Genomic DNA, 123,918 nt, shown 5'->3' with positions numbered 1-123,918 from the left:
AAGAGATGATGTTCGAGATGTGCCATTTGATAAGGTTTTGGCAACTGCAAAACAACATCCTTGAAATCAACTCTTGCCTTATCTTCTACAATGGTGAAGACAAACATACAAGATCCTGGTTTTTCCCTGAAATATGACACTTGATAATCTGTCATACTATATTTAGAAATGACTTTGACCACGTAGTAAACAAGTGTTTTTCTTTTCAAATTTCATGAGTAGGAAATCAGTTTAGAGATTTCATGCAAACTTGTATATTGGGGCACTATTGTACACTAGCGGGGCACTTTTATACGTATCAATGTGCCCCATGTCTTAGTGTATCAAAGTGCCCCAACAGACATTTTCAGAAAACTAACAGTTATTAATAAAACCACTGAACTTATTTAAAAATCAAGTGTAATCCTGATTACTGAGTGGGATAACTTACCTTTGGTATTTTTAAATCTTAACTAAAAGACGTAAAACAGCATTGAAACACTTTTACATTTCACGTAATTTTTTAGTTGGCTGCGCTAAAAACATACCTACTCTTGTCAAACACCAAGAGCGAACTGGCGGGCGGCGCATTCGCAACTATCATACTCACACATGTATAGACAGGTTTTAGTGATGCCACGACACGAATAACGTTTCTCGATATTGAAATATTGTTGGTGTATCAATGTGCTCCTTGCATCAATGTGCCCTGCCTCCCTCTATATCCTTGCACTAGTACAACATTGATCTTCCTGCTCCTTTGAATACAACTCTTCGCCTTAGGTCCAGCCTAAGCCTATATATGCCTACTCAGTAATGTGCTCCACTGATTTCAGTAGTGCTTACTACAGCTAAGTTAGTAGAACTTAATCTAGGATATAAGTCCCACTGATTTCAAGGGTGAGGGGAATTGCAACCAACTTAGTTTGGGTTCAACTTTCTGAAGCAGAGAAGCAAATGACACCCCCTCCCCGTGTTAGCACAATGTGATGAATCAAGTTATTTTGGCGCCTGAGGCAGAAAATCATCCAAACGCCCTTACACCCACTTTGTGGCAGTAAAAATACAGAAAGTTAAATACAGTGGTAACTCGGGTTAAGTACTTAATTTGTTCCAGAGGTCCGTTCTTAACCTGAAGCACCACTTTAGCTAATGGGGCCTCCTGCTGCCGCTGTGCCGCTGCTGCACGATTTCTGTTCTCATCCTGAAGCAAAGTTCTTAATCCGAGGTACTATTTCTGGGTTAGCAGAGTCTGTAACCTGAAGCGTCTGTAACCTGAAGCGTATGTAACCCGAGGGACCACTGTACTGCTTAAGGCAGCTGCCTCTCTCTGCCTAGTGTAAGGCACTCTCTTCAAGAGTTGGTTGATCTGCAATAACTAGCCAATTATGTATTTAGTTACTTGTCACTAAAAGGGTCTCCTGCTGACCTCTGCACCCCGGATATTTCCTAAAGACAGAGAAGTGGGTAGGGCCAGCCCATATCTGTTTACAATAACTAGCATGACCACCATAGCTGTCAACTTTCCCCTTTTCTTGCGAGGAATCCTATTCGGAATAAGGGAATTTCCCTTAAAAAAAGGGAAACGTTGACAGCTATGATGACCACGTAAAGGAAAAAAGAGTGCAAGTCTCCTGAACCTTCAGAAGAGGAAAATGTCAACAGGTATATTGTGCACCTGTTGCAATTCTCTCTTCTACCCAGCGGTTAAAGGTGCAAGGGGAGCCCTGCCCTCCTTCCCCCCCCCTTTACCCGGGGGGCGGGCGGGCGAGGAACATGCGGCCATCCCGAGGTCGGCTGGCCCTCCCACCAGCCGCAGCCAAAACATCTGGAAGACCCTGGTCCAGCAGAACTTCCTTCCGTCCGCCAGCGCGAGCTCTCTTGCCGTCAAGCAACCTGCAGTTCACGGAGGGCGCCTGAGGAGGGGGCTGCTTAGGTTTTGCAAACGCTTCTAGCCGCAGGATCTTGCTTTGCGCCTCTCCCTTCCCTCGCCTGCTTGCAACTTCCGGCGCCGACAGCCTGTAGGAAGTTGCCAAGCTTCAGATGTGTCACAGTCGAGAGGAAGCAGCTGGAGGAGCAGCAGCCGGAGACGTTTTGCACCAGCCGGAGGGGGAGAAAAGAGGCGAGTGGTGCAACTCTAACTGCTCCTTCAGCCCTCCCGCCCCGCCGCCAATTTTTTTTGCTTTATCCTCTGAAAGGGCAGCTCTGTTAGAAACGCAGAATCCTAAGATGCAGCCGAAGAAATGCGGATCCCCTTGGTTAAAGCAGGGCAGAGTTACCTGCCAGGATTTTGTTTGAGCCAAATGCAGCGTGGGAAGTTGGTTCCTTTATCCGAGGGGGTTTGGGTGTCTGCCCTGGAGCAGCTGCAAGAATAACTGCTTTGCGAGCATGTGCAGAGTGCCCTTTTCCTTGTCTGAAGGGGTACCTTTCCTCCCAAGGCGAGGCTGGGCATTCTAGGGCACTTCACATTAAAAAACATCAACTGAGCTCTGTTATCATAACTCGTAGCAGTGAGTCCCTTAATCCCGCTGCCTGTGTTTTCTGCTTGCTTGTTAACTCTTACCCATGCGAGGTAGGTCAATATTGCAACTGTAGAAGAGCTGAGCCTGACAGAGAAGTAGTGTGTCTAAGGCAGCCTGGTGAATTCAAGCTGTAGGTGAGACATTTTAACGGGTCTGGGGATTTTTCTAGCTTACGACTTAATACTGTGTGAATCTGCCTGAGTGTTTTTTAGGGAACCTGGATGTGCACCTCACTCCTGAAGTACATTATGTCAGTGGCATAGCATGGGTTGTCAGCACCCGGGGCAAGGCAGTGAGAGAGAGTGAGTGAGCCAGGTAGGGACAGAGAGCTGCGAGTGCAAGCGCCCCCCCCAGATGTTGCGCCCGGTGCGGCCGGCCCCCCCTGCACCCCCCGCTACGCCACTGCATTATGTTTTGCTTTTGTGAAGCTGCTTTGAGTTGCCTCTGGTGAAAGGCTGTGCCTGATAAATATAATAACAAAAATAAAAGATATGCCTGGGCCATCAATCTGTAATGGTCCTCCTGACTGTAGTTGGGTCATGTATGACACCAGCATCAGACTGTCTTGCACCATGGCATAACTGCTTTTATGGGACCATTTCCCAGGTTTGTTTGAGTGCTTAGAAATCTATATTCAGATGCAGCCCTGGGGTCTAATCAAATGTGTGGAGCTTTCTCTAAAATCTGCCCTTTGTGATTTCTGTTAATTGTCCAAGGAATTAGAGACAGACTTTCACCTTTCTGTTTAGATATCAGGCTGCAGCCATTTGTCAGTTAATTGGATTAAACGATTAAAAGTCTTCTGACTCATCAACTGTGCAGTCCTATCCCTGCTTAGTCTGAAGTTAGCCCCATTGAATTCAGTGGGACTTGCTCCCTGCTGACTGTGCCTAGGGTCACTGCTTGAAATGGACTGTGATTAATTGTTCTTCTCTCTCAGCTAGGAGGGATTAACTTTTCCAAGATGGTGTCTTGCGACAAATGCATGCATCATCTAAAAGCAAAGCATGCTTTTCATTTTCATTCTTACGGTGTGTGTGCCAACTTAATCGATTAAAGAGTCCTGTGATTAATCCACTTTAACTGGATGATGATGGCTCTACTGTACAGGAGTGTGTGAGTCAGCCTTTCTTCTTGCTAGTCAAAGGGCTTGTCTGGTTGGTTTTTTTTTGGTAATTTGTCTCCCCCCCCCCAGTGTTTCTATATGAATGATCCATGGAATAGATTTTTTTTTGCGTACAGTTTAGGATTGTGTGAAAAGTGTGATAAGTATTCCAATCTGCACTAGCCATTGTGACCATGAAAAGAGGGGGGGGGGTCAGTATTAATTGTGGAGCAACTAATAGAGAGTATAAAAATGTGCCTTCATGCAGTGCTTTTTTTCTGGGGGTACGCGTACCCCTAAACATTTGTGAATCTAAGTTTGGCCTCATTGAGGGGTAGTATTTCAATATGAGTAGGAAAATAAGAGAACCCCTAAACATTTTTATTTTTTTTAGAAATAAAGCACTGCCTTCATGTATATTAATTTGATATGTCCTAGCTTCTCTAAACTGCACTCCTTTCCCTAAGACAACAGTTGGAGCTTGTTCAAAACTCTTTTCTTTTTTATGTTAACAGGGGTGGCAAAACAAACACCACACAACCCTTAAAGATGGTGCGGATTTTGGCCAATGGCGACATCGTACAAGACGATGACCCTCGAGTGCGGCAGAGCACTCAGAACAGAGGAACCTCCTCTCGGCCGGTGAGGAGAAGACCTTTATGTGGTGTTTCAGTTTTGCTGGGAATTATTATATGAGGAACTTGAAAGGCTTCAATATTCCTGTTGCAAATGGATGCTTAATTCTGAAGTTTGGTCGACCTGTTCAAAGATTACCCTTTTAAGTACATGTGCATGTTTCCTCTAAAGTAAATTTGCAAAATTGAGCCAGGATTGCTTCCAAGTAAGCATGCACAGAATTGCATTTGGGCACTGTAATCTGAACCACCTTTGTACTGAACTTGAGATGGAGAGGGGGAGTTGGACTGGACCACAGTTCCTAACCCTGCCAGTCACTGCCCATGTGGAATTCCCTATTCCATCTGCAAATATGCAGGCTGTCCGGTGAGATTCCTGAGGTGGCAGCCTGCAGAAAGACCCAATATGGGGTCCTCCAGGGGCAGGAAGGAGAAACTTGCTGGATCCTGAGTCGTCCCCACTGCTATCACTGGTGCAGCAGATTTGCCCACCCTCCTGGCCTGACTGCCACGATCAGCAGGGCTGTGGATGCTGTAGGGACTATATTGCAGCCTAGCTAGGGTTCACATGGCAGCCTTAATTGTGAATCATCAATACTAATAGGGGTTTTAGTTCTCTGAAGTCACTGCATATCAAAAACAACACCATTCTCATCCTAGAGGGGTTATCAACAGACTCAGGGAAACACCAAGGTTTGTAGATGTGTGTTCAAAAGAAAAGCCTTGGGTGGGTGGGGTGGGAAAGATTAAGGGGGCGGGGGCGGGAGGAGGCCAAAAAACAGTTTGGTGAGTACTGAGTGTGCTCACTGGTCACAAAATACTGACTTGATTATTTGGAGCAGGAGTGGGACATTGTCAGAGGAGTTTGTCAGTCCTTCTCCACAGGCAACCCTAGAAATTTTAGTTCTTTGAGGGAGGAACAGCAGCTCTCAGCAGCCTTGATGAATTACGATTCCCATGATTCTTTGGGGGAAGCCATGACTGAAAAAGCTGTATGATACTGTATAGTGCAAATGAAACCAGGGACAGAACATGAGGGAGGAATGGGAGGAGGATGGGATATCCTGAAAACAGGAGTAATCCACACTGCAGCATTTTGTTTCTGGCTCCATTTCTGTGTAGGCGGGGAGCCTTCTTTGGCATCTTAAGTCCAGCTGTCATAGATAGGATTGCAGGCTTACTGTTTCTTAAACCATGTTGGTTTTTTTAAAAAAATAAGTTTTCTGGTGCATTTTAATGCCTTGCACTATTTTTAAGGATGAAGTAGAAATTAAAAATATTTTTAAACATTGTCTGTGGAATATGCTCACCGAAGAGGGCTGTAAGTTTTTCTGTAGTTTCCTCATTTCTCAAAACTCTCTCTATGGTAGTATCTGCTCTTTGGAATCTATGAACCACCCAAATGGCTGCATTTCTGGCTCTTTATATGACTTTTATTGTATCTGTCAAACTGGATCTGGCGCCATGAATTCACTCTGTTTCTCTGGGGTTCCTCCGCAGGGTTTTTTCAACATGAACGCAGGCCCTGCTCCACAACAACACTACCGCCAACAGCAGCAGCCGCCGCCTCAGGATGCAGGAAGGCCAGGGGAGCGCTCACTGCTTTCAGACATCAATCAACAGTTGGTGAACATGGGATTCCTCACGTGGAACCTTGGAAACCAGGTGGTGGAGCCAGTCATGTCCATCCTCCTGCTGCTCCTTCTCATGATGGTTGGCGTGCGTGGCCTACTCTTGGTGGGCCTCATCTACGTTGTCTCTCACTTAAGCCAGCGATGACAGGGACTTCTCTACAAGCCATGACTGCTGCTTGGCGGATGGAGAACCACATTTCCTTATCCGGTGTGTGAGCGCATGTTAGAGAGTGTGTGTGTGTGGGGGGTCAAATGTGCCCCCATTGTGTGTATGTGTGCCCATATGGGCTCCCACCCTCAAAATGTTATGTAAATAGATTTTGTAGGGAACAGAAATGAGTTGTGGGGGGAGGCAGTATATGGAGTGCGAGTTTGTGAGGGTACAGTTTTTTCTACTTCAGTTGGCTTCCTGCGGAAGCATGAAAAATTACTTTATTTCAGTGGCACAAGGCTCACTACATTTTTTCTCGTTGTGCTGCTCAGATTGTAGCAGTTGGGTGTGGAGGCAATCTCAGGGTTGTTGGTTGAAGCTTAGTTTTTTGACTGAAGGGGTGAAAAGGCAGCAGGTGGCTCTCTCATTTGTTCTCTCAACAAAAGCGCGTTAATGAACCTCGTATGTAAAAGGCAGTGTTATGAGATGACTAAGCAGGCATTGTTTATTGCCCTTAGAGAGGAGGTAGGTAACATGATAACTGAGAAGGTTTAAAGCAGAGGTGGGAAATGTGTGGCCCTTCAGGTTCAGATGGACTACAACTCCCACAATCCCTAGCTATTGGCCATGCAGTTTGGGAGTGATTCGAGGTGGCATCTGGCAACATCTAGAGTGCACCAGGTTGTACAAGGCTGCATTACACTCATAATCTGGGAGTCGTAAAATGGATTGGGTTTGGTTTGGCACTCTTGGTCACGATCCGACCTTGAGCCTTTGCTTCCTTTGGTTGGAGGGGAAGACACAGGCCCCACATCCCTGGTTTAAAGCAAGTTATATAGGTATAACACCTATCACTTCTGAGATGTGTGTCCAGGTCTTTTAAAGACAGGCATGTGCATGAAGACTGATTGAAAACCAAGCTTCTTAACTCAGGTCAGTCACAGGATTAAAATACCATCTCCAAATGGAGAGAAGCTTGGGTTTGTGTGGAAATGTCGATCATGGAACCACACTTTGCACAGTTGATAGGAGGCCACTCTGTAGCTAATCAGCGTACATGAGGAAGGGCAATTCTGAGACTTATTTTCCATGTTGGGAGCTGTATGTGTGGCCTCTGTACTTTGCATGGTCGCATACACAGTCCCCATGCTGGAGGCAACAGCGCTGATGAATGGTTGCCTCTGTGTGAGTGCTGGCTCCCGGGGTGCTCACTTGGGGTCTGCCTTAAGCATGAAACCATCCATTGTCTCATAATGTGTGTGTGGTTTGTGTGTGTTGCAGTGGGGGAGCCTTACTAGGTGAGTGTGCAGTGGGCATGTGTAACGTGGTTCTCACGTCTGTTAACTTACGTGAATGGACATTTCTGCGTCCTTGCAAAATGACCTGGTGGGAGAACTCCCCACCCACCCACACTTTTTCTCCTGCTAGTGGTGGCCTCCTCTTGAAAACAGGAGTGGAGGATTCTAATCCAAGCAAAGGAAAGCTTTGTAACCACCTCCCTCAACTCTTTGTAATACTAGTTGCAAACTGTTCCTTAATACACATCTTTTGTTCCTTTCCAAATGGCTGTGGCTTCCATTCCTTTATGTGTTTGATCTTGGGCTGCTAATAATGAATGCTGCAACCTTAAATGAAAAACTGGCTATCGACATAACTTACATTTCAGATTTATCCTGTGGACGTAAGGCAAGTTGCAACATGTTTAAAACCAAAAGTATTACATTAAGCTGTAGAAATATAATGTCCACAACCCTTTGAACACTCAAATGACTAAACCCTCCCATCTGAAGCTTGACAGTGGCTTCTATAAGCTGATATAAACAAAAATACCTCTATTTGCTTTTGGAAGTTGTTTTGCCTTGTCTAGATGAAGGACAGATCTGAACAGGACAGGCTGTGAGTGGGTTAGAATTTATTTCTGGGGTGCCTTTCAGCCAAAAAGCCCCCCAAAATGGTTCACAAAGATTTGTCCGTTCTTAAACCTCAGCATATTCTGTAATTTTAAACAAATGCAAATGGGGAAACTTCGCTTGTTCAGGTTAGTAGGGTAGCATCGCTTCCAGCTTTTCAGTCACTCACTTGGTTAGCAGATGTATCAAAGAGCAGGCGGCAGCGCTGGCTGGGATCCAAAGAGCCACGCCACTGGTTCTGCTCACCCAGGGGCTGGAGAGACAAGCTTGGAGAAGTAAATGGGGAGATGCTCAGCCTCTCCGTGCTCATAAGCAGTTTTAATGTGCGAGTTAGGAGCTCACAGGATGTGGCCGCAACAACTTCTGGGGTCTTGATTGCTATGATGAGGATGAGGAGAATGATTTTATTATTTATATGCTTGGCATGACTGGGTTGCCCCAGCCACTCTGGGCAGCTTCCAACAACATATTAAAAACAAAGGAAACATCTATATCACTAACTACTGGGTTGGGAAGCTGACCCGCAATAATCTGTGACTCCCCCCCCCCCCAGTATTGTTCTCTCACTTGGCTTTTATTCACCCACATTTGTGGATTGTCTGAGTTTTTGAGGCAAACCCCTGTCCAAGGTGGTCCTTCAGTGCCGGCAGCCACTATTGTGAGTTCAAGTAACAGAACTAATCCTGTTAGCAGCTTGCTCCTGCGCTTGCTGTAGAGGTGATGCTCCCTACAATAACAGAACAATGGGTTTAAGTGGAAGGGGGGTGGGTGGCCTGTCCTCCGGGTGTATTAATCTTCAGTCCTAATCTCCTTAAATAACCATGTTCCCATGGGATGTCGTATTTGAAACATGTCTGCTCAGACTTGAGGGCCGAGCCTGGCTCCTTGAGGGCATTTGCCATGTATTTGCCTGTGTCTGGAGTGGTAAATGGCGGCAGCAGGAGGCCAGGCTGGGCCTGGTAGGTGATGAGGCTACAGTCCCACTCCCTGTCCCAGAATGACCTGCTTCCAGGCTCCCTTGATACTTGGGTTTTGGAGGCCATTTTGTAAACCCATTACTAATACCTTGACATGGTACTATCTGCATGGGTGAGCTTCACAGACCGTGGGCTCACCTGGTGGTAGGGAAGCTGCTATTTAAAGTGTCTCACAGTAGCCCAGAGAATTGTGGAGAAATATAAACTGTGACTTGCGGACCCAGCCACCTGGGTCCTGTGGTCCTGCTGGGGCCCTGGCAGCTGCTGACACCAGGCCAGTTGTGATGGCTCATTCAGCTAGGGATCCCTAAGATTCTCCACTTCAAACCCAGTTCCTGACATTTCTGTTTCCCTGGGACCTTGAGCTTTCAGCTTTCCTGACTAACATGTGCTGTTTGGGCTGGCCAATATATGTGTGTGTCACACCACAGAAGCAGACCAGTTGTGTGTGGTGGGGTGCGTTGTGTGGGGAGGGAGCTGGGGTTGGAGAGCACTTCTGAGGCATTGTCGAGAGCGCCTCCAGTTGCAGCTGCTTGCTGCAGCATGAATAGCTTCACAGCTCACTGAAGAGATGACCGGCTTTAATTTGAGTTGAATGGGCTCCTCCCTCGATCGAGATGACATTTTCATTTCAAACTAACAAGGGGAGAAATCCAATTACACCACAAAGGGGCTCCCTAATAAGCCATTCAGGCATGTGGGGTGGGGTGGGGGGCTCGAGGAATGGGTTGCAGAGGGAAGCCCCTCAGGCCATCCATCAGTCACACAAAGCGAGGCCGAGGGAGGGAGGGAAACACTCAGCCCAGCTTTGTACGTGCGGGACTCAAAAGAGAGCATCATTCTGAAAAGTTCAAGAGATGCAGAGAGCGAGCAGTGCTCTGCCAAGAAGGGGTTTAAAGTGTCACTTCCAACTGGCTGGTTTTCATGAGTGCATGTTTACACTTCAGCCACTATATTGATCAAACATGGCTTTGTGAGTCCTAAAGTGTTGGGTTTGGAAAGCCCAGGATGTGAGAGTCTCTCTGAGTGTTTTCACAGGTGATGTGAAGGATGCTTCCTCTCTCTCTGAGAGAGTTAAACTTACATTACTGCACCACCCATTCTTGTAACATGGGAAACATGCTGATTTCTTAAAAAACTAAAATGACAGTTCCTGGAAATGTGGCTATCGACTAGTGGGTCTCAGATGTATGGCTGCTGCATGTTTTCTCCACTTCTCCACCCACCCTAATAATGAGTAAAACAAAACATGGCACGGTAGGTCTTTGCAAATAAGCGTTTCCCCCTCCTTGCATGCGACAACTCCTGAGGTTGCTCCCAAAGGGCATGTTGCAGGAGACTAGGAAGGTGGCATGTGAAAGTGGCACTCTTCATATACTTGATTCTGAACAATCTGGTTTTCCCTACTGCTGTGTACAGGTACCAGACTTAGCAACGTACATTCTTGATCTCCAGTTGCCATAAGAAAATGTGGCATCTATTATCTCCTGGTTGTCTGAAAATAACAAACTTGGTATTTTCTAAAAGGCTTCCCAACATTAACTTACTGTGGGTTTCGCTTTAAGAATTCAGAGCAGCCCTGGATCAGTTGCTGTTTCTGAAACCAGTCAAACTCATGGAGCTGTTTAGGGAATAAAAAGTGGGTTGAAGGGGGAATAAACCTTTACCAGCACTAGGTATGTATGTACAGAAAACTGAGTGTGTTGGTAGCAGAGGGGCTGGGGATCACAGCTGGAGAAGGAGGGGAAATGGAATGGAGTATCCTGAAAATGGACATGGTTCCCTGCCTGAAACCCTGAAGGAGAGCACTCCACAAGGCAATGTCACAGGTCCCACATGTAATTGTTTAATTTTTAAAAAATGTATTTTATAAAGTGCATTCCTGTCCCAAGTCATTAATGAATGATGCGCTATTATAAAACAGCTGGTATTGATCCTTAGTGCAGAGAATGAAAGGCAAAACAACAAATCAGGGCCCATAATTATTGGAGTGCTGTGAAAATAACCACTGAGGGGGCAAATTAATTTGTAAATTTAGTGTAACTCATCTATATATCTGGCAGTACCCAGGAAAAAAAGTAGCAGGTCTTTTGCCCAAGTACTGTAGGTGTGCCACCTGGTGGATATTGTGCAGCTTAATGTTTTTTCTGCCATAGTGTGCTTCTGTGTATCTTTGCATCTTGAAATACCAGAGAATCTTTGCCCGAAACTGTAACACTGAATTCCTTGCTGGTTGAGCAAATTACAGTCTCTGGCTGAGGAAGTTCACCCATCCCTGAGAAGCAACCAACTAGCAACCAACCAATTACAGTACTGTAATTTTAAATCCATGTGAGCCGAGGAGGGGCAAGTTTGTGTTTTCCTGTTATCTCCACTAGATGGCACTGACCCCCTGTTATCTTGCTCCTGTGGATGAGAGAAGAAACGACTTCATAGGAAGAAAAGAGAGCTCAGAAGGGGAATGAATTACATTTGCAAATGTGAAAAGGAAGCCAGTCGCCTTTCAGTGCAGTCCTATGTGGGAAAAGCCTTTTAGTTCCAGCTATGTTTGCAAGGTGAAATCAGGCTTGTTTTACCCAATTCATGGACAGAAGGAGAGGAGGGCAAGTGCCTCTTCCCTCCCTGTTAGTTGTTGTTGTTGGCATCCGTCTGCCTCGAGAGATGATGGAGCCTGTATCTGGGGGCGAAGTCAAACCACTGCGTTATCATCACCAAAGTGACCTCCTTGGGGCACAAGCCTGGGCAGTGTGTATGGAGGTCCTGGGCTGCCCAGATGACAAGATGTGGTCCAAAGGAAAAACGAGCAATATGTTAGGCACCAGCTTGGCTGCAGGAATTGCCGGAAGGAGGCATACAAGGCACCATCCAACAGTCTTATTCCTTAGCTTTTTCTTCTCCCAAAGATATCCTGCAAGGCGGAGAAGGTTTAGGATTAGTTTTCCTTCTCTTAGATGGGCTACCTTCCCAAGTGGATGACCCTCATCTGCCCCTCACTTCCCTCTAAAGCACTTGCAGAAACCACCTTCTTCCCTGTTGAAATCAATGGACTCAACTTACTTAACATTGATTGTAATAGGTCTATGCTGAATATGCCTTAGTTGGATATCTCGCGCCCCCCCCCCCCCGCCATGGCTAAGAATAGAAGATTACTGAGCAATTTTGAAAGAGAAGATAAAAATATGTATAAAAATTAAGAGAAAGCTGCATGGTATTTTAGGATTTGGACTATGCTCCAAATGCCAGTCCAGTATAAGTGAGCAAGAACTCTGCCAATGCTGTAGCCAATACAAGTGGCACACGGACTCATGCTTATCCCTCTAGGACTCCTTGAGGAAGCAACTATAGAGGAGGAAGCAGAACTGTCAAGTTGTCCTTGAATGTCGTCTTGATGTCAATTCTGAATGAGCAGTCTACTCCTCTTTCCCTGATGTATGTATGTCTAGATTAGCAAAACATTGCAGTAAATGCAATTTAGGGCTTTGTTAGTTTTTAAACAAGCTGCATCCTCAGTCTCGTATGCCCAAGGCAGGTTGCCATTTCAGGCGCTGTGTCAGAAGCCTTTCTTTGGTTGCAGCTGCTAAAAGTTGTGGGGAAAGGGGAAGGATAGGATCCAGGAGCTCAATTGCTGCTGCCCTTGCTGCTGCCTTTTGCTCAGCATGGAGGAGGTCAGCAGTTACTCTGAACCCAAGTCAAATTGGGAGTGAATTTACCTATATGGAGTTAGAGTGCTCACAAATTGAGAACACACCCATCTCACAACTCAAGGAGTCACATGACCCTTACGGCATGCTCCAAGTCCTGCATGGGTTCACTCAAGCCACAGTCTCAACATACACATCTTGCTTTGTGACACTTGGGTCTCTCCCTTGCCAATCTATTTCAACTATATTTTACCTGGCTGTAACAATACAACAATAATCAATAACCAACAATTTGCTGCCCTTTCATGACACCCAGAATTGACCGCCTGAGGCAGCTGTCTATTAGCAGGGCCAGCGTCCTGTCCTGGAAGCTAAAGGGGGTTGGGTTACAAAGTATTAAACAGAGATTAAGTACATCACATACTTTTTGGTCCTTGTATCAAATTGCTGTCACTGAAAATTGGAGATGTGTTTTTTCCTGTAGACTCTAAAGCACAGCTGTAAGTTGTATGCTGACAATCTGATGGACCCTTGACTCTCTTTTTCCCCTGTTACTGAAACAGGCTATGCACTATCACTTGCCAGTCAAACCATTTTGTGCTATGCAGAAACACAACATTCATCCAGCCTCTCCTTTAGGACTCATAGTGTTTCTAAGTGTATGGGGGGAAAGTAACATTTTAATATGCACTCCGTGTGCTGTTACAGTGTGCAGATCCAAAAACTACAGAAACAAATTACAAGCAGCCAAAATATGATAAACTGTTTCAGCTTTCCTTCATTATGGTGAAGTCCAGCTTTACTGGATCTGTTGTTAGGGAGAGATAACTCTATCAACGCACGTTTTCTGCTGATGCCTAAATTTATTTATTTATTAGACTATTTATATTCTGTCTTCCTGAGACAATGCTTCATGCGACTCACATTTTAAAACAAGAATAATTAAAAAACAAACCAATTCAAAGTAAAAGAGAGTGATAACTACACACACACACACACATATATATAATCTCTTTAACTGAGGGGTGGGGAACTTCTGGGTCCTGGGCCCAATTAGATCTGTCATGGATCTCAATTTGGCTATGAGGCTATTCCCATTCCCAAACCATGACTGCCTGCCCCACACCTGATGTCATATATAATATCAGAGATAGGACAGGTAGAAATGTGGCTGTCAAGGAAACATCAAGAGCTTTCAAGTGCTCCTGATTGCTCCTTAGCAAAGGAGGATTGCTGTTGGCACCAATCAATTGATTGGAAGCGACAACAAGCTTGCAGTGACTGACAGCACTATGCAGTTTTCCCATCAGGACCTTCATGGCACACACAATCCCACTGGGCTACCTGTAAGCGACAAACAGGTGATGTGCAAAAGCTGACCAGACTGACTGACTCACATTGACACTGGCAGTGGGACAGCATCTTCCATGTCAGCTGAAGGCAGCAAGGCACACACAGCTCTGTCTACTCCCAGCCCATCAACATTTGTCGCAGGAGGCAACTGCCTCACTCTGCCTAAAAGCAGGGCTGGTCACGATTGGAGAACTGAGCAACTGAAGTCAGTGACAATAGTGTTGTCCAGTGGTTTCCCTGCAACTGTGGAGCAGCTTGCAGATGTCGCTGTTCTTTCTACACTTAAGGCTCAATCCAGCACTCTTGTAGTTGTTGGCATGACAAGGGTAGGGTCATGTGAAACTTTCTGCCAAGCAGGATGCAGGGTTTAATTTGCCATCTTTAATAAGTAAGAGCAGGAAATGAGAAAGGAGAGGTTAACCATAAAAAGGAGTCTCGGTGGACAGTTCTTAGCTTCACGAAGCATCAGTGTTGCTTTGAGGAGGCCAACATACTGTTCCATTTATTCACCTTTCCCTTGGCAGAGCACAGCCCTGGAATATATGAGAAAGCTACAGTCTTAGGCCCAAATGCTTCTATTCCCACCACATCTGCTGATGCTAAGAGGGAAGACAGATGTAGCATGTAGGGAGGGGGGCAACCTGGAAGCACACCCACTGTGTTCAGTCAATGGATGCCTATCACTCTGAAGGGCCAAGCTAAAAAAATGAATCAACCTATCAATCAATAATTTCCTAGAAGTTTGCAAAAGATGTCGGCTAGGCATCATGCTAATTAACAAAATCCTTTAATCCTGTAATGCCACCCAAAAACCTCTCCTCGTTTTTATAATGATGATGATGATGCAATGAAGAACTGGGAAAATGAATTAATGGTTATGTGACATTAAAGAGAAGAACAAAGGCGTACGACCTGCATGAGGTGAGGTGGGTGGGAAGATTGATGGCTGTCCCAGCATCTGATTCTGTCTGTAGTTGCAGTTGTAAGGCTGGGCTGCAATTATTGCCAAAGAGTGGGCTGTAAGCTCCTTTCCCCCTCCCTTTACAGCTATTTTCGCTCTCATTTGGATTATTACCAAAAATCTCAGGAATATCTCTTTCTGTTCAGCAGATCCCAACATGGACCGTTGCCTGATTAAGATCCACCTAATTTTACACACGGTCAGTGATCTGGAATTCCTCCTGGGAATCGGATGACTTTTTCATCAAGAGCAGGAGAATTTTGGAGGCCCAAATAATTAGAGGAGGCTTTTGAGGAGATAATTAGGAGCAGAAAGGTTCGGGTGGATGTTTCTTTTCTTTTCTTGTTCCTGTGCCTTTGGAAAAATCCACTTCTCCTTCAGCACATCACATGTTTGTTACACAGAAACATCCATAACAATTCTGGGATGGCCAACGAAGCATTGCATTTTCCTGGTGTTTCTCCATACATATATTAATAACTGTGATGATAGGCAAATGCCACAAAGCATAGATAGAATTGCACTAAAAACTGCCTGTCCTTCTCATCAGGAATCTGAGTTTTCTGAATTCCCTCTCCTACTCCAAGAATCTTGGTGGAAGAGTGGTAGAGTACGCACTTTGCATGCAAAAGCTCCCAGGTCCAGTCTCTCCAGGCTGGGCTGGGAGAGACACTTGCCTGGAACTCCTGCAGTCAGTTTTGGCAATACTGAGCTAGACGGAGCAATTATTTCCTTTGGTGTAAGACAATTCCTTGTTTCACTTCTACACAGGGTGCCTGCAGACGTTCAGTATTTTGCAGAAGGCATTGAAGCACATGCAAGAGTTTCAAGTTTGCACAATTAAAATGGATAAAATGCCCTGTTGCCCTAGTGCAACAAATCCACTATACACACACACACAGATGAGTTTTTGCAGTTTGGCATGTGGTGGTGAAACGCACTGGAAAGTGTAGAATGAACCAATGAATAATAGAAAAATGTAAATGCCCTGCAAGTAATTCTGGATGAATGCCCGTTGTTCATACAACTTCTCAAATAAACCAGAATGAATGCTCAATAAGGGCTGGACATAGTCTAACCACCACACCACCTTTGTGCAAACAAATCAGGATGAATGCAGAATAAACAGGCCATCCAGGGGACCCCCCAGCCATACCAAACTTGGTTGGAACAAAACTTGTGTATACAACTATCCATGAAAAAATCGCAACCATTGTATGACAACAAATACTATGGTACACAAATTAACACCAGTAATTTTGAAAAAGTTGGTTAACATCCTCTGACAGGTTGGAGTATAACAGTGAGAATTAAGGAACTTAAAAGAATTATCAAAGGGAATTTTAAAACATTGCCTGCATCACTAAATTCCACAAAGTCCTTTTAAAGACTACGGTATTTTGTTTTTATCTGACATCCTGTTTTTTTAAATCTCTTTATGCTTTTATATTGTTTTGTGTATTTATTGTAAATCTTTTATTTTTAATGTTCTTAGCTGCTCCAGGAGGTGTTGCTTTTTAGCAAAGGATGAGCTTAAGCACACAATCCTATATATGTTAACTCAGAAGTCCCACTGTGTTCAATGGAGCTTGCTCCCAGGGTTGCAGCCTAAACTGTGTAAGCAAAAGCGAATTTTGTGCTCCCTCTTTTTTGCACTGCCTGAATCATAGAGGAGACTCTATGGAAGGGCTATTCCTTGATTGCCTTTCTGCTTTTCCTAAATGATGCTCTGGCTTCCTAGTCTAAGGTGACCCCAGTGTGAACCTCCTTCAAGTTTGAGTGCATTTTCTCTCTCTCTGTCTCTCCCTCCCTCTTGCTAGTTAGTTTCATTCCCCTGCGATGGCTTGATGAGAACCAGACTCAGAGTTAAGGTTCACATATTCTCAACAGGGTTAATTTTTGCTTCCTGTGTGATGGCCGTGAAGAGCGAGGGCCACAGTGGAATCTTTGCCTCTTCTGCGACAGGGTTCATGGATATTAGCAATCCCCCAATCTCACAGAATTGACCTGCTGTATGACTCTGGTGACTGTTCCCACATCTGTGTTGTCTCAACTCCCTTGAGCACCAGTCAACTGTGAAACAAACTGTAAGTCCAGGAATAAGGAAGTGCATAGTGCTTTTATCACGGAAGATGTGCAACCACAACTCATGAGACAAACTTGAAGAGTACAGACTGCACCTCCTTGAAATCAGTGGAAAAGCTTCCATTAATTTTAGCAGGTCTAGATCACTCTATAAATCCAGGAATTATAGTGATTTGGAGGTTGAGCTAGATAAATCTTTGTTTGTCTTAATAGCACTGTTGTATCTTACCATGCCTGGGCACCCTGGCTAATATAGCTGTTCCTGTAACAGCATTGGATCAAGTAGTATAATGAGATCTATTGATGGCGGGACTTTGTGATTGATCTTATACACTGTAATCCAGCACAGCAGTTTATGGGATTGGACTGTTATCAATTCCCTTGCTTTATGTCCAATAAAAACCACTGCAGCACCGGATCATTGTAAGAAATTCAGACTTCACTCTGAGCTGGAAGTTAAAGAGGAAAAGTAAGTAAAGTTCCATTGTGCAGGGGGAATCATTAAAAGTCAACAGCATTGCTTCTGAAAAATAATGTAGTTTTTAGGCACTATTCAGATTTAATCCTCCTAAGTGCTATTCATAATGCAGGTTAGAGCTTTTCCTTTCTTTTGTAATCCAAATTAAAATCGGTTTTTTAACTACGACCCTCTCGATATTGAAATGGCACAATTTCCTATATTTATTTATGGTCGGCTGCAAAATGATTTGCAGAGCAACTTGGGACTCCATCACTGCTGCTACTGGTTTTGTAAATGATGTCACCTTTCAGCAAGAAGACCACAGACAGCAGGAGGCTAAGAAACAAATTACGTTTCCCAGGACCTTTGCAAATGAGATGGATCCCTGGGATGATAAAGGAAATTTCGTTCTGCAATTCATCAATATGAGATGAATTTTCATGGGGAATGGGAAAATTTGTTTTCCACTGCCTATAGCCTCAGATCTTTCCCAGGGAAGTTCCTTGCCCCTTCTAGACTGAAGGGTGCCTATTGAAGCTGATCTGGAGGTGTTGATATAACACTGACTGCTCGATAGTTTGAACCTCTAGTTAAAGCGGAGAGTCAGGGAAAGTGTTTGTGTAAGGGGAACTTATTAGACCCATATATGCCCATATGTTCTTTTGCAGTTTCCTGGCTCTCGGCTCTCTCTCCTCTCTGCCACAGAGGTGTAAATTGTTTCCATGAGGCCTAGAACCAGGGCAGGAACCCTGTCAGTTCCTGTCACAAAATGGAGCATTCTCACCGGCAGCTGCTTGGTTGTCCCAATACAGTGCTGCCATGGCAACAGCGAACTTCACCTCAACCTCTTCATTGCACCCGTGCTTCTTTCTGAGAGACTGAGACAAGGGTTAGCAAGGAGCCTGAGGGAGACAGGGATACGATTTCATTTAATATCTGTATGCCGCTTTCGCAACAACAACACTGAGCTCAAAGCAGATGTAGATATATACAAAGTATTTCTGTTGCTCCAGCAATTCAAGATGAAACACAGACCCCGACTCACACTTCCGGTCAGACTTACTCATTTCACAAGACTGGCCCTGACACACACTGAGCTGATGTGCCTTAATCACTTATATAGATGGCACTGGGCTGTTGCCATAGCAACTGGTTTGGCTGACCTTGCACCTGTCAGCTTAACTAATACATGGGGTGATTTGGGCTCATGAAGGAAATTAACCCCCTCCTCCATGTCCAGTTCCTCCAAAACAAGTGACAGAGCAAAGAGAGGTGTGGATAAACCTGTAGTCTCTGTGTTGGGGTTGTGGACAGAAGCAAAATACACAAAATAAACCATCAGTCTGGAAATGGCATAACAGATGAGGGTGCTGGAAGAGGTAAAGGTGTGCAGCCTTTCATCTACATTTCTATTTTTTCAAGGCTGATCCAGTTTTGGTTGAAACTTTGTCATTGCCCAGATTGTCCCTAGCAGTTATTTACACTGGACAATCAGCATTTAAGGTGAATGCAGTGTCTACTCACGCTGCATGCCACAGCAACCTCAGTGAGGTTGTTAAGTATCTTTCACATTCCTTTTCTCCATTTTGTGCCTCAGGGAAGGAGTTGGAGCAACCTCCCATCTGCCCTCCTAGACACTAGCTTGCTCTTGCCCATAAATTAAATGATGAAGATTTAAAGAGTAAAATGGGAAAGCAAACATTCAAGTGGAGCTTATGTATGTACCTGGGAATCGGGCCATCTCTCCACTCAGATGCTCTTTCCAGCTTGGTCTGAAGCCACCTGGGAGGAAGAACTCATCTGCAGAGGACATAGAAAGTCACACCACGTACCTGGAGGGCTATGCAGGCCCAGCTCTACCATTAGGCAGCATGGAGTGGCCACCTCAGGCTGCTAATTTTGGATGTCCCCCCCAAATGGCAAGTTATTACTTTATCACTTGCTTTTCCTGTATTTTTACTTCCAGGGCGAGGGTGTTTGTGGGATTTTTCGGTGTCTAGTGCCAAAATAACTTGACTAGCCTTAGGTACAATGCTCCCACCCTTGGGGTTGGTGGGGACGGGGGTGACATTTGCTGTTTGGACTCAGACAGCAAATACTTGTGTTTATTATTTGCATTTATGTCCTGCCCTTCCCCACAGGGGCCCAGGGTGGGTCATGAAAGTATAACAATTAAAACAGGTACAGTTACAAACCATAAAAGAAAAACCACAAGAACAAACCATATTGGAATACAGTGGTACCTCGGGTTACAAACACCTTGGGTTACAAACACTTCGGGTTACAGACTCTGCTCACCCGGAAGTAGTACCTCAGGTTAAGAACTTTATCTCAGGCTGAGAACAGAAATCACACACTGGTGGTGTGGGGGCAGCGGGAGGCCCCATTAGCTAAAGTGGTACCTCAGGTTAAGAACGGTTTCAGGTTAAGAACGGACCTCTGGAACGAATTAAGTTCGTAACCAGAGGTACCACTGTAATAATTCAGGAGCACAAAACAGCCGTGCAAGGAGGAGGCAAGAGATCCACTCTGCAAAAAAATCTAACCAAAGCATTTAGGCTCATTATGTTTGGGCAGGCCTGCTATTATTATGAGTATTGTTGTTTTATTGTGACCTTGCTCCAAAAAGCTCAGAGCAGCATTAAAAAAAAAAAGTTTCACAACAACAGCCCTGTGAGGTAACTTCATCCATTTGTGGTAGTTGCCCAAGGCCAAAAGGGATTTGGCAGCTACAGAAAAAATATCTTGGGACTCATCTGACCAGTGAAATAGATATTTAAAGAGGTCGTCCTTATAGTCGTTTACTTTATTAACTGTAGACAACACACTCCACCATTGCTGCTTCCGGCAGAACCCCAAACGCTTCCACCTGGAACAATTTGGACAGGCCTTATATAATGAGGGAGCAGAAAGGCTTGTAAAGAGACTGACAAACTGACATGTTGGCAGGCGTATGCTCCGCGTCTGAGTGGTCTCTTCAAGGTTGGATGAGACATCTAAGGAGGCCTCTCCCACGCTGAAATTTCTACTCTATGCCCATCTGGACATTTCCCCTCAAATAAGTCTCAGGTGGCTGCAAACATGCCTGTTTAATCTTGCAAGAGGATGCTAAGCTTTTATTATCACATTTAATGTTGGAACACGGCTCTTTTCCATATGGAAATAAATTGGAAAAGAAATTCAAATGGATCCCCTGTATTTCAATCATTCCTCCTAATTGCTCCAAGCCTCCTCTCTCCTTTTTTCCCTCCAAATTTTTTTCATCCTGCCGGATTGTTTTCTAAATGATGAAAGGCATTTTAATTTTAAAGGGAAAGCAGGCCCTGAAAATCAAAGCCCCTGCTTAAGATTTCTCAGAATTACTGCAACTGGGGCTAATAAAGCCCAAGGTTATGAAGTGACACAGAGCCTGGAAAAGTCAGGCTCGTTCCATAATACGCGGCTCAACAAAAATCTAGGTGAAGGGGTGGGGAGGTTATGTAGAAAAACGGAGCATTTTCCCCAAAGTTTGGTTGTATGGCAGAGTGCTTACAAATATCTGTTTAATGCACTACTCTCCCACTCCAAAAGAAATTGGCAAATGTTCCTGTACAAAATGTTCATTATATAAGATGCAGTCCATACAGTTAGTTACTTGAATAGACCCTGGAGCAAAATAGCCTCAGGTGCCTTCTGCCTAGGATACTTTTGATTTAGCAAGCTCAGTTTCAGAATGCTTTGTTTCATGCTTCCTGTCTCCCCAGAGTTTGGACTTGATATCCCGCCTTTCACTCCCCTTAAGGAGTCTCAAAGCGGCTAACAATCTCCTTTCCCTCCCTCCCCCACCAAAACGAACACTCTGTGAGGTGAGTGAGACTGAGAGACTTCAGAGAAGCGTGACTAGTCCAAGGTCACCCAGCAGCTGCATGTGGAGAAGCGGGGAAGCGAACCCGGTTCACCAGATTACGAGTCCACCGCTCTTAACCACTACACCACGCTGGCTCTCGAGTGGTAGGAAGCTCCAGAGCTGGGTGGTTACACGTCAGGGCCGGTCCCGCCGCCTTTCATTTTTTTTTGTTTCATTCATCTTTTGCTGAGAAACAATACCAGCCAAGAACAGCATTCAGCGAGAACAAGTCCACAAGCTATGACTTTCCTTATGAGGTCCCCCAAATTCGTGGGACTCCAGGCACACCTGGACCTTTTTTCAGCATTTGGATGTCACGTACATTGTCCCAGGGCCAAACTAGATTGAATGGTGAATATCTGCAATGAAATTATGGAAGTCACAGGTGGAGATTCTCGACTGGAGCTGCAGCCCTGAGGGATGGAATAGGGAAATATTGTGGAGATGGCAAACGGCAACTTTAGGGAGCCATATAAGGTAAACAGCATGTGGGGGTGGGGGGGAAGGATGAACTCTCCCTCCTCTAGCACTGTTGTCCCAATCGACACCCACTTCCTAGTGGCATAGTGGTAAATTCTGCAATGCAAGTGCTCTCCCTGACAACTTCCCACAGCCACACCCCTTCTAAGTCTATGAAACAAAAACGAACCTTTGACCAATGCAGATATTATGGCCTCTATAGCAAGCCAGCATTTCTCTCTCTCTCTCTCTCTCTCTCTCTCTCTCTCTCTCTCTCTCTCTCTCTCTCTCTTGCATTCCCCCCATTTGCTAAGCATACAGCCCAACAAAGAGTTCTGCTGGATTCAGAATGAAATGATGTTGGGTTTTTGTTTTTTTCAAAATAAAAAAGTGACAATTTAGCCTTCAGCTCTACATGCTAATTCAACCTACCTCTTCCCCTGCTTAGCTTATCTGGTGGGCTTCTCTGTGAGAAAGGCTTATATATTTGGCAGGCAGAGGACTGTCAGATAGGAGGCTCAGGTGATGACATCATTGTCCCTGCTGTGAAATAAGTGCTGGCACACTGCCCCTTCCCTTCCCTGTCACACTGTATTGCTGCCTCTCCTTCCCATAGCTCCTATTTGCCAGAACAGAAAGAGACAAATCGGACCCTCCCTTAAAGAGGTGAGACCTGGAAACTGACACCCTGTGTTGTGGGTGGGTATGATTGATCAGCCACAACACCTGATTGGTAGGTCCCTCGTAACTGGGTGCAATCTGGCCAATGGGACGCAGTCCAAATGATTTAAGGGACCTATTTATGCCCATGCACGTGACCCAGGGCGTCCTCTTTCGGCTCGTGCATTCGGAACACCCGCCCACCTCTCCCTACTTTTAGGGTTTTGCACTTGACCTTGCTATGCCTTTGTGTGTCGTCTGTCGTTGGGACAGGGGCACAGCAGGAATTTCCCCCACTTGGCTGACTGGCTGTTGCCATTTGGGTTTTGCCTGCCACGTAGCAAATCGTCACAGCTTGTAAGGTTGCAGATAGGTTCTGGTTCAGGTGACAGGGATAGAAGAATGCTCTCGCCATCCCTATGTGAAGGGTATTCTGTTATAGGAATCCTGGGACTCGATGGTTTGGTCAACCCCTGAGAAGGGGTTCTGCCCATGCCTGAGTCCACGGGCACATTTGGGTGGTGAAGATAGCCTATTCCCGGCTTTCCGCTTATCCAGGTGTTCACCCTTGGCTGACCTATGCTGGAACCCTGGGTCAGCGCTACTTGCATGGCAGGGAGCTAGTTGAACCAGAGCCTATTCAACCAATCACTTTCTGTAATCAATAAAGTTGTGGCCTAAATTCTGCCAAAAACCAAAACCAAAATTTGAGTCAAGTGTGAATTTATTCAGGGGGGAGGTTTCTGGGTCTGAACATGCAAGAGATCCCATTGTTGGCCCTCAGTCAAAACTAGCCCTCAGCAATCCTTCTAGTCAACAATCCTGTGCAGTCAGCCCGTGTTCTTGTCATCCTTATATTGCAGATGGGCAGTTGAGATTGTGAGACTAGTGGCCTGCCTAAAGCCACCAATGAACTTGAAGGCAGTAGTGGCTTTGAATGGAAACTTCTTGGCTGATCACTCAGCCTTTCAGCCTCACCAGCTCCTTTCTTCCTTTTATCTGCCACTGGCCTGCTATGTGTTGATGGACAAGTCACTTTGCCCCTTTACTAGGGGTAGGGAGCAATTTCAGCCAGAGGGCTGCATTCTCTTCTGTGAAACCTTATGAGGGCCACATGGGGCCTGAGCAATGGCACTAAACTTTATGTTTGTACAGCCCGGACAATAAGGTCCAGCTCGGAGGGCCTTCTGATTGTTCCCTCACTGTGAGAAGTGAAGTTACAGAGAACCAGGCAGAAGGCCTATATGACTTTTAGAAGACACCTGAAGGCAGCCCTTTAATGCTTGACGTCTTACTGTGTTTTTATAATTTGTTGGAAGCCGCCCAGAGTGGCTGGGTCAACCCAGTCAGATGAGTAGGATACAAATAAAAAGTATTATTATTATTATTATTATTATTATTATTATTATTATTAGGCTAGTTTACCTAAACACAAACCTCTATCTTCCATTTAGATAAGCAAGAGACATTATCAGAGTTCAAGGACATATTCTGGTCAGACAAAAACATTTGGGCTGTGAAACAGGACCAGTGAGGTGAGTCACCTGAGGAGAAATCTGAGGGCCAAAGAGAAAGAGGCTTGGAGGGCCACATTTGGACCCCAGGCATGAGTTTCTCTATTCGTACTCTGTACACATATACTAAAAATACCAGCACCTGGCACTGAATACTGAGACCATGTTGCAATAGGGGGACGCTGCGAGAAAGTGTGTGCTTTTGTGAACACCTCACAGGGAGATCCCAAAGCCAGGAGAGTAATTGAGACAAGCCATTTGAGAGCTTTAAGCTAATGGACTAAATTCCAACATTATTCTGAAAGTGCCAGGAATGGGCTAAGCTTGAAGGAATGCTGGCAAATACTTGACATTTTCGCAGCACCCAAACTGCCTGCCCTTACAGGGCGCCATGGGAGCAGGAAAGACTTAAAATGGAATTGGCATTGCTGAGAGCTATCCACTTGCCTCAGCAAGGAGGAATGCTAACCCATTTCAGTTCAGGGAATAAGAGATTTGGTGGGAATGGCAGGAAGGAGGGGCAGCAACAAGGGGAGGGGGATAACGCAAAAACTTTTGTAGAGCAATTTAGAACTTAAGCGGGTGGCCCAAACAAGCCCTGCAGCTGACGTCAGGGGCTACAACCCCGACTTAATAATAAATAGGTTTGCCTTCTCTTTATTACATGGCTGACATTCTTCTCATACAGTGGCTTCTGATAGCTTCAGAACAACCAGCCATGCTGGGACTCCTGCAGGGGTCAATTGTGCCATGGATACTTAATACTGTTTGACCTTGCATAGAGCCCGTTTACTTGTTTGAGAGCACCGGGCCTTTGCAAACATATCTCAGAAGTAGACACAGCATATAAATGTAATGAATGTGCTGCTGTAAACATTGTAAATTATACAGACTGGAGTCAAGTATGGGCAAAGGAACTTGACTCTTATCATGCTGCTATAAAATGGCTGCTTCTCTAAGTTCCCGTTTCTTGCTTGGTGTTCCCCAGAACGGCTTCCCTCACTACAACCACACATGGAACACTTTAGTTCCACTGCTGTCATCAGAGGGAAGAGGCCCTCTAATGGACATTTTTCATTATCACTCCCCAGATCCTTCATCAATCACCTCTTACAAATGTTTATTATATCTAGTGAAATTTCATGAAGAATTAGTCCCTGAAACCTTGTTTTCATGTTCTTTCTTTCCTTCTTTCATGTCTGTCCCTCACTGTGGGCAGGAACTGTGACCATTGGTCCACCTAGTTCAGTATCATATACAATGACTGGTAGCAACTCTTCAGGGTTTCAAACAGGAGTGGTTCCTCAGCTCCACCTGGAGATATTGGGAACTGAATTTGGGACCCTTTGTATATGGACTATGTGCTCTACCACTGAGCTATGGCTATACCCCTGACAGATTTACACAAAAGGAAGTACTATTGGTTTCGGTGGAATACAACTTCCACTTAATGCTTTACCCTTGTCTACACCTGAAGGAAGGCGCAGCTTCTTTCAGGGCCTCATTCAGTAGCAGCAGCAGCAGCAGCAGCAACAAACCTTTGGGAAACACATTCATTCTTCACCTCAATTATTCTGGAGTGGGTTTACATTTTAAAGTATTTCATTCATGAGTAAGTGTTAGGAAAATATGCAATTTTGGTAAGAACACCAATATTTCTCTCTTTCTTCCCTATCCCCATTTACATGGATGTTTATTTGGGTTGCAACTTGGTGGTCCTGAAGTTTATCATGTAATGATCCCTCTTGCTATCCCTCTGACTGTTTTGAAGAGTTAAACACCATATACTGTAGGACGGTCCTTAAGTGCCTGTAGGAGGAGCTGTCTTTCAGCACTTAGCAACCATGTGTGGAATAATCATCAGGAGCGGAGGAGGGGGAATGTGTAGCCACAGAATTCATTTCCTGGCAGAAATGAGGAAGGCAGCATGAAATGACTGGCAGTATCTAGCTGACTGTGAAGTTACTAAATAGACTGTTGGGATCCCCGCACTTGGTTGGGAAGCCCCAAGCCATTTAGAGATGGTAAAACAATATCACACTAGTCGTCTTGAGACTTGTCTTAAGATGAAGACTTATGCAATATTCGTGAGCTGTGTGAATTGGGGAAAGACGGCTGGTTTCAAAAGTGCCCTCTTACCACATTAAATATAAATATACTTTCTGTCCCAGTGCAATCTCAAAAAAAAAAAAAAGGTCCCTCTACATTTCCAGCACAGTCAGTTTGGACAGGTAAAGCTAGTTTGGAAGGTTACCCATTGGCTAGTATCAATGACGTCACTGACACATCACTCTCAATAGCAGTTTTTTCAACTGTTTTTAAAAATAGTTGTTCAGGTTTTGGCACAAAGGGTGAAAATATAAGAAAAAAGAGCCCTACCTCCCACACAAAGGTGAGCATGAGGGACATGGCAGAGCTGCAACTGATTTAGTATATGTTTGCTAGAACATATGCCTATAGTGTGTTGTGAGAGCAGGATCACACCACAAGTGATGCCTCTTCAATTTTTTGCTTATCTTCAGGATTTATTTGGAGCTAGAGACCAAGCAAAACGTTGAATAACAGGCAAAAAGCACGAATGCCTGAAAGGTATTTGCATTAAGAACATAGCTTAAAAATCTTGATCTGAAAGTAATGCTAGGTTTTTGGCTTTCTAAGTTTGTCAATAACTTCTTTTTATTGAAATAAAGTTAAAAGAAAGATGTTAAAATCATATCGAAACTCAAATAACATTGGTGGAACCCATCTTAACATGCCAGGCGCAGGGAAACTCAGGCCTAGGAACCAAATATAGTCCTCCAGACCTCCCCATCTGGCCCTTGGCGCACTCCCCCAGGCTGCACCCCTCCTGTTTCGCACCCCAAATCTTTGTACCTGATTAGAATGTGTCCCTGAATTCTTGCTTGTCTGGATGGAGAATGGAGAGGCCTGCGCAGGAACTAGCCTACTGCAATTTGTTCCTCCGCCAACTTTTGCCTCTGGATCTGCCCACAATTACTATGTGGCCCTCAGGAGGTTGGCTGAAAGAGAATGTGACCCTTTGGGCTGAAAGAGATTCCCCGCCCCTGCAATATGTGATAGGGATTAACAGACCTGGGACTTTTCACTTGCCTAGCAACTAATTGAATAAAGCTGGCCAAGTGTTGCTCCACAGATAGCAATGATTAGCTGTTACACAAAGTGGGGTTTCTTTTGACAGCCAAGAGGTTATGGCTGAAATGGAATGAGAGGCAGCTCGATTCACAAAGAACAAATAATAAAAACAATTCCTTGGAATTGATTCTAAGATCTTTTGAAGTATGATCAAATTTGTTTCCTTTAAATTTGCAGCGGCAGTACGCATGGTTTCAACATCTACCGTGAAGATGACACAGGATATAATTATAAATTGCCCCTCCCTGCTATTGAAGCCCCAGTAGCAATACCAAGGGGCTTCTAAATAACAGATCAGCTTCCGAGCAAAGCCACAGACAGGCATGGAAGGGCGACTACTGTTCTGTGACTCATTCCGAGATTCCATCTGTCCGCCCTGCCTTTGGCAATTTGTTATTCCCATTAAGGAGTGCAGTCTTCCTTTCCCAATGGAGTTAACTGCAAGTCTGAGGTCAGAAGTGTGTTCTTATAATAAGTGGTCTGAAAACTGTAACAGGCAGAATTCAACAGGCTGTATTCAGCCCTTCCTCCCAAAGGAGACTATGGCGGTAGTGTATTGGTGTTTATCATTTATGTTGATTTTAATGTTTATTGTATACGTGATTTTGGTTTTATTGCCTTTTATTGTTGTGTTTTAACAGTCTTGTACTCAAGGGATCTTGCGATGAATGGCGGGTTGGAAAAACCATAAACACACATACAGCATCATGCTGCTGAGGTTCTCTTCGCATCTGCAAGGTGACAGGATCAGATTTTTTCTCTGTCTCTATATCATAGAGGTCACCTGGTTGTGTGTTCGTGTGTGTCCAAAATCAAGGCAAGATGGTGGGTTGTGGAATCAATACATTTATGAGACTGTTCTCATCTGTCCGTCATACAGATATAGCAGTGAGTAGAAAGAGGTCTTGATGCTGGGGCCACCTGTAGATAAACCTGAATTAGCAGAGGGATAGACCTGGAAAGTAAGTTTTTCAGTCCAGGCCTACCCAGGTCTCACCACCACTCAGTAGTTATGTTTCTTTATTTGGAGTATTTACTTACCTGGGAACCTCTATGGCTTTTGCTGAGGACCATCAGCAGTTATATTGTTAGAGGTGAAAAACACATTCTGATTCTCAGACATGGTGACTGTGTGCCTCCTCTTTTGCATACCCAGATTCAGCACTTCCCCAGGTTTGGAACGGTTTCCCTCCTTGTCTGTGTGGATAAGCCATTAAAGAGACAGATGATTCCTGCTGGGCAGAAGAAAACCCTGCGGTCACGAGAAACGGTTCTCTGGTTACGTCTAGGCAGGTGGATAGACTGTCTAGCCAAATGTAAACACAGCCCATGTTTTCATTTTCTGCTAACACCTGAGAATGAGTACTCCCACACAACTGAAAACCCCTAGGAGGTCCAGAGGAGCCGGAATCCAAGGCAGCTACTGCCAAAGAAAGTCAAAAGACAGGATAACCGAGGGGAAAAAAAGTGGGGGGCAGATATCCTTGCTGTCAATTACTGTTATAGGAGTGTTGGAGCTGAAGAAGCACCTTTCACCCATCCAAAGGACAATCAGCTCCCCTTGACTGTAAACCACCATCTGAGAAAACACTGCCGAAAGGCCTGTTATGAAAAAATAAACCTCATATGCTGCTCCTTGTAACTCCGAACCAAGGCAAATAAATATCAAGCTTTCCTCAGCATATAATGTCAGCTTGTCTCTAGTGCTTTCAAATATAAGCTGCCTTCAATGTAAATATCTATCAGTCTATCCATCTATCTAGCTGTTGAGGAGGATGTCAAGGTAAGTACCGGTAACTAGTGTATGACTTGGATTTCAGTGGAAAATATATCTCAAGATCAGGGAAATGAGGATTAATCGAAAGAGCATCATTCCACAAAAGCTGCTGGAAGAGGAAGGTGTGTGTGTGTTGACAAAATGGGATTGAGGGGAATTGGTGCATAATGCAGCAGCCCAGGACTAGCTTACTTCAGCACCCATGGCAGGTTTGGCAGCAGGGAAAGTCACATTTTCCTAATATTATGCTTGACAGCTGCTCACTTCCTTTTACATTGCATCAGTAGCAGACACCACAGTGAGGTGGTAGCGCTCACCTGACCTCCCAACATCTGAGTTGCTGTTGCTTTCCGGGAATGGAAGGGGAGAGGCAGTGAGGAAGTCTATGTGATGAAAATGCATCTGCAGGAGTGCCAAGTTGGCTCCACCAGTGAATTTGCTACATGCCAACCTCCCCACTCCCTTGTCCCTCCCCTTCCTGGTAAGCAGCAGCGACTCAGGTATCAGGAGGTCAGGTGTGCATTGCTTTCCCCAGCATGCTGCCCATTACTGCATTACGTATGTAGAAATTCTGCATACCAAGAATGGAAAGCCATACTGGTCTCTTGCCCCTTGTTATGAACACCAAAATATGATATGTTCTGCGTAATCATTTAGAGCTGGGCTGGGCTGCTGGTGGCCCTCAAGATGTTCTTGGAGGCCAACTCCCATCAGTCCTAGCCAGCATGCCAATAATCAGGCTTGATGGGAAGTGTAGTCCAGCAACATCTGGAGGGTCCACTGGTTCCCCATCTGTGACCTAGAGTGCAGACCATAAAGAAGGTGAATGTCTGGGTGTTGTTTTTGGGTGGGTGCTTAGGTGCATGCATGCACAAAGTCTCTTCTCATATATTGCTGCTTTGAGGGGAAAATATATTAAATTGAATGGCTATCCTTAAAGCCTCCATTGATTTGCAATGCTTCCACAAGAACTGTGAACACAACCAAAATCCTCTGCTGTTGCTCACTTTTCAAACTTTGTTATGTTCAGTGATTTCATTCATGGGAACCCTTCTGCTCGAAAAGGAAGATTGAATGTGACAAGATCTCCAGTATTCTTTATGGCTTCAGCATTTCCTCCCCCCCTCCTCCCCCCTCCATTTTCTTTGGCAGTGAAAAAGGAACATTGCCTGGACACTGCCAGAGAATGCCTAGCTTGGCACAGGTCACCCCCCCCCCTTCAGTGCAGGCCTGCAAATGGACAACTTTGAAGAAATCTGTACAGCAGAAACGTCAGAGGGGAGATTAACCTTTAGAAAACCCGCAGGTTACAGATACAGCAACTCATACCAAATAGGAGTTCCAGGGCTGAGCATTGGAGATGGCAATTCCAGAATGTTCAGAGAGTAGCAAGAGTTGTGTGGGATGGACAAACATTTAGTTGTGCGTGGAAGAAATGTTCCAAATAATAAAAGGACTGGGACAGGATCACTGCAGAGGAGGAAATACTATGCATTTTTCTAATTTATTAGGCAGGCTAATATTTCATGAATTCTCTCTCTCTCTCTCTCTCTCTCTCAATCTCTACATAGACAAGTGTTGTGCAGGTTCACATCCCTTTTTCTACTCGAAAGCTCCCAAGACATAACTCTGCCAACACAACTCAATTTTGACTGACAACACTCCTTGCTTTCGTCAGTCGGCACACCCCCTGGGGAAACACTAATTGTAGCTTTCTGCTCTACTGACAGACTGTTTCACCGGCACCCGTCTTACCCTATGAACTGCCACCCAGTTCTTTGTCCCTTTTACTACCCGTCATTGGGATCCATCTTCACTTGAAATTGTGAGGGCAAATGAACCTCAATTTTACTTGGAGCAAGCATTTAACTTCATAGCAACTGTACTAATGCTTAATCAGCTACAGCAATAACTTCCCTTTGCTCAGTTAAAAACAACACCGCCTTCTTACATATCAAAAATGGTATCTTTGTATGGCTGAAGCTGCAATCCAAACACACCTGCTAGGGAGGAAGCCCCATCAATCTCAGGGAGCTTCATTAACATGTAATCACAAAATTTTGAATGCCCTCCAAACTGATGCCAAAGTTTACACGTTAATGAACCTATCTCAGTGTGTATCTGAAGTGTGTATCTGAAGAAGTGTGCATGCACACGAAAGCTCATACCAAGATCTAACTTAGTTGGTCTTTAAGGTGCTACTGGAAGCAATTTTTTTATTTTGACTATGGCAGACCAACACGGCTACCTATCTGTAACTATCTCAGGGGGACACCCTGGGCTGTATCCAAAGTAGTGCTGAGAAACGCTTGAGTACTGGAATTTCCCTTCTCCCTCCATGATGCACACCCCCTAAATCTGTTCTGGGTCCCCTCATCTCTCCAGAGCAGATATGGGGAGGGCACAGGGTGCACATCGCGGCCTTTCCATCCACATTCTTGAAGTATGCACAAGGATTCTGTATGCACAGAAGACTAATATGCAACATTGAATGGCTCCTGGCACACCCTCCCAGGGATCATAGGATAGCATCCTAAATGTTTCCCATATATAGGTAGGGAAGCTCAGGCTGGGGAGCTGAATGTGACCCTCTAAACCTTTCCATCTGGCCCTAAGCACTCTCTGAAAGTCAGCTCCCACCCTACCTAGTCACATCCCCTACTGGCTTCTTTGGAAACCTCCTTAAGTACCGTAGTTTTGCCTGGCTGCAATGCATCCCTGAACTCTGATCATGCTTCTTGCATTCCTGTATGGAGGTTAGTGAGGGGTGTGTGAGCATGTGTAGAGCCTAGCCCAGTACACCAAGGCAAAATTTACATTAATTGTTCTACCCACTTTTGCCCCACCAACCACTGACATGCTACCCCCTCTCCCAAAGGTTGTCCCAAAGGGAACAAGTTGCTGAAAAGGTTTCCTTGCCTCTTCTATAAGTAATTTATCACACTTTACGCAATGAATCATAAAAAAGTGTATTCCTTGTATATCAAAATGTCCCTAGGCCAAGAAAAGCATCTGTCAGTCTAGCAGTGTTTCTCACCCTTGGGTCCCTGGCTGTTGTTGGACTACAACTCCCACCATCCCTGACCTTTGGTCCTGCTAGCTAGGGACAATGGGAGTTGTAGTCCAACAACATCTGGGGACCCAAGTGTGAGAAACATTGATAGACACTGCTTCAAGACATGGAACGCTTTGTCTCCCCATGGCAGTTTGGAGGCCTGTCACAGCCACCTGTAATTGGCTCTCAAGTGCAGTCAACGCATAGGGAAGACCATTCCTTAGGTTTAAAGCAGATTCATTGTGGGAGGGGAGGAACAAACAGGACCAGGGGATTTGTTTTCTTTCTCAAAATGAGAACTAGGGAAAGAAGAGAAGAGGAGGCTTGCTCCAACAAGGAACAGGAGTCAGACTTCCAATAAGCAGGAGAGGCAGGTGCAGTCTTCAGCTCAGCGGCATATGTTAAATTGCTCCGAGGAACTTTTCAAGCCTCCCTTGTAAAAATCCACATCTTTCTCTCCGTATTTAAAGCATCTTTGTACAGACACTAATTCCTCAAGTATCCAATCCGGGATTGACTTTTAGTGTGTTTGTCCAGGCAGCCTGCCAGCACATCCGTTCCTATGACGCTCCCAAGCTCTGACATTTTTGTTAACACTGCAGTAAATCACAGCAACTGCTCCACGTTTTCACAAAAACATAGAAGCGGGTAGACTTGCTAGGGGCACACAACAGAAGTACAAACAGCTCTCCTTTTCTTTCAAAAAACAAAATAAATCCTAAATCCAAGGATGTGGGGGGGGGGGTAGAGGGGAATAGCATGAAAGAAGAGCCAGCAGATGGGAGAGACTGAGGAATGAAAATACTGCAAAATGATGACTTGTCACTACTGTTTGGTGGCAAATGATAGTATATAGAGATTAGAAAAACCTCAACATTTTCTTAGGTTGACTTCGTCCAATGGACAGGGCTAGGGGAAAAACTTCTCAAATTGTGGTAAAGTTGCTGGAATTCTGTAATCTGAACCCTTCGTTTACAACCCCTCACTTCTCCCAGGCATCAGAGGGAAAAGAAGTGATTTGGACCATTTAATCTGTTGGACTAACAGTAGCAGCAGTTTCATACCAGATTTCAGCAGGGAAAATAAAAAAGCTGGGAGTGGGGAGGGGGAGAACACACAACCTGTGGTGTTATTGAATACCACCCACCCACACATATTGGAGTTGGGCCCATAACCCAAGGCTCCTTGAGTTTTGCCAGTATTTTGCCTCTCCACCCACAGACTATGCTAAGAAGCGCATTTATATGCTCACAAACTACACCACTTCTCCCACCCCTCAGAATACTCTGACAACTTAACACAGTTGCTGGTGACAGTAGCTTGCTAGCATTTAATTTTCCTCCCATCAGTGAATTAGAAAAGCCTTTCCCCCCCTTCTTCTTAAAGCCTTTTAAAGTAGGGTTGCAATTTTTTAATGAACATTTTTAAACGAAATTATTTTTATGAAAATTTGCCAACAAATCTACACTTCTGACATGCGTTGGCATACACCGGGTTTTCCCGGACATTTTGGCTGATTTTTGCAAATTCTGCCGGGACACTGTTTATGGTGGAAGAATCCCAGCTATGTCCAGGAAATTTCGGACATATGGCAGCTCAATTTTAAAGGCTAATGGTGTTAGTGCTCTTATTGGTGGCTATGGGGATGGCAGAATGGTAGCAAGTCCTGATGACTCTGAAGTATGACTTGTCATTCCCTTGAAACTCTAGCAACAAGTGTTTTAATTTGTCATGGTAATCACTTATGGAACCACATTCTATAACTTCATGTCCACACCTATTATTATTATTATTATTATTATTATTATTATTAAAAAAAAATTCTATTTAAAGCATGTGGCTTCCCCCAAGGGACCCTCAAGAGCTACAATTCCTAGTACCTGCAATCAGCTCCAGTTCCAAAGATCCTTTGGGGGAAGCTGTGTGCCTTAAATATATGGTGTGGACATGGCTGATAAGAGAGCTGCAGAAGGGCCTCTCGCCTTTAAAAATGCCCTGGATTTTGTCATTTTTGCTTTTACATTCTTGGGAAGAAATGGTCCAAGTAGAGAAGAAACACTAGTTAGGAAACTAAGGGGAGATCAGAAGTAACTATAGATTTCGTCCCTTAGAGGAAATCTCTTCTGTTTTTGTAATATTTCCAAGATGAAGCAGGAAGCACCAAAACTCTAGGGGGAAATCTGGCAACATTCTTTGCTTATTTCTGCAGTTTCAGAGAGTTTGGATGAGGTTCAGAAAAACTTTGGGGGGTGCCTATGCAAACTGCATCTCCGAACCTGCAGCGACCCGTCCATTCATTTGCAATGTCAGTTCTTCTTGTGACGAAGATGTGCCTTGGCAGATTGAAAGCAAGCCGAAAGGAAATGATGTGTTTAAATAATACGGCGTATAATAAAAAAGATGGAACTGGCTCCTGCTTCTTGCCGTGTGGCCTTCTCTTGGGCCATACAAATTATTGCTCAGATTTGCAGATCCCAAGGTGATCTCTGGCTCTCTAAGGCAGTTGCTTTCAGAGTGTACACTTTGAAGAGAACATTTTCTACACATCAGGGAACTCCAAGGCATCCACTGCAGAACGCCTGCAAAGGACCCTGGAGCATCTACATGGGCAGGTTACACAGAGCACTGGCTAGGCAGGTGCGCAAACTTAGAAAGCAACACATCTGACACTCCTCTGGGTCACATATTTTAGGGGATGGTGGTAATGCAGGAGCAAATGCTCAGTAAAGATGGGGCATTGCCTAACCTCCATGTGCAATCCAATCAGGATGAATGCTCAATAAACGGGTTGCCCGAAGGAGCCCACTGCTGCTCCAGGGAGACCATCCACACCTTCAGCTGCACATCTCTTGAGTGATGTAAACCGTCATGTACAAACTGCCCCACCAAACTCCTGGGGCAGTTGCATGTAGGGTGGGGAGCAGGAGGGAAGCCAGGACAAAGTGCTGCTTGTTCTGCTCCTTGTCTAACAGCCTTGGCATCTATTTGTGCGAAATTCTCACATGGCTCGACAACAGCGAGGCCTTAGGAGAGAGAACAAGTCCTATGTCTTAATGGCCCGTCTGTTCTGTTGCATACTCCACAAGGCTGGCAGGACTCCTGATCTCCCATTCCATTTTCAGGAAGCAGCCCATCACCCCTAACCCCCCCACCCCTATTCTGCTCCCACAGGCCTGCCTGTATATTTCACTGTCAAAGTGCAGGTATTTATTTTTTGCCAGCTTCCTTTCTGTTTTATTTTCCTTGCCTTATTTATGGCTCTTCCCTTTCAGCTCCTTACTGTCTCGTCCTGAACTTTTGCATTATACTGCTTCTCATCTAGGAGGCATTAATCTCTTGGACCAGTGTGCAGAGTGATGGACTTCCCTCATCATCATTAATTTCCCTTCAGCTCCTGGCCCTTCTTCTGGATCCGCAGCAGCTGTACGTGTCCTGCCGGCAGCCTCGGCAGCCCCAAGAACCATACGTTGAAGCTCCCGATTACAGAGGCCTATTGTTTCGTTCTCTCGGCTGTCAGAAGTTCCTCCAGCCCAGCCTGCCAGACATACTAATAACACTTGGCCAAGGCTTTAAATGAACACCCTAAAAACCTGCTCTTTAAAACAAGTTGTTTTATGCTAAATAAACTAGGCAGGCACCTATTGCCAGAATAAATTAATTAGTTTTTGTGTGTTTACCCTGCTGGTCTCAATACTCTTACCATCCCCTAAAATATAAACAACAAAAACTCATGCGGCATTATGGATGCATAGAATCTGTCAGTTTTGGTTTCTCTCGGTTTCTTATTTTTCCATTCCTTTTCCATTACTGTTTTTTAAAGTCCTCGGGATAATTTGTCAGCATTTTAGTGCATGTTCCTCCAAATACACACATTTCTGTATGCGATTTCCCTTAATATGCACATTTTTGCAAGGAATGTAATGCATTTTACTAATCTGTGCCTTTCTGGTGACTCTTTCCCCTAATGCAGTATGTACACATTTTTTGTTCGAAAAACTGCACCACAAAATTTGGAGAAGTGTGAATTTTGAAGGATAGCTGTATTCAGTGCTTTTTTCTGGGGGGGATGCAGGGGTACGCATACCCCTAAACATTTTGTGAATCTAAGTTTGGCCTCATTCAAGGGCAGTATTTCAATATGAGTAGGAAAATGAGAGTACCCCTAAACATTATTTTTTTAAAGAAAAAATGCACTGGCTGTATTTCAGTTTGCACATTGTTTCAAGAAGTGCAAATTAGGTAGATATGCAATGAAATGCAAACCAAATTTCTTCCCTGTCTGTATGTGTCATAAGGCTTTTGTGGAACAGAGCCAATTTGTTATTTACATGAGGTGCTCTCTTTGTGCTAGGGTGATATGTGTGTGTGTGTTTATCATAGGCTGTGTATGTATGCATGCATAAAATTAGACTGCACACCTATTTTGTGGTTCTTTGAATCCACTTTTTTCTCTATATGCTGAATGAATGTGTGCATTTGTGAAATGAGGACAATATCCCATGCATTTAGTCCACACAGCTGTGCTTTCAGAGCAGGGGAATGAGGCAGACATCAAGACCCCACTCCACAGAATGAGCACAAGAGACCTCAAAGGCAACAGGACTGGTTTACCACATTTGGATGTAAGCAAAGGAATACACATGGCCACTGAAAGAGCTGCAGGCTGCTCTATAAGACCATTAAATCCATAATCTAAAATTGTGTCAGTGTACCACTGAGTCAATGAAATATTATGCCACAATACATCTGCTAATCTTCAAGGTGACACAATACTTCTTCCCTGCCTCTCTGCAACTGACTAACATGACTAGAAGTGCTTAAAATACTTAAACTATCCATCAGAAAAAAATACAGCTGGAAGACGACGGAGCAGAGGAGCAGAGGAGGAGAACAACTTATACCACTTATAGAAGATGTTCACACTTGAATGGGTCTCCAAACAACACAGAGAAGAAGTGAAGGAAGGTATAAAGTTGTGCCTTAAACTGAATTACCGGTAACTCTCAATTTATGCACATTTAACTAGTGTGCATTCAGCTTTAGGTGCTTGGCAAAAAAATAAACAAAAGGGGGTGGGCGTCCAGGAAAATAGATTTTAGCAGTTCCACCTGCCATTGAATCCAACGTGTCTTGACTCTACCCAATTTTGGCTTTAGGTGCTATCCCCAGAACGTAGCCCCAGCTTAAGCTGAGAGTCACCTATATTAAGAAAGCCAACCCATATGCTCTGTACCACTTGGGCAAGTGCAGATATTTGGAAATCCAGAAAGAGATTTTTCTGTCTCCTCTTTTGAAACATACCACCAAAGTTTCAGCACTGAGGATTCTGTTGTAATGAATCAAAGATGCCAATGGCCCCATTGCTGGAGGTTTAGTCATGGGTGGGGAATGCTAAGCCAGAGGCTTCTATGCAAGGCAGTGATGGAGAGGTGGATCTATGCAGAGCTTGCCACACAGCATGGGCGAATTACAGCTCATGGGGGCATTTCCTTAATATGATCAAATAGGACAGTCCTGATTAAAGAGCCCATTTATTCTTAAGGGAGTCTGGGATGTCTACTGGCTGAGAATAGACTCATGTGAAATCGGCCCCATCCCAGAAAAAACGGACAAGTGGCTTTCCGCTCCAAGCCACTTGCCAGCCAACGACAACATAAAGCTCACCCTCCATTTGCTGGGAATTTGAGAAGTTTGTATAGGACAGGGCAGTGCAGGATTAGAAAGATCCTTAAGGCAAATCCCCAAGGTAGTTATCTGAGCTGTCCGGGCGTGAAGCTGTCCCAGATGAATGGAGTCAAGAGGCCTGGAAGCCACAGCGAGCTCCCTAACTCTCCCATCCTCAGGAATCTCGCTCAGCTGCTGCGAAGGGCAGCTGCCTAGACTCAGATCCACCTGCTGCTATTGTGTCTGAGAGGAAGACCATGAGCATATTTCCTTAAATCCCATCGAAACCAGCGAAGCTACTTATGTGGTGATTTCCTTAAGAGCCCCGTTTCCCCCAGTTGTAAAAACCCTAGAAGGAAGGCTAATAATATATTATCCCCATATTACAGACTGGAGGAAGGAGACAGTGGGTGAGAGGGACCCAGTAAGGCTGCAGCTGAAAGGGAGATTGGAAGCAGGAGTTTCACTGGCTCATATGCCTCATCCCCTTAATCCTCAGATGTAATCGGATTTGGGGCATATGCCTTTTAAATATGTACGGGCATGAGGGTTTGTATGCATCAAGCGCCACATTTGTTCCACCGGGGCCTTTCCTTTCAACTTGTCTTCTGAGTATACCAAGAGGTTTTCCACCTTCAGAAATCTTGTGATTTCTGGCTAGATGCCTATGCTAGGTGATACTGGGTGCCCTCTAGCGGTGACATCTATTTCAGCTATGAGAGGGATTTAAAAGCAGTGATATAAGGCTAAGATTCCATTGGATGGGTTCTTTCGGCAGTGAGGGGAAGGAATAAAATATAGAATTGTAGAGTTGGGACCTCAAGGCTCATCGAGTCCAATCCCCTGTAATGCAGGAATCCTGCCAGATATCCAAGAGAAAATGTCCTTCCCCCATTTGAATGCTTGAATTTTTGAGTATTTTCACCATTATACCCTGTGCAAGTGGTAACTGGTGGTGTTCGTGATGGCTTCTCAGTGCAAATGGAGTAAAAACGGCCCTTCTGAATTCCCATTACTAGAATGTATGGAGTTTAAACAAACAGAAACCAGCCCTTAAAGCAAACCTGGCTTTTAAGAAGCCAGTGCAATTTTTTTTAATGGAATTTGCTGACACAAGCTGTGGTAATGACCTCTCATTGCAATGGCTTTAGAAGGGGATTAGGCAAAATTTGTAGGGGCCGATACGTCTGCATTACCCATCATAGCTGTCAACCTTCCTTTTTGCGGGAAATTCCCTTATTCCAGTGCCGTTTCCCGCTGCTATCCCGGATTGTTAGATATCCCGTAGACTGTCCCCGGGACAGATGAGGCTGCTGATCCCTTATTTTCGAGGCTGCTGATCCCTTATTTTCAAATCTGAAAGTTGACAGCTATGTTACCCATGATGGCTAGTTTCAAATGAAACTTCTAAGTCCAGGGGCAGAATGCCACTGCGTACAAGTTGCTGGTGAGGAATGGCAGGAGGGGACTTTTTGTCTTCCTCTCTGGATGGTGGGCTTTGTAGAAGCTTTCAGTCACTGAGCGAAGCAGGGGCCTGGATACAGTCCTTTCTTGCAGTCCAGCAGGGCTTTTCTTATATTCTTCACCAAGAATAATACAGGGTACATTTAAAATATAATAAATTGGCTCCTGAATGGGCAGGGGTGGGGTGGCATTTTGCTTCATAATATATTCATTTTAATACTGCTTTAGGAAAGCTAGGACAGGAATATAAAACACTGTGTTTGCTGCAGTTTTGGCTTTTTCCTCTTTTTTTAACAAGGCAAAATTGCCCCAAAGATTATGGACCATGGGGAGGGGCGATTTCTTGGTGACATCATGGGGAGCCAGTCAGTCAGCACTGTATGCACTTGGCTGCTACTGCCAAGTTGGGAGGAGGCCTATCTCTCTGGTTATATAAAGCACCTGCTTCACATGCATGAAATACCAGGTCCAATGCTTGGTATTTCCAGTTAAAGGATCTTAGGTTTTTAAGGCCTGGAAAGATTCTTGCACTACATAGAACAACACGCTGTGAATATAAGGAGACATTTATGTGCCTATTTTACTTTTTCAGAATTGTGGAGGGAACAAAATACATGTGGTCTGAGCACAAGGCACTTTCAGACCAGCTCATTGTACTGTATATGTCTGCCTTCTGTTCTGCACACAAAACCAGCACTGCTCATAAGAAGAGTCTGGTGGATCAGGCCAATGGCCCGTCACAGTGGCCAACCAGAGGCCTGTGGGAAGCCTGCTGGCAGGTCCTGAGCCCAAGAGCCCTCTGCCCTCCAGAAGTTTCTAGGAACTGGTATTCAGAAGAATTACTGCATCCAACCATATAAGACAGAGCAGATAGAACTCAAATAGGTCTAGTAGCTTCTGGGTTGGGCTCTCAAGCCCCCGAGCCTTCCTATATTCTTTCTGCTCTTCACCAGAGTTAATAATTCAAAGGAACACCAACCCCTTTTCTCCTCATACATTAGTAATTCCATGTTTCAGTGACGAACCTGCAGGAAGCAGAACTTAACCAAGGACAAATGTGGCTTATATACAAAACCAAACTGGGCAATGCAAAAGGAAGAAGCAGCAACCCAGCAGTGTAATCCTAGACAGAGACCGCTTCTCCCTTCTCCTCCTTCCGCATTCTTAACGTCGGCCTGCAGCTTGAATGAAGCAACAACAGCAACCAAAGAACATGAAAGAAAAGGGAATGGCTTCTGTGTAGCCTCAAGTTACTTTCAAGAAAGTGTCCTCATTCAAAAATAATCCGGTGGTGCAGGCAGTGTGTATGGATAGGAGGCAGGAGTGAGGACGGTTGTTAGCATGCTGCAGCTTCCAGGCTGTATTTTTAGGACTGGCATTTAGACTTGGCTCAGGTGCAAATGGCCAAGAAATGTATGGGATTTCCACTTCCTGCCAGATGATACACTGTGTGCATGTATACAAGATCCCAACCGGGTGGACGTTTATTTGGTGCATCAGGTAGCAGCACATGGCACAGGTACAGACTCTCTCATTTAATTGATCTCTCTCTGGTAAACCAGACATGTTTCTACACTGCGTCATTTCAGAGTGCAAGGGAGGTGCTCATAAATGAATGCTCCTCAAATATATCACTGCACATAGAAAACCAGCATGTCAGGGAGAAATGTAGGCCAGAATCTTCCTCCCTGACATCTAGCGTTAAGAACAGAAGATAAACCTATAGCATCAGGCCAGTGGACCATCTAGCTTTTCAGAATATTGATATCATGAAAATCATGGTAGGCCAGGTAGGGCACTGTCTGGTGAAACATTGCAGTTGTGGAATAAAATCCATACCTGCAGAACTCATTGTACACCCCCTTGAACTAGCAGAAATAGGCTAAAATTTTGCAAAATAGTACGGAAACACAAAACAAACAATAATACTAGTTACAGGATGCATCTTTTGCTGGTACAGGATTTGTATTACCTTGGTGCAGAATTTTCCATACACATTGCCCTGCCCATAGTATCTGAGGTAAATTTGGTCTCGGCTCTCTTCTTGTAACATGTCCAGGAAGAAGAAGAAGAAGAAGAAGAAGAAGAAGAAGAAGAAGAAGAAGAAGAAGAAGAAGTGTGCAGCACTACTGTAAGGTCAGAGACAAGTTTAAATAAATGTGACTACTGGCTTCCTACACAGAAAGATTTCCTCTGGCTCAAACAAATGAAGAAGGGGAAAAGCTCTTACTGTGCAATTGGCCAAGGCTAGACAATGAGCCGTTCACTTGCCAAGGAGCCACCTGCCCATGTGTCAATTTAACATGTTAACAAGAGGTCAAAAACAGGCTCTTCGGTATCGGCCATACTCGCCTACCTTTGTTTCAAATCTTCCCATTCACCTGAAGGGAAAAGGGGGAGAGAATAGTGCAGAAAGTTCATCTGGGGAAGTCTTTTACTGGGAGAAGCTCATAAATCTCGCTCCAGCCTTCTGACCTCCTGGCCCCCAGAGAGCCATAGAGTGGGGAAAGAAGCATTTTCCTTGCTGTGGTGACACACAGGACGGAGGTCTCCCCTCCTCAAAGCAGATGTTATATACATAGTACTGGGCCAGGCTCTCAGCTGTAAAAGTTGCCTGAATCCTTCCACTGGAGAAGGTGATATTCTAGTTTGAGTTTTGCTGATAAGTTGGGGGCAAAGCAAGGTTTCGAGGTTTGGAAAGGAAAAGCCTTGGGTGGTGACTCAGGGCACTGAATTTGAAGGTTTCAAGTTTCACAAGTAGATAGGATTATGAGTCTGGGTGCAAGGCCTTCAGGGCAGGGCAGGAGAAGATTATTCGGATGGTGGAAGCATTTTAGGTGGCAGGCCAGCACCCCGTGGGGCAGGATGAAGTGCCCAACTGAGGAGGTGTAAGTGCAAGCGATGGGGCTCAGCATGCCCCACCTCTTCTGCAGCTACCAGAACGCCCCCTCTCACTGGCGTGCATTTTGGTGCATACTTTGCATACTTTGTGGAAGCGCCCCTTCGCTTCTGCACTTAGAGAAGGTTTGCCTAGAATTCATCCCTTCTTCCTCTTGATGTACAGATTCAGCCGTGCTCTCTCTCTCTCTCTCTCTCTCTCCCTCTGTCTCTGTCTCTATCATCCCCTGTTATCTCTGACATACATAATCCCTGCCATTTGCATAGGTCAAGCATTCTTTAAAAAAAGTTATCTAAATGATCCCCCCTTGGCACTATAACAGAAGAGTTTGGAGACATAGTGTGCCACTACACACTGCTGCCATTTTGAGGTGGGGTTCAGTGTCATCCCGTACAATTCAGTGTGCACAATTAAAGCGGAATTTGGAGCTCTTGTGTGACAAACCCGCATCTCTCCCCAAATGGACTTTTTATGATAAGGAAAGGAACAGGAAGATGTGCTGGAAAGTGTGGGGTGGTGACACTTGCTTGACGAAATGCCTTATTACCTCCCCACAAACAGATCACAGTGCTTGATAAATAGTACTCTGCAAACAAAGCAGGATGAAAGACTAACATGGTGGGAACTTCAGCTAAACATTTCTGTGGAACTCTTTCTGAATAGCAAAGAAAGATGCTACCACTGTCTAATGAGGGCATATTTCCAGCAGGTGTCACTATCACCCACTGTCAGCCAACCAACCTGCCCAGATAACTGTAGCTGCCCCCCCCCTCTCTCCAGAGAAGGAACACCCCTATTAGTCTATTTCCTGGTTACAGGTGCTCTTCAATTTCAACCTCTGTCCACTTTAACACCCAAGCAATGTAATTCTAAATTCAGTGGGGAAAGCCTGCAGAACGTCTCGGAGATATAAGCTCAGGCTGCTGAGAAGTGATAAGAACAGCTGCCACCTGAGGTTAAGACGTCTCTAACGGTCCCTCCGTGTTTAATTGCTGCAGTCCTTTACTTCATCAAATGAGTGCTGAAAACGGAATGGAAAAAGATTTTTGGTTTTTAAAGCCAAAACTTACCTCATTTTTGTAAGGCTTTCTTGCCAGGGAGAAGACTATATTCCCTCTAGGCAAGGCCTTCTCCTAAACATATTCCAGTGTCTCCTAAACCTTTTCCAGCGGGTACAGACCTCATTTTAATAATGACTTAATGGTGATATGGAATATTAGTAGCTAATGTCTGTCAGCGTGACAAAACGTAACTCCATTCTCCTAGGGGAGCAAAAGTAAATGGGTTGCCAGGGAAGCAGAGGCCCCACCCAACTCCAGCGCTGTAATTAACTTCTTTTCCCTCTCCTGACCACTTCACCTCCCACTGAAGTGAATGGGAGGAAGTAAAAAAGCGCTGTGCACACGTCATATTGAGGACTCGAAGACACACAAGTACCTCAGAACCAGGGCAATGGGGCAGTAGAAAGAGGCTGTCAATTGCTAGGACTTTTGTGGGAACGAGTAGGCAGCATTCATCTCTCCAGGCTCTGCATACAGACATGTTATTAGGGCTGGTCCACCCATGAGGCAAGGAGAGGCAACCACCTCAGGCAACAGGAGCAGCAGATCTGGCCTCCAAGAAATGCATTGCCCACTGCTGCGATGGCTGCAGCATGCTCCTTTGAGACTGGATCTGATGCCTTCTCAGCCGCTCCCCCATGCTGCCTCTACAGTAGCTTCTTGGCACTAGCAGGGTGGACACCATTTTGTGGTTCTCCTCAGGTGCCAAAACATCTTGGGCTGGCCCTGCACGTTAGGCGTTTGGAAGGAGGGAGCACCTTCTGCCTGCATGCTCCTCCTCTCCTCCTACCACAACCTGTCTCCTGGTCCAGCTTATTTTCCTTCTCCCAGGTGGTCCACGAGGGCATGGGTTAGAGAGCGCCACCTTCCCCCCAGTTGAATCTCAAGGAGAAAGGCATGCCTGGCAGTGGTTGGAGGAGAGAGAAGGTGGTGGTGGGGGGGGAGGGAGTGATGGCGGCAGTGGCACAATGGAAGAATACAGGGCCTGGGAGACATAGTGAAGGGACAGGAGCTGAGAGAAGGAGAGAAGGAACTGTGTGGCTGAGAGGACGAGAAAGGCAAGGAGGGGTATATTTAGGGTGGAGTGAATGAATGCTCACTTATTCATAAAGTAAATGACTTTTGGTTCCACTTCTGAGGACTGGCTTCAGCGAAGTGTTCTGAGGAATCTCTTTCTCCCTCGCTGTTTAGTAAACGGACATCCGAAAGGGAAATTGGCAACTGAGCGGAAAACAGATAATCTCTCCTGTGTGTTCATAAGCAGTTATGGGATAAAACTACTTGGCTTTACCATAAATGCAGGGCTGCTTCTAAAAATAGGGGCAACACATTTAGCTTCTGTTCCCCTCCACCCATGTAATGTTTAGCAGAACATGTCGTGATACATCACAACAAACCTCAGTTCCCCATCGTCTGCCAGCGATAGCTATTTATTTACTTCTGTTCATTTAAACCATCTTACCCTGTTCTTTATCTAAAAAAGGCTCCCGAAGCAGTTTTATTTTTAAAAAGAAAGTAGTAAGGCTGTATTTACCCTAAGCCTTACTGTCTAAAAGAAACAACACACAAGGAAAAGGGGATAAGGAGGAAGAAGGAAAAAAGCAAACTTAGGAACCCGTTCTTAAAGGTACAGTTCTTCTGAAGATCAGCTGGAATGGAGAGCATTCAGGAAGCCCGATGGAATGGCTGCCACTAGATAAGGGGTGGGGAACCTTTGGCTCTCCATATGTTGCTGAACTACAGCTCCCATCAGCCTCAACAAGCATGGCCAAGTGCACTGAGTGTTGTAGTTCAGTAACATCTGGGGGGTGAAAGTTTCCTCACCCCTGCACTACGTGGAAGTTGAAGGAGGGCCACAAGCAGTTAGTCTCTCAGCAGAGGCAATGGGATAGCCCTGCTTCCCTTCTCTCCTTTGCCTTGTTATATGAAGTAGGGGCAGGAAGACATAGAATCCTCTGTTCATTGTGTCATGAAATAACTTCTGTTTGATGGTAGAGAGGAGGAAGAGGGAGCCAAATGCCCGCTTGCTATTTGCAGAGCTCTTGCATCTTTAGGGTAATACCTGCTTTAACCGCTGAACAAACATGGACACTGGATTTTCCCTCAGCACCCTGCTGTGTGTTTGAGATAAGCCAACACAATGTTTTGGCGAATACTATCTCAACAAACTGTAAATACAACTTCTGGACTGGAAGGCGCAAACCCCATGCAACACAGAAACAGTGTGCAAGAAAAACAATACAAGATCCAGGAAGCTGTCCTTGAGTTTGTAAAAGACAGATTTGATGTATGCGCAGTTCAGAATTTGCACTGTTGTACTGTAGATTGGACTGCAAAACAATGGCTGAAGCAGACATAGCAGATGGTAACAACATAAAGGTTTGGGATTTTCTGTAGCATTTGTTGTCCTTTAAAATAAAGAGGCCTCTTGGGTTACAGTGAAGGGCCCCTGTTTCAACCTATAACAGGTCAACTGAGGACCATAGAAAAGATGGCAGACCTCTGCAATGTATCTTGCTTTGATATTTTGCCCTGCATCACCCACTCATATAATGAAGAATGAATTTGCACATTACCGTGCCCTTCAACCATCCCAATTTGAGTGGCATCCCAGAGGTACAGAAGCCATCCTGCAAATATGTACACCTGATTTGGCTGGAGAACTGTGCTACAAAAGTTGGAGAAGTGTGGATTTTGAAGGAGGGGTGTGTTTCAATTTCAATTTTATTTTGGAAAACACATATTTGGTAGGTTAGCTTTTAGATGTCAGCTGAACCGAATTTCTCTCCTGACTCAAGGCATGCTGGTCTGAAAACACAGGAAGGGTACAGCCATAGGCATATTTACTTGGAAATGGGTTGACGAACTCAGCCAGCTGGACTTCTGAGTAAGTATGCAGTGCACAGGATTAGCATGCAAGACTTCCATTGTGCCCTGGTTTTGTAGCAAACCTGTATTCCTTCAGCCCTTCACAAGATTAGCAGTCTAAATCCTACACCCCAAAAGTGGGTGGGTGGAGCTCGCCACTGGTGCTGGTGATCTCACTACTGTTACTAAGCAAACTATGCTCAGTCCTAGCTGTCTAGGAACTGCTTGCTTCCCACACTTCTCACCCTGCCAATTGGCCAATTACAGCATGAGAGTTCATCATTTCCCCGAAGCCTGCCAGTACTTGCAAGAATCTGTTAAGCTGAGGATATTCAATATCTTTTGGGGAGGGAGGGGGAGATGGCATCCCTACTGGTCACCCTCACATCCACTTTAACAACTGAATAGACTCCCATGTGCATGATCAGATTCAGTGAAGTCATTCTGGAATCCCCTACGTTTCTTCTTGGCTTCACAGCGAACCATTTCTCATATACCTGCCGGTTTTGTCCATGGAATTCTACTGAGCATGCTCAAGTGCTAAGGGGCATGCTCAGTAGTGGCAACTCTGAAGGCCTGTGCTCTTTGGGCACCCACAACTGGAATCAGATTTCACAATACTATAGGAAACGTGTACAAGAGAAATCTAGATTAGCAAACAGAGGAGTAGATGGGAGTGGGTGGGGCTCCTGAGTGGGGAATGCAGTGATGTCCTAGCAGTGCACTGCACACATTGCGATGGGGATGGTGTGGGGCCAGGGGGAGTCCAGAGGCAGGGGGAGCCCAGAGCAATGTCCTAGCTGACTACTTACCATTTCTTCTTTTGCTGGTGCGTATTATATGTCATAGGTTTATATGTCATAGGCTTTAAGTAAATTGTGGGTGTGGATGTGTGAGGTATTGGAATCTTGATATGCATAGACCAGATCCACACCTCCTAGAGACTTATGTGCAGATTGGACTGTGTGTTCCCATCGGATTTTGCACATCTCCAAAGGTTCTGGTGCATTTCTCAGCACACACAAAAAAATGCATTTTAAAATCCGTATTTTGAGAGAAAGTGTATTTTAAATGCCTTCTTACCTAAATTTAAATGTGAATGTTCATGTGAATTTTTTTTAAAAAATGCCGATTAAGGCACAAATGGGGCAAATTAGGTTGCTTTTTCTATGTTTAGTCATGAAATCTGGTCACGTGTCTCTCACACCCTGTCTAGTTGGGCTCTTAGTCCCAGGTAAATGTGCATAAAATTGTAGCCTTTACAGATTTCTAGTAAACAATATGTTGTAGGAACATAACACCCAGAAGAGCTAGTCTGAGGAAGAGGGAAATTTCCTTCTTTTCCTTATGGTAATTCTGTCCTCCTAAAGCCTCTCTGAAGATAGACATGCTCAGACTCAAGAACAGATGCTCCAGATGGGATGCTCCAATCACACCTGAGTCTGGCCACTGAACAATGCCCACTTTCTTTCCCAGTGAACTTTGTGAAAGCAGAGGCGTGTGCTGCCTTGGCTTTGCAAAGGGAAGATTTATGAGGTGTTCCACTCCAGGGGTTGTTGGCAAATGTTAATTGCTTCTGCTCCAAGGATTTCTGAGTAAGGAAAAGGAGCGACTCTGAATTTTCTTTCTGAAAACCCTGTGTTTTGAAGTTCATTGCCTATAAATGGAGTATCATTTCATATCCTTGCTGGATATGTAGTAACTTTTGCTTGTGTTTTACAGTGCCACATCACTACAAACTTTCCCCCCTTTTTTCTTTTGCTGAATTTAAGCAGATACAGATATATACCCAGCTACTAAGAGGTAAAATGCAAGTGCTCAACCTTATATAAGTGTGGTGCCTTCCTAGGGCATCTGTTATCTTGTTACCTTCTTGCTTAGAAGAAGGATTTCTCCTGGGAACTGCAAAAAGAGGTAGAAGAAATTATAGATTTACCTCAGACAGTGGTTTGGATCTTCAAAATCTGGGGTCGAATTCACACAGAGATACAGGTGCAAGCTGTATTTAATATGAGATCCAGGCAAATTATTAAACCTACATATGAGTGCTCCCTTCCAGCTCTATGATTCTAAGACTGTTCTACTGCAGTTCCACATCACTCTACAAATCAATTTTTAAAACACGCACACAAAATGTACACTTTTAATGCATTTTACCCCAATATAGGCATTTTTTCTATGCATTTATTATAAGATACTCCTTTTCGTATCCATTTTTACCTAAAATGTTTTGTAAACACCTGGTGTACTTTTTTGGGCCCTGAACTATTGCGATATTCAGAGAAACATGAAAATGAAAGGATAATTGCATTATGATTTTTTATTAGTCTAGGAAGTGCAGATCAATTCAGTTTGGTTAAAAAATATGGACCAAACAAAATCGCCAAGCAGCTCTATTCTTGGTCATTATTAGCTCAAGGAATGGAACAGATAAATCTCCTTTTTAATATATTTGCATACTGCCAATGCGGTTTCAAAATATATATACTGGGTTAGGTAGTTTGGGCATTTTAAGCACAGCATTATCCTTCTAATGCTTGAGGGAGAGAGCAATAGGGCAGCTGTGTCAGGTGGATTGATTCTGCCATGTGTTCATGCCTATTCAGCACAGGTGCCTGAACAGAGCAAAGCCCCAGGAGAACCCCCCCTCCTGTTCTCCTGCTTTTGAGCTAGGCATTAAAGGTTGATTTAAAGGGTTCCACTCCAGTTGTCCTCCTCTGGTACTATAATGAGTGGAGCCTTGTATAAACGAACTCAGATCATGCACTTGCTGGGGAATTCCTGCTGTTGAATATCTCTGATTTCCTAGCCACATAGGCTGCCGAGAGCCGCAGTCGAGTTATTCCGCCCCCACAGCTCTGTGAAACTTTTGTGTTTATTGTTGTAGCCCACCAGCATTACAGAGTAATTTCAGATAGCTGGTTTTGTACCTCTCTGATCAGCTCTCGCCTGGGCTCCCAGAGCAGAGGGAACATTCTTGGCCACTGGATCAGTCAGCGTTGCACCTGTTCCTCTCCAGTGGCACCATGGGAGTTTAAGGCATAATAAAGGGATATAAATAATACCCTGACATTGCTTACACAATCCATTACGGTAGTGTGCACAGTCTGCAATGAGATCCATCAGCTGTTCCCTGGCCAACGCCTCATCACCTAGTCCTTTCAGTAGAGGCAACAGACAAGGCTTTGGGTTTACTGCATAGGAAGTAACGGACAACTATCCTGCCATGAATTCTCAATGCATCCAGCTTCTCAATGATGAGCCAAAGCAGGAAGAATTCTAGTACAAGGAGGGCGAAACTACACATTACATTAAATGAACTAGCCTGGATAGGTCAGTTGGTTAGAGTATGGTGCTGATTATGCCAAGGTTGCAGGTTTGATCCCCATATGGGACAGCGGCATATTCCTGTACTGCATATTCCTGCATTGCAGGGGTTGAACTAGATGACCCTTGTGGTTCTTTCCAACTCTACAGTTCTATGATTCTATGTATAACAGCTTTCGATTACAGTATTTGATGCAGCCACCCCAAGGTTACCCAGAAGGAAATGCGACCCTTAAGCTGAAAACGTTTCCCCATCCCTGCCCTATAGTACACCTTCACATCTACAAAAGGGTGATAAAATACTGTAAGGACTTCTTACAGTTACTTACATTGATAATGTATGTCAAGTGATATGAATGCGAACACACTACATAAATAATCATAAAGAGCTAAGTGTTAATAATGATTCGTTGATCATAGGGCACTCTCCAGCAGGGTCTGTGCTGCTTGGGCAACTACAAAAGATGCAGCATTCACATTTGCAATTGATGCACTAACTGCAGGGGGGGGGTGTCATAAAAGACATTTTTTGTTACAGAATATTGCCTTTTAGGTTCTGGTGAAATATAATAACCAGCGCTGGATTTAGGACAGTGTGAGCAAGACCTCCTGTGCAAGACACCAAGCTGAGGGGCCGCAAAATACAAATACTGCTACTAATAAAACCGAGGGTGTTTTTCCCCCAGGCAGAACTTGCTAGAACTCAGTTCTGGCATCTCTCAGGTGGGTGCTATTGCCATTCTAAGAGAGGAAAGGAGGTGTTCATGGTGAGTTCCGGCACCTCTTTTTCTAGACAAAGACCACTGTTAAAAGCTATATTTATACAGGTACCTACTGAGAAGATCCATTAAAAACAACAGCTGTACCAAAAGGAATCATTGTGAAAATAAGAAATATTTAGGGTGTGTGTGTGCCAAATTTTGCCCTCGCTTACCAAAGTCTGTCCCTGGTAGTGTGAGCCTCTGCAACAAATGAGTGACAGCATTGCACTTAAGTTTGCTAATTAAATTGACTAAAGGGGAAAAAATGGAATGGCCCTTGAGAGATTAGCATGAATTGCATTTGAGCTCCTGATATACCGTATTTTTCGCTCTATAACACGCACCTGACCATAACACACACATAGTTTTTAGAGGAGGAAAACAAGAAAAAAAATATTCTAAACGAAACAGTGGATGTATGATTTTTGTGGTTCATGCTGTGGCCACAGACATGTGATCTGATGGTGAATTTGGGGTGACCCAGTGCAAAAAATCCCGAGGATCCATGTGGATCCGTGCTTTGTAACCACGTTTTAAGTGGGGAGGGAAGGAAAAGCACTCAAGGGACAAGGAGCACGCGTGGGGTGGGTGGAGAAGGATGCTGCTAATAATGAAGAGGGGTTTAAGGGGAGAAGAAGCATGTGTGGGGTGGGTGGAGAAGGTGCTGCTAATAATGAAGAAGAGGGGTATAAGGGGAGAAGGCTCCTCTCCTCTCCCACTTTGCTCCTTTAAAGCAAGCAGGCTCTGCTTTTCTTCCTCCTCCCCGCTCCTCCCCGGCTTAGCGAGCTGAAAAACTTTGCTGCTATGTAGCGAGCTGAGTGGGGAGGAGAGAGGGACAGAGAGCCTGCTTGCTTTAAAGGAACCAACCGGACAGGAGCCGCTTACACTAGTGTAAGCGGCTCCTCCTCTCCCGCTTTGCTCCTTTAAAGAAGCAGGCTCTCTGTCCCTCTCTCCTCCCCACTCAGCGGCTCTTCTCCCGCTTTGCTGTTTCAAAGCGAGCCACGGAGGAGGGAAGGAAGGGGAACCATGGATCCTCTGCTCACCACTGCAGCAGATCTCCCCCTCCCGCCACCCGTAGGCATTCCCTCCATAACACGCGCAGGCATTTCCCCTTACTTTCTAGGAGGAAAAAAGTGAGTGTTATGGTGCAAAAAATACGGTATATAGGGCTCTCTACTAAGGTGGGAAAGTGTCACACTAACTGCTTTCTGTGAAAAGTGGCAGCCCAGTGGAAGCTGATGCCACATTGATGGTTATCAAAGAGAGAGGGCTCCAAAACAAGGGATTGTAAGCTAGTCTTTCCCAGCTGCAAAGCTGATTTAACCACCAGGAAGTAGGAAACACGAAAATGTATCCAACATTAATTTCATTACTGAAAAGTACCAATAGATAAATGCTCAGTACTTCTTGATAAATAAACCAAATGGGAGCCAGATACCTGAGGATCCAGTGAAATTGCCAAACCACCAAATTAGTTGCATGGGCAGGAGCAGCAGGACGTTGCTCCATTTACTTTAAATATTCCCATCAGCATATTGCCTTACAAGAATAAATTTCTTGTGGGCAGATTTCTAACCCCATACTATAGGGTCAGATGCATTTTGAATGCTATTTAATTTGCCTAGAGTCCAGAGAGTTCTTGCTTACTGGTTTATTACGCACTATTTTGTGCCACCAGGATGCTTTTTCCTGGTTTTGAGCCAAAGTGGCTTTTCCAGAAGCTTCCTAGCAGGATTGGCTCTGGCGGTGCAAGTACACAGTCCTGACCTCTCTGCCACTTTGGGCTTTCCCCTCTCCGTCCTAGTAAGTGGCAGCAACACAGCTGCCAGGATGCTAACATTGCAGCTCCACCCCACCAGATAAGTTGCTTCTGGTTTTGTAAGGTCTGCCGTTACTGGATCTACCCATGTGAACCCCATCTCTTTACAAGAGACCATTGCATGCTGCAGAGAGTATTTTCTCGCTGAGCTAACTAACAAACTGCAAGGCAACCTTCCAGAATAGTTTTGACTCCTCACATCATTACAGGGCAGCAAAATGACTCCAACTAGAATGTTTGAGCAAACATCTAGTCACGGGCAGTCACTGTGATGCACAGAATTGGAAGGCTAGTTTGGAACTGTTAGCCAAAAATGTGGCCATTTAAAGCACCCACACTAGGATGTCTTGTGCACTGACCTGCTCTTCAAGAGATGATGTTGAATAATCGCAGCAAATTGAAAGCGGCTGCTTGTGCACACAGTGTCATTGCAGACATTTTCAGACACATCTTTCCCCCATCTTTTACCCTAAGAGGGCAAAACATCAAAGTCTGCTTCTGTGCATGATTTTGTGATTATATTATGTATGTATGTATGTATGTAGGGATGCGGGTGGCGCTATGGGTTAAACCACAGAGCCTAGGACTTGCCGATCAAAAGGTCAGTGGTTCGATCCTCACAACGGGGTGAGCTCCTGTTGCTCAGTCCCTGCTCCTGCCAACCTAGCAGTTTGAAAGCAAGTCAAAGTGCAAGTAGATAAATAGGTACCGCTCTGGTGGGAAGGTAAATGGTGTTTCCGTGTGCTGCTCTGGTTCGCCAGCTCACTCGGCCAGTAAAGCGAGATGAGCACCGCAACCCCAGAGTCGGTCACGACTGGTCAGGGGTCCCTTTACCTGTATGTATGTATGTATGTATGTATGTATGTATGTATGTCATCATTTCAAGGGGCTACCATATACTTGGAGATTATGGTTTGGATCTTAATGTAACTTAAGGAAGCTCACAGAAAAGAAGCTTCAGGCCTCCTCCTCCCCCTGCACCCAAAGCCTGAGATTTATTCCCTTTGTTTCCAATGTGTGTGTGGGGGGGCATGTGCTAGTCATAAGGCTGGCTTTGGTAGCATGTTGGGGGCCTGGGAGAACAATGAGTATGAAGGATCCATTCCTTCCCAGGATCTGCCACTGGTATGCTCCTTTTTGCCTTTACTAACATTGGAGCACTGAGATCAGTAAGGTAAGGGCTGCAGAGGCTTCCACAGCAACAGGGAGGGAGTTCACAAAGTTGGGTCTCAGTCTCTGAATCATCCCAGGGATGATAGGATTGCAGCCTTAAGGAAGACCACAGAAAGAAAGTTCCATAATCCATTCTCTCCTCGGCAATCCTCAGACACCCCACATTATTCAAGAGGGCCCCCATCCCAGCCATTCAGGCTTGGGGTGTGTGTGCATGGATAGATGTCAGGGGTGAGGAAAGGAGGAAGTGGGAAACTTTGCTTCCATGACCTTTCTTATCCTATGTGATATATCCCTGAGCCTTTGACACTCAACACTCATTATTTGGGAGAGAGTTCCCTTTCAGAAATTAAAATCTGATCTCTGTTTCCTCCCCCTCTCCAATCTTTTTTCTTAAGTTTTACATTGCAAATTAAAATTCCAACATTAAACATCAACATCATCATTTAGTATTCCCTGAATCCTTCAACTTCCCTCTGTCCTTCCATGGTTACAGTTGTCAATCTTTTTTCAGTTGCTTCTCTTATTTTCTCTTATTTTTTTCCTTATTACAAGCATTACTCAAATCCTGCCAAAGTTTTTAGCTGTTTACATTATAAATTCTTCCCATTCCTTCTTGAAGTTCTCCTCTTCCTGGTTTCTGATTTTCCTAGTCAGTTTCGCCATTTCGGCATAGTCCATCATCTTCATCAACCATTCATCGGGACTTTGTCTTCTTTTCATCTCTGGGCCAGTAGCATCTGCGCTACTGTCACTGCATACATAAATAATTATTTCTGCTCCTTTGGTATCTTTGCACCTAAAATTCCAAATAAAAAAGCCTCTGGTTTTTTTTTACAAATGTTATTTTAAACATTCCCCCCAACTCATTGTAAATCATTTCCCAGAATGCTTTTGTTATCTTGCACATCCACCACGTGGTAGAATGTGCACCTGATCTTTGTTTCCTAACGCTAGAAGTGTATGACTTGACCTAAATATTTTGATTCTCTCATAAAGCCTACTAGTCATAGAGCTAATGCTGTACACAGATGTACACTACTGAGGTCTCTCCTTTTCTATGAATGCCACAGAAATTGACAGAAAATTGAACACTGCATTCAGAATTCGATGTTATACTTCAAAAAGGAATTACAAAATTTGCAAGTTTCAAACTGGGGAAAACTGGTTCCCCCCACCCCAGCCATAGTTGCTTTCCTAGCCTCAAAAGGGTGTATTATACAATATAAGCATTAACTCTTGCAGACTCAGAAGCAGCTAGTTTAATCTAGGGAGCATTAAAGACAGCACATGACCCAAAGCCCAACAGGTGTCAAGAGTTAGCCTCTAACAGTTGTTTGATGATCTAATGTCAAACTCATTGGTTGCATTATCCCACATCCTGAGAGCAAACAGGTGACCACATCTCCCAAACCACAACTGGTTAGCAATTTCAAAGAGAGAAGTCATGAAACTGACTGACTAACAGGATACAGTACTTGGCCTACCCTGTACAGACAATCCCCGGTAGATTGATGCCATGACACTCTTGCAGGGAATGTACAGAAGAGTGGAATGTTGCTCCTTGAGCACTGAGCAGTGAAGACTTCCATCTCTCGCACGTGGCTGCATTTAATCAAACATCTTTCACCAGCACCACATTTATGAGGTTTAAACAAAAGCACCGGGGCTCCTTGGTTGATTATTGGTCCTGCATAGCTAAGATGGTTAGGCGCCAGAAACATATGGGAGGCAACTCCCAAGAGATGCAGAATCTCAGCACATGGTGTTTACCTTCATTTCCAGGCACTTAATATACACTGGTGTGCCTTTGAATTGCTTGTCATCAGGTTGTCTTTGGCATTTGGATTCCCCTGCCCTCTTTTTAGTCCCTGGATGGGAAGCTATGTAAAACAAGGCGTTCTTCCCCCTAATTAAAACCTGTGATGCAATTCTGAGTGGTAAGTGAGTTTTAAATTATTTATAAAACAAGGCAGATCTTAAAAGGGACATTGTTAGGAAACTGTATGCTAATATATGTTACTTCTGGAAATATCCGTTGCTGGATGGAAACAAGAAAGATCAAGGACTTCAGCTAATGCTTGTCATCTGCCGTCTAAAGGTCTGTAAAGCTGCTGGGATTCCACTGGTACCAACGGCGCCTAAGGACTCTACTAATATTTTTGTTAACCAGGAGTAATGGTGGCAAAGTCACCTTTTATTAGGTTTTTGGATTAGGGAAAGTGGAGCTATGGCTCACTTCTGAACATGGCACTGCTTTTGGTCTTTTGGGTTTGGCTTTTGCTGCTCAACTCCCCATGGGACTCTTGAGTCCGCTAAGATCCTGATTGGGTAGCCTGGCTATTCTTTTGTGATGGTTAATACTTTAGTTCCTGAATCCAGGTCACAGCCTCACCCTATTCATACACAAATGTGCCCTGAAGTCAGGATTTGTAAGCAAAAGGAAGGCTTTCGCCATTTGCCTCCCGTACTGCAGAGGAGTATTTGAAGTCACTGAAAGAGTCAAAATGGCCTCAGAATTGCTTTCCTGTACTATTTCAAACACATGGTTTATATATTTAGATGTGTTTCGCCTGCTCTTTGAGCTCTTCTGGTGTTTATCTCCAGAGCTCCCTAGATGCTAGAACCTCTGTTCCTTTTTTGCAGTCCAAGTACAATATAAGGGGTGGCCTTCCGGGCCATTCAAAGACCACTTTGAGAAAGCATTTGTAGAAATGACTGCTGCAGGAGGTGTTATACTCTCATTCATATGCCCCAGGCAACCAAATTAAAGTCAGTCATAAGACTTACTTGTCTGCAAAGAACCATAGCTGATAGATGCCTGCTAAAAACTTTTATTGTGCTTACTGATTTTTAAATTCTGTTGATTTTGTCAGTATTTTTTAAAAAATCATTTCACTATATACACATTGCTTTTAAGCTTTGTTGATTGTATCACTGTGTGTGTCAGAGCATGGATAGCTTAGTTGGTTAGAGTGTGGTGCTGATAATGCCCAGACTGCAGGTTCAATCCTTGTATGGGACAGCTGCATATTCCTGCCTTGCAGAGGGTTGGACTAGATGGTCCCCGGGGTCCCTTCTAACTCTACAATTCAATGATTCCATATTTATTTCTGGCTTCAAGTAAGATTAGAAAGAGAGAGAGTGACACAGTATTGCAATAAGTTGCACAGGAGATCCAGAGGTCTAATGCAGGAATAGGCAAACTTGGCCCTCCAGATATTTTGGGACTACAACTCCCATCATCCTTAGCTAACAGGACCAGTGGTCAGGGGTGATGGGAACTGTAGCCCCAAAACATCTGGAGGGCCAAGTTTGCCTATGCCTGGTCTAACAGAAGTTAAGCTAGGTTTGAGCTAGCAGATGATATTTATGAAGGCTGACGCCCTTTCTTCAAATCACTGATCCCTTGTTTTATGTAATTGCCGTATGCTGTAGGTTATGATTTGCAGTGTGACAAAATATAATTGTGAAATTGTTATGGCCTTTGGCCAATAAACCTTTGATTGATTGGGGTCTGTATTTTTCAAGAAAAGATTTTGCATGGTGTTATGTTAGAGACGTTTCATAGCAGTCTATAAAAGTTCTTAAATAAATAACATTTAAAATGTGCTTTATAAGAAAGCAAAAGAGAGAAGTTAGCATCTCTGGTAGAAGAAACATTTGGTATGTTTACTCTAGAATGGAGTTAATACTGCCAACATTTCAGGTGGCAGAAGGTTATTACCAATAAAAGAAGACGGAATATTGCAAGACAGTTCCAGCAGCATAGCCTGGGTGTCCTGTCTAGGATGGGGGCAGATTTTCTGTACCTCAGAACGCATCCCTAAATGCAACAATCTTACTCCAAACCATAAAGTTCAGAGCTGATAGCCATTAAGATCTGAGACAGCATTGCTGCTACCCTGGGCGCCATTACTCAGTAATGCTAGTGCAGCAAGACAAAGAAAGTGTTGTGTGGCTTGTTGTTATTATTTTGTATACATGGTTCAACTGAAGCTTGTTGAACATGAGGAGGGCCTGACGGCGAATTCCAGTCCACATGTCACATAGTTCTCGTAAGGATACTCCGCATGTGCGCTGAAGACAAGAGAAAAATAAGCAGCCAGATCAGATGCAATGTGCAAGCTGGCTTGGCCATTGTAGAGAGCCAGTGTGGTGTAGTGGTTAAGAGCGGTAGTCTCGTAATCTGGGGAACCGGGTTCGCATCTCCGCTCCTCCGCATGCAGCTGCTGGGTGACCTTGGGCCAGTCACACTTCTCTGAAGTCTCTCAGCCCCACTCACCTCACAGAGTGTTTGTTGTGGGGGAGGAAGGGAAAGGAGAATGTTAGCCACTTTGAGACTTATTAGGGTAGTGATAAAGCGGGATATCAAATCCAAATCCAAACTCTTGGTCACTATTTCACAAAAGCACTGGGAGGTGCCCTCCTGTTTTCTTTTGCAGAGCATACGCGATAGGATCTGCCCACCAATCTTCAGAAAGAGGGCTCCACTTAAGATCACTCACTCCATGCTTTTTTACTTGGTGTTTCCACTGGGACTACTATAAGAAGGCAATTCTTAGTGAGAAGAAAGCCGGCTTTTGCTTCACCCTATGCTTCTCATGCCTGGGGGGAAGATCTCAGCAGTGGCTGCTGTATGCTTTTCAATCCCAAGCCAAAACTTATGACCCCCAGCTTTGCTTTGTCTGATTTCCGTCTTGTCACTTCTCCTGCTTTATTACTTCTGCTGTGTTTTTATTCATTTCTCTTATTTTACAAGCAGGTCCCTGAAATGCTTTCTCTGGCTATGTCCTTCCTGCAGTCCTGAAGAATGAGTTACCAAAATCCCAACTGGACTTCCTGCCAAATTGCTCCAAGTAGCAAAAAGCTGCTCCTTCCCCCACTATTTCTTCTTCTTCATGTGCCTTGTAGGCATCTCTGCTTTTCCTCCTTTTCCACAGATGTTTTGCATTACAGCATAGTCGCATACAGGAAAGCAGAGGACTGTGGAATATTTTGCTAGATTAAGTAATGCAGGTCAGACCTGAATTTGTGTAGGAGACAGATAAACTTATAAAAGACTTGCTTGTTGAAGTCTTGATTTTGTGGGCTTCAAAGCAGCTGCGGGCTGATTTTTTAAAAAAATGGAGGATGAAGGCTGACATTTGGATGAGCAGCAAAGCTAAGACTTTGCTGCCCTTATTCTCCTTCACCCACACTAATTCAGAAGGGCTCCAGGCCTCTTCATGCATTGAGGGTTGCCAACCATTCAGAAAAAAGACTCAGCCTAAAGTTTTCTTTTTAATCTCCGGGTCCAGGGATACAGACAGATAGAGAGAAAGAGAGGCAAAAATGTTCCTCTTTAATCAGGCCTTTGGCTGACTGACTTTTAAATATGTTGGAGGAGTTTGGATTTGATATCCTGCTTTATCACTACCCTAAGGAGTCTCAAAGTGGCTAACATTCTCCTTTCCCCTCCTCCCCCTCAACAAACACTCTGTGAGGTGAGTGGGGCTGAGAGACTTCAGAGAAGTGTGACTAGCCCAAGGTCACCCAGCAGCTGCATGTGGAGGAGCGGAGAGGCGAACCCGGTTCACCAGATTATGAGTCTACCGCTCTTAACCACTACACCACACTGGCTTATTGGTTTGTTGTGAGCTGCCCTGAAATCTGCAGATGAAGGGCAGTATACAAATTTGTTCCTTAGCCACAGTCATAGTTCATAGCTCAAAGGACTGTAACAGGATAAGGAGGTCAGCATTTCAAACTCTTGCAAGGATACATGCTACCAATTGTCTGCTTCTGTTACTACAGGTAGTGTTCTGCTGAGGTGCTAACGATGCGCGGGAAGTGGGAAGCCTTGAGGAAAGGGTTAATGATCCCTTGCCACAGCACCACTACTGCAATCACATTTGCAACTCTCCAAAGCAGCAATTTACAATGAAGGAAACGCCAGCAGATCAGTCATGGATGTCTACTGATGCCATGTGCAGTTGGCGTCTCGGTATGCAGAAGCTGGCCTTACCAGGGTTGTTTGTGATAGACAGCAGGGAGAGTGCAGTTTCCCCTTCAGGGCTGGTCTAGACTGGCAAAAGTCCAAGGCAGTGTGATGCAAGTCACTTCTGTCAATATACAACATTCCTGTATATGCTTTGTGTTATTCCGAGACAGTAGTTCAGCATTTTCACTCAGCGTTTTACGTTTACGTAGGGGACCAGAAGTGTGTCCCTGGGCTCAGAAAGGTGGCTGAAGTAAAGGCCACTTAAGAACCTGTGCATTCCCTGCTTTACAACATGCAATTCACAAAAAAAAAACAATGTCCATGATGTCCTGCCCCAGCATGCCACTGGGAGGAGGCATACCAAAATATATCCAGAAGGCTGCCGTGTCCATTAAAGTGTTAAAAATGAGGATATATAGCAGGCAAAAATCTCCGTTTCAGACTTTTCATGAACATATATAATCTAAATAAGAAGCAATCCTCCCTTCAAAGGTTTCAGGATATTTATTTTTAGGAATTCCAGAGCGTTCATAAATTGAGCTCTTTGTCTGAGCCCCTCAGAGGAATACATTACCTTATTGAGAAATAATGTCTGGGGGTTCATTTCACAGGGCTTACCTCTGGACTCCATGATGGAGAAACAGCAGATTTCAATTCCCATGCCCCTTCTCTGGTGCAACTTGTACTGTAGCTGTAAAGCAACCTCCAATCACAGAAACCTGGAAAGAGGTGAAGGAAAGAATGAGCATTTAAGCCAAGAAAAGGAAATGGAAAAAATTTATGTAGATAAGATCTCCCACCTTTTTGTAAAACATAATGGCATGAACTTACAAGTTCAAAAAAATAATATCTAGCATGGGATGGCGCCCCACAATAACCCTTCATCCCAACTCTTATCTGTAGGATAATCTGCACTTAGGTCTATTTGTCTATGCTCCTCATAGGTTTTGAGCTTAGCGGGTGTGCCTTGGCTGTTGGATATATCCTCACTGGGTTCACTTTCATTATGTCAACCCTCACACTTCCATATTTATTTATTTATAGCAGGAGTAGCCAACTGCTACCCTCCAGAGGTTGTTGGACTCCCATCATTCCTAAGCACTGGCCATGCTGGATGAAGCTGATGGGAGATGGAGTCTAATAACCTCAGGAGGGCACCACATTGGCTACCACTGATTTCATCGCTTTTGTAAATTACTTTTTAATATTCATTAACAAAGTGTTTTATAATACAACAATTAATGGGGGTGGGGGGAAACCAATCTGTTGAAATACATAAAACAGCCCAACAGCAGCAGGATTATCTTCAAATCTTTAAGACAGCAATTTTTATCAGCACTACAGGTTGTTAGTCAACGGTGGGAAGACAGGGATCCATCTTTCCTGCGATGTGTGAAGAGGGCAGTAGAGCAACCAGGAACAGGTTTTGGTGCTCGTTATCCTATGCGAATTCCCAAGTGTTGACAAGAGGCGTAATGATTTTCTAAATCTGACCAAGGTCTATAGAAATGTGCTCGTTATGGGATCAACCTCTGGAAGATCACTCTAGAAAGTATGTAGCAGATCGCCTCAGAAACCATCAGGCAATACAGAGAAGAGACCCTTTTATATTACCAAGCAGGTCTCCTAGCCATCCCTTCCACTCAGAGCTGGCCCACCCATGAGGCAACTGTCTCAGGTAGCAGGGTCCTCAGGGGCAGGTGATGTCATTCTCTCTCCCCCCTCCCCCTTTCCTTATGTAGATCTTCTCTTACCCTTCTTCCCTAGTAGTAGATAGGTAGCCGTGTTGGTCTGTCATAGTCAAAATAAAAAAGATTCCTTCCAGTAGCACCTTAAAGACCAACTAAGTTAGTTCTTGGTATGAGCTTTCGTGTGCATGCACACTTCTTCAGATACACATCTGAAGTATCTGAAGAAGTGTGCATGCACACGAAAGCTCATACCAAGAACTAACTTAGTTGGTCTTTAAGGTGCTACTGGAAGGAATCCTTCTTCCCTAGTATGGAGGGACCCCATTTTGGGGTCCGCCTCAGGTGCCAAAATATCTTGGGCCAGCCCTGCTTCCAATACAATATGGTTCTAATCTGCAACATCTGCTACTACTCTTGTCTAGTATGATTAGACTGAAGACAGGGTGCCAGTTCCTTTAATAATTGTGCATAACAAGGATTTGTTTGGTTGCTTGCAAGTGGAGCTTGTTATGTGAGGATGAGAAGCCACACTCAGTGAAATTATCTCTCTAAACTAGGTCCTATAACAAATTACCTGGGAGTAAGTCCCAGTGAACGGAGAGGGACTTACTTCTGAGTCAATATGTATTGGATTGCACTGCCTGCTTATGTATTAAAATACACATTAAAATATCCTCTAAATTCATATTTTGAAGGGGAATTATCATCACATAAATGGAAAAGAATTATGAGTAAAAAAATGTGAAAACAACACAGATCGGAAATTGAGAGATTCATAATGATAGTTCACAGCTCTACACATTAATCCTGCTCACTCTGAATAAAAATTGCCACAAAATGTCACTAAAAATTAAACGCTGGGGCAAATGTGGAGGTTCCTCTTCAAACTAAATGTCTAAGGAATTTACAGGAAAGCAAAAAGTTTTCAGGAATGACTAATGACATTTCTCATGGGGTATCATAACATTTGCCACAGCATTTCACCTAAAGTGAAAATTTGACATAAATTTTGCAGTTCCTGCTCAGGAGAAACATCCAATGGTTTATTTATCTTTTGCAAAACAAAAGAAGTTTAGATAAAACTGCAGAAATTTCTCAGGGGGCGTTACATGCACATCCCTATTCTGACATTTTGTATACTGATGATGCAATTAATTAAAGGAGGCACAGGGCCTAAGTGTTGAAAGTCTGCCAAAACCCTTTGTTTACAAATTAAACAGGTTCTGTATATAGACCTCCAGAGGAGAATAGCTATTGTACTAACCTTTTGTGTAGCCAAATCCAAGGGGGGAAATGGCCTCTTCTTGTTCCATCTCTCTAGGCTGCTTATATAGTTGACAAAGTGGCAAATGGTTTAGACACAGAGTTCTCTCACCTGAACCCCTCCTGTGGTGCTCTCTGTTTTAACAGCATTTCAGGCAATGGCTGAAAAGGTGTCAGTTAGCTTAGCTTCTATATGAAAATCTATATTGGCCATTCACCTCTGGATCGGCAGATCCAACTCATTGTAAAGGTCTTGAGTACTACAACTGTGCTGACACCAGGATCATTCACATTAATAATATTTCCAAATGGGCCCCAAATCTGGCAACACCTAGCCATTATTAAAAGTCTCTGGACTGAGCAACTACAAGGTGTGAACTTGTGAATTCCAGCTTGATTGTAGGAAAGGGGGCAAGGTCAACAACAGGCTTGTGAAGAGGAAGGTGGGTGAGTTCCAAGACTGCAGAAACCTCTAGTCTGCCATGTTTATGATATATATGCAGTATAATTACCTCAGAACCAGGATTCAGACACTCTCCTGTTATATCATAAGGAACCTTAAAGTTGTCCCACCACCTCCAAGTTCTAATATTCTCCTGAAAATTAGCAATATTGAGGTCAGAGCCAGACTGCAAAAAAGAACCCTAAAAAACAGGAGTAGATGCATGGTGACTGGACAGAAGAAATTGCAGAGTAGAGTCTAAAGAGTATCTATGCCCTATTTCACATCAGAATTCATGTCTCACAGCTGCATGAGTAATAGCTTGGGAAGACTATTCATATTAATCTGTATTTTACCCCATGCACCTCTCTCAAAATTTACCCATTACCACCTGCAGACAAGGTTAAATATTAAATATATTTTCCTTCACCTCTAAGGACACATAAAACCATAATTGTTGTCTTGCTGAATCTCACTAGGATCCACTTAACTCAGCATTCTGTTTTCATTCCAACACTGCCAAACTATATGCTTTCATACACACACAGTCGGGACATGGAGGTGATGACCACTGAGTGGTGAGATGTTGTTTTCAATGAGTTATTGTCCAGAACCCAATATATTTTTCTTGGGTAGACAAAGAAAGTTTAGACTCAATTAGTGTGTGTATGGTTTTTATTTTTTATTTTAATCCCAGATGCATTACTCTTTTACTGCATTACATCTACTCTTACGCCCGGTTTGTAGATATCTATTTGCAGCTCTTTACAGTCTGCTTGAGATTTCTGCAAAGTAAATAACACGGCTATTGGTTCACTCACTTCCTTCCTTCCATTAAGAAAACTGTCTAGTTATCCCCACCTTCTGTTTCCTGATTTCTATCAGTTACTCATCCTTAAGAGGACTTCTTATCTGGATTACTACTATTTATACATAAACAGCTGATATTTACCTATTGGCAAGAAGAAGAGTTTGGACTTGATATCCCACTTTATCACTACCCTAAGGAGTCTCAAAGCGGCTAACAATCTCCTTTCCCTTCCTCCCCCACAACAAACACTCCATGAGGTGAGTGGAGCTGAGAGACTTCAGAGAAGTGTGACTAGCCCAAGGTCACCCAGCAGTTGCATGTGGAGGAGTGGAGACGCAAACCCGGTTCGCCAGATTACGAGTCCACTGCTCTTAACCACTACACCACGCTGGCAAAAGGAACATGAAATCATTAGTAAGGCGGCTTTGCTGTTCTGAAGGCTAGTACAGTATAATATTATTAAACTGGTTTTAACATGGCTATTGCCATCTAGCACACTTTCCCCATTTGACATGACCGATTAGGGGGCAAAACATGCAGTATAGGTTTTATAGCATTAAAGAATATTGAATTAAGTAATACTATCTGAAAGAGAATTTGCTTATTTCCATGCATTGAGACATGACCTTGCACACCTAAACATATATTTCTGCTTATAACAAAAGAATGCTACCTGTGGTCAATCAAATCATAATGTGGCACAAGCAGATAGCGGATTGTTAAGCTATGGCACTCACTCCCACAATTTCGTGGAGAATTGGGCTATCAATGACTACTAGCCATGATGGTGGGGCTCTCCCTCCACAGTTGGAGGAGGTAATGTTTCTGAATATTAGTTGCTGGAAGCCGCAGTAGCTATTGTGCTTGGGTCCTGTTTGTGGGTTTCCTACAGGCATCTGGTTGGTCACTGTGAGAAGAAGGTTGCTAGATAATATGGGTTATTGGCCTGATCCAGCACATTCTTCTTATGTTCTTATGGTATGGGTTTCAGTTTCCTCAATGCCAGAGGTAGCCGAGGTAAAAAGAGCAAGTCTAATAGGATATATACACCAATCTCAAGAACAATGAACTTTTTCATTTCCTGCAGGAGAAAGAATTTCCAACCAATTAGACCTGTAGGAAACAATTTTCCACCCTCCTAATACAATTATGAAACTGAGCAATGATGTTCTCCTTCGCTGAAATCCCATCCTCATTTGTGGCTATTCCACTTGTAAGAAAGGGGATCAAGGAGACCTGGATTTATGCTTGATAATGCAAACAAATGAATTGCCCCAACTACTTCTCATATGAATCTGAACCACAGTTTTATATGAGGATATATAATCTATAATATAACTAGCAACTTGAAATACAGAGGTATGGATTAACTGAGAAAGCCTTGCAAAACCTTTTATAGCTTTCAGTTCTGAAGGACTCCCCCCACCCCATACCAAAGTTTCAATGCTTTTTGAATTTCAAACAAATCCTGATCAGGAAACTCAGCCAAAATGTCTGGGTTTTGCCTGGTTTCAGGTTGAAGCTGCACTGAGCGAAGGCTTGAAGCTGCTCATGATTTCAACCCTCCAAACAATAAACTGAAATATAAATTATAAATTGGCTCAGCTTCATTTGAAACTCAGCCCAGCCTTCCATGAAATTCAGCCCAGCTTTGCCAGAAGGCATAATTTGAAAGTGAGTTGGTCTGGGTGTCAGAGATGGGGTGGAAGACACTTGGAAACTTCCTAAGTTGCAACATGGGGAGCATTTGTTTGAAAATTCTGGAAAAAAGAATAAAGCAGCCTTCACCAAGATTGGTGCCCTCAATATTTTTGGACTACAGTTCCCATCATCCCCAGCCAGCATGGTCAATGGTCAGAAATGATGGAAGTTGTAGTTCCACATTTGGAATGCTACAGGCTCCCCTTCCATGATCTAGAGTTTAGATTTTTGTTAAATACACACACTTAGCAATGCTAGACATGCTCAGATTGTGAAGCCAATCCTCAAGATTAAAAAGCTAAATGATCTTCTCCTGGGATGCACAGAGGAGTGCCGGTTTTCCATTATTGATTCTGGGACTGGTAATCCCATTCGTATCCTCAGTTTAAAAAAAACAAAAAAACCAGCCCTGTGGCAACTGCAGCTGCCTCCTCCTTCCTGTTGGTCAAAGTAAATTTCAGAACCTTGGGGCTGTTGTTCATAAGATTTAGGAGGCTAGGGCTTTGCTTACCTGAATCTTGCTCACAAGTATTCTAGCAGGGTATCAGAACATCCGGGACATCCCTGTGACTATCACTGGGAGTAAAAAATTAATATTTAAAAGCTTACACACATACAGCTGCTAGTTGCAGTGATTACTGTCATAAGCTTTTTGGCTGTTTGGGGATAGAGTGATTTAAGAATAGCTTAGTTTATGAGCAACTTGGATTAAGAACGCTGCAAACCTGGAAGTAGGTGTTTTGGTTTATGAACTTTGCCTTGGAAGCAGAACATGTTCCGGTTTCTGTTGAGTGTGTTCAGTTTGTAAATTGAGTCCCCCACTTCTATGGGAAAGCACACCTTGGTTTAAAAACGCTTTGGTTTAAGAACGGACTTCTGGAACGGATTACGTTCGTAAACCAAGGTACCACTGTATTACTTGACCTGTTTGTGTGCTTTATGTTTAATATTCTAGATGCATTTTATATGACTTGTTAATGATTGATCAACAATAATGATTAATTAGTAGATTGTTAATTTAGCATTGCAAATAGTTTTATGATTTTAATCATGTAGCATGGTTATTATAGTATTTCTTTGGCCTGTTATTCTGCTGTAAACCACTCTGAGTACAAATTTGTAGAAAATGTGTTATATAAATAAAATAATGGTGAATATAATAATCCATCCTCAAATCTTTCAGTAACTTGTCAGCTGAACAAATAACCAACACTCAGTGTCTTGCTTTACATTCCAAGCTGGAATGCAAATCAATTTGCATTCCTGTTTTTTGAAAGTAACAAAGAACTTTGGTGACATGTAAACTGAAGGGTGTGTGGGTGTGTACATGTGCAGTGTTGTCCATCACAGAGTGTGATGGGAAATTGGAGATGGCTTTTAAATATGCATATAGTACTCATTAATACAGTATGTATGTTCACTGAATATGTTTGGAGAAAGGGAGAACTGTGTCTCATGCATGTACAGAGTTGTGCTTGAATGTGTCTTTGGAATCTGTCCATTGATTAGTAGCACACTTTGCTAGGAATTACCTAGCGAAAGTCCCCTCTGGCAGGCAAAGAAAGGCAAAGTAATGGAGTTTTAAGCAAGAGGCAAGTCTGAGGCAAGAGAAAGTGCAGACGTCCCTAGGAAATAAAGACCATTCAGCACATGTACAAATCCCCATCTTCAGCTTTGAAAGCTAAGCATCTCTGTTGTTGCACGGCTGAGTAACTAGGCTTTGAAATATGTTATAAACTGAAAGCAACTGACTGACATTTTCAAGATGTCAGAAAATTAGGAAAGCTGGACAGAAGCACTAGGCCAAGAAAGAGAGGGGGGAAAGAAAGAAAGAAAGAAAGACGTACATTTTGTGCCAAGAAACCCTGAGCTGCCAGAATGACTACTTGCGCCAAGAGGCTCCAAAAGCTTTGGGCTTTTTGTACTACTTGACCCAAGTACACTGTTCTTCTTCTGGGTCTGGGCTTCAGGTTCAGTGCAGGAGGTCAAAGGGATTTGGGATGAAACCAAAGAGGATATTTGTGTGCATTTAATGCCTAGCTCTGGGATTATTATGTTGAAAAGCAATCCATTTCCCTTCCCTTCCCCAGTTCTTTCGGAATATATCGCATTCAGATTTAGATTCCTCCATATTCTTACCTAGACGAGGATAACTCTTTCTGTTGCAGATATTATTATGAGTTTGTGTTTGGCTTGATATAGATACACTTTCATGCTTAATCCAGACTCTCCAAGTGTCCCTATTTTCCAGGGACAGTCTTAGATTTACAGAAGCAAACCTGGTTTCTGATTTGATCCCAGAATGTCTCCTTAGGATGTTTCTATTTTCATCGGAGAAATGTTAGAGGGTATGGAGTTATCCAATCCCCGAGCCATCTGAAAGCAGCGCTGTATGTTTTTTAATGTTTAATGTTTTCTAATGTTTTTATATATGTTGGAAGCAGCCCAAAGTGGCTGGGGCAACCCAGTCAGATGGGTGGGGTATAAATAGTAAAATTATCACCATCACCATTATGGAATAAAAAGGTAAATGGACCCCTGACTATTAGGTCCGGTCGTGACTGACTCTGGGGTTGCGGCGCTCATCTCGCTTTATTGGCCGAGGGAGCCGGCGTACAGCTTCCGGGTCATGTGGCCAGCATGACTAAGCCGCTTCTGGCAAACCACAGCAGCGCACGGAAATGCCATTTACCTTCCTGCCAGAGCGGTACCTATTTATCTACTTGTACTTTGATGTGTTTTCAAAATGCTAGGTTGGCAGGAGCAGGGACCAAGCAACGGGAGCTCACCCCGTCGTGGGGGATTTGAACCGCCGACCATTTGATCAGCAAGTCCTAGGTTCTGTGGTTTAACCCACAGCGCCACCCACATCCCTCATTATAGAATAGGATGCCCCTATTTTCCTTGGAGAAATTTTGGACAAGCATACTCCTAAATCTCAGGAATATATTTTGACAGTTAGGAAGCCTTGCGATTTTTGCCATCTATCCTGGGGAAATCACAGATCACCACCATAAATGGTGTTGTTCCCTAGCCAAAGGCAATAGCTAAATATCAGGCCTTTGGGACGCTTTGCTTGTCAGCATGCACAGACTTCCCATAGCAGCCATCACACTAATGAAGCTCCTTGGAGTTCCAGCAGGGCTATTTCACAGCCTGGTTTCTGCAGCAATATAGGTTTTTATTGCCTCTGGGACAGAGCTTCTGCAAGTCAATGAAACATTCTGCTGCAGTGGTAAAAGGTGTAAATTGAACTAACTTCATGGGGTCCCCAAGAAGCAGTGACAGATGAAGGAGGCTTTCTCCCCTGCAACCATTCTCTTCACTTTAGCTGGGGGGGAAAGAAGAAGGTTGAGGTGTTACAGTAAGAAAAGCAATATTTTATGAAAGTTGCAAGCGGTATGCCTGAAACAGTCCCCCATAGAGTACTCTATGGACTGGTGTTTTCTGTTTATTGTACCTCACCGCACCTAGACCTGGTTTCCTGCTGGCTTTCTTCCTTCCCATGTCCTCACTTTATTTTACTTCAGTCACTACAACCATTTCCAGTATTTGTCCAAGTTTCCACTTAGTTCCTTCGCATCCGACCTCATACACTTCTGTTTGCCTTTCTCTTCTATGGTCTGGGCTTGGGCCCCAGACAACAGCAAAGAGTCTCTGAGTTCATACAGAGGTGAGAGTGTAGGGTGTGCAGAGATGCTTTAAATGGGTTTTTAACATTGCACGTTATTGCATTTTAACATTCAGGTTTGCTTCAATTGTTATAACCCACCCTGGGGCTTTAAGGGGAAGGGCGGGTAAGAAACTGGAACCAATAATTGTTTGTCTTCTGTATCTCAAACATTTGTATTGTTATATGTAATAAAATAACATATGGTAATTAAAATTTAGGGAGGAATGTTACTACCTTCACTCCCAATAACAACAACAATAATTCTTTTAAAGGATTGTCGATTAAACAACCCTAATTTGCATTTTGCATTTATGTGTATGTTTAATTTTAATTCAGTTGTATTGTCTTTATTTCTTCCTTTATTCTTGTATGCTATTGAAGGGAATATCCTTTCTTAAGAAGAAGTAATAACTGAAAATCAGCAGCAGTGGCATGCTTCCTCTGCTCCTCTCTCTACCCTTCCCTGCCACCCAGCTGCCCAGGCTTGAAGCCAGATTGAAATGGGGCTAGATTATCTGTTTCATCCAATAATCTATGGAGCTGTATATGCATTCAACACACTGTTTCTGTCCCTGTTTGGTTCTTTTCTCAAACTTTCCTTCTTCTCTCACTCAGTTCCCTCCCTTCTGTCTAAGTCATGTCAAACACCAGCCTGACTTAGACTCTTGAGCACATTTACCAAGATCTCTTGTATCCCTCTTGTAAATCTGTCTCTCTGGCTACTACATTTGCATTCCCCTTTGCTCCTTCAGGCTTTCACACCAGTTCATGTTCCCAGTGCCTCCTGTGTGACATCCATGAACTTGTGCCAGTTTTTGTTGGCTGATACTCAGTTTTAGGATGCAGTGCAAATAGCAGGAGTTTATAGTCTTTTCTCCCAAATATTTGGGAGAAGGAGCCAACTGCAGGCCATTTAGAAAGCTCGGTTTCTTGAACTGTTCTCTTCTAGTTTTTTGTTGGGGCAAGGTCAATAGCACAGAAATATTAACTCAGTAGGAAACATAGCTAGGGATATCTGTTCATATATTGCTCCACTGGTATAATGAATACTTAGTTTCCTGAGGTTAAAGACGTACATCCTGGCATGCACTGCAGATACCACTTTGTTCAGTACTTGAAACATATGTGCAGAACAAGAGCAAAGCCTATTCCAGATCTGAGGCAAAGTGCCCTCAGTAGGTCACTCCCCACCCCACAGCTGAATTATCAGGTGGTAAGTTGCAGCAAGAGGCCAGCTGCAGCACCGGAGCACTGGGCTTACAGTGGTGCCCCGCAAGACGAATGCCTCGCAAGACGAAAAACTCGCTAGGCGAAAGAGTTTTCCATTTTTTGAGTCGTTCCGCAAGACGAATTTCCCTATGGGCTTGCTTCGCAAGACGAAACGTCTTGCGAGTTCTTGCGAGTTTGTTTCCTTTTTCTTAAAGCTGCTAAGCCGTTAATAGTCGCTAAGCCGCTAATAGCCGTGCTTCGCAAGATGAAAAAACCGCAAGACGAAGAGACTCGCGGAACGGATTAATTTCGTCTTGCGAGGCACCACTGTATGTGGCTAAACCTGTTGGCACAGCCATTAAATCCCCCACAATGCAACGCTGTAATTATGCTCCTGTCAGCACCAGGAAGGAAAAGTATGCCCAAACTAGGCTAGTGTTAGCAGTGGGATTGGAGCTTGTGGGGACCTCAGCATATGCCCAAGAATGGTGCTTGCTGGTGCTGGCCATGAGCACATGAAACGTGCATTAAGACCTTGGGTGAAGAGGAAGGATAAGGTTATTTGAGGCTGCCCATTAAGAGAATCTGCATCACTCAGGGTACACAGGAAGCAAAAAAGGCTAATGCTATTCTAGGCTGCATCAATGTAAGTATAGTATCCCGATCGGGGGAGGTAATAGTAGGGCTCTGTTCTGCCTTGGTCAGACCACACCTAGAGTACTGGGTGCCACAATTTAAGGAGAGTTATGACAAGTTGGAACGTGTGTACAGGAGGGTGGCTAAGATGACCAGGGGTCTGGAAACCAAGCCTTATGAGGAATGGTTGAGGGCGTTGGGTATGTTTAGCCTGGAGAAGAGGAGACCATCTTCAAATATCTGATGGGCTGTCCCCTGCCTCGCTGCATATAGCCTCTCCTGCTTCTAGTTAACAGTTTCCAAGTTGGTGTTGTTCTTGAAAGTTCTTACATGAGATCTACCAAATTCTGGAAATAACTAGAATCTGCTTGTGAATTTATGGGTTTACTCTGAATTGGACTTGGGACACAAATGAAATAAATAATGTTAGAAAAGGGCAGGTGACTGCTGGGAAAATGAAAGAACAAAGCTCTGTCCCTGTATGCATGTATGTACATATTCATGGATTTATTTCATGGATTTATATCCAGCACTTCAGTAAGTTCCCAGGGAATCCTGCAAAGAATCAAAAATACTTATCATGATATAACCCTTGCTCTAAGAAACCTCAGCTTATGTATAGCCAAAAATGTGGCATCTGGAATTAAGAACCTCTTCTTTCATTCAGATTACAAATTGAAAACAATTCAGACTCAAACTGAGGATTACGGTGGTTTTGGCTCTGTAGCTACTAAAGGGGCCATGAATTTCCTAACTTTTATAGGATGTACGGGAGATAGGTTTGAACTTTTTATGCTTGCCTCTTTTAAAATTCTATAATCATACGGCTGTTCAATTCTCCTGGGTAAACTGAGACCCAAGTAGAATTTAGTTGGTTGTAAAATATATATTTTGTGTTCTCCATCATATATATCCCTGGTGAATTTATTCATTCTCTAGCAGTCTTTTTTATAGCAAACTACAGATGTGTATTACTTAAACAGATTGTCCCATCTTCTGAGCAGAGTCTTATTGAGTAGATGGATGCTTTGATAAAATGAAGATTTCTTGTATTTTCAGAAACTAGTTATCTTATTCTCACCTCTTATTCAAAAATAGCACTGAAAAAATGATAGAATCTTTAAAGTCTTTCAACTACAAGTTTTTCATCCACTTGGTTTTTACTTGCCTCATTTGGTAACATATAAATAGCCTTGGAGATAGTAATATAAAGCTCCAAATCTTTTGGATTATTTAATATTTGTGTCTTAATAATTTAATTATATGAAATAAAATAACTTAATCCAGAGCCACATGCATGCTTCTTTACATCCTTGGAGCTTCTGCATGAGTGGAGCTCTGTTCATTTAAATCAGGGGTTTGGCCATGGCCAATCTTCACCCAATAAAGGGTCCAATTTCGCCTGCTAGGCCATTTTCCCTAAAGCATCATCCATCAATCAGATGGAATCACTGGGTGATAGATGAAAACTGGTCCATTGCTAGGTTACTTCACAGAAGCAACAAGAATAAAGCTGTTCCTCTGTTAAGCAACCATTTTGGTCTGACTTCTTCTTTGAAATAACCTGACAAGGGGCCAGTTTTCATCTATGTTTGGACACTAGGTGCCATTTTGATTCAGGATGTCAGACTGAAATGTTCTAAACTGATTTAGACAACTCTGAAGATACTGTCACCCAGCTTGGCATGATGGCTCCTGAGGTGGAGGAGTGGGTTAATCCCTTGTGCACTCTATTTTACCAGAGTGAATTTAATAGCCAAGATTTATGGTTTGGCTATCATTAAGCATCATGCAATTATCGCCATCGGCGAGCTGCCAACAGAAGATGTTCAGTCTGCCATGTTCCTCCTCTGTAAGTCCACCATCAGACACCATTTTGAATCAGGGTGGTGGGCCAAATTATTCCAAACTGCACCACTTAAGATATCATTGCTCAAATTGGCATGGCAGTTCCCAAGTAGTATATTTTGGTCTATGCTGGGACACTATCAGACTTCATTTTGACTCAAGGTGGTGAAGTGAACCACCTGCAATGATTTGAACACTTTTGAAGATGATATCGTTCCCCAATGTGGCATGATGGTTCCTGAGATCATAGAGTAAGTTTGAGCCTACGTTTGAATACCATCAGATGCCATTTTGAATCAATATGGCAGGCTGAACCCTTCATAACAGCACTGATTTTAACCATCATTTGGCAAGAATATAATAAGACTATGCACCAGATCTGGCCAAAATCCCAGTTCCAAACCAAATTTGGTCAATTCAAGCCGATCTCAGCTTTGACCACGTTGGGTCAAGAGAGCCCTGTACTACCCCAGGTTGGGTTGCCCCAAATTAACCAGGACCATTTTGCATAACAAAAAATGGATTCTTTTTCAGCCATAAATATATATATATATATAATCTGCTAAAATGTTCCCTTATCCATTTAAATTTACCTCACTTGCCCTCAGTGATAAAATCAAATAGCCAGACATGACTGGCTGCATAGTGTTGTGATGTCATGCTGTGATTCCTGACAGTTATTCTCATGTGACTAATTCAAAATCGAGAAAGAAAATGAAACCATAGTATTTCTGTTTCAAAACTTTAAAAATTAATAAATTTATCAGGTGATATTTACACTCTACTGGAACAGCTATTCTTGCCTTTAAAATTGATACTGGCAAATATTCAGTGCAGCTCCAGTTATAACATTTTTGGAAATCAAATATAAACACACTATACTTCCCTCTTAATTCTTCAACATGCTTTTGTGCTTTTTGCAGTCCATCAGGTTTTCTCTTCAATCCAGTAACCCCTGAAACAGATCCACTTTTCATATTGTGGCTGGGATGTATATTTTAAATACAGCAAAGCAGTTTTCCGGGGCATATCCTCCAGACCCCTGTTTGTCAGCATTGTTCTTCTCATCAACCTTATCTATCTTCCACATGTACATACTAAAGTGGAATCTCTTTACAAGAAAGCTGTCAGTATATGTTGTGTCCTTGTTGTGCCCTTTTCATATAACCTTCTTCCCCCAGAGGAGTACATATTTTTTAAAAGTTCACCATTTTAGGTAATTCACAAATGCTGAGGACTCACAGTTTTTACACGTACTGTACAAGCCTTGATTGTAGCCTTGTCCAAAGGAAGGAACTGCAACAATAAAAACATCTGTGTAAGGCTTCACCTCTTCAAAATCTCAGAGATCTACTCCTTCAACAGGTTGTCAACACAATAATTCTCTGTAAAGGATTTGTGTCATATGCCAGGAAAATTGAGAGCAGAAGTGACAATGACACATGGCCCCTCAACTTTAGCTTTTATGAAAAAAGGGTTTCTTTAAGTCAAGGTTAAGGGACAGGGGATTCAAAACCCAGACCCTGCTTCCATCACTGCAATGGTCATAGATCTTCTAGATTCCCCTGTTCCTTAATAGGGGGACCACTACTAACAGAAATGGAACATCTTTCTGCGACTCCCTCCACCTTTCTTCACCACCTGCTTGCTTCCCCCCCCCCCATCTACCTTCTAAAAAGAAAGCCAATGGCTCTTGAGGGAGGTTAGGTGATTCTGCGTGACCAGGCCAGCAGGTCACAGCTCTTTCTGAAGAGATGAGAGCCTGGGAGGGGAGGGTGCTGCTGGTATTTGCAGGGTGCAAGATTGGCCCTACCAATAGGCAAAGTGAGGCAGCTGCCTCAGACAAAAGATTTTCATTGACACAAAAAGCCCACAAACTGTTATCTATTTATTATGGTATTTTTTTACAGAATTGCGATACAGAGCAAAATGGAAAAGACACTTGCAACAGCCTCCTCTAAGTTGGTGCCATGGGAGAGGTAGATGCAGGCCTCACCTCAGTTCTCTCACACAACCTGCTATATTAAGGGGATTCCCTGAGGGCATTTTGCCCCGCGCCCCAAGCCTTCAAAAACCTGCCCAGATTTCCCTGCAGTGAACAATGAGGTGAGAAGTTATGTGATAATTGTGTACTGGTAGTATGAGGAACAGATGACTGGTGAAATGCCATCAGTTTCTCCTGCAGTAGCCAAGAACCGCATTGGAAATTTAAAACAACTATAGCAGACGGAAGAGTAGTATATTCCGTATGTGGTGGCAATTCCATCCTTGCGTAGTGTAGCATCATGATGCTCCACTTCTGATTACAGTATCTTTGGCCAGGGGCAACATAGTTTATTTGTGGTTCTGAAACATATTTTGGAGAGGTTGCTTTTTTAAAAACAACAACAACAAAACATTCCTACATTTATTACATTTAATTCAAAGCCCATATGTGAACATTTCTGGCCAAATCACTGTTTCTATGCCAGCAAGTGTAACAGGAGATTCTGCACTGATGGCCTAGCAAGGTTAGAAAGTAAGGTTCTCCGTATTTACACCAGGGAGCTTCACACTGCAACAGGTATGTACCCTCCAGAGTCAAGTTGTTTGCTCTGAAGCAGCTTTCTGTTGCTGCTGCTCTTGTTCCTGCTGTTCCTGCAGTTTCCTCTCTTTCTCCCACGGGCCTTTCTTTTTTTAGTGGCTCCTTCCTGCTTGGCAGGGGGTTGGACTCGATGGCCCTTGTGGTCTCTTCCAACTCTATGATTCTATGATTCTCTTTGGCTGCTGCACTGTGTTCAATTGGTGCTGTTGTTCTAGACTGTTCTTTTACAATAAGGCAGCCCCTCAGTTAAGCAGCCATTTTGGCCCACCTCAATTGAACGCAGTGCCACCTGTGGTTGAAACAGCAGTACAACAGCTACCTCTAGGTTACACCCCATCAGGTCTGAAGCTGCTTATTAACTTAAATCTTTTTATCCTGATGGATTCACAACGAAATGGAAAGTCCAAATGTGAAGGAATCGTGAGGTAGCAAACCTTTTATCGTACAAGACCACTGTAGCACAAAAACAAGCGTCTCCCTTCTAACTTCTATCAGGCACTGTTTCTTTTATCCTTCACTTTGTCTTGCACTCTTGTGGGTTTTAAAATCTCATTTTCCATTACATGTGATTTTGACAGCAGGCTTTGTGTAGATATCTTGCTGAGGTCACTTATGGAGCCAATTACATGGAAATTGCTCCCAGTTTGGATGTTTGTTTGGTATTCAGTTGATGTTTTGTCTGTTAATTCCGGAGAGGTTTCCTTCTTAGGCGTGTTAAAGGCATCTGGAGGTGAAGAAAGTCAAGGTGATATTTTTTTCTCCCTCCACCATAGAAATGTGAAATAAACTGAAGTGCTAGGTCAACAAAATCCAAATATACCAGAAGACAGAGACAGGAAACTGTAACGAAACAATAAAAACTCACTCTTCGATTTTGAAACATCAAAGGCCTTGTAATGAGGAAATGTATGACAGGGAACAGGAGTTTATAAATAGAAGAATTGTGGGAAATGTCACATTAAAAATGGGCTTGACATTCTTACGAGATGTATGTTTTGCTTAAAATCCTAGGTGTGCAGAAGTCTGTGCCCCAAAATGACTTCAGCAAGGCCCAGAATTCACTCATCCCAAGAGACTCCATCTGACAAGGTTTGCTCTGCATGGCAGAGGGTGAGTCACAGACTACGGTTCTTTTGTGCCATAGTCCTGCCTGTGCAGGGGGTATTCCTTAGGTATTGTATACATTTAAGATGGCTGGCTACCAGCGACTTTTCTCATTTGGAGCAACAAGTAGCTGTAGGAGCAGAAATGTTTGAGGTGATGCCTATGGCCAGTTAGTGCCAGGGACAAGGCAGATCATTAAACTTAAGCTGCTTTCTCCTCCTCCTCCTCCTCCTCCTCCTTTGTATATGTCTCAAGGAGATGTACAAAATATAATAAAAGAAAAAACAGTACAGAAAATGAATGATTTTTTAAATTAAAAATATATATACAAACCAGACACTCGGGGCAGAGACCTATGTGTTCAGTGGGAACAAAAACTTATTCAATTGTTTCCAGGAAGTGCAGGCAGTGGGTGCCTGTTGTATCTCAATTTTTTTCAGCCAGCCACAGCTTGCTGCAAAAGAGGGAACTCCACAGAAATTCAAAATGGCGTACCTGTATCTGTGTGGTGTTTTGGCGCTTAAGCTGACCTCACAAGCAATTAGACTTCCTAATAAAGCATAATATTTTCGGCAAGAAAACAGCCTTCCACTGAGTCAGACCTTCTGATCTATCTAGCTCAGTATTGTCTACACTGACTGGCAGTCACTTTCCGGGATTTTATACTGGAGGGAGATGCCAGGGATTGAAGGCAGATGCTATACTGCTGAGCTATGGCTCTTCTTAGAACTTGTTTTAATTTCTCTCCCCCCCCCACCCTTTTAAGGCATGTTGCCTTGAAATACATCCTTATTAATATAAGGGACACCAGCAAGTAATGATCGAATCCTTAAATCACTGATTGTGCCAAATGAAGTTGCTGAAGTTTGTAATTCCTCAATTCAGTATGGAAATTTGTTCAGCTTGTCATGCTCAGCAGTGTTACAAATTGACTTCCATTTGGAATCATTTTCTGGCTCAGAATGCTGATGCAGTTCTGCACATGCACACAGTTCTGTTTGCAGCGACAGCCTAAACAGTATGGGAGCTCTGACCTAACGTAAAAGTTAGGTTTCCTGAAATTTTGCAGCCCTGAGCTGGATTGGAGGACCATATTACTAATTGCTGTAAACAAGGAGATGAGGTCATTTTAAGTATTTTTGCGTGTTGTGTACTTAAATGTCTTGTTTAGTTTGACCTTTACTTTTCTGACAACACCTGTATACTTTCATGTTCTGCATGAAGTCGTTTCTGGCACTCGATACTTTGTGAAACCTAAGCAAGGTAGGAGGAACCTTGCTAGAGTGTGATTTTTCATTTTTAGCACTTTCCATTGCTTCATTGTGCATGTTTCTCATGCTTAATATTCTCAGTCTTTCCTCAACTAAATTCTTAGTTGTTTCCTGCCTTTTCTTGCTAGGTTTCCCTGATTTGGACTAATTTACAAATGCATGCGTATCTTTTGAAATCTCACCACTTACCAGCGGCGTAGCATGAGTTGTCAGCACCCGGGGCAACGCAAGTAATTTGCACCCCCTAACCCGGGGCAAGGCAAGTAATTTGCGCCCCCCCTACCCCCTAACCTGCGAGTTGCCGCTGGCGCTGCCGCCCAAACGACGCCGCTTGCCCGGAGGAGGAGGGGGGCAGAGAGGCGAGGAAAATGCAACGGCCCAGCAGCTGCAGCAGCACCGGCGGAGGCGGGGCTGTGAGGAGGGGCTGCCTGGCGCGTCCTCCGCGGCGAGCGCTGAGAGCCGCTGCCTGCCGGACGCCTTCAGCCCGGACGCGCGCACAGCTCATCGGTTCCGCAAGACATGCGGCTCCGCTACAGCCTGCGCCCGAGGCTCTTCGGCGACTCCGGAGGCAGCGAGCGCGCCCCCCCAGATGTTGCGCCCGGTGCGGCTGGCACCCCTGGCACCCCCCACGCTACGCCACTGCCACTTACAACTCAGTCTTATGGATGTCTACAGCTTATTCCTATGCACATTTGCTCAGAATTTGTAAGCCCATTGAGATGCGTGGGGTTTACTTCAGGGAAAGTGTCTAGAGGACTACAGCCTCCATGACTCTTCCTTTGATGATTTCAGCTGAATGTAGAAGCTACCTCCATTAGAAAGCTCTATGTTTAAGGTAGTCTTCACTGCTAAGATAGCTTTGCCTGTAGTGTGTAATATGTGGTGGCACTCACTGAATGATGAATATGAATGTGTGAACTTGCTCTTAGCTAAAAGGAGATCTTAGAATCAATGATCTGTGGGCAAAGTTGCTGCCATAAAGAAAAGCAAATGTAATGTAAGTATAGTCTAAAATTATAAAAAGTAGTCAAAGTATTATAGTTTCCTTAAATAAATCTGTGCCAGTTTACCCTGCAATCATGAGGCACAAGGAATAGCATGTGGCTAGCAAGGGTGGGGTGGGGGGGGTGGGAATCTTGGTTTCTCTCAGTTTCTCAGTTTCCCAGTCTTAAATTCAGTTCTCCACATTTCCACATCAGTTTGCGATTTATTTTTTTAAGTCCTCATGAAAATTAATCAGCATTTCAGTGCAAATTATTTCTAATATACACAGTTTTCTGTGGAATTTTGGGTAAGACATGCATGTTTGCAAACCATTTTCCCAAATACAAATCTTATTTTATACCATAATAAGATACACAATTATTTTTGCAAATGTTTTCATTTATTTACACACTTTCCCCTAGTATATACTTTTGGGTACACATTTACTTGCCTGTAGAATTACATTGCAAAATTTGGAGAAGTGCAGATTTCAAAGCGTGGCTGTGTTTCGGTTTGTTCATTGTGTGAATTAGATAGGCTCATTTTAAAATGTGAACTAAGTCAAATTTCTCCACCACCTCTCCTTGTGGCACACCATGCTCATAACTAAAAAGAATTACTTTTAGAGAGTCTAAAAATTAGAGCCGCCCAACCTCAGGGGAGCCTGGCCCCTTGAGCTTCTGCATAAGTCATTGGACTGGCATGCTTCCTTAGAGAGCAGGTGATTCTGCTGCAACACGAATGACTGAACGATCCAATCACACTCAAAGCACAGATGCAGGAAAATGTCTCACCCCCAGCAGAGGTCAACTGATGGCAAGGCCAAAGCAGCAAATCATACAATGATGCAGTGGTAAGACCTCTGTCGATGACCTCAGTGGGCTCAAAGAAGCCTTTAATTAGCTTGTTTCATGTGATGTAGAGGGAGGTGAGGGGCGGATAAGGCTCCTCATCAGCCTGAGAAAGTAGCCCATCTAAGACAAGGAAAACACTGACCCTAAACCTCTGCTGTCTTGCATGGTATTTTCTGGAGAAGAAAAGGCTAAAGAGTAAGCCCTACACAAATCCAGAGTGGAGTCCCTCTGATGGTTAGATGGTGCCTTGTACTCTGCCTTTCAGGAGCTGCTGGAGCCAAGCTGGTGCCAAATGTATTTGTCTGCTTTCCTTTGGAGCACCTCAGTGAGGCCGAGAGGAAAATATTTTTTACTGGGCAACCTGGGACCTCCATACACACTGCCTAGGCCTGTGCCCTGAGGGGGGAACTTTGGTGCTGATAACAGGGCAGTTTGACTTCATCCCTGGAGACACACTCCATTGTCTTTTGAGTCAGACAAATGCCAACAACTGGCACTTTTCTCCTGGCATGCAGCTTGGAATGACTGAAATGAAGCCCTGGCTTTTCAGTGTGTCTTCCCCCACCCTTTTTGTGCAAGGGGTCATTGAGTAGACTGAGAGTGGATAGGCAGAGGAAAGTCAGGGATATATGCCCCATGTCTACTTCCCTTTATTCAATTCTGTATTGCTCACTTCTTCAATTGGATACAGATGTCAAGAAATATTTCTGAAGTGAAAACATATGCTGCTGGAGTGGGGTGGGGGCACATTTGCTAGTTAATTACTGTCAGCTCTGGAAATCTGGAGGCTGTTGGGGTGACTCCTGCATGAAGAACAGTCACACATGCATGTGTGAGTGTGTGCTCATGCAGGCACACGCATTCATATGTACACCTGGAATATACCACATTCAGCCAGCCACCTGGTAGTTATGGCTGCAAACTCTCCTGTTATGATGTAATAATACACCAGAATAGGTGGCTTTGAGGCAATTTACTGGTCTACCCAAACTTGTCTTACGTTCTTCTCAAAAGTTGCAGCTTAGTGTGGCAGAGGGAATATTTTTTAAAAACTTTGCAGATAAAGGCACATGAAGATGACATGATGATGGTGGAGAGAAGTGTAACACTGTGATTAACCCACTGATCTAAACTTTGGTCTGTAGAGCAAGCCTTCCAGTTTGCATGTTTAATAAAATATGATGATAATAATAATAATAATAATAATAATAATAATAATAATATGTCAGGATACACAAATAGAAGACATTGGCATTTAGTGTTACATTGATTGGGCTCCCCCTCATCAGGGAACATTTGTCAGGAACTTCTGTTCTGAGCTTGGTGTGCTACCACCAGCACCCTACAAAAGTAAATCACCCAGGCAATCACTTCAGCACAGGAACCTAGCCAGACTTATATTTTAACACTTGCTGGATCTAGGGATTAGAAGGGTCTCACATATAGCCTACTTCTTCCCCTTCAAACTCACAGCAGTATAGGGAGAGTATGCTGTGTGTCTGAGGAATATAGGGGAAGGATTTGTACAAAGAGGTACGGAGTTCTCCATCACAACCTTTTCTCTCATCTATGAACTTTCTGGAGATAATAAATCAGAGAGTATCCTCAGGAGTTCAGAATCTTTAGAAGAGTCTTTTCCATTGCACATTTGTTTCACAAAACTGTGGCTGGCCTTTGCGCCTGGTCAGCCCACACACTTGTGCACATTAGCTTCTGTGTATATTCAGGTGTCAGGTGCAGAAGATAGCTACTGTGCAACCTTGCAGACAGCTGCTATTTACCGTAGCACAAGGTTTTGGTTTGGGAAAAGATTGGAGCAACTGGGTGGGCAGGGAAAAAGTTTTTAACCTTACATTAAAACTGGTTTGGTTTAAAAAGAAAGACAAAAAAAGTATCCAGAGGGGTAGCCATGTTAATCTCTTGCAGCAAAAACAACAAAGAGTTTGGGGGCACTTTAAATACTAACACATTTAGTATGGCATAAGCTTTTATGGGCTACAGTGCACTTCAACAGATGCATGAAATGTTATTTTGAATTGCAGGTACATACATGGTCATGGAATGGGTTGGGGAGGTCTGTATACAGAGGTCAGAAGGGACTGAAATGCAGAAAAGTACAGTCACTCATATTTACTTTATTAACAACAACAATTCTCTCTCTCTCTCTCTCTCTCTCTCTCTCTCTCTCTCACACACACACACACTGATAACAAAGGCATTCTAGCATTGGAAAGCCTTTTTCATAATATAATACAATACAATATAAGAAACTAATCTAAATTTAAAAAAAACAAACAGAAAAAGAAAACAAAATGCAGAGTCCTTTCTCTAAGGTAGCGTCTCCTTGCATCTCCTTCCCAAAGCTCAGGCAGGGTCAGAGTGTTCCCATCTCCTTTCCAAAGCTGGGCAAGCACTAACTAGGCTTTTGGAAGGAGGCAGGAGGACTCTAGGACCTTGTCAGAGCTTTGTGCCTACTTCCCAAAGCTCAGCATCTTGCTTACCCAGCTTTGGGAAGGCAGCATGAGGGCTGGGGTGGGTGTGTCAACTGTTGCCAAGGGCCGGCAAAAATGGTCTTGAGGGCCACATGCAGCCCTTGGACCGGATGTTGGACCACCCTGCTCTAGAAGCAAGAAAATGTGTGTATTTTTCTCAAGAACCTCTGTTGTCTGGAATAGATTACTCTCACGTTTTACTTAGGCTAAGAATGTTTTGTTATCTTGTTAGCTGCCCTGAGGGCTCTGGACTTCCCTGTTGGTGGTGAGTGAACATGTTAAAGCAAGCAAGCAAGCAAGCAAGCAAGCGAGCGAGCGAGCAAACAAACAAACAAACAAACAGGCTAAGAATGACCACAAACACCACACACAAAATAAAAAATATGTTACAGCCATTTACATGACTTCTCTTTAATTTTAGTGACCTTTCTCAGATGCTAATATACATTCCCCACACCATGCTTGGTTTTTGGCAGGATGGTAGACAAGCACATTCTTTTTGAGAGACCTTGTCTCAGTCTGATCTTTACCACTGAATTGGAGCAAACGTCAGTCCCAGGCTTTCCATGAATTGATGTTTGTTCTAATTCTGTTAAAGAGAGGGTTTTCCTGGGGAAAGCAAGGGACAACTGGGAAACTGTTTCTGGGCACAGGATAAGGAGAAGTGTGGACGAGCCCATACTGTACTCATCCACACAGTTCCTGTTTCCTTTTTACTTCTTCTTTTCTAGTCTTGCCAGCACAATGACCCTTCACAGTTTAGGCACCACCCAGTTAGCTCAAAGGGGCTTTTAAGACGCTTCAGTTACAGCAGGGTTCCTCTCTTTTACATTGTGTTCCCCAACTGGGACTATAAACTCCTTTCTTTCTAGGTTACACAAATGTCTTTACACCAAAAGGGATTATAATCTACTGTATTCTGTTCCACTGGAAACAGATAGGAGATGGGATTGTGTGCCTCCTAAATGGAGGAAGACAGTTCCATCAGCCAGGAAGTTTGTTTCTAAGATGTTCATAAAGTATAGAGAGACATCTCTGACAATGCTCTCCAAACCTACAGACGTTTCCTACTGTATTGCTTAAGGCCTGGTTTCACAGCACACACAGGTGGCATGGATCCAAACCGAGGTTTTACTAAACATTTCTTCCCACAGCTAATTTTGCTCCAGCATATGTTATTAAACAAAAAAACACACAAGCTCACTTATCCTGAAATATGTGGAAACACATGTAAAACGGCATTGAAAGTGTTTGATATAGGATGTTGAGTTGTAATGTTAACCATGAGGGAACCTTTCGCATCAACGTCTGGAATGTCATTCCCAAGAGGCTGTCAACCTCATAGGCCTAGAAACTCAATTTGCTCAAAATTACAGGTGAAGAAGTAGAAATGCTGAGATTGTGTTTCTTGACATCTCTACTGGGCTTCCACAAAACAGTTTCCTAAAACACTTTTAGCTTTAGCCATGTGCAGTTAATTGTAATTCTGTAAACCACGGCACTCCACAAAACAACTAGCCATAAAGCAGTGTGACAGTGAATGTTAGTGTGAGTTTCACAGACAGCGTAGCATGAACAACATTCAACAACCAGATTGAATGCAGTATTTGCGCATGATGGCTCTCATTCAGTAACTCATATTGCATTGGCACTGCCTGAATGAAAAGCACTATTTATTTTTATGCATGCAACTGGGAATGATTTGAGGTCTTTATGTTTGGCAGGCGGTGGCTGAAAAGTTTGAGAATCTCAAACGTGTTCTGAACCACAGCTGTGATGAGGAAGCTATAGACCCAAGGCTTGTCGGCTGCTTCTCATGAGGTTTTCCAAGCCTTTCTTTTGGTTCAGATAATGGAACTCTTCCAACCACGTTTCCTTGAACATTAATAACAGCTAAAAGAAGCTGTAGGCATTCCATCTGCCTGTGCAAGATAGATTCTATAGGCCAGACAGGAGTTTTGTTCCCAAGCAATCCCAAAATCAGCTCTGCAAAGTCTGGGGTTGCTTAAAAAAGGTTGCCTTTGTTCATTGACCAGCTCCGTAAATATATCAAAGAGCATAAATCCATCTGCAAGAGTCTGGTAAGAATCTGTAGTTGATGGTTACTTTTGGATTCCTACTCCAGCAGGTTCAGGTTTTGGCTCTCTCATGTTTTACCTACACAAGATCAAAAAGTGAAAATGTAAAATTTCTGTCATTCACCCTGGGCACATCTCTTTTAGTCAGCCATTTCTTTAATAATAATCACAACGGCAATAAGATATTCTTTTAAAAACAAACAGCAACATTCACCCAAAATACAGCCATTTATTTAATAACAGTTCAAACAACAATAAAACAATTTTAAATAACTGAAACACCAGCAATGTTGACACATTCTGCAAGAATAATTGTCAAACACCTAGGATTCATTTGGACACTTCATATATGTATGCTGTCCTGGTTCAAGGCTAGGAATAAAACAATATACCTTGTTGTGACTTATGGACTCCCAGCCTCAGCAGTTCAGTAACAGCAAATAAAATTATGTATGTAAAATGCATGTACAGTGGTACCTCGGGTTAAGTACTTAATTCATTCCGGAGGTCAGTTCTTAACCTGAAACTGTTCTTAACCTGAAGCACCACTTTAGCTAATGGGGCCTCCTGCTGCCGCCGCGCGATTTCTGTTCTCATCCTGAAGGTACTATTTCTGGGTTAGGGGAGTCTGTAACCTGAAGCGTATGTAACCCGAGGTACCACTGTAAAAGCATTAAAGGAGGGCAGGATGTGGTCTGTGGGGAGAGAAGTGGTTCTGGGGAGAGTGTTGAGTTCCAAACAGAAAGGCCTGATCCCTGGGCCTGAGGTTCCTCCCCCTGAGTAGCTCTTATAAGTGTGGAGTAAGGTTTAAACTATCCATATTTGGGGGGGGGAGGGCTAAACATGTGGTTTTGCCCCACAGAACTGGCACCACTCCTCCCAGTGGAGGGTTGATTCTGTGGTTGGGATCTATCCTGCCCTAGTAGTTGGGTCTTTTAAAATATACTTCCTGCAATGCAGGAGCCACTAGCAGAAAAATGGCTCAGTCACAACTCAAGTGCTCCTCTTTTTCATAGCAGCATATTATTTACCTACTTATTTGTAAAAAAAAAAAAAAAAAGCGTACTGCTTAATATAATACAAAATATTTAGGCGGTTTACATAAAATGCAACTGAAATTCAACAACGTTCCATAATGAAACTAGATAAAAATAAGATAAAAACCAAACATATCAGTGTACCACAGAATAAAACTCAGCAATGTACAAAATTAAACATTAAAGAGTCAGGCCTGAGTCAAGTTTTTGACAGGAATCTAAAGGTCATTAGTGTCTTCTTAAGGGAGGATGGTCCCTCCAGAGGGTCAGTATTGTCACTGAGAAAGCCTGCTTCCCTATTATTATCTGCTGGTCATGGAACGACCAGCAGGGTTTCCTTGAAAGGTTTTAAACATCAGCAGAAGAGGCAAGATGGTAGGTAATCTTAGTCCAAAATTGTTTATAGGGCTTAAAACAACCAAACCTTAAATTTGTATATTTAGCTAAAACCAATAAGGCAGTGGTATTGGTAAAGCTGAAGGCCAGGATACCATTAACACTCCCCAGGTAGCTTTTCTGTAGCAGATGGTCCTCTAGTCAGATCCAGCATTTTTAAACAATGCTTTTGCAATAGCCTATAGTCCTCCTTCGCATGCTGAGAAAATAGGTTACTACTACACTGATGTTTGCATTAATTGACTTACATTGTAGTGTGGATGAGCATGCAGACCTCTCCTTGCCAACAAAATTGGTAAGACTCAAAAGTATTTAACTTTAGCCAGATTATATCTATAGAGTAATGAAACTGTCATTAATCTTAATTGAGCCTTAACTGATATCATAGCTAGCAATTCTCTTTTGGGTTTCACAGGTATTTGGTAATTCGTAATCTAAAAAACCCCAAATGTATTTACTTCTTGGCAGTAGTCTTAGGAAATGCATAGTCCCACCGTAAAATGTACATTAACAATTAGTTTGGGTGGTACTGATTATCTTTGTGCAAGTACATTACATTTTTAAAAAGGTATATTGATATATGGGTTCCCACACTATCTGGCTCCAACATTTCTCCAAAATCATGGTTCCATTTATTATCTACATGATTTTAAAAGTTTACATTCTGAGTGGCACCCAAAGGCCTTGTGGTAGTAGTGACTGAGAACTTTTGGGGGACATCTATTCAGGGCCAGGGATATTTCAGAATTGTGGGGGAAGGTTTAATCCAAAGCACAATCACAAAAGCATAAGGCGGAGAACAGACTCTTGGGAAGTTAACCACTGAGCCTCAGTGCCCTCCCTGCTTTATGCCGATTGGCTGCTGCATATTGCGCCCCCCCTCTCTACCAACCCTTGGAAAACTAAAAATTTCTGTAACCAAAAGTGCATGGGCTGCACATTACAGATTTACCAGAGGATTTATTCACGGAAAAGCACACCAAAAAGTATCCAATAGTATAGAGATCCAATAATTTTTTTATATCAAAAAGATCCTTCCGGTATACAGAAGAATTTGAAGACTCTCAACAGGTTTCAAGGCCCAAGGAATTTCATCCATATGATCCCATGGAGATGTGTGCTGCTATTCCTGTACATCTTGAAAGGAACCTGCTATCAGATCCTTTGCTATTTTCTCTCCATATGGCCCTGCTGAAAGGCATGATATTTCATTCCACTCCAGCCCATGCACTCCAAATATTTCAAGACACTTGTGCTAACATACAGACTCACAATTATGCTTAGATAAAAGCAAAAGGAAGGAAGGAAGGAAGGGAGGAATCGATGTGTGCAGGCAATCCTTAGCATAGAAAGAGGTTCCCAATCCCTTGGCACATTTAAATCACAGTATTATAATGGACCAAGTGGAATTATGGTAAAAATTTGTTTGACAGTGTCACTAACTTATCACAGCAATGGGTGCCATTTTCCCATATATGCCATATTTGAACTCCTTCTTTCATTCAATAACAGAGGTTGTTTTGACTTAATCTCACAGTAGCCCTGTAAATTCATTTAAGCTGAGGCTCTGTAGAGAAGTTAACATCCTGGGTTTCCCACACCCAAACTAGTGATGTATTGTTATATGAGAGTTTCTATTGTAGAAACCACACATTTTCCTTATTCTAGAAAATGGTTTAAATTATTTTTTACATTATGTCATGGTAGGTTTAGAGGACACATCAGTCAGGAAGGTAAACAATAACTTTATTGTCTTTCCCCAACAAGAATACAATAGTCACATAGCCCCATACTTAGTCATATCTATGGAAGTGAAAAGACTATCTAGTGCTGCAATCCTAACCCCATTTACCTGGGAGTAAACCCTACTAAATTTAGTAGGACTTATTTTTGAGAAGACAAATTCTGGATTATGCTGTAAAACAAACAAGGGTTTCTCTCTTATATGTTGTAGAAGATCAATTTTAAGAAGCAATAGCTTAGTCAGCAATCAAAGATCACACTGTCCTCCTGGCAAATGCAGGACAAGTTGTACACCTATAGGCATTTGCTGCTGAAATCAGTGCAGTGTGGCCTGATCTCCTTCAGCATATTGGGCAGGGGTGAAACAAAGGTTGACCTGGATTGGAACATATTCAAGAAGGATGAAAATGAGGTAGCTGATGGGAGTTAGGGATCAGTGTAACAAAAAATGAGAACAGACGTATACACATATTCATTTTCTACAATCCAAACCCTTATCCTGTTACAGAGTGTTGTGGCGTATCTTCACTGCATGAGCCCAAACAATTTAGGATCACATTGTGAATGGGCTAGCATCATAACACCACGAAGTGAATCAGATTTGGCTACATTACAATTTCACTACTTATTTATGAGTGGCAAAATGGAGGGTGGAGTGAAGGAAGAGAGCGTTCCTGAATATTCTCATGTAGAATTTTCACTCAGTTGACACAGAATTAAACTGTACTATTAGTTCATACTGATGGTTGAAGAAAGCAATGAGCAATGAGAGGAAGACTGGAAGGAGCTGTGGCCAACTCCATTACTTGTAATAACTGGACCCACAGTTGCACAGGAGCCTGAAAAACAAAATTATATGAAAATCAGTTTTTTAAAATCCAGCATATACAGATGCAAGCATCTGTGTGCACAAGTAATGCAGATTCAGAGATGCACCTTTGCTTTTACTGTGTGCACGTTTTGTGAGATGCATCTCATGCTGCTTTTGCTGGATATGTATTATGGTGCAGATAGAAAGGCACATCCCAGTTCAGGGCCACTAGTTGTAGTACAAAGTTCCTTGTGCATGACTAGAGTTGGATTAGACCCCTTCACTTGAAGAAGAGCCATTCTTGTATTCCTCCGTGCATTTGCCTTCTTAGTGCCTTCATTTTTCCAACTTCTTTTTAAAGGTATGCTAACACTTCCCCCTTCTAATTTTGCCCATTTTCTTTGGTCACGCCGTAATTATCACCAAACACAAAAAACTGCTGAATGTTTTAAAACTCTTTTTTTAAGCACTTCAACATTCATTAACTCATTCTTTCATTTTCTGGTTGGACAGTTTGCACTGCTGGTAACCCCTTGCACTTCTGATCAAGCTTGGTTGACTTTTTTGTTCTTCTACTTTTCCATGCTTCTTGTTAGTTCTTAATTTTTTTCTCCTCGTTGTTTCCTTCCTTCCTTCCTTCCTTCCTTCCTTCCTTCCTTCCTTCCTTCCTTCTTTCTGCTTCTTTTCTCTATGCACTATTCATGATTAGTCTGCTCTACCAATATTCATATCTTGATCGTGTTTAATTGGTGAGTGATTTTGGAAACAGTTTGGTATACATGCAAAATGCCACTAGCATATGATCTCAGTGACTGGCAACTGGGTAATCCCTATTGAGTTTTGGTAAGTCATTGTTTTGAAGGCTAGCCTACTCTACAAGGAGAACATTGAATAACCCCGATGTTCCCTATCTTGAGTTGCTTGGAGGAAAGGCAGCCTATAAAAGGGGTGGTAATTATAACCAGTAATGGTAGTAAATAGTAGTATAAGTTCCAAAATAACATACTAGGGCAGGAACTACCCTAGAGTCAAATAAAAGGATCCACATATTGCCTTGATCTTTCTCTGAAATTCTAATTCATCACAGCAACTGTAAAAAATTAAGAATTGGAGGACATCTCGCATATGGTGGGTCTCCTTTTTCTTTCCTTCTAGTTGACTCTGATAAAATAGGTTAACCCCTGCCACTGAAAGATTTACATCACATTGCCGACATAAAGATGCAGAGAAGGCTGATACAATAAGAGCTGTGTGCTCAATATGAGACATCTAAGCAGCAGAAGCAGCTGCTGCCTTATCCCCTGCTAGCAGCTGTAAGCTGGAACGACTTCAGTGGACGTCTCCATGCAGACGGCAAGAAATCTCTTACTGGAAGGCTCTGCTGCCCATCTCCAGCCTGACATTTCTAGAAGCAACTGACCCAACCACTTACAGGGAAGATCTGTGGCCAGAGCCTAGAGGGATGAAGAAGGGATGGGGTTTAATACCTTGGCTGAAACTGCAGCTGAAACAAGTATCCACAAATGTTTGAAACTCACTGAATTTTCTAGTTTTGTTGCCAGTGATTTCTTCAATTTGACATTTGAAAGTAAACTTGCATTTTGAATGTGATATATATCCTATAGATTTGTTGGTATCTTTTTGATTGTTAGCATGTTAGTAAAGGTAAAGGTACCCCTGCCCGTACGGGCCAGTCTTGACAGACTCTGGGGTTGTGCGCCCATCTCACTTAAGAGGCCGGGGGCCAGCGCTGTCCGGAGACACTTCCGGGTCACGTGGCCAGCGTGACAAAGCTGCATCTGGCGAGCCAGCGCAGCACACGGAAACGCCGTTTACCTTCCTGCCAGTAAGTGGTCCCTATTTATCTACTTGCACCCGGGGGTGCTTTCAAACTGCCAGGTTGGCAGGCGCTGGGACCAAGCAGCAGGAGCGCACCCTCTAGGCAAGCTCTAGGCGCTGAGGCTTTTACCCACAGCGCCACCCGCTTTTAGCATGTTAGCATGTTTTTAATACGAAACAATGACCAGCCTGTTGTGGGAAGGTTTGGTCCTTGGGTCAAAAAATGCAGCCACATCAGTCTACTCATCAGTATCAAGTCGCTGCCTTCTTCGGTTCCAAACTCAAGAGAAGAGGAATCAAAGTAATTCAAACTCTTTTCCATCAAGAAGATGGCCACAGGAGAGAATCACCTGTTAGCATGGAACTGAAAAATGGAAGAGTAGTATTCATCTTAGACTGCTCTGAGTGGCATCCAAGCATGAGATTAATTGCAGAGCTTCGAGACTTCTGGGTTAGCGCCATCGGCAATGGCGGAGTTCCTCTGACTGAGAGGAACCCGCTCCGCGAAAATCGGGTCTTGCCGCCGCGGTGAAGGTGGAGACCCTTCAAAAATCCCAGGCGGAGGAAGCCTGGGAACGTGGGATTCGGCTGACACCAAGAGCGCCTCCCCTACTCGCGGGGAAACCCTTTTTAGGGGATCCGAAGCAAAGTGGGGTGAGTGGCGCGGTGTTTTGAATCGACTGCTACTTTTACGGAGTGAAGCCGCACAGCCGTTGCCGGAGAGCGCTGACTTTTTCCTGTGGACAATTGGACTCTAAACAACTACCCATGAGTAGAACGGAAAATTGGACTACGAAACATTTTAATTTGGCACCGAAGCGGGAAGGTTCTAAACAGGAAGTCCGCCGTCCGCTTTTGTAAATAGACTGAAGCAAAAATTTTGCAAGCTAAAGTCTGGAAAGTCGTATATAAAGGACTAAATTTCCTTCAGTTAAAATTACCAAAACCCCTCTTGGAAGCAGGAGAAGAGGGGGGGGGGAATCTTAGATTGTTTAAACCTGCAGGAGAGAGAGTAAAGAAAGATAAATTTCCACCGTCTCGAACCTGGGAACGGGGTGTCAGAGACAGACGTTTTGGGGAAGTTCATCTACTGTGAATGAAACGTCTTTTGACAGATAGTTAAAAAAGAGAAACATATTGATTCCAATGTTGCCTTTTGCATTTAAAAGAAACAAAATATTTGAAAAACGAAAGTAATTTTTTTTTTCTTGCTGGACCTGCTTTCAAAAGATGGATACAAATAGAAATTGTCTCCTCTAGAGGGAGCTTGTTAAACTGTTGCTGGAGTCGATCTGGGGAATTCCACAGCTGTGGAGATTAAGGATCGTGAGACTAGACTTTGACCTTGGATAAGAATGTGCTTAGAAGAAGTTTTGGTGCTTGCTTTTTGCAAGACAAGTGCTTTGTTGGAGCAGCTGCCTGAGAAGATGGATTTGATGACTGTTGCAGTCAGTAATTTTGGACAAACAGTGAATACTCATATAGAAACCACTCAGGAACCAACCCAGGAATCTGCTTTGACAGGGCAAGTGCAGAAGATAATGGAGGAGGTTGTTGTTGAACCTCAAGTAACACAAATGGAGAGACCCGAGGCCTTGTCGGAACATAAGCTGCTGTCTTTGACGACTGAATCTGGAGAAAGTCAGATTTGGAGAGATGGAGTACTGTTTGGTTTGGAGATGGGAAGTTGGATGGACCCCCCCCCCCTATGCAGGGATGTCTCGGCTTTTGGGATATGGTTTTGGGCCAGGGGGAGTCTGGAGTTGTGGGGGTTCTTAACTTTGGAGGGACTTTGAAACATGCTTATAAATATTTTTTGGATTACAGTGCTGACTGTGGAGAATGGGCTGACCTGCCGAGGGGGGATGGAGACATGGTTAGGTTGGAGTCTCCCCGAGACCTACTCCTCAATGAGAAAGGAAGGAAATTAAGAATAAGATCAGCAAAAGACAAAGTAAAGTGCAGGTATAAACAAGAAGAAGATCTGCAGAAGGGACATGGAAAAGACTTAAGAGCCTCGGACAGAAGATCACCAGGTTGATGGACTAGATGGAATGGATAGAAAGGACTGACATAACCCGAGACCAGGAAGAAGAGATGTTGGATGAAGATTGGAAGAAAGTTTTTAAAAATTCATTTTGAGAATTAGTGTAAAATTAATGAGTGTTAGGAAAAATGTTGGAATGAAACTACTTGGCTTTAGTAGAAATGTTATAAGGAGTTATGTATAAATAAGTATTAAGTTTTAAGTTTTAAGGCTTTTTATGGTAAGATAAGGTTAAAATAAATTAAGGTAATTTAATGATAGAATACAGTTAAAGATGGAAAGGATTTGCTGAGTTAATAAATAGGTTAGACTGTTAAGATAAATTATAGAACAAAAATTGAGAAAGATGGAAAGAATTTGCTGAAACAATTAATTGAACTAGAATACGAAAAGGGAGGTGTGAGGAGGTCGATGAAACAAGTAAATGAAAGATAAAGATATGGAATATTGGATTTTTAGTGTTGTTGTTCTTTTTTGTTATATTGTTGTATTGTTTTTTATGGTTTCCTTTTTATGTATTGTAATGTATGTCTTGTGAAATTTTGTGTTGTTTTCCTTTTTCCTTTTTTCTGTAATTGTTAAACTTTTAATAAATATCATTAAAAAAAAGAGAGATTAATTGCAGAGCTTCACCCCGGTGCCACTCACGATTGTCCACAGATACCAGATTCCCATGTCCTGGCCCAAATGGCAATGCTGCTTATTCAAAAGGTTGTCAGAATTGCGTTTTATCTTTTGGAAATCCAGCCATTAGGCCAGCTTGTTTCTTAAATTTCAACTTCAGAACGATTTGGCTTGAGACCTGTTCTGAGAAAGGAGAAGAATTCATTACCAGAATTTTATGAGCAATTGTTAGATATGTTCACTTACCTGGGACTGCAGACTTTTGTTTTGAAAAACAGTAGCCCTCGAGACAGGGCTGGAAGCTAGAGCCAGGGCAGACAGAGCAGAAGCAGAGTCTGGAAGTATCCCGCTGACTGAATAAGAGCAAGGTTAGAATCTACCAGATCAGAATTCAGGGATGGAGCTGGTGCGGAACCTGGTTATGGGTGGACAAAAATAAGGAAGACGTATATCTGTCCAAAGGTGCTGTAGACGGCTATTGTATTCTCAGAAATGACCTCAGAAATGTTGGGTTGTACGGATCTTTTTCCAAGGATATTACCTACCCTTTACCCTAAGGTCCCAGGGTGGATTACATAAACTCAAATACCTGTCAAAACCTTGTGAAACCTTATATGCCATGCTAATAACATCCCATATAGTATGACCACTCCTGACTGCCCACGCTTCCATTTGCTTCCTTTGCTATGTCCTTAATTCTGATCTCGTGTGATCTCCCATGCCTACTAGATGCTTCATCTTTCTTTCCAACCCAATATGACTTCTACCAACAACGCTTTGCCCACCTGCAGTACCTTCCTGCTCTAATATATGGTTTCCCACTCCTTACTGCATATAATGTGCTTGTTCAGCTCTCTAGGCTGCCTTTCTCTGAAAATTCAGAGCTGTCATATGTGATAGTGACAGCGTGGGAGGATGGAGGCACAACGTTGTAAACCAATTTTCATCCGGCTATAACCACACTGGTTTTGTAATCATAAAAATAATGTCACCACTGAAAATGTAAATAAAGTGTGCAATGTTAAAATGCTTAGGCCTCTCTTTTACTTTAGCACTGCAGGGAGGGTCCAGGTGTTATTGTGCACAGAAGCAAGCCCAGGATCAGAACTGAAGACAGAGATGAACAAGCGCTCCCTCATGGCTTATAACACCCAGGATGATCTTTGAAGGTACAGTGAATGGATTTTAAGACTGCGTCCAGGAATGCTGGAAACGATGTGGCTCCCAGATGACATTAGCAGCGTTCCTTGTCCCTGGCTTTTCTTTGCAAACAATGCTGAGAGTAATTGAAAACGACTCTGGTCCATTAGCTGTGAACCTCGTAGCCACCATGCCTGTCTTTTGCATTATCCTGGAGTGCAGCTGTGCTCTGCCAAAACCTTACACTTTGCTGTCAGAAAAAGAAGGATCTTTGATAAAAGACTAAGTGTTTTGAGGGATAGGAAGTTTTTACTAAAAGTTGTTTTCAATTTCCTGAGCTAGCTATCCATTCCCATTTCATTCTTGGGTTCCTAGGCAGTCTGTCTTTAATGAAATATACTCTTCTTTTCCCTCGTTTTGTGTTCACAGAGAGATAGACTGTGCCCCCAGGCAGGTTCCCTCTCAGTAGAAGACCTATGACCTATGGTTTGGAGGGGCCAGGAGTCTGATCCCGCTGCAACAGTGTCCCCAAATGCAGTACTTTTCCCAGAGGAGCAAAAGTTTGGCATTCACTTCTGTAGAAGAAAACTGCAAACCACTGAGAAATGGGGGCATATTTCCTACTGCACTTTTTTCTTTCCCTCTGTTGCTGGCACAGTCGCAAACTTGGTCCCTGTTCTTTGTCCCTCCTCCCATCGAAGAATCAATGAAAGTGAGAGCCCACCTTCATAGCTTGCTAATGAGGGTGGAAAGTTAGGTCTGATGTTTTGATTCAGCCTTATGTTTGATATACAGGGCTAGCAAAATGCCTGTAAATTAGACAGATTAGGGTATTATGTGTCAGAGGAAGATTTGTATTTTGCAAGGAGACCTGGGGGTGAATTTGGATTGCTGTGTGGGATCCCTGAAAGTGGGACCTGGGAAGCCAATGTCAAAGCAGATTTCATCTTCCACTGTATTATTTTCAAGTACAGTGGTACTTCGGGTTAAGAACTTAATTCGTTCTGGAGGTCTGTTCTTAACCTGAAGCACCACTTTAGCTAATGGGGCCTCCTGCCGCCACTGCTGCACAATTTCTGTTCTCATCCTGAAGCAAAGTTCTTAACCCGAGGTAATATTTCTGGGTTAGTGGAGTCTAAACCTGAAGCGTATGTAACCTGAAGCATATGTAACCTGAGGTACCACTGTATAATACTTGTATAGTGTGGGTTGCGCTGTGGGTTAAACCACAGAGCCTAGGGCTTGCCGATCAGAAGGTCGTGGTTCAAATCCCCGTGAGGGGGTGAGCTCCCATTGCTTGGTCCCTGCTCCTGCAACCTAGCAGTTCGAAAGCACATCACAGTGCAAGTAGATAAACCTCTGGCAGGAAGGTAAACGGCGTTTCCGTGCGCTGCTCTGGTTCGCCATGCTTAGTCATGCTGGCCACATAACCCGGAAGCTGTACGCCAGTTCCCTCGGCCAATAAAGTGAGATGAGCGCCGCAACCCCGGAGTTGTCTGTGACTGGACCTAATGGTCAGGGGTCCCTTTACCTTTACCTTTTTTATAACACTTTAGTGGTCCCCACTGGATGGTTGACTACTATTCATCTGTACGGGAGAAAGTTAAAGGTTGTGTTTAAGGTAAGGATTAATGTGCACCATGTTGATGGGTGATCTCAGTAATCCCAGCTGCTGAAATTTTCATCACCTTCTGTGAACCACATCTTGGCTGTGGTGGAATGCTTAAAACTCGCCCACCATAGGAAGCCAATTCTTCCAGTGTAGAATATGTTATACTACAGCGATGGGGAGCCTGTGGCGTTGCATCAGGCCCAGCCAGTTTGGTCGGTTGTCATGGATGATGAAAGTGTAGTCCACAAGTCCCCTGGCTATGTTGTACCAAGTGACAGGGGGCTTCATAGTGCTTGTGAGATAGTTTATTTGTTTTCTACAACTCTTTTTTCTCAGCAAAATGTTTTACCCCCAAAGAATCTGAAGAACGGTACACAGATTTTACATGTGCATTTTTATTTATTACTAGTTCCTTTTCCTTTCTACTGCCTTTTTTAATCGGTGCTTCATTCTTCTGTTTCACCTTTGTTGTTGTTTAGTCATGTCCGACTCTTCGTGACCCCATGGACCAGAGCACGCCAGGCACTTCTGTCTTCCACTGCCTCCCGCAGTTTGGTCAAACTCATGCTGGTAGTTTCACCTTTAGTTCTGTTTTAATCTTGGTGTTGTCATTCTCAGCCCACTCCCACCTGCCCATCTTGTATTGCTTCCATCTTGTGCTTTTCCTTCATTCTGAGCACTTGATTCATCTAATTGTATAAGTTTTTGTATATACTGTATAACTATCGTTACCCTTTAACTGCAACATTGTTTAACAACCAAAATACCTTTGTTGGGACCAGCCAAAATGTCACAGAAGTGTGACAAGCTTTTGAGTTCTCCAGCACTCTTTATCAGGCAAGATAGGAGTGAGGGGGGCAAGAAGTAGGGTGGGGTGGGGAGTAAAAAAATTAGGCTGATGTTGTCATGAAGTCAGCTTACAGATAGTTCCAAGATGGAGATTGCAGTCTGAAGTTCCTCCCAGGTGCTATAGATATCAGGTTGCACACCTGGGAATCTGGGATAAAGAAGCAATAGCTGCTCCCCAACTCTGAGAAATTAAAATCTGGCTTGAAACACACAGGTCCCTGGGTTTGGCAGGCAGCGGGAGTAAAGTGAAACCTGGCAGTCTTTAATTTAGCAAGGCCAGGGATTAATTTTGGATGGTGTCCTAGGTAAAAAGAGTCAATTGAAGTCAAACAGTATTATCTAGTGGTTGGAGGGGATGTAATCCTCAAAATGAAAAGTCCACATGGTGGAAAATCATCTTTCTCTGGTTGTAGGATTCTGCCTGAATGGCTAGTTTTGTATTCATCTATGCATATAAAGGGACGCGGGTGGCGCTGTGGGTAAAACCTCAGCGCCTAGGACTTGCCGATCGCATGGTCGGCGGTTCGAATCCCTGTGGCGGGTTGAGCTCCCGTTGTTCGGTCCCAGCTCCTGCCCACATAGCAGTTCGAAAGCACCCTTAAGTGCAAGTAGATAAATAGGTACCGCTTTATAGCGGGAAGGTAAACGGCGTTTCCGTGTGCTGCTCTGGTGCCGGTTCGCCAGAGCAGCTTCGTCACGCTGGCCACGTGACCCGGAAGTGTCTGCGGACAGCGCTGGCTCCCGGCCTCTAGTGTGAGATGAGCGCACAACCCTAGAGTCTGTCAAGACTGGCCCATACGGGCAGGGGTACCTTTACCTTTACCTTTTATGCACATAAAGAGCAAAAGTAGCTGTGTTGATCAATACACAACCTACCCTCCAAAATCTATAGTTGGACTATGACTTTTTGGGGAACCTACTAAAATGTCACAAAAGCATGGCAAGCTTTTGAGCTCTCCAGAAGTCTTCATCAGGCAAGATGCTACAATAAGCAGGTAGTGAGGGAGTTGAGAAGTGGGGCAAAGTGCAGAAATTAGGCTGATGTCATGAAGTCAGCTTGTAGATGATTCCAAGATGGAGATTGCAGATAGCTCCATCTAAGTTATGCACCTGAGATTTTGGGATAAAGAAGTAATGGCCCCTCCCTATTTCTGATAAATTAAAGTCTTGAGTTATTATTATAACTTATCTAATATTTAAATGTTGTTTAACATGGCTTCTACTTTCCATCATGAAAAATGAATTGATACACACAAAAACACATACAAATAGCCCATATACAGTACTGGTGTTTAGAAGTGTGCTTTGATACATTTTCTGAACAGATTGTCAGTACTTTGATGTTCTTCGGCATTTTCTCACTGGAGAATTTTTTTTCTCCATTTTTGCAATTTTGCCTGTTAAAAAGTCTCACCACCCAGGATGATCAGGAAGTGAGATCATTGTGCCGCTCCAGCTGGAGAAGATGACCATCTCTGTGACCTCTGATTGCAGAGGGGTACGTTCTGGATGAAATCAAACCCAGACACCACCGGGGGGGGGGGAATGCAAGTTCGGTTCCTGTGAAACATTGCACTTTTCCTTTGATGCAGAACAGTGAAGAAAATGGGTTTGGAATCATCTTGTCTATAATGAACCAGAATTTGGCTTTGTTTGGAGCAATGGTCCCACTTTGACTAGAGTTCTCAACCATCCATTAATTTTTATCCATTTAGTTTTTTCTGTGTTCTGGCATGTAACCTGTAATGAATGAAAAGTCATTGAACTCTACCTTACGCACAGCTCTGCTCATTACCATTCAGGATAAACCCTGGTTCTGTAGCTGACCAACCAGTAGTGAAGAACAATATTTTTACAATCTAAGGTTGGCATCCTCATCTTTGACTGAAAAGTGAGAAAATGAAACTTATGTTTGTGGAGAGGTGGCTTTTGTGGAAGAATGGTAGCCACCAGTGAGAACTGCCATTTTCTCCCCATAGTGCCCTTATGAGCAATGGCACAGCATGATGTAGCATCACTTGGAGGGGCATTTAAGTGGCGAGGGGGAATGGCAGTAGACAAATAGTCACCATCAAAAGGAGTTCTGCTTATGCCTGCAGAGTGGGGGGTGGGGTTAAATAAACTGAAGTTCAGATAAGACTGAGGTACTGTTAATGCAGGCATCGCCAAACTCAGCCCTCCAGCTGTTTTGGGACTACAATTCCCATCATCCCTGACCATTGGTCCTGTTAGCTAGGGATGATGGGAGTTGTAGTCCCTAAACAACTGGAGGGCCGAGTTTGGGGATGCCTGTGTTAATGGGTGGTTCCCTAGACTAGATGGATGGGAGGTTGCCTGCTCTTGATTGGGTCACACTTCCTCTAAAGGAGTGGGTATGTAGCTTGAGGTTACTCCTGGAACCTTGGCTGTTGCTTGAGACTCAGGTGGCCTTGGTGGTGTGAAGTGCCTTCCACCAGCTTTGGCTGGTGGCCCAGCTGCACCACTATCTGCACAGGAATAGCTTAACTTCTGTCTATATTCTGGTAACCTCTAGGTTAGATTACTGTGATGCATTATACATGGGGATGACTGTGAAGACGGTTTGGAAACTTTAAGTGGTACAGAATTCGGTGGCCAGGTTGCTCACTGGGGGGATGTGGTTTGAGCATATTACACTGATCCTGGCTCGACTGCGCTGGCTGCCAATAAGTTTCTGGGCCCAATTCAAAGTGCTGGTTTTGACCTAAAAAAGGTAAAGATACTCCTGACAATTAAGTTCAGACGCGTACGATTCTGGGGTTGCGGTGCTCATCTCGCTTTACAGGCCAAGGGAGCTGGCATTTATCCGCTTCCTCAGACAGTTTTTCCGGGTCATGTGGCCAGCATGACTAAGCCGCTTCTGGCGAAACCAGAGAAGCACACGGAAACGTCATTTACCTTCCCACCGGAGCGGTACCTATTTATCTACTTGCATTCAATGCTTTCAAACTGCTAGGTTGGCAGGAGCTGGGACCGAACAACAGGAGCTCACCCCGTCTCAGGGCCTCGAACCGTGACCTTCCAAATGGCAAGTTCAAGGGGTGCAGTGGTTTAAACCACAGCACCACCTGCGTCCCTGAGGGTTTTGACCTATGAAGTCTCAAATGGCTCAGGACTCCAACACCTCAAGGACTGCCTCTCCCCATATGAACTGGCCTGGACCCTGTGGTTATCATCTGAGACTCTTCTTCATGTGCCTCATTCACGAGAGGCCCAGAGGGTGGCAACATGACAAAGTACAATTTCTGTGGTGGCTCCGTGTTTGTGGAATGCTCTCCCCAGGGAGGCTGGTCCTATAGAGTTGTTGTCTCTGGCCTGGGTTCTCAGCCTAATAGTTGCATGACCTGAGACTCTTACTGCTGATGATATACTACTATCAGCAGCTTCAGGTCTTTCCTCTATTGAACATTAACTTTGCAAACAGTGGTTTATGACTACTTCCTGTTGTGCTTGTCCCTTGTGATCAGCAATGACTAATCACTGACAAACTCCATTATTGTTGCTCCTTGCCTTACCACTGCACTGTGAGCCATTACTGTTCTTCCGCTGCCTTTTATGCTGCTTCACAGAACGTCTGTTTCCAGATGTTCTTTCTTGAGTCTCGTGAATACAAAGAAAGTCTTGCATTAATATATTTACAATAGCTTGAGATGTTGGCCTGCTAGTTATTGACAGCAATGGATCACCTAAACGAGCCAAGACCTCTCATTTCCCTACAAACTACAAGAAAAAAGGGATATTATTTGCATTTAAACATGGTATTTTGTGACAAAACCATGGCTCCATATGGTTAGCAAAGCAGATTGTTGTTGGCAGTACAGTGATGTTTGTTAAGAGAAACATAGATTAGTCATCTAAAGGCCATGTACACATTCACTCAGCAGCACTACAGCTGCTACCAGAGAGGCCCATAAGAAAGCATGGTGGTGAGGTTTGTTGGGATAGAAATTGAAATGCTGGGGATCTAGGGAACAGGCAGAAGAGATTATTTATCCCATTTGTATCATTCCCTTGCTCCAAGATGCTTAGAGCAGTAAACATGAATGGGCTTATATCTTTTCATCCTTACGACAGCCCTGAGAGATTGTAAAAAAAATAAATACCTAATGCTATCACCTGATTTATTTCAGGACTGACTGGAAACCATGGCCAGTCCAGCACTGCTAACTGCACCTACTAGCTATTAAAGATTCATACTGGCTACAAGGGTGGTTCATTGCTCTTTGGCTGCACGCAGATATCTTGTTCTCATGTAGGATTTGGAATGAGTTGTTTGTAGGCACACACTCTCCTCCCTTTCCTTGCTGTGATGGGTGATTGCAAACCATAGTTTATTCTTGGAGATTTATAGCCTGGACCATAAACCAGTCAGATGATAAAGACCCAGTGGTATCTTTCTCCCCTTCTTTCTCCTTGCTATATATATAGAGAAAGGCATGTTGGCATGTTACCTAGAAAAAGGATGCTTGTGGATTCTGTTGACTGACTGGGATCTCCACAGACTAATGTGTGGACTAGAACAAAATAACTCTTTGGATTTTACACTTATCTGAATGTTGTTCTCAACTTAAAAATTGGCAGACTTGAAAGGACCAATCCATCTTACCCAGAAGTGATTTTTAAAATTTAGATTATTAATAGGCTATTTCGCCATAAATACATGCATTTACATATCTGTTGTGTGTCACTACCCTCCTTACCCACTTTGCCCCGTGCTGCAAATAGTCTTGGTCTTATTATCGACAGTTGGAAACCATATGTGATTACCATTTGCCAAACCATTGGTAGTTTAGAACCTTTGATATTTTATAGCGCCAGATAAACCAGGAGCTCAGCAAATATTTTATGCAGTGACAACTTTCTCATTTTGGAAAACCAATATTTAGAGCACAACTGGCTAATCTAGGGTTGGTGGGAGTTGGAATACATCAACCTTTGGAAGGCCACCTGGGAAACCCAGCCAGATGGGCGGGGTATAAATGATTTAGAGCATAATGATCAGCCCTCCATACTGATGTATTTTTCCATTAGAAATTAGAAATTTTGGACTAGTGAAAACCATCTGCTAGCATTGTAGCCATCTATTTATCTTTTCCCAGCTTTCAGACACAGCCATTCCCAGTCCCATTTCAGGGTCAGGAACAAACACTCCTGCCTTGTACTTCACATTTTAGGAAGGTCCACACCATGGATCTTTCCGCGTATATCAAAGAGTCCGAAAGTGATTCCAAGTTCCCTGGGGGGTGGAGAATGTCCCTGGAGGCACTTTATTAAACAGGGCAGCCCTGATAATTCAAAGTATACCAGTTGGAAGAGGTCTGCAGCTAAATTAGTCCGTTTATATTGGCACAGGATTATAAGACTCCTTAATGCCTTGTGGATAAAGAAATTACCCGTCCTGCACATCTGCAGCCAAAGCTTCTCATTTGACCTAAACTATACTGACATGCAGCAACCCGCGCCTAGAGAAACAGCATGACATGGCCAGCAAATGAACTGATGGAAGAGAGGATTGAGGTGGCTGGGAGGCAGGAAAAAGCAGTTATAAACTCATTCAGGCATCTTGGCTGCAATACCTGTATCACAAATCAATAGTGAATTATGGAGAACACTCTTTGGTTAGTTCTGAGGTATGAAGGCTACACATATGGTAGCCGTTTTCCTTTGTAAACATTAAGGATAAAGTTTGGTTCAGATGTAGCCCTCACACTGGTAGATTGGGGTAGTGGGTGGGGAGGAAGAATGCCAGCAACTGGCTTACTTAAGCCATGGCCATGGCTACGGTGGAATATTTAAAATACTTTTATTTACCCAGGCATTTTAATATGTTGCAAATCTTAGTCTCATTTTAAGGGTCTTAGCTGCTGTTTTGTAAATGTTACTTTGCATTATGATATAAATTTTTGTTGCATACTGCACAGAAATCCCAAAGAGGTTGAAGGGTGGCATAAATGTTTTAATATATACTTAAGTAGTGGTCTGGTTTAGGAAATGATTAGCATATTTTGGCACAGTTGGTAATTGTCTATATAGTACTGAAAATAGATGTCTGTGTGTGGTTAGCCTTCTAAGACAGGGCAGGCTGTAAGCTGAAACAAATGCATGGTATAATCCTTAGTACATGCTGAACACCCTATAAGTATAGAACCAGTTACCAAAAGAAAACTTACTGTGACAGTTTTGGCATGCAGTAATGGTTCTGTGTATACACTACAGACTTGTCAGGAAAATCTGAAATTGAATAATTTATGCTGTGAACACACTATGCCTTTAACACTTATTATTTCCCTCAAAGAATTCTGGGTACTGTAGTTTGTTAAAGGTTGCTGGAAAATTTAAATCTGCGAGGGGTAAACTACGGTGCCCAGAATTATTGAATGAAATAATGTGTTTCGAATGTGCTTTGAATGTGCTTTAAAGGAATTGTTTGAACACAGCTATAGAATGAATTGTTGTAGACAAGAAGGGCAGACCTTGAACACTGTATTACCATATTGGCCTGAATATAAGCCTCACTTTCCCTCCAAATTTCGACCATGAAAAGTTAAAGTGCTGTTTCTATTCGTGACCTTACGGTATACAGCCAGGAGCTTGGGGCAAACAGCACCAGCAGCGCAGCAAAGCGGTGCCCACCGGGAAGAGAGGGAGTGAGGAAGGGGGAAAGCCACCGGCAACGCAGCATGCCCCCCCCCCCAGTATGCAGCCAGGAGCAGTGAGGAAGGGAGCGGCTTATATTTGGGTGGCTTTTCTCCCCGCGCCTCCAATTTTAAAAGGTGCGGCTTATATTCGGGTATGGCTTATATTCGGGCCAATACGGTACTTCAGACATTCACTTTCAAATCCCCAGTTCCATATTTTACGGTATCCTTGAGGTTGCAATCCTAACACCATTTACCTAGGCGTATGGCCCACTGAATTCATCAGGACTTACCTCTGAGGAGGCAGGGTTAGGATTGAAGTCTTAATGTACAACAATCTGATCAGTTGAAAAACCAGCATCTGTTCCCTCTAGTGACAGGAATTAGACATCTCATAGACCTATCGTCATTACTGAAGAAGGATTAGGAGTTTGCAAAGAAGTGAGGTTAATTATTTGAACTGTCACTACAGAGGATTCTGTAAAGGTAACTCACATCAGAATAGCCTTTTCTGGGGATGGTACCTGAGGAGCACAGACTGAGGTATAAAGAGATGAAGTTCTAGAGCTAATATCCAAATTAAATATAAACGTGTATTTGGGTTCACATGGCATATAGCCAGCATGGTGGGCCTGCGCCTCACTTGACCTCCCTTCCTCCTGCCAACCTGATGCAGCACACCAAGACACACATGCAGCTGATGATCTTCTAACAAAAATATGCATGCTATCCCTAAAATTGACCTCGTAAGTGGAGGATTGGAAGGAGTGGTCAAGGTAACACCTGTTTTTAAAAGGAATTCAAGGAGTGTCTGGAAATTACGAGCCCAGTAGCTTAATAAGTGTAACAGATAAATTGCTGGAAAGTGTTTTAATGCTAGAATTCAAGCATATAGAGGAATAAGCCTTGCTGGGGCTTCTGAATGGTTTCTACGAAGGGGAGTCCTATCTTGTTAAGCTTCTTAGAATTCTTTGAGTGTGGCAACAGACTATTGGTGAATCACCACTGGGGAGCCACCAAAGACTCCTAAATAAACCTAGCAATCAGAGAGCGAGGACTCTTATAGATTGATAGCTGGATCAAAAACAGGATGCTGTGGGAATAAAATAGGAAGTTTTCACAATGAAGGGAAATAACCAGAGGGTCTCTCAAGGACATGTATTGGGAGTGATGCTGTCTTTCTTATTTATAAATTATCTAGAGTCAGGGGTGAGTGTCCAGATGATAACAAATTATTCAGATTAGCGAAAACCCAAGCAGACTGTGTGTATAAAAATCCAAAAGGATATCTCTAGAGTCCAGACTTGGTGAATGAGTAACAAAATGGCAGGTGAGATTCTATGTAGGTCAGTCTAAAGTAATACACACCGGAGAGGAAAAGCATAACTCCATTTATACACAGATAGGATCTAAGTTGGCTGGCAAATCAGGAAAGAAAACCAGGGTGGATTCTATCAAAGAAAAGAGCAGCAGTAATACAAAAATAGCAACCCAAAATCAAATACAGCATTTGGAGTTATTGGGAGGGAGACTGAAAGCAAAATGGTCTCTATCATAATGCCTTCACATAAGTCCATAGGTACTGGAAAAAAATTGTTGAAAGAAGAATAGATGTTAGAATGATCAGGAACCTGGAGCACTTCTCTCCCTGTGAGGAAAAAACCCGCTATCACCTTAAGGAGATTACAGCAGGGTACATTTATTCCTTTCTATGCCCATTTTCCCATCTTCCTGATATCCACAAGAGTCAGTCCACACTCACTGATCTTTGGGCTGGTTTTGGGGGGTGGGAGGGGATGGGGTTGGTATCTGCTGAAGTCTCAATTTGTGACTCCTAGAGTGGATTCAGAGAGCTTTGCCCTCTAGACCACATGAGGAAATTACAAGTGAACAGGGGTACCAACCTGAATAAAATATTGGGGGTGGGCAGGTAAACGCCACCCTGCATTATTGATCACAAGACGCTGCACACACACGCCATTTGAATGGCAATGCCCATCACTTGGGGGGGGGGCAGCCCCATGAAATATTTCATTGGGGGTGGGGACAAGGGACCTCAGCCCCTAGGAGTTGGCTCCTATGCAAGTGAAGTACACAGAGATTCTTCTCAACCCATCTTAGGGAATTTCAGTTACTGATCCCCATGGTTTGCACCAACAGAAGTTGTACCATATATAGTCATACCTCCTTTTGCGTCCGGGATCTGTTGTGGAGCCCTGGACGCTCAACGAAAGGGACGCTCGACAAAGCACTGCTCTGTGCATGCACGAAGCACGATTTAGCGCTTTTGCGTGTGTGCGAGCAGCAGACCTGGAAGTAACTTGTTCCGGTACTTCCGGGTTTGCCACAGACGTTGGACAAAATGGACCCGAAATGGGGTAGACTCAAAAGGAGGTACCACTGTATAGCAAATAAATTCAGAATCCATCTGTGTAACTTCTTGTCCTGCTTAGTTCATGGTCTGAGCCACTCAGCAGAGATTCTGGCAGACCTTGTTTGAACTTTGACCATATAACCCAATCTGGTGCTCTCCGACTCCCATCAGCCTCAGACATCTTGGCCCACAGTCAGGGATGATGGGAGTTTTAGTCTAAACCATCTAGAGTGTACTAGGTTTGGATCTAGGTTGCTCAACCCATCCACTTGACCTACCAGCTTGCCTCTTTGCTCTTCTAATCCCATTGTTCACCAGTGTTTCCAAACTTTTGTTATACCCAATGATATAAGATTTCAGAGTGGAAAAGTAACTACTCTTAACTCTCATCCCGTGTCCATCCCATGTTATTGCATGAATCATTGTTCTAAGCAAGTTCAAAGCTGCAACTCATGCAGAGAGTCCCCTCTGTAGATGAATACTGTGAACTCACAAGAGCCTTTAATTCCTTATTTCATTTATTTCTTGCAACACTGTACCAGTTTTTCTCATGATACACTTTGGGAATTACAGGACTGTACCCATCCACTGTTCCTTATTGCAATTGCCATCTCTATTGCAATTGCCATCCTTTTTAAGAGAGAGCAATACTAATTTACTATCCGGGGGACATATTGATATCATCAGACAGGAGCTTTCTGTGAGCTGATATCTTTATAATCAACCAGCCCTTTTGTCCATCTGCACTTCCTTCTTCGTTTTCCATCTTGGAGGAAGAACCTCAGTGTGGAACCTGGACAAGAAAACAAATTGTTAGGGACCAGAATAGATTGCCATAGAACACTACCAGGCACCCCAATCTAATGTGCCTTTTCATGGATTGCATTTGTTTATTTTTCTAAAGCTACATCAGGAGCTGATCAGGACTAAAAAATGGGGTGTAATTGAATAAACAAACTGATATTAATATACTGCATAACAATGTTAACTGAGCTGGATCCATAGAACCTTTGAAAAAAATCAAAGCACCGCAAAGATCAGAAGAAATCTACACAACGTTCTTCAAAAATTTATGCACTTATTCCTTGCACCTCATCATGTGTTAGAAAGACTCAGATATATATATGAAAAGCTGCTGAAAGAAGATATCTGTTAATAGGAGCATGTTTGCAAAGCATACCAAAGGCACAACATTCATTTGAGCTGTTAAATGACAAGGAACCCATTAGAAGAAATTAAGAAAGGATTTCCTGTCAAGCAGACACTAAAATCTCATTTTAGAAAACAAGTGGCTTGCGAAAGGGATATGGCTGTTCAAAGAATAAACACCGTGTGCTCTTGGGTCCTTCAAAGGTTTATTTGACGGAAGGGTAACAGATCTCTCTCGCTCTCTTCAACTGGGTCCCAAAAGGTCCATTTCTTCAAAACACTCTGAAACTGAGCTCAAGCTGGAGACAAATATGAGTTTCCTTTGCCAGCAATTTCCAGCACAGACTGCACGCAAAATGTTCATTTAAACTGTGTAAATGACAGGCAAAGAGTCAGAAGGGAGCTCCATTTGAGAAGCCAATTTTCAGCATGTGTTTTAGTAAGCACGCTTCACAGTAGCCTCGGGCTGCTTTCTTTCAGTGTGTCTATATGAGGTAGACTGACCCCAAACCGTGGTGCCTACTGGGATATTCACAAAGAAGGCACACATCCATTAAGGATCTGTGGAGTTGTCGTATTTCAGAATATGGGTTATTGACTTCAGATAGTTATTTCAAACTGTCTACCTTTAGGGAACCTTTTTCACATCATCAGCAAACAAATCCTTGCATGTCGGCAGCACATCTTGCACCATGCTCTAGGGTGCACAATCAGTTCATTTGGGATGCTTGTCTGGCCTGATCTGTCAGTTAACTGGGATAAAACCATTGCATTGTTCTGCCAATCCAGTATCCTGGACACTCCACAGGGTCCACTGCTAACACCTGCCCTACTGCCCTGGACTCTATTTACGTGAATTTATTCTCATATATCAGGACATGGTAATAATAAAAATAAATAATAAAATTTTATTTATATCCCGCCCTCCCTAGCCAAAGCTGGGCTCAGAGCAGCTAAGAGCCTGCTGCCATTTTAATTTTACCCAGTGCCCCAAGTGGAGTGGGCATTTTGGGAATTAAAATGGTGTCTGGTTCCTAGATCCAGGTGTTGTTGTTTAGTCGTTTAGTCGTGTTCAACTCTTCGTGACCCCATGGACCAGAGCACGCCAGGCACTCCTGTCTTCCACTGCCTCCCGCAGTTTGGTCAAACTCATGCTGGTAGCTTCGAGAACACTGTCCAACCATCTCATCCTCTGTCGTCCCCTTCTCCTTGTGCCCTCCATCTTTCCCAACATCGGGGTCTTTTCCAGGGAGTCTTCTCTTCTCATGAGGTGGCCAAAGTATTGGAGCCTCAGCTTCAGGATCTGTCCTTCCAGTGAGCACTCAGGGCTGATTTCCTTAAGAATGGAGAGGTTTGATCTTCTTGCAGTCCATGGGACTCTCAAGAGTCCCATGGACTGCAAGAGATCCAGGTACCTGGCCCTAATCAGAGTACTGGTGTCATTTGCCATCACTACCTGGTAAGCTCACTTGGCTAGCCTGTTGCTGTTGGAGGGTGCTACTCAGAGGGTACTCAGAGGGTACTTCGCCAAGGGCCTCCTCAAACCTGGAGCTAGCTTTACCACACTGTTACCTCTTGTTAAGTGGCCATGTTTGTATGCTGCACTAAACTATGCTTTGTTTATTTATCTGATCTCTATACAACCCTTCCTCCCAATCAATAGCCCAGGGCAGTGTACAACATAATTAAAATACCATTACAAAAAATTCCAGGCAAAAATTGGGACATTTAATTCCTGAAGGACCAGGTGAATACAGGAGTCTTTAGCAGGCCTCTAAATGTCTACAGTGAGGGGAACAGCCATATTTCTTCAGGGAAGGAGTCCTAAAGTCTTGGTGCCATCACTAAGAAGGCCCTGTCTTCTCTAATCACACCAGAACAATGTAGCAGCATGTAGCTTCAGCTAAGTACATCTTCTGAATCTTCTTCAAGAGTAGTCCCATATAATGCACACTGTAGCAGTTTGAACATGAGGTTATCAGAGCATGGGTTATTGAGGCCAAGTTGGACAGATCCTGGAACAGCTGTAGCTGGCACACTAACTGAAGTTGGGCATAAGCACTATCTGGTGTTTCAATCAACATGGAAAACCAACAAAGGGTTTTCAGCCAACATGGAATGCTTGGGTAGTTGTGGCACATAACATTTGTTAGTCTTCTCATGTGCCACAATAGTTTTTGTTGTTTAAACTTAGGAAGAGTTAGCATTCACTAATCCATCCTTTCTTTTGGGTTTACTATTGGCTCCTGGCTATGCCTTTGCATGAGCTAGCACTTCTTCTGGAGTAGATTATTTCAATTTTTCAATGTTTCCATGGTAACCTGCAACCAGCAAGCCAAGACCTTCCTCCTTCAACTTACACGATTTTTCTTTCCCACCCAGCTCACCTTACTTCACCTTATGGAACTACCTCCCAGATAAAAACCTATGATTTTGTCTTTATGGCTCCATAACTTGCCTTAGGTTGTAGCTGACTAAAGTTATAATACTCTCTTGACTCAACCTGGCCACTTGCCTGTAGACCAGAGCTCACTGAGTTCCTGCCTGTTGGCCAAACTCCTGGCAGAGCCACATGGATTTTCAATTTCAATTCAGCATTTTCCAAATATTACTGCTTCACGGGAATAATTACAGAGCATTCTCACGGAGTTTGACTATTATGTTGGAACTGCTTCTGGGTAGACTCATGAACTGCCAAATTAATTCCTGTAGCATTGAAGTTCTGGAGAATGGCTGGAAGGAGGTGTGCAATTTCAGGACCTGCAAAGTGAGTTCTAAGGCAATTGTATCCAACCAAAGAAGTCTGTTTCCATTCCCTTACCAGCTACTGTCAGAGAGAAATTTAAGGGGTTCTCACTGTTGAACTAAGATTTCTGAGTCTCAGTGTTACAGAATCTACAATTCATTGGCTCATACAAGGCTTACACCAATTACTGTGTCCTGGGGGCATACAGAGATTAGACCAATGCCCCTTCTTCTTCTTCTTCTTCTTCTTCTTCTTCTTCTTCTTCTTCTTCTTCTTCTTCTTCCTATTATTTATTTTTCAGAGGCAAATGGAGCCATGGGAACCGTACTATTTCCTTCATTTAATCTAAGCTCTAGGTCCTGGCCTTTAACAGGCTAGATTAAAGGATGCAGGAGCCCTATGCTATCCCTGTGTCAGAGACCAAAGAACAGTCCAGTCTAGCATCCTGTTCTCACAGTGGCCAACCAGGTGCTTATGGGAAGCCTGCAAGCAGAATCCTAGTGCAACAGAACTCTCCCAGTTGTGATTCCCAGCAGCTGCTATACAGAAATGCCCTGCCTCTAGCAACAGAGGTAGAACATAGCCATCATAGCTAGTAGCCAAGAGAGCCAATGCTCATCCACAGAAGCTGCACCTAAAACCTGTAACTGTACAGAAATCATGGCCATTCTATTCTTCATTCTGGAAAGGTGTCTGAAATTTTAGTCAATCCTACATACTGTAACTACTGTCCCTTTCTGACGTTATCACTTTTAAGCATCCTCAGCTCACTATGAAATTCCCCTGTAGTTTCATCGTAGTATAAGGGGCCATAGCCTACTTTGCACAACTGTTAATGCGTCCTATGAACTTACTATTTTTAAATGAGGGTTTACATATCTGTACTCCGGCAAACCTAACTGAGGAGATTTGAACCATTAGCCTGAAGTTAGATCCCACACACACATTGTTCTCCAGAATTGCAGTTTGGTTTCCCTGCTGACATGAGGAACATGCTTCACATGTGTGAAATGCCTGAGCCAAAGGGATCCAGACATATCAGCAATGAAGCCACAACACAAAGAAAGGAGCCGCAAAAAAAGATTCAGGACAAATCAACTGACTGAAAGCACTTGGGTGACTGAACTATCCAAAGTTCTTTAGATCCGAAATTGGTCCGAAAACAGCAGACCTGTCTGGAAAGAGCAGACCAAGAGGATGCTGCTTGACTTCCACAGATGCAATGAAAATCAAAACAAACCCACAGACATAATCGCCCTCATGTGAGATGGGTAGGTGGGTAACACAAGTCCTGCCCCTCTGCTTTATAGTCACTTTCCTGAAGCTATAAATGACTGCAGTGAGTGCCACTTCAAAGAGAAGCTGATGAAAGGCACTTGAGGGACCTGTGGGGCTTTGGAGGAGGTGGGAGCCTCGAATCCAATCCCACCCAGCAGTTTTGCATAAATAAATAAATCATCGGCAGAGAAAGGGAGAGCAGAGGAGGTTGCTTTGGGAAGCCGTGCAGCCAGCATATCTGAGACAGAGAGAGGAGAGGAGAGAAGAGAGAGAGAGTGTGTGTATGTGTGTCATATTACAGAGAAGTCAGGAACAGCCACAGTACAACTCCCAATCATTTGAGAATTACCTCTCTCTAATGGGGACCTCCATGCACAAACTGTTGCCTGCTCTGCTAAGGAACTGAAAACTTATCAAACAAAGAGGGAGGGAGGAAAAACAGAGACAACAAACGAGGCTGAAAGACAAGCAACAACAACAACAACAGCCCTGATCAGATTGTTTCCCCTCCCCTCCCAAAAAAACTCCAAAACTTTTCTGGAGTTTGATTTTTCCCCTCGGAAGGGGAAAATTCTTTTCCCTTCACCTCCTTTTGATCCCTATACATTTTTGTTTGGTTTTGTTAGCTGTCCTTTTTTTCTTTTCTTCCTTCAGTGGCATTTGGGATTTCCTTGGACGGTGCTCTTTTCATGCGTTCTGGATTGTACTTCTGAAAGGAAGATTGCAGCTTTATTTATACTATATTTATTTATTTATTGCTTCTCAGGCCAGGGAAGGAATGGTGGTGGAGGAGAAGGGCTGGAAGGGGGCTGCTCCTGGTGCCTTGGAGAGCGGCTGCCTCACACATCCCAGGACAGGAGATGGGGAAAGATGCTGTAAGATACCTCTTCTGCTGAGCTCTGGGCTGCCTGGAGTATCTTTACTTTCTTTGGTGCTGAGCCTCCTGCTGTACTTCAGGACGTCGGACCTGCAATCCAGGGTTTCAGATTTGGAGGCAGACAGATCCACTCCGCTGCCTGCCTGCCTCTCCGCAGACCAAATGGAGACAGCTATTTTGGGAAGAGTTGACCAACTGCTTGCTGAGGTCGGTGCTCTTTCATTTTCACAAATATGTTTAAAACCCTCTGTCCTAATCTTCTTCCTGCAAAATCCAAGCTTCTTGTGGAGTTGTTTAGGCAAATGATACACCAGAGTCTCTGCTGTTGCCAAGCACTGTGATCCTTTCTCTGGGGCTTGGGATTTCACTTCTGTTTGACAGCCCACGAGTTCTCTGAGCCTTCCTTGGCAGCTTTAAATTATGTCAGCTTTCCTCCCTCTTATTCTTCTCCCCAGCAGAAATAGATGAGTAGGTAGTTTGACAAGCAGACCAGATAAATAACTAGCATAGAATTAACATCACCTGTTTAATCTATGCAGCTTGAGTCTATAGGTGGGAGCATGCGTTCACTGGGACTTTTGCCCGAGGAAGTGTGCACAGGAATGCAGTCCCGAAGTGACAGCCAGATCCTATGCATCTTTACTTCAAAGTATGCACCCCTGGATTCAATAAAGCTTTCTTCCATATAAGTATACATGGGATTGCAGACTTACATCTGGTAACTGGAAGCTTGTGGACTGATACGGCAAAGCTGAAACCAATCGGAAGCTGCACATGGGGGAGCATGCATTGAAGCTCACTAAAGTAGCTAAACATGCAGTCTATAATCAGGTAGAAGGGAAAGAGGATCAGGGAAAGGTTAAGGGGCATCTTGATTCCTCATTGCTTGTTGGAAGGCTTTCAGAATAAGCTGCTCTCCATTTCAACCCAGGTTGCTTTCTTCTTCTTCTTTTTTACAGATGTTGCTTTGCGGTGGGGGTGGGGTGGGAACACGATGGCAAAAAGTAATATACTGGCAAGGCAGTGCTAAGAAGTAAAACTAACTCTGCTAAGAATCTCATAGGTGGAGGGGGAGGAGAATAACAATGAAATTAGAGAGGATCTGTTTACTGACTCTTGGCGGGGTGGGGGGCAACTGCATAAACAAGTGCTGTTACGAGGACTTGGCAAGACCACACACAGAGAGAAATAAGATCTTGAAGCTCGGATGCAGACTACTCCAGTCCAGTCACATGAGAATTCCCACTGCTCTGCTCCAGTGTGCCAATCTCTGTGGCCCCTTCACTCTTTCTGCCAGGTGTGGCCAATGGCCATGTTGCATCTCTTTTACATCATTAATTACATGTGTGTTTGAAGCATCATTCTGCACTCCCAACCAGCAGTGGCTCCTTTGGACCTTATCCCGAGTTCTTTCCAAGTCCTGCTGCCTGAGATCATGTTAACTGAAGATGCCAGGCTTTGAATCTAGGACCTCCTGAATGCACTCTGCCACTGATCTGCAGCTGTTCCCCTATGCTTTCCATGTTTAATATTAAACACCTCATGGATACGGATGCATTTTAGACTCACAGCCATTCCATAAGCATTTCTCCCAGTTCACAGGTGGTGCAGATGAGTCACAGAGCATATTCCAAGTTTCAGAGTAGCCAGGGATGGAAGACAACTCTCCAGAATCTCAATCCAATGCCTTAACTGGAAACTAGCTTCTTTTTCATCCTGCCATGCAGAGCTCCCCTTCCCCAAGCTGGAACTAAGTACTGGCACCTCTCAGGTGAGCGCCATTGCCATTATAAGAGAACAGGGGAGGCATTCACAGTGAGTTCTTTTCTAGAAAAATAGCACTGTTGCCATGTTTTGTACATGCAAGCCCCAAATAATATGTTGATGCTTGCTTGTGGGATGAGAGTAACTTAAACAATGAAATATTGCCTCTCAACTAATTATTGTTATTTCCTGTTCTCTAAAAACAGCTATGTTCTTCCTTAATTAATTTCATGTCCTTAGGAAGAACAAACAGATGGTAGATTTTGAAGGGGGATACATGAGAGAAGCATAGAGACACACAGAGGCAGGAGTCCCGTCTGTGGAAGACTGGCTGCACTCCAGCATAAGGAGATAATTCGCTTTCAGATTGTGCCTGAAACCTGGCCTACATGTGCGGCAGGATAAGGTTGTAGAGTTCTGCGGGGATGGGATGGACTGTACCACTTTGGATTAAGGGCTGAGCCAAAATTTCTCAGAATACATTTTTTTGGGGGCGGGGGGGGGGGACCCTTGAGATTTTCCTTTCTCCACCTAGGTATAAAATGAAGGCCACTTTGCAGCATTTTATTCAAATATTCTGCCGTCCTTCTATCCCCCCCTTCCTCTGTATGCCCTGGAATGGCACAATGTTCAGCGCATCAAAGAGGATGCAAAATGATGACCAGGCTGCCTACATAGTTGCTGTTGCTGTCCTTTGCAGCAGATAAGCAAACAAACCCTTTATGGGAGGCTGAGGGGGAGGAGAAAAGAAGCTGCTAAAGGACGCAGGTAGCACTGTGGGTTATACCACAGAGCCTAGGGCTTGCCGATCAGAAGGTCGGCGGTTCAAATCCCCATGCCGGGGTGAGCTCCCGTTGCTCGGTCCCTGCTCCTGCCAACCTAGCAGTTTGAAAGCATGTCAAAGTGCAAGTAGATAAATAGGTACTGCTCCAGTGGGAAAGTAAACGGCATTTCCATGCACTGCTCTGGTTCGCCAGAAGCGGCTTAGACATGCTGGCCACATGACCTGAAGCTGTACACCAGCTCCCTTGGCCAATAAAGCCAGATGAGTGCCACAACCCCATAGTTGTCTGTGACTGGACAGGTCAGGACTAGACTGGTCAGGGGTCCCTTTAAAGGTCAGGCCCATCCCTGAGAAAACGTTGGAGATTTTTTCCTGCTCTTGGAGAAAATCGATGAAATGGTTCCCTCTGTTTTTCTGCCCACAAACAATGTGGTGACCACTCTTAGGCAGAGCTGTGTTTCAGACTATATGTGGGAAGGACACCACTTTTGAAAACACTTGTATATGTATTTTAAAATCCCTGTAAGTGGGAAATTGGTGCCACAAGGGCTGAGCTGAGCTAGAACTGTTATCCTGTTTTGTTTGTTTGTTTGTTTGTTTGTTTGTTTGTTTGTTATCTGAAGCAGTACAGTGCCTCTGAAAAATTCTGCTACCACTTTTTCTGCTGCACGTGGAGAACAATCAAGGCTTCTGATAGGAGGGACAGGGAAAAACAGCACAATGAGAGTTTTTGATCTAAAAATATGGGGACTTCTTGCTTTTACAACCATTAATTGCTGGTTTGCGCAATTGTTTTGACAAAGCTGTACAACTGGTAAGGGCTGTGACTAAGTGGCAGGTAGAGCAGTTCCCAGGTTCAAACCTTGGCATCTCCAGCTAGTGCTTGGAATGTCCCCCTTTCCAACTTTCCCCTGCTCTTCATCCATCACAATGATTGGCATTTCATTTCGCTAACATACACTGAATAACTAATGTTTGAAACCCAAACACAAAGTTTGTTATATAAATGGTGGGGCTGGCGGTGCGTGTGGTAAAAAAAGAGACATTCTAGGCAGTACTGCAAAGATATTACTATGCTCAACAACCATAGATACACACTTCCTCCTGACCAAATCATAGAAATTATGTTCCCTAGACCAGCAGTTTGTTTTGTTTTTGAAATTTCTATTGGTTTATCTGTCCATTTCTTTAGGAATTTACATACCATCTTTCACCATAAGGTCACAAGACGACGTACAACACATTAAAACACATCAATAGATATTCTAAAAGCTATTAAAACAGAAATACAAGACAAGCACGGCATAAACTAAGAAAGAAAGCATAAAATTTCTATATCACTATACACAAGGTGGTTTACAAGCTGAAGAAACAACAATTTTTGCTGTGAATTGCAGAGGAAAATCAATAATGGTAGTTAAGCTTCCTTTGTCTACCATTAGTGAAAGACCCATGATAATCTTGCAAGGAACAACATGGTTCCATGGCACATGACTGGGAAAACCTTTTGTTGTTGGACTACAACTCCCACCATCCCTGACAACTGATTGGTCTTGCTACTTAGGGATGATGGGAGTTGTAGTTCAACAACAGCTGGGGACCCAAGTTTGAGAAACACTAGATTCATGGAAAAAGTGTATTCTATTAGATTGATCAAGATGCGGTTGCACTTGCTTTGCTGGAGTTAACCAGAGCAGGTGAGAAGAGAATGATACACGGTAATGGGCCCTTTCTACTTTGTTCTCTGTGAGTGCCAAAGGAAAGATTGACAAGCAAGTATGGAGGAGAGAGGCATGAGGGAGTTGCTGAGGCAAGATAAAGTGGAAAAGAAATACAGGCAATTCTGGTAAGAGACAGGGAGGGGAATGGAGAAAGCAAGGATAGGAGACTATCATATAGGATGACAAGAGAGATGGATAGCAGAATGGAACCAGGAAAGAAAACAGTATAGAATGACTCACCCCCCAAGCAGAGCATTAAGTCCCTACTCTTTTTCACGTTGTCAGTACTTCTACCGTCACATTCTCATGAACAAGTTACAGTGGCTCCTAATGAGTTTTACAGCTGCAAGGTTCACATCATTCAACAACAACACAGAATAAAGCACAGTGTGGTTTTTAAGGGAGGCGGAGGGAAGCAAATGCACTGAATTAATGAAGCAGCTCAGCTTTAACTTGGTTTCTTTCCTCCTTATTTTGCAAGCACGGGGCATTTTAGAAAGTTAAGCACACTTGGGCTTCCTTGATCTCAGCAGAAAAGTAAAGCATGTGCTTAACAGTCATTAAATCTGGCGGCTGATCCATCCTTATCTTCGGCTGAGTTCTGCCCCATAGCAGTAAATGCAAAGGACGTTGTCCTTTTCAAGCCATGTGAATGGATTTCTGTGCTTCATACATTGTGTCTATATGGGACTTCGATGCATCCTTATTCAATGATGAATGCCATGGTAACTCTAGAACTAGGGTCACCCAAAAGAGTCAAGACAGACAATAGAAAGTATTTTTTCACATGAAGCCTAATTAACTAATGGCATTTCCTGTTGGCACTGTACACTATGTGGCAATGGCCATCAATTTAGATGCTTTCAAAATGAGAATAATCAAATTAATGGAGGAGAGGCCTTTCTGTGGCTATTAGCCAGAAAAACTAAGTGAAACACCATTATTCAGAGGCAGTACACCACTGGTGGGGGCATAAGCTGGGAAGGGATATTATTATGTGGCTTAGGGCCTCGTATTTCTGGAACCTCCTCTCCTGGTATGCCGCGCAGAGGACCTTAAGGTCCATGAATAATCATAGTTTAGAGGTCCCGGGCCCTAAGGAGGTTAGATCCTTCACCAGGGCCAGGGCCTTCTCAGTGATGGCTCCGACCTGGTGGAATGCTCTGTCCCATGAGACCAGGGCCCTTCCTTCCGCAGGGCCTGTAAGACAGAACTATTCTACCTAGCTTTCAATTTGAACTTAGCCTGATCTTTTATTCCCCTTCCTTCCCTCCCTCTCCCCTTTTCATGAAGATTACCCACTCTGGGATCCCACAGCTAATTCTCCCCTGGTCTCCTCGCTGGCCCAAATAGGACTAATTTAGCTAGCTAGCCCTGGTGATCAGCTAATGTTTATTGGATGGATTTTCCCCCTAAATTGATTTTTTATTTTATTGTTATTCATGTTTTATACGGTATTTTATGCTGTTTTTTGTAGCATCAATTAAGTGTTTTAAATTTGTCGTTAGCCACCCTGAGCCCGGTTTTCTGAACTAGGGAGGGCGGGGTATAAATAAAAAATTATTATTATTACAATTTCTATACTGCCATTCATTTGAAGAATACAAGGTGGTTTGCAATATAAAAACACAAAACTGCATACAGTGGTACCTCTGGTTACGTACTTAATTCGTTCCGGAGGTCCGTTCTTAACCTGAAACTGTTCTTAACCTGAAGCACCACTTTAGCTAATGGGGTCTCCTGCTGCTGCCGTGCAGCCGCCACGCGATTTCTGTTCTCATCCTGAAGCAAAGTTCTTAACCCGAGGTATTATTTATGGGCTAGTGGAGTCTGTAACCTGAAGTATATATAACCTGAAGCATATGTAACCCAAGGTACCACTGTACTTCAATAACAAACAAAACAATATTGTTTATTTCCTTCATATCCTGCTATGGGCATCCTGAAAACCTCTGGGTTAACCACTGTGGGAAAAGAATGCAGTACTAAATGGAAATTTGCTCTGATCCAGGAAGGTTCTTCTATCCTTTTTCTTATTTTTTAATGACTGATCCTAATTACATTGATCACAGCTAAGGGTGTCAGGTGCAGAAGAAAAACAGGGTTGATCCACCTTTAAGAAGTTAGGAAAAGAGGGGATTTGAACAGGTATAGCTTGTAACTGGGACACGGGTGGCACTGTGGGTTAAACCACAGAGCCTAGGACTTGCCGATCAGAAGGTTGGCGGTTCGAATCCCCGCGATGGGTGAGCGCCCGTTGCTCGGTCCCTGCTCCTGCCAACATAGCAGTTCGAAAGCACATCAAAGTGCAAGTAGATAAATAGGTACCACTCTGGCAGGAAGGTAAACGGCATTTCCGTGTTCTGCTCTGGTTCGCCAGAAGTGGCTTAGTCATACTGGCCACATGACCTGGAAGCTGTACGCCGGCTCCCTCGGCCCTCGGCCAATAAAGCGAGATGAGCACCGCAACCCCAGAGTCGTCCGCAACTGGACCTAATGGTCAGGGGTCCCTTTACCTTTACCTAGCTTGTAACTCCATCTTCTATACAACCATCAAAGGTTCAGGAACCCTGTTCTCTTTTGGATCTGGCTGTTCCACATGTCTTAGATCGTGGTATTTATTTTCAGGTGGACCTCACAAAGTGGTTTGCATATGATTATGACAACAATAAGCATTGGGGGCACAGGGAGAGGTTATAAGAACATGACAAAGACAACCGTTTGTTTAGAGGCTGTGGTAACTGCTTCTTCTCTACTCCCAGCAAGGTTAGATGGTTCTGTAGGTGATGACATTTTGAAAAGGGCCATCACTGGGAGCTGGTTTGTTGGAAGTAAGAGCCGTTGGGTTTCGTGGGAGTTGTTTCCTGGTAAGTACACTCCAGCGTGTGGCCTAATGCTACAATTCCATTTCCTTTATTGGTAACAAACCTCACTGTACTCAGTGGAACTTCCACATGTGTAAAACACAGATAGGATCAGGCTGCATATTTGACTAAATTCAGGACAACTCAAGAACACTTAACTAAAGGCTAAAGATGGCCTGAAGTCAAGATGTATAAAGAGGTTCTTTCTGTGTCTGATACTAAACAGCTGGTCCTGACAAGTACCCGAATGGAGCCCTGCATATGCCACTAGATACTCTGAAGAAAGGGTGGTACATTTCAAAGCATCACATAATAGTATGCTTTTCTCAAAATACGATCAATGTATGGAAGTTTTGATGGACTGGTTTCTTTGTAAAGCATTACTCGGATCACTGTGTAAATTTGATTTTAATATTCTTAGCTGCGGAAGGACCTCCAGCCACGTATGAACCTAAGATACTGAAAGCCAATTAAAATATGATCCATGCATATTGTCTAACACTCAGAAGAGAGAGAGAGGTGTGGGGGGGGGATGAAGGACTTGTGAATGGGATGCATACTTTGAGCATGGGTATATCCAGATGCACATATCAGTTGGGACATGCTGTAATTTTTTCCTGCCTGTTGATGCACTATTGACAGATACCCTGGCAAAAATGATCAGATCCTGATTTGTTCAGAAAGATTGCACTAACAAGAACTGTTGAACACCCGGAAGCTTAGCATTCAGCAGCTGAAGGTTAATTTGAGACAACCACCCTTCTCGGTTGCTGTTTGTCAGCATTGATGTGTCTTCCTCTATATGTGGAGACCCAGGGCAAGTGCCCTTAAATGCTCCCCCCGCCCCACAGGTTCTGTTCCTTAAGTACTGCCAGTGACAGTGAGCAGCAAGCAATGGCATGAGGTTTTCTGCCAACTGTGTTTCCCTGATAAATGTGTTTGTAGACTGAGAATGATGTAGATGGTACGGAGAGTACCCTGGCTGCAAGGCGAAATTCTTCAGCATTTATGGGACAAAAAACAAAACAGTGGCATTTTAGGCATAGGGAAAGCTTTCAAAGAGAAAAGGCAACTTTCTCCCATAGCAGGTAACACTAGTGACTCTGACTTCTAAAAGTTGACTTTATTATCACTTTGCATCTGTGCTTGTTGGACAAAGGCAACCCGGGCATGTATAAGTTATCCAATAATCCATTTGTTGTTTTTAGAGTTGTTGGAGAAGTTTTAGGAGCTGCATAGTGGGAGGGGCAATAGAACATTGTCTTTAGTTATGAATAGAGACCTAACTTTATGCTGAAAGAAACCCACACTATACCAGTACATTTGTATTTAAAATCGATCATCTTGAAGAATACAGAAGATAGTGGTCTCAAGAGATTATTTTAGTTCTTTGGTGATCCAGTAGTAATGATCTCATCTCTGCTCTGATATCCCTGTACATTCCCAACCATGACCTTCCCTCTGCTCCCTCAAAAGACTCCACTCTTTATCCCTTTCTGCACTATATACTTGGAGCTGCTTACCAGAATACCTGTGTGATACCACCTTACTTCCTTTAAATTCCTCCTTAAGACCTACCTTTTCTGTGAGGTCTTTGGGTCAGGCCCCTAATTCCCATGCCCTACTGCAACTAAGCCTGTAACATAGGCTAATCACAGGTATATGAAACATTCACATATCGCTCCTGCCTCCACTTCTCTCCCAGCCCTCTGCTGTTTCCCCTGTGTCAAACTTCGATTGTAAGCTCTCCATGATGTGCACCTGCCTTTTATATTCTATAAAGTGCTACGCACAGGCTACCTAAGACTAGCTTTCAAAGGATAGATTTTGTCATTTCCATTTTGCTTGAAGGGCAATCTGAAAACTTACATACCAAATAAGTTGTTTTGATTATCACATCATTTTCCTTGGTGGAAACCCACAATTTTGTTGAAGATAGGGGTTTGTAGCTTTTCTCCTTGCGAATACAGAAATGGTCTTTCCATGTCTTCCAATTTACATTCCAATATATTAAGCTTCCTGAGACAATTCTAGCCCTATGACCACCATTCTGCAATTGTCTTTAGCAGTCTAGGGTCAGTTCTGAACAGCTAGTATATTGAACATTTGTCTCTGCTTATTTGCACAAAGTTTGTGGGGCAGAGAGGCAAGGTCAGTTATTTATTGAGCATTCATTCTGATGTACAGTACTTGCAGGGAGATTACACAATGTCGTATCAAGCAGTCATTATCCTACACTTCCCAGTGCCTTTTCCTGTCACTCTCATTATTGCAAAAAGTCGGGTTTTGAGTAGAAGCTGGTTTGTTGTGCAAGAGCACCAAATCAACTTTAATTACACAAGCTGAATTTACCAGTATGTGATTGAATCCTACCCCAAAATGACAAGCATCTGGTAGTGCCCTAGGTCAGAAGATGCATATTTCCCAAGTTATTGGAATAGTATGGGAAGTGACAGTCTTTTCTGATAACAAAAAGAACCAGAAAATGCTGCATTTCTGTCTTGAGAGCCGAAATAGCCTTCTCATTTCTTCTGCCACCCTTGAGTTGCAACAATATTTGGCCACAGCCAAAAACGGAAAACAAGGCCACTTTTTTCATATCCCGACTGCCCTCCCCATTTTGACTGCCATTCTCTTTGCATTTGCCATATTCTGGTGCTATAAACAGTACATCAAAGAGCTGTGTTCTAAGCCTGAAGCATTAGCTTTCACTTGTTAGAGGACGAGTTGTCACAGAGACCTTCTGACCATGCAAATCATGTCACATGGCCTCATCCCTGAACTTGCCAGAAGGAATGACATATGGTACCCTACAAGTTCCTAATGGAGCAATCTTACTGAGATGGCAAACGCCTGTGGTAAGATCCTTAAATTAACCCTTGGATGTATAAAAGGAGGCAATTAGGTCTTCAAAGACCAGGTTACATATCAAACTAAAGGATATGGATGTCCTATTTATGGCCCTAGCTGAAATTTAATACACACAGTTGAGAAGATCCAAGATACAGAATTAGAATCTCTCACTGGTTTTGAGGTAAACATCAAGGATGAAGAGTGGAACATTTCCAGAACAGAGGTTCATATGCATCCAAAGGTTTTGTTAAAGGGAACACACACAGTTACATAGTATTTATTGGGAACCCCATGGTTTCAACTAGAAAACCTCACAGGCTGAGACCTAGCCTAGTAAGTTATTGTTTATGCTGAGCCATCAAAGTCTTAAGGCACCGAAGGGACTAGGTGTGTGAAGCTTCAGACCCTCTGGTTGGAAATATAACATCTCTGGATTGACCAGCCCAGTATAAATACTAGTAGCCTAGTTGTTTTCCCATGCCAAGTTAATAAAGCAGTACCAGCCTGCAGATCAGACCCCATTCAGTTAATTGAGTTCAAGCACCTGGGTTGGACAACTCACCATTCAAGCCTAGATTTGAATACTGTTTCTTATAGCCCTAACGTGACCCTGATAATATGTAAGGTACAACTATCTGAAAATACAGATTTGTGAAGGTTGAGGGAGAAGGAATGGCATATCTATATTATAAATTGAAATTTAATAAAATAAATAAATAAAACAAAGCCAGAGGGTTTTTTTATATATATAAAAATTGTATGTAAACTTTCTGAATTTTGGCTTCAAATCTATTTGAAGCCCTAAACATTTTCACTTAGAAGTAAGTCCCACTGAATTCAGTGAGACCTAATTTCTAGCAGAAATATGCTAGGGATTGCAGGTTTATGGCCTGATCCTAAACATACTTGGAAGTAAGCCCTATTGAATTCAACAAGACTTTCTCCCGAGTAATTCTGCATTGGACTGTAGCCAGATTAATAAATGATCTGATAACACAGCCGTTCCTTCCGAGTCTGAAGTGGTTAAGTTTGTGTGTGTTGCTGAGCATCTCAGTACAGTACTTAGGAAATTCAGGTCACCATATACTGAGTCTTAAAAACAGATCAAGGAGGCTAAAGATAGGTTCCTATTTCTGACAGTGTTGGTTCCTCTTATCAGGTACATGGCTAAGAAAAGGTGAATATGATACATGGTGGATTTGAAGCAAAGCTCCTTACTTAGTTGCAATAGTGTGCCATTGCATTGGCCGTGGCACATGAATCTGATGCAGTTTTCTAAATGTTCTAGGAAGCTACCTTATACTGAGTCGGATCCATGGTCTGCCTAGCTCCATATTGTCTATACTGGTTGGCACTGTATAACTTTATCTGCTAAGAGATTGTTGTAATTAAGCGGTATATAAATTGTCAAAATAAATAAATAATGTAGAGGAGAACTAGCAACACTTGATGGAGCAGATTTATTACTGAGGGTTGGCGTATGTGTAGTAGATGCAGCTGTCAGAAATTAGTCTTCTCTATTAAAGAGCATAATATTTTCAGGTAGGTACTCACCCCACAACTGCAACTGCATTCTACATTTATGGTGACTGAGGGTGAGACAGGGGTAGGGTTTAAGGGAAGTGATGTGGTAGTTGAATATGTGTAAACATTAGTGATTGGATTGGGTTGTCTTATTACATGGAGAACGTTGTTGCCTGACATTCCCATGGTGGCTACTGTATTTAGAAGAGTGCTCCGAAACCTAAATTGTTGTGTCTGCCACATGGAATTTCCCCTGCGTGGGTAATTGCCCCTTTCTGCAGCAATCCAGCCCTTCAGCAAGGAATCACATTTAGAAATTCTGTCAAATTTGCTCTGCCTGCTTTCAGTCAAGCGGATGTTGAGATTAAATTTGAAGGCAATTGTCTGTCTTTGATCCGAGACCAGATGTCTTTTCCTCGCTACACTTCTGGGCTGAATTCCTTTCAAAAGCTGTTTTCTAACATGCACAAGTCTTGGGTTTCATTATTATTAATGTACCTTTCCCCTCCTGCCTTCACTTTATAGAGATTACAGTTCAACATGCCAAGACTTCGGGAAGCTAGAGACATCCACCAGCGATGCAACTGTCCTGCAGGTAGGAACTCCATATTGTGATGGTGGTTATGACTGCTTTTATATACAGTAGATATAGAGTATCATTTGAGTCTTTATGGGTAGGGAAGGAGTGGGCAACTTTGATCAAAAGCGAAAGGCAAGCCCTTGAGTTCATTGAAGGTTGTGTAAAAACCAGCATTGTTTTGGAATATTTGTTTGTTCTCTGATTATTTTCTGTTTGTCTCCTTTGATCTTTGATTACTCTATTTGTTTTAAAATATTTATCCCCTATTCCTCAACTAACAATTAAAACCAACACTCTGGTAGTGTTCATGCTTGCAGTGTTCAGGGGCGTAGCTAGCTGCTCTGGCACCCAGGGCCACATGGGGACACTGTGATCCATGCACCGGGGCGCCGCAGCGATCTGCCTGGGGGGCGGAGCGGCGAGCTGCCCACAGAGTCCAACACAAGCCCCATGCTGCCGATTCAGGCAGTGTGGGGCCGTGAGCCACCGCGTCAGTCCCAGGAGAGATGTGTGGCTCGGGTTCACTGCATGCCAGGCCCCGCGGTAAGTGGCACCCCCCGCGGTGTGCCATTTTGTCACCCCCCCTCAAGGATGACACCCGGGGCAAACTGCACCCCCCACCCTACACCCCTGGCAGTGTTCTCCTCTCTTCAAACCCTACCTCTGTTAATGCCACAGACTGATGTACCGTGATGTCATAATCTCTTGGGAAGGCAAATATGTCACAGCCATTCTAATTTGCATTGATTTAGCTACTCTGATGACAAATTAAAACTGGGTAGTAATAGGCCAAGGCATCTGAATGTTTAGAGGATCTGAGGACTTACAAACTTTGAATTCTAAGGTCAACAATCAACATGTGTTTAATTATATTATTTAAGGGATAGAGGGGAAATTTATTTGGTCCACATTTTAAAGCAAACTGGCTTAATTCACAGATCTGGATTTCTATAGGGATTGGACCTTCGTTAGCAATTGAGTTGTGTATTTCTCTGGATTTTGTGACGCACTTTCAGTTCAAACATGCGCATTTTAGAGGGGAATCCATAAAAATTGCACAAAATGCATATTTA

At 43.5% G+C, this 123,918-nt stretch overlaps 2 protein-coding genes and 2 long non-coding RNA genes across 31 annotated transcripts; 2 read left to right on the top strand and 2 right to left on the bottom strand.

The window, feature by feature from the left end:
* The first annotated feature begins 1,972 nt into the window (after positions 1-1,972).
* Positions 1,973-7,589, top strand: FAM241B (family with sequence similarity 241 member B). Of its 2 annotated transcripts, none has more exons than XM_082223723.1 (3): positions 1,973-2,101; positions 4,122-4,248; positions 5,742-7,589. In XM_082223723.1, the coding sequence occupies exons 2-3, from the start codon at positions 4,156-4,158 to the stop codon at positions 6,018-6,020; spliced, it is 372 nt and encodes a 123-aa protein (XP_082079849.1). In that variant the 5' UTR covers positions 1,973-2,101; positions 4,122-4,155; the 3' UTR covers positions 6,021-7,589. The 2 variants fall into 2 exon arrangements, with proteins under 2 accessions (XP_082079849.1, XP_082079850.1); XM_082223724.1 differs by lacking the exon at positions 1,973-2,101 and adding an exon at positions 2,108-2,635.
* Positions 7,590-10,771: 3,182 nt separating this feature from the next.
* Positions 10,772-23,949, bottom strand: LOC309532927 (uncharacterized protein). 3 transcript variants are annotated; one of them, XM_082223722.1, is made up of 4 exons: positions 23,856-23,949; positions 21,622-21,712; positions 19,139-19,213; positions 17,337-17,402 (listed from the first exon to the last, which is right to left on the bottom strand). In XM_082223722.1, exons 1-4 carry the CDS (start codon positions 23,925-23,927, stop codon positions 17,386-17,388), a joined length of 255 nt encoding a protein of 84 aa, XP_082079848.1. In that variant the 5' UTR covers positions 23,928-23,949; the 3' UTR covers positions 17,337-17,385. The 3 variants fall into 3 exon arrangements, 1 of the variants encoding a protein (XP_082079848.1); XR_014220073.1 differs by lacking the exons at positions 19,139-19,213; positions 21,622-21,712; positions 23,856-23,949 and adding an exon at positions 10,772-11,821 and having other exon boundaries at positions 17,183-17,641; XR_014220074.1 differs by lacking the exons at positions 17,337-17,402; positions 19,139-19,213; positions 21,622-21,712; positions 23,856-23,949 and adding exons at positions 10,772-11,821; positions 13,296-13,444.
* Positions 23,950-52,648: 28,699 nt separating this feature from the next.
* On the bottom strand, positions 52,649-76,376 carry LOC309532188. 25 transcript variants are annotated; one of them, XR_014219613.1, is made up of 5 exons: positions 75,660-75,810; positions 73,453-73,506; positions 62,403-62,486; positions 59,555-59,655; positions 52,649-53,752 (listed from the first exon to the last, which is right to left on the bottom strand). It is a non-coding gene; the product is annotated as an uncharacterized lncRNA (long non-coding RNA). The 25 variants fall into 25 exon arrangements; XR_014219612.1 differs by lacking the exons at positions 62,403-62,486; positions 75,660-75,810 and adding an exon at positions 76,232-76,374; XR_014219614.1 differs by lacking the exon at positions 62,403-62,486.
* Positions 74,970-122,861, top strand: LOC309532195. Its single transcript, XR_014219638.1, has 4 exons — positions 74,970-75,219; positions 75,806-75,904; positions 93,127-93,243; positions 122,791-122,861. It is a non-coding gene; the product is annotated as an uncharacterized lncRNA (long non-coding RNA).
* The last annotated feature ends 1,057 nt before the right edge of the window (positions 122,862-123,918 follow it).

Source organism: Podarcis vaucheri (assembly GCF_965113315.1).
Source record: "Podarcis vaucheri genome assembly, chromosome: 5".
Lineage (NCBI taxonomy): Eukaryota > Metazoa > Chordata > Lepidosauria > Squamata > Lacertidae > Podarcis > Podarcis vaucheri.
Note: the sequence above shows the minus strand (reverse complement) of the source record. Positions and strands in the feature narration are given on the sequence as shown.

Bases quoted from the DNA above. Each gene is read 5' to 3' on its own strand.
- FAM241B (XM_082223723.1), top strand. From the start codon at position 4,156: ATGGTGCGGATTTTGGCCAATGGCGACATCGTACAAGACGATGACCCT. The intron at 4,249-5,741 runs GTGAGGAGAAGA...GTTCCTCCGCAG, and splicing joins GAGGAACCTCCTCTCGGCCG to GGTTTTTTCAACATGAACGC.
- LOC309532927 (XM_082223722.1), bottom strand. From the start codon at position 23,927: ATGTTTTTGTCTGACCAGAATATGTCCTTGAACTCTGATAATGTCTCT. The intron at 21,713-23,855 runs GTTTGTGTTTAG...TCCATCCCTCAG, and splicing joins TATCTAAATGGAAGATAGAG to GGCTGCAGCTCCAGTCGAGA. The intron at 19,214-21,621 runs GTACGTGACATC...TGTCCTCTGCAG, and splicing joins TAGTTTGGCCCTGGGACAAT to ATGAGTTCTTCCTCCCAGGT.